This window comes from Tachypleus tridentatus, chromosome 10, assembly GCF_004210375.1.
Source record: "Tachypleus tridentatus isolate NWPU-2018 chromosome 10, ASM421037v1, whole genome shotgun sequence".
Classification (NCBI taxonomy): Eukaryota; Metazoa; Arthropoda; class Merostomata; order Xiphosura; family Limulidae; genus Tachypleus; species Tachypleus tridentatus.
The window spans coordinates 92,625,177-92,769,355 of record NC_134834.1 but is presented as its reverse complement, the minus strand read 5'-3'; the positions used below and the strand labels follow the sequence as shown (position 1 = coordinate 92,769,355).

At 34.2% G+C, this 144,179-nt stretch overlaps 3 protein-coding genes across 4 annotated transcripts; 2 read left to right on the top strand and 1 right to left on the bottom strand.

The window, feature by feature from the left end:
• The first annotated feature begins 28,494 nt into the window (after positions 1–28,494).
• On the top strand, positions 28,495–36,661 carry LOC143229872 (uncharacterized). Its single transcript, XM_076462730.1, has 2 exons — positions 28,495–28,653; positions 35,294–36,661. Exons 1-2 carry the CDS (start codon positions 28,627–28,629, stop codon positions 35,765–35,767), a joined length of 501 nt encoding a protein of 166 aa, XP_076318845.1. The 5' UTR covers positions 28,495–28,626; the 3' UTR covers positions 35,768–36,661.
• A 15,265-nt stretch (positions 36,662–51,926) lies between these two features.
• LOC143229870 (uncharacterized) lies at positions 51,927–53,104 on the top strand. Its single transcript, XM_076462729.1, has 2 exons — positions 51,927–52,073; positions 52,351–53,104. Exon 2 carries the CDS (start codon positions 52,365–52,367, stop codon positions 52,905–52,907), a length of 543 nt encoding a protein of 180 aa, XP_076318844.1. The 5' UTR covers positions 51,927–52,073; positions 52,351–52,364; the 3' UTR covers positions 52,908–53,104.
• Positions 53,105–66,937: 13,833 nt separating this feature from the next.
• Positions 66,938–141,857, bottom strand: LOC143229869 (uncharacterized). Of its 2 annotated transcripts, none has more exons than XM_076462727.1 (13): positions 141,140–141,857; positions 133,589–133,752; positions 132,654–132,770; positions 131,644–131,805; positions 113,236–113,453; positions 93,538–93,619; positions 92,768–92,872; positions 82,162–82,217; positions 81,510–81,615; positions 79,558–79,709; positions 76,709–79,087; positions 70,304–70,452; positions 66,938–68,832 (listed from the first exon to the last, which is right to left on the bottom strand). In XM_076462727.1, exons 2-11 carry the CDS (start codon positions 133,668–133,670, stop codon positions 78,959–78,961), a joined length of 1,209 nt encoding a protein of 402 aa, XP_076318842.1. In that variant the 5' UTR covers positions 133,671–133,752; positions 141,140–141,857; the 3' UTR covers positions 66,938–68,832; positions 70,304–70,452; positions 76,709–78,958. The 2 variants fall into 2 exon arrangements, with proteins under 2 accessions (XP_076318842.1, XP_076318843.1); XM_076462728.1 differs by lacking the exon at positions 141,140–141,857 and adding an exon at positions 139,918–140,050.
• Positions 141,858–144,179: the final 2,322 nt, after the last annotated feature.

Here is a 144,179-nt window from a genome sequence, read left to right as displayed (position 1 = left end):
TAAAATAAATAAATAATATTGTGTTATTAACTCTTACCCTATAAATCTGATTAGTAAATGCCTTAAATGAACTTTATAATAAATACAGTTCACTTTGTTAATCTGGTTCCCACCATAACAGTAGTTATACATTAAAACTGTTTATATAAGTACTACCAAAACCATTCCTACGTCTGTTGTATCTCAGGCAGCTTGGGAATTCATGGAATGGTGCTAAAGGCCTCTTTGGTACAAAATAAAGTAGATGTAGTGTGGTGAACATATTATATCATATTCTTCTTTGTTTTCAACCATAAGGTTATACGTTAATTTCAGTGGGAACAAGTATTTTATTTATTTTAGCGTATGAGGGTGCGTGTTTTCTTATAAAAAAAAACACATGGGGGCTATCTGCTAAGTCACCAAGGGGAATCGAATTCCTGATTTTAGTCCGTAACTCCGTAGACTTACCGCTGTACCAACAAGGGACAATATGTACTTAAAGTAAGACTATGACATCGGATGCCTACACAATCACTTAAGTCTAAATATAAATTAATCATTTCTTAATACTTTTGTAACCCATTTTCAGTGACAGCCATCTTCCGTCTCCAGAAAAGTTCTGAAAAGGACTAATCCTGTGTTAATAATAGCTGGGACTTGATTCTGGGGCTTCCTGATGTAAGTCTGGTGTGTTATCTTTTCGACAGGGTCTCTTACGTATTAGGCCTTGAATCACTTCACTATTTGAATGTTTGTATTTGTTGGCTTCTACTCTAGCTTTTACTCAGCTGTTTCCTCAGCAGAAACGTAATCTAAAGATATTTTAATACTGCACTATTAGATGAAAATTATCTCTGAAAATAACATTTATTATTTCGAAATATAAGAATGTATAGCTAATGATTTAAAAATAATATATACATTTATATAAAAAATTGTTAAAACAAATTATTTTCACTTCCACAAAGAAAAAAAAAGCGATACCTTAAAATATTATAATTAAATCTTTAATAAAATTCACAGGAAGCATGAATTTTAGTGTTTTACTTTTGTTTTAATTTACATTTTACGCCTTCTACTTGGTATGAATATAATTATTTTAAAAATGTGTTTGATGAAGTGAGGATATTAATTACAAAGGTTTCATCTCTTATAATACATTTTTTAAACGAAAATTACGTTTGGGGAAGTTCAGGTTCCAGCTACAACGTGGTTTGTTTTGAATTTCTGGCAAAGTTACACGAGGGCTATCTACGCTAGCCAGCCGTCCCTACTTTAGCAGTATAAGACTAGATGGAAGGCGGCTAGTCATCACCACCCATCGCCATCTCTTGGGCTACTCTTTTACCAACAAATATTGGGATTTGAACGTCACCTTATAACGACCCCACGGCTAACAGGGCGAGTCTGTTTGGTGCGATGGAGAGTCAAGCCCGCGACTCTCGTATTACGAGTCGAGTGCCTTAACCGCCTAGTCATGCCGGGCTAGCTTCAGCGTTTTATTTCTTATAAATCATTTGTTTATAATAAAATAAAGTTACATGTTTGGAGAGATTTAGGTGCTAGTTACAGCGTTGTTTTTTTTTAAATAAAATGGTAAAAACGAATCAGATATGGAAACTTTGCATTAAATTAATATATATGTGTATAATTGAAAAAATACTTCTTTAAATTTCATATATTTTGTAACACTTAAACGCATTTCAAAATTATGTAGATTTTTAAAAATTAATAAGTTGGTAATTTCAAATTATTGAATAATCTTATAAAATTAACATTGAAGATTTTATTATAGCTGTACAAGTAAATATTATAGCATGCTAACTATGGAAATAAGAATATAGTGCTTAAACTTTCTGACACGAGAAATGATTGTGTAAGGAAAATGAAATTTATCAGAAGTCAATGAAAAGAGTATTAGCGTAATACTGTGCCTTTTAAATACACAGTATGTTTGTTTATTTGTTTTTGAATTTTGCGCAAAGGTACTCGAGGACTATCTGCGCTAGCCGTTCCAAATTTAGCAGTGTAAGACTAGAGGGAAGGCAGCTAGTCATCACGTCAACTCTTGGGCTACTCGCTACTCTTTTGCCAACGAATAGTGGGATTGATCGTAACATTATAACGCCCCCACGTCTGAAAAGGCGAGCATGTTTGGTGTAACGGGGATGCAAACCCGCGACCCGCAGATTACGAGTCGTACGCCTTAATCCACCTGGCCATCTCGTGCCAAATACACTGTAAGAAAATATTAAAACATTTTAATTTTTTTAGCAGAATTGTTTATTTCTGAAAGTTACATTTTACTTTTCCAGGTTTACCCCACGTTGTGACCCTGCAAAAAAGTTAGTTACATAGGGTTTTTTGTCACATGTTTCAATGTATTAATATGAAGCGAAAACGCCCATGAAATTGTTGTTTTTAGTTTTTTATTTTACCCAGGTGAAAGACCGTTCCACTTACTTCAACTGTACCACGCCCTCTAAAGACAGTTACAAAACTTACAACATCTAAAGCTCTCCCGTTGGAAATGCCAGTATTTACTTATATAATAAACTACGTCTACACATTATTTAAATATCACAGAAGACATTCGTCTGTTGTTTGCTTACCAACATATCTTAATTATGGTGTTTGCTCTTATGGAAAACAATAAAAAATATTAAATAAATAAACAAGCCATTACTATGATATTATTTGCTATATTGATATAAATATCATTACCAGTCCTACAGAGTGTGTTTGTGTCCATTGAGGCACAACAAATTATTCTCAAGTTTAAGCATTTATTTGAAAATTATGAAAAAATGTTATTCAGCTTGTTTGTTTGTAATTAAGCACAAAACTACACCATGGACTATCTTTGATCTTCCCACCACGTCATAAGTCCTCAGACATTCTGCTGTGCCACTAGGGGGTGGTAGCTATTTAGTAATATTAATTTTTGTTTAAAGCCCTTTTTTAACCATATGTTTTGTTGACTTTTACATGCTTTAAAACCTTACTCATAGCATATTTTTTTTCTTCAACACCATGTTATTTTGTATTTAATAATCTTTTTTACTTAATATCCTTGTTCATGGCAAGTTTTTTATCGAACACCTTTTTTTTCGCATGTTTTTTCATCTAACACCTGTTTTCTTCGCATGTGTTTTTTTCTCGTTTAGCACTCTTGTTCTTTGCCTTAATTCTTGCTGTAGGTACTAAGTATCATAATATAACCCCAAAATAAAAAAAAATTAACTGGTGAAATACTGTTAACTGTATATTTCGTAAATATGGTGTGAAAACTGTATAGGCTATAATCGCTGCTGAAGAAATGTTTTGATGAAACTTTTATGAGTTGTCGTAGTTTCTGTTAGTATTTAAAATTAACAAGAAATGCCTTGAGTGTAAAACATAGGTAGCATCTATCTGAAATATTTTATTATTACTGTCTAACAAGGTTAATGTGTATTTACTACAACTGTTTGACCTCTTTTCATGTATAAACCTTTACGTATCTTATATATGTGTGTATGTGTGTGTGTGTGTGTATATATATCCCAATCCATATCTTATTTATATTTATCACGGGCCTTGTCCTTTTACATTTTTGACCCGACATGGTCACGTGGTTAAGGCACTCGAATCGTAATCCAAGGGTCGCGGGTTCGAATCCCCTTCACACAAAACATGCCCGTCCTTTCAGCCGTGGAGACGTTGGTAAAAGAGTAGCCCAAGAGTTAGCAGTGGGTGGTGATGACTAGCTGCCTTCCCTCTAGTCTTACAATCCTAAATTAAGGACGACTAGAGCAGATAGGCCTAGTGTAGCTTTGCGCGAAATTCAAAACAAACCAAACCTTCTATAGTTATTACCAGTGGCGGCGCCAAGGGGGCTTCGGGGGGCTTGAGCCCCCTCCTCCCAAAATGAGCCAAGTCCCCCTCAGTCCCCCAATATTGTTACCTACATATATTCATAAAATATGGAAAACACAATCGTCGTTCTTGCTTAACAATTAACATCAAAGAGACATAGATCTGTATAACTCAACGTCTTCATTAAGACAGAAGTATGTGTCATGCATCCCATAGCAACGTACTGAATGCACTGAAACTCATGCGTTGTATTGCCGCTCCCTGTGTACTGCTATTCTATCTTGAGCTTCGACGAAGATTAGACAACCACGTTGATTTCAAGTTACAAAAGATCATCAGGGATTTTACTTGATAAACCAAAGGTTTCACAGGTAGTGAAACAGCAGTGGTAACAACCGCACGAGCAACCTTGCTGTCATATCAGTAAACTCCAGGAGGGCAAAACAACTCGATATTAATACTGTTATAGACACATTTGCTGCCAATCACCAGAACAGGCGCATTGTTTTGAAGTAATATTAACTATAAACACAACATGATGAAAGATAGTTAGCCTGATAGTGACCTTACTTTTCCTCAGAGTGTATTAACTTCACATGGGATAATTCGTTTCTGCTATGTAAACTATGTCTTTATGTTATATTTCTTTTGATTTGTAGCTTTACTCTTAATGGTATATTAAATGTTCAATCTAAGCTAATCTTGATTTTCTTTATTGTTATGTATTACCTTGGGTGGAATTTAGGTGAGCTTCCTCTTTTACATATACGCATATTTTCATAAACAGATTATTTCTAATTTGTAATAATGAATTATTAATCAGAGTATGAGTTTCCAATGAAAACTGCATTTAAAACGCAGTTCAAAATAGCACACTTTTCTGAAATGTACCTTGGTGTTCACATTATTATAATTTACCATCTATACTTCATATTGATGACATTTTGGGAAGCCCCTCCACAGTTTACCTCAGCCCCCCCCCCCCATCGAAAATATCCTGGCGCTGCCACTGGTTATTACAGTTACATCTTACGCATATTCATCATGGTCCGTATCGTCTTCTTAATTATCATGGCCTCTGTCTTTTCTTCCTTTTTAACACAGAATACATGATATTTTGCGTGGTCTGTTTCCACTTTTCTTTTGTGATATCTAAATCCTCAACGTTTTGGTAAGGTAATTACAACGCTCTGTGTTCTAGTGTGTTTTGATAAGGTAATTATAACGCACTGTGTTCTAGTGTTAAAAAAAAATTTGTTTGGAGAAAAGTCGTTTGCTTGTCTCCGGAAGCTTTCTTTATTTCATTTAGAGCAAAGCCACAATTGATTATCTGCTACGTTCCCAGAATCAAGTCAAAATAAGTCGTAACCTAGCAGTAAAGAAAAAAACAACACATTAATAACATCATGATATGAATACAACCCACTGCTTCATTAACAACGCTTTGGCCTAGTTCAGATCAACTGAGAATATTTAAGCCTAGAACAGTAGGTCGAACTCACAAATCTTTAAATCGTTCTTTCCCATCCTTAAAGTTGTGCAAAATATAATTCTATTCATTATGTTTTACATCGGTTTATAACATTTTTTTGTTTTATTTAGTACAATTTTTATAACTCTTATTAAAATATGATATGCACCAAAGTTTTAACTATGATGTTTGACAAGGTTTTATTTATTTGTTTCATCCATCACAACTTTGTCTTATATAACTAATGTTTATTGACTTATTTAGTAAGTCCTAAGGTGGATCAGCTGCAGTTTATGGACTTACAAGGCAAAATTCGAGTCTCGAACCTTCACTAAATAGAATCCAAATAGCACTAAGTAAACAATAGTTATTTTGTAAATATATTTCACCTGTCTTAGTTACTAGAGTTTTACCTGTTTTACCTCAACAATGTTTATTCATGTATTTATTATATTTTTTGTCTCTCTTAACGTCAGAACTGCATTACTTAACAATATTTTATCATCAGTTTCACCTATCTTACATAACAAGGTTCTTATGCACATTTATAACAGAGTTATTAATCATTCTATTCATCACACATTTTAACTATCTTGTTAACCATACTGTTACTTTTTGTAATAACATTTTATTCACAACTCTTATACGTATGTATTTACTTCATGTGTCTTACTTAGCATATTTAACAAAGTTTTTAACTGTATTATTAATTATTTTTATACGTGAAATTTATCACAGGTTTATTTACCACTGTTTTATATGTATTATAGTTACCAGCTATATTTGACTATAGTTTTAATATGTCTTATCTACATGTTTGCCCATTAGGGATACAGCGGTATTTCTGTGGACTTACAACCCTGGAATCCGCGTTTCGATACCGTGATGGGCAGAGCACATACAGCCCATTGTGTATCTTTGCGCTTAATTATAAACAAACAAAAGTTACATTTTTTTGCGTTTTTACTTTAGGTTTTGTTTACTTGCCTCAAGTTTATAGTGATGAGCGTTCGCAATGGGGGACACTTTGGATTAAAAATTCTGACTTTCGCTAGTTTTAGCTTTGATGTAGCTTGTCATTCTGCCTCCGAATATGTTTTCCACCTTTTTATCTATTTTTTTGTTCAGTAGTATTTCTCTCTTCGCCTCACTTAACACAATTCATATATACCTCGTTCTTCAAAAATGTAATTCTCTTTTACTTACTTTTTCATGTATGCGTTTCATGTTTCTCTTATTTAACGCAACGCATTTTATGTTAGTTTTACTACCCGATCTCTTTTATGTAAAGTACCTACTAAATGTTCTTTTGTCTTACGCACCACAGTTTTGGTCTTTGTTATATCCACACGTGTTATCTGATTCAAATTGTACATCTCGTAAATGTTTTAATTGTGCTATTTTAGTTATCATGAAAAACTACTTAATCAAGCTACTCCCACCTAGCGTTAAAACATAGTTACTTCATAAAGGAATTTTTATAATAGTTTATTCTGTTAATCAGGAAGGTTGTTTTTATATAAAACTTTATTAATGCTAACACTTATGAATTTTACTATAGTTCTGCTTATTTACAGATGCCGTAGGTGTTCTACACATTACAAAATTTTTAAAAATCAGAAAACGGCCAAATGATTGTAATAAATCTCAACTGACACGTCGTTTCGCGCGTGATGACGTCACGTTTTATATATGGTGTTTTCCCTACAACTTCAACTCTTTTTCTGAATTTTGAAAATTGTTACTTATTTACCAAACTCACTTCAGTCATATTTACACCTGTTCGTTTCAGTGTCTGAAATTCAGGCAGATTGTAATATTATTTTTTTGTTTGTTTAACCGGCTCTGATTTGCTAATTAATAATTTTAGAAAACATTTATATTCTGAAGCGAATGTTTGTTTTTGCAGATTGTGCTTTTTAATAAACAAGAATTATTGAACCACCATAAGAACATATTGAAGCAAAAATCTACTACAATCTATGTTGAATTAAATTTTCTATGTGATTTAAATACAGTATTATTTCAACTCCTTCGTGCTATTAATGATTCAAAATATATCGAACAATAAATGAGTTAATAAGATACAACTTTTAACAAATAATAATTAATATTTTCGTGCTAGTATTGATGTTTTGCTCTTATATTAAGTTGTACTAGTTTTTATAAACGCGAAATTTAAGTTTATTTTAATGACACGTTTGCCTATCTTGAAGCTGCGCTAAACCGTTGCACGTGAATTTTTTTTATTTTATGCGTGAAAATGAACTAGTGGTCCGATAAGAAGCACGTGCAGTCCGCGCTTATAACCATCCTTGATTTTAAACTACTGACCAGAGGAAAAACATACAGCTATCAACATCCTCTGCCACAGTAACTTTAACCACAATAATAGGATTCACTGACTCTTTTATGACGTAAAACAAACATGGAATGGTTATAAAATTGTTTGTTTGTTTTTGGAATTTCGCACAAAGTTACTCGAGGGCTGCCTGTGCTAACCGTCCATAATTTAGGAGTATAAGACAGCTAGTCATCACCATCTACCGCAAACTCTTAGGCTACTTTTTTACCAACGCATAGTGGGATTGACCGTCACATTATAACACACTCACGGCTGAAAAGGCGAGTCTGTTTGGTGCGACGGGGATGCGAACGCGCGAACCTCAGATTACGAGTCGCAGGTCTTAACACGCTTGGCCATGCCGGGCCTGGTTGTAAAATAAATAACAACTTTTTTATAAAATGTTAAAAGGTAGAAAATACAAAATCATATTTAAAGTAGCAGAAGCAATTTTTTGGTTTATTTAATATTATAATATTTAACATTTGTTAGTTTATTTAATTTAAGAGAGGAATTAAAAGAAAGAAATTACCATAAGTAAAACCAATAATATATGATACTTTTCATAAGATATTGTGTTAGGCCTATTGTATATAATTGTTTTTAAAACTAAATTATTAATGTTCTTTCTTTGAATATCTTTGCTATCCATCTCTAATTTAGCAGTAATTACCTAGAAGGAAGGCAGATAGTCAACAAACCTTACTATCAACTCCTGGGCCACTCTTCTACCAACGAATAGCGGAATTGGTCTTAACATAATAGTGCCTCCGCAGCTAAAAGGGCGAGCATATTCGGAATCGAACCCGTGACTCTGTTATTGCGAGTCGAGTGCCCTAACCTCCAGGCCATGCCAGATCTTAATTTCTTAACGTATTTAATTAGTGGTTTTAAGAATTATAGTCGTGTATAATAATAGTATTTCAACCGAACTGTGTTTGTGATATCCATTGTCGAAATGATTATTCCCTTCCCTCGCTAGCCTGTGATTTCACGCTTCAAATATTTTTCTTATATCAAACGGCCGATGTGAATGGTGTTCCGACCACAACTGTGTTAATTGTGTCTCATCCGTTTTGAAGAGCTCTGAATTGAGCGAAACGCGTCGTCGGCAATGAATATAACAAATATCGTGTTATTTAACTACTATTATTATGCATTTTTTCTAATTCTAAAAAATCCCTGAAAGCTATGAATGTGGTATTAAAAATATAATAGGTCTAACATAATATCTTACAAGTGCAATTGATTATAATTATATATCGTTAGCTTATTGACAGTATTCATACAGTAACAAGATGTTACCATGGTTAAATCATGTTTCTCTTATTTAACGCAACGCATTTTCTGTTAGTTTTACTTCCCGATTTCTTTTATGTAAAGTACCTACTAAATGCTCATTTGTCTTACGTACCACAGTTTTGGTCTTTGTTATATCCACGCGTGTTATCTGATTCAAATTGTACATCTCGTAAATGTTTTAATTGCGCTATTTTAGTTACCTCTTTCTTTTTTTACGAACCTGACGATGACCGAAGAAGGTCGAAACGTTGTTCGCTCTTCTATGTAAAATATTTTCTCAACCCAAACGAGCCGTTTTTGCATATAAATTTCTCTACAAGTGGGTTTTCTCGACATCACTGACTATCTTCCTCCAGTCTTCCACCAAATTTGTAGGGAGAGTAATTAAACTTCGTCTTATTAACCCTGATAGTCTTAACCACAAAAATAGTTTATATTATTAACGGCTGCTTTATTGTTAAGTCCAGGAAATATTAAGTATGTATACTGCCGCACTGTAACAAAGTTCACTAGAATATATCACTATAATTTTACAATATATATATATAAACACACGCATATATAAGATTTCTATTAAAAACGTCTGCAGTAAAAGTATTCATAATTATTCACAATGATTTTAATATTTGTCATGATACATCCTTTTCTATGATTTGTGTGTTGTCTTATATGGGTTGCTCTTAAAGAGACAGTGTTATTCCTTTCAAATATATTAAGATTGAATGTGCCTATTTTTCTGCATTACCTACTTTATGGTAAAATTTTACTGGCCTTGCTCTTTTAAACGTTGCAAAACACACATCTTTCGTTATCTTGAACCTGTAAACAAAACACGTTGTCGAAATTAACCTTCGTATGTACTCTCGACCAACAGTGATCCTCGCCAAGGTAAAAACGGCAGTAGATTATCAAAGTAAACATATTTAAATTATCTTCCCTTCCCAGTCTGCGGGTTTAAAAAGGTATAGGCCGGCTTTCGATACCCCTGGTTAATAGAGTACAAAGTAACAACTGTTTGTTTGCTTTTTGAATTTCGAGCAAAGCTACACGAGGGATATCTGCGCTAGCCGTTCCTAATTTAGCAGTTTAAGACATGAGGGAAGGCAGTTAGTCATCACCACCCGTCGCCAACTCTTGAGCTACTCTCTTACCAACGAATAGGGGGATGAACCGTTACATTATAACACCCCATTACAGAAGGGGCGAGCATGTTTGGTGCGACGGGAATTCGAAACCGCGACTCTCTGATTACTGGTCGAATGCCTTAACCCACCTGGCGATGCCGGGCCCAGTAACAACTGTATAGCTTTGTACTTAACGTCGAAATGTAGTAAAAAAATATTCAAACTCACCATCAGAGCGACAGGCGTAAATTTCTATAATAATGTTTTAAATTTGTTTTGTTTTTAGTGCTACTGTTCAGTTTCATCAAATAATACATAGATTGGGTACCATTTATAGTTAAATATTGTCTTTAATTTTGATGTCGAGATTAATTAATTTATAGTGCACATCTGTATTGTTATATTACAATTATTTTTTGTGTATTGCAAAGAATAAAGCCACAGAATAGACTATTTGTGATTTGCCCACTGCGGGTATCGAAATCCGATTTTTAGTGTAATTAGTCCATTTACCGCTGAGTCTGCGAGGGGGAAAAGGAAAAAGAACTTGATTTTGATTATTTTTAAAACAGTGCACTTGAAAAAGACATTTTATATTTTCATATCCTCGTCTTTCACATGATTGCACATTTTGATAGGTTAAAAGAAACTGAACACTATAGTATTGACATTATACACGAGAAACTTTTGTGTTATACCTTGTTAAAACTATTCATAATCTGTATTTCGAATATCTAGATTAATGTATTGAAGTTTAACACAGTATTTACTTAAGGTAACATAACAAAAACTGTACAGAATTTTAGAGGGTATTAATACCGTATATATACCGAATGTGATAGAAATCATCTTACACTTTACGTTACTTACAAAAGAAAAAATACACAAATTTTAGTTCACTTCGCAATATTTTTAACTGACTCCAACTATCGAGCCTCCCAGTAGCGCAACAGGGTTTCGATACTGTTGTTGGGCAGAACACAGATGGTCCTTTATGTAGCTATGTGCTTAACTACAAACAAACTACAGTGTCGAATTTAGAACAGAAACTTTCTATCGTATTCGCTACAACATATTATAGAACTTCCTACATGACCTCAGTCTTAATGTAGTAACCAGAAGGCTAATTCTCTTTTTAAAATCGGCTACAATCCAGTTAAGAAAGCCAAATGAATACGTCAGTCCACAATAGTTGTAATTTGTTATAATTCCAAACTGACAAAAACTACCAAACGTTACTGGCCCTTAGTTTAAATCTGCTCTTACTATACCTAACGAGTCCATGTTATTCGAAACCTACATTTGAAGTTTGTGGAAAATCAGAATAGCCATTATTAAATGCCTCACGTAGATTAATGAAGTAAAAAAACACATCAACTCCCTTAATTGTATAAACAATAATCTTACTTATGTTTGCCACTAATGACCTGAAATTATACAAAGTATTGTTACGAAAGGTAAAAATTATCGAAAGTTTAAAAAAAGCGTAGCGTTCATAAACCTCACGTGTTCTTATTCACAATTTTAAATACAAATAGTAATACAATAAACTCAGTAGCGGTAATAAAGACAATAGTAAAAAAGAGAACGGAAGAAAGACAAAGAAAAAAGTAATCGAAAAAGAAATGACAAAGGTGAGAAAGAAAAAAATCACACAAACAAGAGTAAAGAAAAGAACATTATATTTTAGATTTGATTTGAATTTCGCGCAAAGTTACACGAGGACTATCTGCGCAAGCCGTCCCTAATTTAGCAGTGTAAGACTAGCGAGAAGGCAGCTAATCATCACCACCCACCACCAACTCTTGGGCCACTCTTTTACCAACGAATAGTCGAATTGACCGTCACATTATAATGCTCCCTCGGCTGAAAAGCGTGTTTGGGGTGACAGGGATTCGAACCCACGACCCTCAGATTTCGAGTCGAGTGCCTTAATCACCTGGCCATGCGGGGCCTATATTTTATGAATGGTATAAGATAACAATCTCCAAAATAAAACTTCTACTGTTTTTTTATTATGCACGTAAACTTTATAAGACAAACAGTTAAGAAAATAAACAAACAGATAAGTTATATTTTAGAGACGGTACTTCCTACCCAATGAAATTTTGTAAGTCTGCATAAAGGTACTTAATAAACTTCGAAACAGGATATATTAATGTTCATAATATTTAGGTTAAATAATAAACCTTTATGGAATTTACATGACAAATCTTTCCTTTCTTCCAAGAATAACACTTTAATTTGTTTTTATGTATATTACGTGCTGATAATGTGCAAGGAATTCTTTGAATTATATTGTAATATTTTATTAACTATTTCTTCTTAGAGTTAATTACGTAATACAGCTGATATTTCTAGGTTAAGAAACATTTTCATTTTAAATTTGGGAGCGTTATTATGTGCGGGTAATTCCAACATTCGTTGTTAAAAGCGTAGCTCAAGGCCCAAAAGTTGTCGGTGGGTGGTGATGACTAGTTGTCTTCCTTTTAGTCTTACGCTGCTAAATAACAGATAGCCCACGTGTAGCTTTGCGTGAAATGAAAAACAAACAAACATTTTAAATTTATTTACGCCAATATTGTTGTTCTTGTTGTTCTGAATTAACCACAAAGCTACACAATGGACTATCTGTGCTCTGCCCAACACGGGTATCGAAACTCGTTTCTTAGCGTTGTAAGTCCACAGACATACCGCTGAGCCACTGGGGGGGGCAACAATATTATATTACTAACTGGTTTCGCATAATATTGTAGTAGTGAAATGTGTAGTTCTAACGGAGGTTTCTATACTAACAAACTGTTTGCCTAGAGATATCGGTCATAGCCTATGAAAGTGGTGTTAGGAAACCAAGATGAAAAACACATAAACTAATGTGTAGTAAACACGTGGGAATCCGCCCCGCCCGCTATTTCATCATTAAAACGCTAATAAATGAACTGAATAACTAGTACCTTCAGAATGTCTTACAAAACAAAAGTTAATAAACCTTTACCTCTAACATATTAAACTATTTCACTTGTATCATTTTTAGAATACATACTAACACACATTTTCGAATACCTCGTTTCCTTTATTTAAATTTTATGTTACTTCTACAGATACTGACTGGTTGAGGATCGCTGAAGGCTCCCTTTCTGAACTCACTAGAGGAACGTTTTAATGATTTATGATCAAGATTATTTCATGAAATATTTTTCACGTCGCTTAAACTTTCATCCTCTTCCACTCAGGTATAGTTTCACACTATCCGTCTATGTCACCAAAATAACGAAAATCATAGAAGAACGTCAACCAAACCAAATAGGTATAAATAGAGCTTGGATGTGTGAAACAGAGCTGATATATGTATAAATAGAGCTTGGATGTGTGAAACAGAGCTGACATAGGTATAACTTGAACTTGAATGTGTGAAACAGAGCTGGCATAGGTATAAATAGAACTTAATGTGTGAAACAGAGCTGACATAGGTATAACTTGAACTTGAATGTGTGAAACAGAGCTGACATAGGTATAAATAGAGCTTGGATGTGTGAAACAGAGCTGACATAGGTATAACTTGAACATGAATGTGTGAAACAGAGCTGGCATAGGTATAAATAAAACTTAATGTGTGAACAGAGCTGACATAGGTATAAATAGAGCTGGGATGTGTGAAACAGAGCTGATATATGTATAAATAGAGTTTGGATGTGTGAAACAGAGCTGACATTGGTACAAATAGAGCTTGGATGCGTCTTTGGGAAACGAAGCCAGCTTTATTTTCTTGTGTGTTTATTTATGTGTTAAATAGATATAAATTCTCATATTAGGGTTGCAAGAGAAAGAATAAACATTATTTTTGTATTTAGAATCTGAATGGTTATGTCTAGAAAATTTTTAAAATTGTCATACATTCTTTCTTGTTACGGTTTTAGCACTGAGCTACAGAATGGGCTATTTGCGTTGTGTCCACTGACGGGATTGAACGTCAAATATCAGGGTTAACATTTTGAATTTATTTTAAAGCGACCAGTAGATATAATGAAATATTTCCGAATGTGGTGTTAGGAAACCAAGATGAAAAACACATAAACTAATGTGTAGTAAACACGTGGGAATCCGCCCCGCCCGCTATTTCATCATTAAAACGCTAATAAATGAACTGAATAACTAGTACCTTCAGAATGTCTTACAAAACAAAAGTTAATAAACCTTTACCTCTAACATATTAAACTATTTCACTTGTATCATTTTTAGAATACATACTAACACACATTTTCGAATACCTCGTTTCCTTTATTTAAATTTTATGTTACTTCTACAGATACTGACTGGTTGAGGATCGCTAAAGGCTCCCTTTCTGAACTCACTAGAGGAACGTTTTAATGATTTATGATCAAGATTATTTCATGAAATATTTTTCACGTCGCTTAAACTTTCATCCTCTTCCACTCAGGTATAGTTTCACACTATCCGTCTATGTCACCAAAATAACGAAAATCATAGAAGAACGTCAACCAAACCAAATAGGTATAAATAGAGCTTGGATGTGTGAAACAGAGCTGATATATGTATAAATAGAGCTTGGATGTGTGAAACAGAGCTGACATAGGTATAACTTGAACTTGAATGTGTGAAACAGAGCTGGCATAGGTATAAATAGAACTTAATGTGTGAAACAGAGCTGACATAGGTATAACTTGAACTTGAATGTGTGAAACAGAGCTGATATATGTATAAATAGAGTTTGGATGTGTGAAACAGAGCTGACATTGGTACAAATAGAGCTTGGATGCGTCTTTGGGAAACGAAGCCAGCTTTATTTTCTTGTGTGTTTATTTATGTGTTAAATAGATATAAATTCTCGTATTAGGGTTGCAAGAAAAAGAATAAACATTATTTTTGTATTTAGAATCTGAATGGTTATGTCTAGAAAATTTTTAAAATTGTCATACATTCTTTCTTGTTACGGTTTTAGCACTGAGCTACAGAATGGGCTATTTGCGTTGTGTCCACTGACGGGATTGAACGTCAAATATCAGTGTTAACATTTTGAATTTATTTTAAAGCGACCAGTAGATATAATGAAATATTTCCGAATGTTAAGTCACAAGTAAGCCATGAACAAATCAGTACAAAACAACAACCACTTATACCGAGTCAGTGTTCATACGTATCGATTACTTCTTTCTACGTAAAATTGACTGCGTTAATTACGTGGAACTTTGTAAAATATTCGAATTTAATTGTAACCTAACAGTGGAAATGTCTTTTAAAGAAGCTGAACATTTTCATTGTAAAGTAGATCACGATATTAGATATATTTATATTAAACTTAAAATCATTGTCTGAATATCAACTTCCCGCCCACCCAGTGGCAAAGCGGTATGTTTACAGAGTCGTACCACTAACACCCGGGCTTCGATACCGGTGGTGGACAGAGCACAGAGTGTGTAACTTTGTACTTAAATACAAATAAAACAGACGAACTTTTGGGCTTAACAGTAGGGATGGAATGAGCCACTGAACAATTATATATTATTTGTAATAATCTAATATGTGTTAGTACCTTCAGGTTGTCCAACATCTTACCCTTCGATGGTGAACATTCAAATGAGGAATTGAAAATATTTTTCGTTACATTTAAAACAGTAAACGTTGAATAAATACATATATAGTTATATTTTAGTTTTCAATGTTTTATGTTAAAGTAACTCATTGTTTAAAATTCACAGAACCACCGAATTTACTTCATCAGTAGTAATCGTTCCAAGAGTTCATAAGTTTGTTAAATATTATACAACACGTGACAAGTAGACAGCTAGTGATCTCAATTTGAGTAACATAATCTAGATCAACACATAATATCTGGTCAACGAAAGGTACCCAACGTCCGCTGTATTGCTGAGGGCAGTTTATAAATTATTGGTGTTCTGGATTGAAACTGTTATCGCATCTTATAACTTGCCCAAGGACTTTGTTCTTCTTTCATTTCTTACAGAGATACACGTTGTAGAAATACTTCTCTGTGTATAAAGGAAAACACACATGGGATTCCTCCTTTTTTCTGCTTGTTTGTATGGTTTCTTTGGGTTCGAATTACTGTAAATATGGAAAGAATGTTTTTGCACAAAGTTAGTAAAAACCTGGAAGCACCTATAAAATAAATAAAACTATTACCTTTATTGATTTACGTATCGAGAAGATCCTACACGATTGAATGACCTAGGAATGTTCCCTGATGGCACTGATCTAAGTCTACGGACTTACGACGCTAAAATACGGTGTTCCATTTCCCGCGGTGGACACAACAGATAGCCCAGTGTGGCTTTGCTCTAAAACAAACAAACAAAAGGCTACCGCGTGTACCCCTCCCCAAGATTTTTGTAAAGTGTATGATATAAATTAGTTAGTATTTCGAAATAGAAAAGAGGGAATAAACAATAATTAAACTTACGTGGTAGTATATGATTCTATTAACCGTGGTGGTGTTACACACTTAGATAATTAATTAATTAAAAACGTTCATGTGTCCTTTACTACTACAAAATTCGTACTACAAAATGTTTCACGTTTAATAAATTCTGAATAATGTCATCTGCAGCATAACGACTTTAACCGCAACTAGACTGGAGGAGGCCGGTCATTTTGGAAATTAAGAATATTTTATATCCAGCTTAAGTGGGATGATAACCATCATCAAAGATTGGGATTCGAACTAGTGACTTCCAGACTGGGGGTTCGAACGCCCTAATCACTAGACCATGGCAGGCCTAAATATTTGAATGATATAACCTACATAACTAAATTTTAGAAATTGCCAATAAATTCACCAATAGCGAAATACACTCGAACTCGGCGATTAAACCACCGTGGAGGTTTTATTGAGAACGCAAACTCAAGTCACCCCTTCACTTTCATATCAGTAATTTCAAGTACGAGACCTATCTTATGGTAGGCAAGTGCCTCTATCATCTGAGCTAGAGGGGCAACCCACTATCTCTTTTTAATAACGGCCCGGCATGGCTAAACGTGTTAAGGTGTGCGACTTGTAATCTGAGGGTCGCGGGTTCGCATCCCTGTCGCGCCAAACATGCTCGCCCTTTCAGTTGTGGGGACGTTATAATGTGACGGTCAATCCAACTATTCGTTGGTAAAAGAGTAGCCCAAGAGTTGGCGGTGGGTGGTGATGACTAACTGCCTTCCCTCTAGTCTTACACTGCAAAATTAGGGACGGCTAGCACAGATGGCCCTCGAGTAGCTTTGTGCGAAATTCAAAAACAAACAAAAAAATTCTTAATAACACTTTTCAACAACTTACGCAACCATAACAAAATGCACCCTAAGAATGAAAATCGACTACTCATTATTAATGACTTTAATACGACTTTCTAGTTAATATTAGTTTTGGTGTTTCAAACCATGCGTTAAAAATTAACGTAATAAGACGAAATATTAAATACCTAATATTTTTGTAACATTTAGTATTCTCAATCAGTGATCATCACATAGGACACATAAGCTAAGCGGTCAAGGCCTCTAAGGAGTAGGTATGTCCATTCTTAATTTTGAATTCTTAAAAAGAGAGAGAGGACAACAAGTAATAAGCACCCGCCGCCCATAAAACTACTTTTAACCGAATAACGGAGTTGACTGTTATAAAAGATCCACAGTTGAAATAGTGGAGAATGATTAGCCTGATATAACGTTTCGTGCATTTGACCTTTACGAAACGCAGCCTGACACACTGACAGCTAGCTCACGCCCAGTCCTCTTGTAATTTAAGTTCAAAAACGTAAAATGCAGAAAAATATTACTTTTAGGTAACTTTAATAATCCATTTCTTTCTCACTCACACACTAATAATGAGATTTACCCACGTTCAGCCTCTTGGTTAACCAGTAACGTATTTAGGTAGGATATAGAGAGGGCTCAACTCTGGAGTCCATGATATTAATGGGGGTCCATTGATAATTTTATTCTATTCAAAATTATATGGGATGTATGGCCCACAAAAAGTATTAACCCCTGGGTCCACACGACGTTAAATCCACCATTGTGGTTGACAGTAAATTAGGCACTGTTTTTGTAATTCGTGATAAATCACCCAAAAAAGTCTGTACTCCACGAAGTTTAAGGCAGTATTAAGCTATTGGCTATATGGTACATGTGTTAAAGATAAAGTATTAATCAAAATATTAATTCTGAAGAAATTAAACCTATTCTAACAAAAATATCTATGTAGCGATTGGTTTGGTTTGTTTTGAATTTCGCGCAAAGCTACACGAGGGCTATCTGCGCTAGCCGTCCCTAATTTAGCAGTGTAAGACTACAGGGAAGGCAGCTAGTCATCACCACCCACCGCCAACTCTTGGGCTATTCTTATACCAACGAATAGGGGGATTGAACGCACATTATAACGCCCCTACGGCTGAAAAAGCGAGCCTGTTTGGTGCGACGGGTATTCGAACCCACGATCCTCGGCGAAACGAGTGGCTTAACCACTTAGCCATGCCGGGCCCATGTGTAGTGAAACTGGGCAATATTTTCACTTTGGATGCCCAATAACTACGTATCAAAGATTATTCAGCTTTAATTCTGAGTCGACGTATTATGTCAGTAAACATGGGATCTACATCTTTAATTTTGTGTGCTTTGTTAGAGTATATATATTCACTTGAATTTGGTTGTACAACCAAGAACGTTACGTAATTATACATTAAAAACTCTTTTGGATATCAGTCCATAATTTTGTATATTATTGTGTAATCTTGCTTGTTAAGTGATACGAATTATAAACATGGTTTTCTCCTGTTTACAGTGTTGTTATTCAACCCGCTCCGAGAACAATAAGACTACTTCGCTAGTAGGCCAGCCCTGAGTGATAGTAAACTTAATACAGGTTAAAATAACTACTAGAGTTAGAAATAAAATTAACATATAAACCATTGTTATCCATCTTGTTGTAATTATGATCTGAAACTTGCTTATATAAAAATGATAATAATTACTATTATGTATCTCGTATTTTGGGCATCTTAATGAACATAGATTTTGGGTGAAAGGTGTTTCGGATGTGAGAGGTGTAATGTCATTGACAAAGTATTATACGTGTAGCTGGAGGACCTGTCCACTGGACGGAACTTATGTAAAGTATTATACGTGTAGCTGGAGGACCTGTGTACTGGACGGAACTTATGTAAAGTATTATACGTGTAGCTGGAGGACCTGTCCACTGGACGGAACTTATGTAAAGTATTATACGTGTAGCTGGAGGACCTGTCCACTGGACGGAACTTATGTAAATTCATGATTAAGGATCCATGAAAGGTTATTGCAACCCTTAAATATAATTATAAAAAACGCAAAAATACCAATAAAACTGCCAAATACAAAATGTGAAACCCCAGTTTTTTATGTATCTCCGTAAGGATCCACCAGATCTTCATACCAAAGTTGGTGAAGATTCATCAATGGCGGGCGATGTAGTAGTAAAAAAAAGATAAAAACGTCTATAAAAGTCCGGAAAATAGAAAACCTAAGATGTATATGTATTCTCGTATGGAGCTAATGGATTTCCATATCAATTTTTGTGAGGATCCATTCACACCCTGAGAAGTAGTTACACGGACATAAAAATAAACAGTACCGTATATTTATGTATATATTAAGTTATTAGTTCCACTTTGTGTGTATTAAACTGATTACCATCCTATATCATTGTGTTATGTTATTAAAAAATAGTTGTTTTATGTTTAATGGGTTACAGTATACAGATCCGTTTGGTGGGTTACACTATACAGATCCCAATTCGTTGTGTTGCACAAATTTCCCAGTTAGTGTACTAAAAAAGGTCTACAGAACATAAATCCTTCATTCAATATGGTCATGTTAACTTATTAATAAAAGGCTAAGTTTTAACTAAATACGGCACAGTACCCTCTCAACTGACAGAAAGTAGTTTGTCAACAGTATCCACTTTTCATTTCTTGTATCTCTTTCCGAGCGAAACGGCAGAAAATAATCGTCACTTGTACAACGTACTCAAAGTGTACAGATTTCTTGGATAACAGAACCGAACCATGAATCCTCGGATTCACAGTTCTGGCACGCTAACGACGTGGACATACCCGGCCCCACTTCCCTGTTCATAAAAGAAAAACTGTAGTAGAAATTAATTTTGATTATTTTTTTCAACAGCTTCAGTATATTGTACTTTCTTCTAAGAAAGTGTAGAAATTTTTACATAGAAATAATAAACTGTTAGTGTACAATAGGCACTCAAGCAAGATTTACTTAAGAGTGACTGGGCGACTCCCCATTCTGACTCAGAAACGTGGTCCGAACTTGCAAGTGTTTGGTCGAATTTCGTTAACACACGCGTCAAACATTTCTTCTAACTGGCTTAGATAATGTAACACAATTTCAATGTATTTGTTATCATTCGTGCAACGAGAGCTGAGTTGGTCAATTGTTACTGACCGTGTAAGGAGAATAGTTTCTATAACCTCGTTTCTTTGTTTTCTTAGCTGGCCCTATCACCCTCGTTCTTCTTATCAGTATTAATTTGGCCTAATTCTCTGTGCCACACAGTCCCTGAAACCTCAGCCTATAAACTCGAGTATAACCGAAGTATTTGTTTCAAAAATTTACAAATCTATTTGGTAAGCTGGAAAAAAATTGACAATGCTAAAAGTGTGTGGAGTCCGAACTACTTTCTTATGTCCTTTGTGTCAAATACTTAATTTATTCCATACATATAAGTTTATGTTTTTCTTAATCAAGAAAAATAAATAAATATCATGTGTTCTTTCGAGCATTTTTTAAAATTAACACCTGAAAGCGCAACTCAGCAAAGAAAAACATATTTGTACAGGATAATCATAAATTAAACCTTATATTCAAACCAATTGTACTTTAGACAATTATTTTCTTAGGAAAACAGAAACTCGCGAGAGGCATGTTTAGAATCGTAAATTGCATTCAGAAATAGTAGTTCTTAAGAAATACTAATTTTAAATGCGGGTGTTTTTTTTCTTTATGATTATCTTCTATCTACCTTTGTATGTTAATTATAACGCCGAAGTAAACTATAATTTTTAACATAAAGTTTAATATTACTTCAACTAAGGCTCATATGATCAGATTATGATAAGTTTATTTATTTGTTTGTTTTGAATTTCGCGCAAAACTACTCGAGAGTTATCTGCGCTAGCCATTCCTAATTTAGCAGTGTAAGACTAGGTAAGACTAGAGGGAAAGAAGCTAGTCATCACCACCCACCGCCAACTCTTGGGCTACTCTTTTATCAACGAATAGTGGGATTGACCGTCACATTATAACGACCCCAAGACTGAAAGGGCGAACATGTTTGGTGTGACGAGGAATCAAACCCGCGACCTTCAGATTATAATTCGAGCGCCTTAACCACGTGGCCATGATAGGAAACAAAAAAGAAATAAATTTTAGAATAATTTCGTTGATATGAATAAATATATTATACTTGTAGTAATATTCAATTACCATCAATTTGCTTTATCAATAATTAATAATAAGCTAATGCAATGAAGTAGGTAGTTTGTTTGTTTCATTTTTGAATTTCCCGCGAAGCTACACGAGGGCTATCTGCGATAGCCGTTCCTAATTTAGTAGCGTAAGACTAGAGGGAAGGCAGCCAGTCATTACCACTCACCGCCAACTCTTGGGACACTCTTTTACCAACGAATAGTGGGATTGACAGTCACATTATAACGCCCCCACGGCTGAAAGGGCGATCATGTTTGGTGCGACGAGGATTCGAACACGCGATCCTCAAGTTACGAGTCGAACGCCTTAACCCCCCCTTGGTCATGCCGGGCCATACTATTTGTTTAAATCAGCGATCTTGCTGTGGCCAGTACAGGGATCTAAATCAAACTTTTAGTATTATAAGCCACCAGATTTACCTCATAGGTTAATAGATTCGTAAGTTCTTTTTCCTTGTTACTAAATTTCTTCTTCATATCCGAAACTTAAGCCAACAATCTCTCGAAAATGGTCTGAAGCTGGTCTAAGTGAAACATTATAATGATTCCATTAAGCATGATTTTGTCAAAGTAATTTCCACTCGAACAATTACTTAACACAGTATAATTTCAAATATTTCAGTAAATCAAAGTTAACCATTATAAATTAACGACACACTATTAATATATGTATGTTCATATATTTATACTTATATATATCTCCGAAAATAACATAATTCAAGTTGTAAATATTTATTCGCTTGCAATATAAACGATGATCGTAAAAATTCTAAATCATTAGAAAACAAGACAGAGAAAAAAAATGCGTAATCCTGACAATAAAAATGTTTAACAATGTGGGATGGGTCAAAGGGAAGTTTATGGACTTACAAGTCTAAAAAGACGGGAGTTTATTTCCCCTGGTGAATACCGTAGATAGCCCAACGTGGCTTTGTTCTACAACACTAACCAACAATGTTCATCAATAATTAATTTATTCACGTCATTACGTAAACTAACAGCTTCACAAGACAGATATTTAATTAAACCTTTTCACTGGTCTAATAACCATTCAGTGAAATCCTAATAAAACCAAGTATCACGTATTTCTTAACCTTAGTAACACAAAACGTTACAAAAGTTGTCATTGTATTGTTTAGTTTTCACATCATTAACCCATTTAAGCTCAAAATATGAAACGTTCGTTTTTGATTCTATGTTTTTTTAGTTTTGTTTCGTTTAGAGAGTATTTCTGTAATAATCAGCTACTTAAACAAGAAAGCAAAAAACTTTCCATAAAACTATGTGAGTGTTTAGTTATAACCGACGAACTGCTGAACCAATTCTCATTCGAAAAGTATGTCACTGAAGTTCGCACAAAAGATTGAATAGAATTAGGGAAATTGAAGAGTAGAGATTTGTATGTTTGTTTGTGAATTTTGCGCAAAGCTACTTAAGGGTTATCTGCGCTAGCCGTCCCTAATCTAGCAGTGTAAGACTAGAGGGAATGCAGCTATTCATTACCATCCACCGCTAACTCTTGAGCTACTCTTTTTACCAACGAATAGTGGGATTGACCGTCACATTATAACGCCCTCACGGCTGAAAGGGTAAGCATGTTTGGTGAGACGGGTATTCGAACCCGCGACCCTCAGATCACGAGTCGAACGCCTTAACCCACCTGGCCATACCGGGCCCAAGAGTAGAGATGGTCGTGAGCTAAGTATTGCATATTTAGTGCAATTTGAAATGCTAAAATGTATTATTAGGATACAGATAATGTAGGAGATAAAAAATATAATTGTGTTTTAAGTCTGTCACACCACTGACAGTCTAGAATACAGCCGATTAAATTAAATTTAATGGATCTACTTTAATAGGCATAACTAATGTGTGTCTTTTATATCGTTCAGTTCACAATGGTTTGGTTTGGCTTGTTTTATTTTTTTTAATTTCGTGCAAAGCTACACCAGAGCTATCTGTGCTAACCATTCCTAATTTAGCAGTGTAAGACTACAGGAAAGCAATTAATCATCACCACCCACCACCAACTCTTGGACTGCTCTTTTACCAACGAATAGTGGGATTCACAGTTACATTATAATGTTCTAATGGCTGAAAGGGCGAGCATGTTTGGCGCAACAGGGATGCGAACCCGCGACCCTCAGATTACAAGTCGCACGCCTTAACACGCTTAGCCATGCCGGGCCGTTATTAAGAAGAGATAGTGGGTTGCCCCTCTAGCTCAGATGATAGAGGCACTTGCCTACCATAAGATAGGTCTCGTACTTGAAATTACTGATATGAAAGTGAAGGGGTGACTTGAGTTTGTGTTCTCAATAAAACCTCCACGGTGGTTTAATCGCCGAGTTCGAGTGTATTTCGCTATTGGTGAATTTATTGGCAATTTCTAAAATTTAGTTATGTAGGTTACATCATTCAAATATTTAGGCCTGCCATGGTCTAGTGATTAGGGTGTTCGAACCCCCAGTCTGGAAGTCACTAGTTCGAATCCCAATCTTTGATGATGGTTATCATCCCACTTAAGCTGGATATAAAATATTCTTAATTTCCAAAATGACCGGCCTCCTCCAGTCTAGTTGCGGTTAAAGTCGTTATGCTGCAGATGACATTATTCAGAATTTATTAAACGTGAAACATTTTGTAGTACGAATTTTGTAGTGATAAAGGACACATGAACGTTTTTAATTAATTAATTATCTAAGTGTGTAACACCACCACGGTTAATAGAATCATATGGGATTCGAACCCATGACCTTCAATTTCGAGTCGAGTGCCCTAACAACAAGGCCATGTCAGGCCCAGTTCACATTGTTCCGTCGAAGATTCAGCTCCAAGTTTATGGATTTAGAAAGCTAAAATCTGCGGTTTGATTCACACGGTGAAGAGAAGAAAACTCATTCTGTTGCTTTGTCTGAAATAATAATAATAAAAAACCGTGGTTTGCACGAAAGATTGTATTTCTATGTTTTCCCAGAATTCGTTACTACATTCATCATTTTTTCCCGATATGCAAACGAACGTAAAATCTCGACACTCCACGTGTTACTTCGTAATAAATATCATTCAGAAATCCAAACTTTGCTATCTACTGTTTTTAATAAAGAACTAAATTATCATATATTATTTATTAAAAAGTGTAGTTCTTTGTTCATTTAGTTTTCTACTTGTATTTCCGTCGCACCAAACATGCTCGCTCTTTCAGCCGTGGGGACGTTATAAAGTGACTAACAATCTCACTATTCTGGGAATAGTGGGAAAAGCACTGGGAAAATGTCTTATATTCAAGATTTTGTCACTAACGTGTTTAAAACATCTTTCCGAATATGGTTGCAATCTTAAATAACTTGGACTATAATTAATCGTGGGGGCGTTATAATGTGACGGTCAATCCCACTATTCGTTGGTAAAAGAGTAGCCCAAGAGTTGGCGGTGGGTGGTGATGACTAGCTGCCTTCCCACTAGTCTTACACTGCTAAATTAGGGACGGCTAGCGCAGATAGTCCTTGAGTAGCTTTGCGCGAAGTTTAAATCAAACAAACAAAATATTTACATTTATTAAAATTAAGTGCGCGCGCATACGCAATTAGACATTAAGGTGCTCTCACGTTTTCAAAACAGTCACAAATTGAGAATTCTTATTATAATAGATTACTTCTCTGTACGAGATTCTTGCCCTAAGGGTTTTTTTAAACAATTGTGAATACAGTGCAAGTGCATTGGGTTAACACCATAATGACGTTAAATCCATCAACAAAGAATAAAAAGAGAAAATTCTGCTTTAACTTGAACAGTAGGTTGTATCTCATAAACACAGTGAAACGAAGTAACTTGTCATTATTCAAATTGCATTATCTTGTTCATGTGTTTGAAACTGAAATTAAATTACTGAATACACTTTATATTTTCTAACACGGTTGTTAAGTGATAAGACTTTTGTTTTGTGAATGTTTTCTGATTATAAACTTCGAAACCTCGCTGAATCTAATGAAAAGCTGTGAAAGGGGATATATTAAAATAAATAAATATATAAATGAATGTTTTATACTCATGTTAAAAATATAGATTCATGTATTAGGAGTAGCGGAAAGTGATGTGTGTTTCTTTTTTTTCCCCTTATGCAGTAAAATATATTTTTAAATGTAAGTGTTTATTTTTCAATCAGTTACATGATCCCTATTATTATTAATGCAATGTGCCATCTTTTACTTCCTCCCAGATAGAAGGAAGCTTCTTTGGCACAAAGAAGTCTGCGAGAGCTCTTTTGATGCCATCTATATTTCTGGAGGTTTGTTACCTGAGAAAGAACTACATGGATCTGAAAGGGAAGTGTAAGAATGGTGAGATTGGACTTATCACTCTAAAGCTCTGGTCTTGTTCGAGTGACTCTTATAGAATGGTCCCTTCTGTGTCGATCAGTACTACACGTTTTTCAATGTGAACCTGACGCAAACGATCCAATTGTTGATAATAAATGTCTGCAGTTATAGACAGGTTTGATTTCAATATACCGACTCTGTCCCACCCAACAAACGACAAGATTTGCTGCGAGTGTACACCTGATTTGGCTATCCAAACGTGGTTTAGGCCTGGGCTAAGCCATTGATTATTGCGCTTGATGTTGACGTGAAAGACCCAATTCTCATCTCTTGAAATAATCCGATGAAGAAGTGGTTCTTTCTCTGGTTATCAATGAACTACAAGTTGCTATGATCTGGGCTTTGTTGTTATCTAACAGCTTTTGTGGACCAGCTTTTATGTTCTTGAACGCTAGATCAAGTATAATTAGGTTTTTCTGACAAGTGTTGAATGGTTTGACGGGACTATGACTCAATCTCTGACCTCAAAGGCTAATTGTCCATCTATATTGGTCTACCTTAACGATAGAAACCTGTCAGATTAAAATCATCCGATCTAATTTTTCTAAACCACCGCTGACATTTATGGAAAACCACACAAATGTTTTTGGTTGCTTCCTTTGCCTTGTTTATTTTATTAAATCCTTGCAACATACAAGGTCGAATGTGAATCTCGCTAGGAATGTGATTAGCCATTGCTTTCGATTAGAGATAAACTATTTTTGTTAACAGCAAATAATAACAGATGAATAAGAATGGTTCTTTTGCTATATCAAATTTACTTGAAGAGAAAAGAAAACACATACTTAGAAATGTTCGAATTTAAAGCAACAAATTGGGTTAGCCGTGGTGGGCAGAGAACAGATAGTACATTCTGTGGCTTTCTGCTTTGTTATATTCCCAATTAAAAGTGTTAATGTTTCTTTTACCGTAATGCTTTGACACAGTTTTATTATTTACTGACTGACCCCTTTTTGCCACTTTATATCCGATGTAATGAATTCATTTCTTCTTTTAAATATTGTAAACCTTCGTAGTGAGTCATCTCTTAAATTGGAAAATACTTTTTTAAGATAACTAAATAAACAGCTTCCATTTTTCACGTTTCTCAGAACCAAAACACAGTTACGTCAAAAAGCGAAATTCCTTTTAATTATTATAATTTTTAAGTTATTACGCTGATTAAAACTTTTTTAAATTTATTCTTTTAAATATATCCACGAGCTACCCAATGATCGACACTTATTAGCATTTTAGTGACTAAAGTTTGGTAGCTTAAAGATTGCGCAGGAAAAAAACCCTTAAAACTTTAAAAACCATACAGAAAATACATGTTTTTCAGATATTATCATATTTACATTAAAGTTGCTACTATTGAATTTAAATCATTTTCGTTAAATTTGATATCTATATATGTTCACAGTCAAATAAATAGTGGGTAGGTTGGTCCTGTTATAGATCTCTGAATTTTGAAGGTGGTAATTTGATCTTGAATTCGTGAAAGGCCACACTATAATCCCTATACTTTAAGTCAATCACAGCATAAGTTGCCTTCCCTCTGGTTGATAGTTCAAAGCTAGTGTCTTTGCCATAAATAGAACAATACGAAAACAAGTAAAGACTCGTGTTCTTTTTAAACGTATTGAGTATTTTGTCAGACCAGCCTAGTCTTTGAACTGTTTTATATACTTATTGCAATATGCTAATAATTAAATCCGATCTTTTTATGTTATCAACCTCTACAGTTTCAAAAATATGAAAGAATGCAACGACCAATCATTCCAAATTTTTAAAATTACGACAACTATACTTCTTGTAAAATACCAAATTAAAAATTCTAAGCTCTTCCTTTTTAACAATAGAATAAATCACCAGTTACTAGTACAAGGAACAGCCTTCTATTGCTCATTGTCTAATATGGCTACTCATCCGGACTGTCACAGAACAATTAAAGTTCGTTAAATTGTCTCGTTCCAGATTTTAATTTTGCTATAGAATTTTATCACAACAAAAAGATATAAAAATTACAATTCACTTTACTTATCAACATGCATTTTGGTTTTTCTTCTTTTGTTAATCAATCTTTCATTAAATTTCGACAATTTAATGTAGGTTTGGTTAACACAATATTTCAGACTGTAGCTCTCGTTACCACAGTGTATAGTATATTTGCAAAGCACAGTTAGCCCATTGTGTGGCTTTGTGCTTGACAACAAACAAACCAGATAGCAAGATAAACTTTTTCGGACCTTCATTATTACTGTGAAATTTAGTAAGTGCAAAATTTTTAAAACAGACTAAAAAATCTGTCCATACATATAAGATGTTTTTTTTGACAAAGACTGTGGTAAGCTGTCTAAATGACACCGCAGGGAAGGGTGGTGTTTGTTTTTTATTTTCACACTTTCACACTGCCCTATTATAGGAACTATTGGTCCCTAGAACCACTTTCTCCACCAAAATGGGGTTCCTAGGTCAGCTAACTTGAAGCTATAGACCTACCCCCTGGCGACTGGGGTGGCCATTTTAATTAAAAGTGATCCAGAATAGCCAAACGAGGCACGGTTTACGTAACAAGGAGTGTGGTGGACTGAAACGATCAGAGTGGCCTGATTTAAAGAGTACTTCTCCAACTCTCATTAGAAGTTATTCATTGAAAGAGGCAAGCACTCACTCTGGTATGATGATCCCAGCTCGAGTTATTTTGGTAAGCCTACTTTTGTTACTTTTATGTCCCTACAACAGACCAGCTTTGTAAACCAAACCGTTTATCTCGTCCAGTGTGATTAAATCCATATATTTAGGCAGATCGATTAAATAAATGCTTAACAACATAGATTAAATCACTATTGTTCATAAAATTGATTAAATTCTTATGCTTAGAAACATTAGTTTCATCCACACAGTTAATACGACTGACCACATACATACGTTTAGGATAACAGATTACTTCTATATTCTTAGTACGAATGATCATGTCATTATTCTATGTAAGATTCTTAGTTTATACTTACCAAGACTTATTAAGTTCATAAAGTTGATTAAATCTGTAAGGTTCATCAGTTCTTTATGTTCATCAGAACTGGTAAACTACGCATGATTAGTAGAACTAATGAGTTCCTTATGTTCAGTAAAACCGACGAATTTCACATGATTAGTAGAACTAATTAGTTCCTTATGTTCAGTAAAACCGATGAATTTTACATGGCTGATAAAACTAATTAGTTTCTCATGTTCAGTAAATCTGACGAATTTTACATGTAATTAGAAGTATTTACTTCCTTCTGCTCAGTAAAACTGACGAATTACGCATTCTAGAACAACAATTTTGTTCCTCTGTTCAGTAAAACTGATGAATTTCACATGATTAGTAGAACTAATTAGCTCCTTATGTTCAGCAGAAATGTTTAATTTCACAGGTTAGTACAAACTATTTAATTCCTTATATTCAGTAAAACTGATGAATTTCACTTGTTAGTAAATTACTGAGTCCCTTCTAGTCAGTGAAACTAACAAATTTCGCATGGTTACTAGAACTAGTTAGTTCCTTATGTTCAGTATAAATGACGAACTTTACATGTTAATATAGCTAGTTAATTTTTTATGTTCAGCAAAACTGACGACTTTCGTATGTTAGTAGAACTAATTCGTTCCTTGTGTTCAGTAACAATGACGAATTTCACATGTTAGTAGAAATAATTAGTTTATTCTGTTCAGTAAAACTGATGACTTCCACATGTTAGTAGAACTGAGTAGTTCCTTATGTTTAATAAAACTTGCGAATTTTACGTATCAGAAGAACATTATATCCTTATGTTAAGCTTAATCAGTTCTTTATATTCAGCAGAACTGGCGAATTTCACACGAATAGTAGAACTATTTAGTTCCTTTTATTCAGTAAAACTGGTGAATTTCACACGATTAGTAGAACTATTTAATTCCTTTTATTCAGTAAAACTGTTGAATTTCACATGTTAGTAGAAATATTTAATTCCTTGCACTCAATAGAACTGTTGAATTTCACATATTAGTAGAAATATTTAATTCCTTGTACTCAATAGAAATGTTGAATTTTACATGATTAGTAGAACTAATTAGTTCCTTATGTTCAGTAAAACTGATGGATTTCACATGATTAGTAGAACTAATTAGTTCCTTATGTTCAGTAGAACTGTTGGATTTTACATGATTAGTGGAACTAATTAGTTTCTCATGTTCAGTAAAACTGTTGGATTTTACGTGATTAGTAGAACTAATTAGTTCCTTATGTTAAGTAAAACTGATGGATTTCACATGATTAGTAGAACTAATTAGTTCCTTATGTTCAGTAAAACTGATGGATTTCACATGATTAGTAGAACTAACTAGTTCCTTATGTTCAGTAGAACTGTTGGATTTTACATGATTAGTAGAACTAATTAGTTTCTTATGTTCAGTAGAACTGTTGGATTTTACGTGATTAGTAGAACTAATTAGTTTCTTATGTTCAGTAGAACTGTTGGATTTTACGTGATTAGTAGAACTAATTAGTTTCTTATGTTCAGTAGAACTGTGGATTTTACGTGATTAGTAAAAATAATTAGTTTCTTATGTTCAGTGGAACTGTTGGATTTTACATGATTAGTAGAACTAATTAGTTTCTTATGTTCAGTAGAACTGTTGGATTTTACATGATTAGTAGAAATAATTAGTTCCTTATGTTCAGTAAAACTGATGAATTTCACATGATTAGTAGAACTAATTAGTTGCTTATGTTCTGTAAAACTGATGGATTTCACATTCACATAATTAGTAGAACTAATTTGTTCCTTATGTTCAGTAAAACTGATGGATTTCACATGATTAGTAGAACTAATTAGTTCCTTATGTTCAGTAGAATGGTTGGGTTTTATGGGATTAGTAGAACTAATTAGTTTCTTATGTTCAGTAAAACTGATGGATTTCACATGATTAGTAGAACTAATTAGTTTCTTATGTTCAGTAGAACTGTTGGATTTTACGTGATTAGTAGAACTAATTGGTTTCTTATGTTCAGTAGAACTGTTGGATTTTACATAATTAGTAGAACTAATTAGTTTCTTATGTTCAGTAGAACTGTTGGATTTTACGTGATTAGTAGAACTAATTAGTTCCTTATGTTAAGTAAAACTGATGAATTTCACATATTAGTAGAAATATTTAATTCCTTGCACTCAATAGAAATGTTGAATTTCACATGATTAGTGGAACTAATTAGTTCCTTATGTTCAGTAGAACTGTTGCATTTTACATGATTAGTAGAAATAATTAGTTCCTTATGTTCAGTAAAACTGATGAATTTCACATGATTAGTAGAACTAATAAGTTGCTTATGTTCTGTAAAACTGATGGATTTCACATTCACATAATTAGTAGAACTAATTTGTTCCTTATGTTCAGTAAAACTGATGGATTTCACATGATTAGTAGAACTAATTAGTTCCTTATGTTCAGTAGAATGGTTGGGTTTTATGGGATTAGTAGAACTAATTAGTTTCTTATGTTCAGTAAAACTGATGGATTTCACATGATTAGTAGAACTAAGTTGTTCCTTATGTTCAGTAAAACTGATGGATTTCACATGATTAGTAGAACTAATTAGTTTCTTATGTTGAGTAGAACTGTTGGATTTTACGTGATTAGTAGAACTAATTAGTTCCTTATGTTAAGTAAAACTGATGGATTTCACATGTTAGTAGAAATATTTAATTCCTTGCACTCAATAGAAATGTTGAATTTCACATGATTAGTGGAACTAATTAGTTCCTTATGTTCAGTAGAACTGTTGGATTTTACGTGATTAGTAGAACTAATTAGTTTTTTATGTTCAGTAGAACTGTTGGATTTTACGTGATTAGTAGAACTAATTAGTTTCTTATGTTCAGTAGAACTGTTGGATTTTACGTGATTAGTAGAACTAATTAGTTTCTTATGTTGAGTAGAACTGTTGGATTGTACGTGATTAGTAGAACTAATTAGTTTCTTATGTTCAGTAGAACTGTTGGATTTTACGTGATTAGTAGAACTAATTAGTTTCTTATGTTCAGTAGAACTGTTGGATTTTACGTGATTAGTAGAACTAATTAGTTTCTTATGTTCAGTGGAACTGTTGGATTTTACATGATTAGTAGAACTAATTAGTTTCTTATGTTCAGTAGAACTGTTGGATTTTACGTGATTAGTAGAACTAATTAGTTTCTTATGTTCAGTAGAACTGTTGGATTTCACATGATTAATAGAACTAATTAGTTCCTTATGTTCAGTAAAACTGATGAATTTCACATGATTAGTAGAACTAATTAGTTGCTTATGTTCTGTAAAACTGATGGATTTCACATTCACATAATTAGTGGAACTAATTTGTTCCTTATGTTCAGTAAAACTGATGGATTTCACATGATTAGTAGAACTAATTAGTTTCTCATGTTCAGTAAAACTGTTGGATTTTACGTGATTAGTAGAACGAATTAGTTCCTTATGTTAAGTAAAACTGATGGATTTCACATGATTAGTAGAACTAATTAGTTCCTTATGTTCAGTATAACTGATGGATTTCACATGATTAGTAGAACTAATTAGTTCCTTATGTTCAGTAGAATGGTTGGGTTTTACGGGATTAGTAGAACTAATTAGTTTCTTATGTTCAGTAAAACTGATGGATTTCACATTCACATAATTAGTAGAACTAATTTGTTCCTTATGTTCAGTAAAACTGATGGATTTCACATTCACATAATTAGTAGAACTAATTTGTTCCTTATGTTCAGTAAAACTGATGGATTTCACATGATTAGTAGAACTAATTGGTTCCTTATGTTCAGTAGAACTGTTGGATTTTACATGATTAGTAGAACTAATTAGTTCCTTATGTTCAGTAAAACTGTTGGATTTTACATGATTAGTAGAACTAATTAGTTTCTTATGTTCAATGAAATTGTTGGATTTTACATGATTAGTATAACTAATTAGTTTCTTATGTTCAGTGGAACTGTTGGATTTTACATGATTAGTAGAACTAATTAGTTTCTTATGTTCAGTAGAACTGATGGATTTTACATGATTAGTAGAACTAATTAATTCCTTACGTTCAGTAAAACTGATGAATTTCACCTAAGTAGAACTGATTAGTTCCTTATGTTCAGTGATGTTTAAATTCGTATACTCGGTAAGATCGATTACATTCATTTGCCTATTAGAAGACGTCAATGTAAGGTTTATCATATGTATAATTGTAATACGAATTATCAAAGTAATAGAGATAGTAGGGCTAATATTATGAATATCCTTAATAAAATTGATTATTCTCATTTGGTAAAACTTAATATCAACGTGTTTAGTAATATTATCCATCTGTATGTTTAGTGAGATCCATGTAACTCCGTATGCTTAGTAAGAATGACTAAATTTATGTGATTAATAGAAGTGATTACTGGTTACTCTCGCACAATATGGGTTGTGGGAAGGTCTCAATATGGCATTAACAGTGTGTTAGGTATTTTTTCTTGAAACAAGCTGGTTTACTATAACGCAGAGACTGCGCAGTGACGGAATCTGTTTTATTCTACATTATAGTATGAAACTAAGGCTAAACGTTAAAGTGTAAGTAGCTAGGATTTCCTATCTTAGTTTATTAATTAATTATTAATTAACACAATGAAGTAAGTATACTTAAGCTTCTCAGGTTGTCATAATTTTTGGCTTACGATGGCTCAGCGGTAAATGTGAAGGCTTATTTATAAGACTAAAATTAAATTTTCAAACCCGTGGTATGCACAGTGTAGGTAGGTCATTGGGTTATTTTGCGCTTAAGAACAAATAGGATAAAAACATACGTTACTTTGCTGTGTATGGTTTGTTCCGTTTCGTATTTGTTATGCATGTTACGCCAGAGTATTAAAGTATCGGCTTAAAGTCTTAGCTTGTTATCTCAATTCTTATCCCATATGACATAACTTCAAATACCATGTATGGTTACGAGTTCACATTTTCCCAGACTCTTAAGTTACGTCACAAGTTCAAGGTGTTTTGTAGAAAATTAACAAAATAACATGAAGTGTTTGCACTTGAACGTAATTAACCTGAAGTTTAACAAGCTGTCTGATATTTCTCAGAATACGGCCCGGCATGGCCAGGCGATTAGAGCCCTCGCCTCGTAATCTGAGGGTTGCGAGTTTGAAGCTCCGTCACACCAAACATGCTCGACCTCTCAGCCGTAGGGGCGTTATAACGTGAAAATTAATCTCACTGTTCGTTTGTAGAAGAGTAGTCCAAGAGTTTGCGGCTGGTGGTGATGACTAACTGCCTTCCTTCTAATCTTACATTGCTAAATTAGGGACGATTAGCGCGGATAGCCCTCGTGTAGCTTTGTTCAAAATTCCAAAACCAACCAAACAAAATTTCTTACAATACTTAAGAAACTGCTATATTAAAAATTTCTACATTTATGTTTTAGTGAGACAATGCTTTAAGCATTATTTAGTCTTGTCTCTTAACCATTAATAATTAAAGTAGATTAAAATACAAATATAATTAATTCCTCTGCAAATACGTCATCGGTGTTTATATTCTTAACGTTGACAGAGATACCTGGAAAGTTTCGAAGATAAGGTCAGCGCTACATTTGTCTCTCAGCTTTAGCAAGTGAAATATTTAATAAACCTGAGAATGAAATTACATGTAATCATTTATTTATAGAAAGAATTTGTTTGTTTGTTTGTTTTTGAATTTCGCACAAAGCTACTCGAGGGCTATCTGTGCTAGCCGTCCCTAATTTAGCAGTGTAAGATTAGAGGGATTTGGTTTGGTTTGTTTTGAATTTCGCGCAAAGTTATTCAAGGACTATCTGCGCTAGCCTTCCCTAATTTAGCAGTGTAAGACAAGAGGGAAGGCAGCTAGTCATCACCATCCACCACCAACTCTTGGTCTACTCTTTTACCAACGAATAGTGGGACTGACCGTCACATTATAACGTCCCCACCGCTGAAAGGGCGAGCATGTTTGGCGCGACGGGGATTATAGAAAGAAACAGCTCTGCTTTGAACCAATCGCTAAAAATACATATTTGTTTGCAACTTGCTATTTATTTATATCTTCTTATAATACTAATCAATATTTATACTAATTTTGCTTTCTGCAGAGAGGATTAAAAATCATAATTTGTGGGTTTTCCGAGGACCCGGATGAATAAATTATCTCTGATTATACTATTTCTGTCCCGCAAATCTTTTCGTGTGTTTTCAAACATTCTCATTCTTAACTTCTTCTTGAAGTCAAGTTTTTGTGTGTTTTATTAAAAGCTCTGTTTTACACCCAAGATACTTTTCTTTTAGACTCTCCTGCTGTTGCAAGCCCCACTGTGGACGTACGCTACCCAACCAGAAGAGGATGAGCCCTCAGTAAAACTCCCCGATTACGAGAAGAACCAGCAGTCTTCAGGTGATGATCTGACAAAATATGTTGTAATGTATGAAAAGAGGGCTCAATTTGACTCTCCAGAAAGTTACGGAAAGGGCCCTTGGGAGCTGTTTACTTACGGCTTCGGAGTCAAGTACGGCCATAACCCTACGAAACGGATCGAAAAAGGCTACGGTTACGTCAAAGCCTTGGGTCGTGATTTCTGTAAGGAGAACCCAGAACACTGCGCAAGCTTCTTTGATCCCAACGCATTCCTTTACAGAGGTATTAAAGAACCATACTGGGGATACCAGGCCAGAGGCTCCTCCCTTCACGCTCTGACCCACGGGTTACACCTTAAACAAGCTACTCCAATTGATTCAATCGGTCGTCATCATAAACGGTTCTAATTCGAAATATCTGTGAAACGGCGCATTTTCGTAGGTGTGCTAGGAAATGAAACTATACAGTCGTAACAAACAGATAGTATTATGATTTCAACACCCACAAAACTGAACAGTTATCAGACTTACATGAAAATGCTTTTGTTACAGATATGTTAGGTGATGTTTAAGTTTACTTGTTTTGTTTTACTGCTCCAAATGTGTTACAATATGAATTACCTTTGTACTGTGTTGTAATGAAACCATACACTAATTATATGTAAATATACTACAAATATTGAGGTATAAATTTTCCCACTTGTTGCTCAAAACCGATGGATTTTACTAGCGAATGCAAAGTTTAACTATCATGAACAATAGAAACATTTAACATGTTACCCAACACAACGAGATCTAATTCATCTTAGATATACTTTACTCTTGTTTACATCTTATTCGGTTTATCTAGGTCTCTACTACTAAATTGTTCATGTATTATTACACACATCTAGGTCTTTCATACTGAAGTAATTCCACAACAGAATACCGGAAAGTTAAAATAACAGATTTGTACCAATGTTTTGAATAATTAATTTGATTTGGTTGTTAACTTATAAGATTATGTCCTGATGACTTCTCGGCTTTAAGATTTAAGTTACGTGTTAATCATTCTATTTTGTGGTATATCTGTTTTTCTGTTGCCATTTTGCTGCAGTTCTGAACAACCACAAGAAATATAATTATGTTAGGCTAACATTTTGTATATGTATGGCAGCAGTAAGAAAGATCTGAGATTTATACCAGACTGTATTTGTCTAGTAAGTTCGAGTGATTATGAGAAACCCATTAAGGTTACACAAATGAACATGACTTTACTCCTTTTCTATGACAAATTATAAATTAAATAATTTAAATGTAAGTGAATAAATAAAAACAACCACAATACAATACGAGTGATTATGAGAAACCCATTAAGGTTACACAAATAAGCATGGCTTCACTCCTTTTCTACGACAAATTATAAATTAAATAATTTAAATGTAAGTGAATAAATAAAAGACAACTACAATACAATAATTTCCCATTCAATGTTTGTGTTACAGTTAAAACTTAGTTAAACTACCGTTTAACTTTGTTTCACAAGGGGGAAGATTCCCTTTTTACGAAGCTTTACAGTTTGTTCTATTAGTTTTTTTATATAAAGTTTATGTGCAAGTACAACATGATAAACTTGTATTTTAATTTAAAACTATATAACTGACGTTTGTTGTTTTACGTCAATTTATAAAAGTAAAAACTATCATTAAAATAACAGTCCGCGTAAGATCGAAGAATAGTTACAAAATATACACACCTGTAAAGTGTCAGATCTTACAGGTTGATATTAAATATTCGTTTTGTTATATTTAACACTAGATGGAGCGCCCGTCTATTGGACAGGTTAAATAAAAACTTTTTGATAACAAAGGATAGAAAATTGTGCTTCCATTTTTTTTCTTAATATAATAAACATCAAAAGTGAAACAGAAATACACATACAGGTAGAAATTTTAAGGTACCTATTTGCAAGAATTCTAACAACATGTGAGGGTCCAACCTCCATGAATTTCCTCGTGTCATACTGTATCACTGTGTTAAATTGAGTGCAAGTTGATCAAGAAATGCTGTAACATGTAAAGAACAGATACACACAAGTATTAACGTGTATTTGTAATTGTATATTGGGGGATCTAACCCTTACCCTCTTCATGTCATCCTATATCACTGTGTCAAGTTTGGTGCTGACTCACCAAGAAGTATGGATACAATCATAAAATGTTGTGCCAACAGTTTTCAATACAAAACTAATATTATTAAATGCAATGATTTTAGTAACATATTTTAACAAGATGGAATGTATAGAATGATAGTTAAATGTGGTAAAATACATTTGAATGTCAAATAGGTGTTTGGAGGTTGTAGGTGAATGATAGTGTGTTTTTAATTGTCCACACAGTGCACTCAGGCTGATTGAATTACTTTAGAATCCATCTGACAAGACGAATTATTTTTATCTGCTCTTATCACAACAGTATCAGTAAATAATACTCCGTCAGTTACCACAGCTGTATCCTGAACTTTAAATAATTGTCTCCTTTTAATCAAAGTCCACACAGATGGGTTCAATTACTTTAGAATATCCTTTAATAAGACAAATTATTCCTCTTTTCTCTGTTAAATAGTTTAACTTATTTTAAAATATCACCCATTAAGGCTAATTACTCGCACGTCAGCTGACTTCATGTCTTCTAACTTTTTACTGACCGAACTTCACTTGACTTGCGCTCGCTTGGTCACCTATATATATATATACTTTGATTTTTAAAAACTAAAACACGCTATAGTGTAACAATACTGACATAGCAAGAAAAACTTAGAGGTTTCGAGAAAGACGATATCAACAGCACTGGAACAATTGAACTATACACACAACTCTTACTGTTTTAAGTAACAAAATTTGTCATAATTATTGCTTTAAAATAATTACTTTTAACACTCTTTTAACGAAAACTAAATAATCTTTAGATATTAAATCATATTATAAACTAAATAATAACTCTTACACTAAACATTCTTGTATATTTGACATCACCCAACCACCACACTGAGCTTATTCAAAATAAATAACAAATGTAAACAAAAAATAAACACTGCACAGTTTTGCAACTACACCAAACTAAATATAAACTTGTTTTTAAAGGACCATCTTGAAGGCAAAGATTGACCCATCACAACTTGAATGACCAGATTCCATCAATATAACAGTGTAATGTAACAAAAGACGAGCAGCAACAAAGCAGTCTGATGAGACTGGAGTAATTTTACTTCAAAAATAATACAATACAGATTAACACAATGTCAACACACTCCGTAGTATTGTTACCTTGTTAGGTGCACATGACATATATATGTTCTTCAACAATCTGCTGTTGCACAAGCATTTGTTACAATATAAGACATAAATAATGCTTACAAAATAGACAACAGAAACACGCTTAGAACAAGTCACAAATTATCGGCAGCATTTACAACTATTTGAAAATAACTGTATAAGAATTAGCATCATGTAATAGCATTATATCCAATGGTAACAAATGCTGAATATGTAGTCCCTCTTTCAGCTAAATTTAAGAAACAGTAGTTAGAATCATCAACGCTGTCTGACTAAGAAAATCTTTTATGGTAATCGTCAAGTGTTAAAATAAAAAAGATAACCGGGCATGGCCAGGTGATTAGGGCGCTCGACTCGTGATCTAAAGGTCGTGGGTTTGAATACCCGTCGCATCAAACATGCCCACCCTGTCAGCATTATAACCTGACGGTCAACCCCACTAATCATTGGTAGAAGAGTAGCCCTAGAGTTGGCACTGGGTGGTGATGACTAGCTGCCTTCCCTCTAGTCTTACAGTGCTAAATTAAGAATAGCTAGCGCAGATAGACTTCGTGTAGCTTTGCGTGAAATTCAAAAACAAACAAAATGATTAAATACAGTCGCGGAAATCCAACTAGAGAGAGCAAATTCGAGTAACGATATACAACAGCAAAATCAGGAACCTTTCACGTGGCGCCCCTCCGCTGGTACAGCGGTATGTCTTCGGATTTACAACACTAAAATTAGGGGTTCGATCCTCCTCGGTGGGCTCAGCAGATACCCCAATGTGGTTTTGCTATAAGAAAAATACACATTCATATGGCACTTATCAGTTAATATGCACAAGTTGTAGTTTTCAAGTAACGTTCGCCATTTTTTATGGCAGAAAGTGAAAGATTTAGAAAAATTCCTCATACGATAAAATTAAGAACATCAAATCAAGTTTATAAAGTACTTTGAATTATGTGATCCAACACTACAGTAGATATAATAATAATCTTATAGACGGGTCATAAAGGAGATTTGTAATTTAAGCAAACAATTAGCATTAAATTTCCAGTGCTGCTTGCTTGCGTTTTGTTTGGGATTCCGACTTGTAGATTTTAATTTCTCAATTTTGATTTACGTTATAAGTTGCGCAGCAATAAACAAATATATACCGAAAGTAAGACACAACCCCGACCTAAGCGCATATAAAATTTAACCAGTAGCAAAACAACTTTTTTTTCAAATAAAAGAAATACATTTTAAACATCGATTTAAATAGTTTCGTGTCTTTTAAAGTAAATTATTTACTTAGCCAGGTGGCGTTCTGCCTGGAGTTTCGTATAAACACGCATCGAGTACAAAGGCAGCCGCTCAGAAAAACATCGCCTATATTAAGTATTATAACCATGTCCACCAACTTTCAGTAAAAAATACTCAATTTTAAACAGGTTTCAGAAACTTGCATCGTTCCATACAAACTATCTTTCTAGGTTTTGATGCAAAATGTCCAGCTAGTTTTGATGTAGACTTTTGAAACCATAATATTAATAATAATATGATGGGCAAATTTTTTATTTTGTCTAACAATCGTGAAATGGCCCGGTATGGCCAAGCGTGTTAAGGCGTTCGACTCGTAACCCGAGGGCCGCCGGTTCGAATCTCGGTCGCACCAAACATGTTCGCCCTGTTAGCAGTGGGAGCGTTATAATTTGACGATCAATCCCATTATTCGTTGGTAAAACAGTAGCCCAACAGTTGGCGGTGGGTGGTGATGACTAGCTGTCTTTCCTCTAGTCTTACACTGCTAAATTAGGGACGGCTAGCGCAGATAGCCCTCGAGTAGCTTTGCGCGAAATTCAAAAAGAAAAAATCGTGAAATCACCTATTTTGCGAATTATCAATGTTTGATGGTTTTAACTGTTGAAAAGTGAAGGTTTGGGAGTATTGTTCTCTACGTATATCTTTTTTAAAACGGTTTACATACCGAATTTTTTATTACAGTTTTAAGCAAATTTCTGTACAATCCCTATTATGGATTTCGTGATTCATGATTCTCACTAATGTACCTTTGAGTTTGATGATAAACTCATTAAACTTAAGTACGTTGTATTTCGTCATATGACGTCATTGTTTTGTACTATTGAAAAACATTTTAACACATTTTTATGAACATCCTAATTAGCACGAAATATATAATTAATTTTTATTTACGCTTACGGCCCTGCAATAAGCAAGTGGTATAGGGCGCTCCATTCTTCATCCCATAGAACATGCTCGCCCTTCTATCCGTGAGGATATTATGTGACGGTCAATCCCACTATTCGTTGGTAAAAGAGTAACCAAAAGTTTGCGATAGGCGGTGATTACTAGCTGCCTTCCCTCTAGTATTATACTGCTAAATTAGGGACGGCTAGTGCAGGTAACCCACGCGTAGCTTTGCGCGAAATTTAAAACAACAATCCTTTGCGTCTTCCTAATATGCTTGATTAACTTGTATCACATGTTCTCTTACTGTACTTGAGTAAGACTGTACAGTTCAAACTTATCTGTAAATCAAGTATATATATATATACAGATTTATGTATCATATATATTTGTTTATGTTGTCTGGCTGTACTACAGTATTTTGTTTGTTGTAGAACGCTGTATAATGGGTTATCTGGGTTGTATCTACTATCCAAATTAATTCCCAAGTTTAACGACATAAGCGCACAAGCAACAGCCTTTAGTAAAATGCAAAGCGTGTTGTTAAGAAGCGTAAAAGCTGTTTACGAAGAAACTACTTGTCCCTAGTTTGTTTATTTGTTCTTTAGTTTAACGCATAGCTACTGGAGGGCTATCTGCACTAGCTGTCCCTAATTCAGCAGAGTAAGACTAGAGGGAAGGCATCTAGCTATCACCACCCGCCGACAATACTTTGGATACACTTTTACTAACGAATAGTGGAATTCACTGATAGTTTATAACGTCCCTACAGTTGAAAGGGCGAGCTCCGTAATTATTTTGGCTATGTTGGTACCGTTTGTGGCTAGATTTAACAAATTTCCACAACGTTAAAAATTAGATGTATGTTTATTTAAACTCGTAATATGCATTTCTATTATGTTAAGTAGCTACTTTTCATTTATTAGTAGGTTAAAAGTAAAAAAAACATATTTTTTTAAATAGGCAAAAACGGAATGTAGAAACACTGGGAAAATGTCTTATATTCAAGATTTTGTCACTAACGTGTTTAAAATATCTTTCCGAATATGGTTGCAATCTTAAATAACTTGGACTATAATTAATCGTGGGGGCGTTATAATGTGACGGTCAATCCCACTATTCGTTGGTAAAAGTAGCCCAAGAGTTGGCGGTGGGTGGTGATGACTAGCTGCCTTCCCTCTAGTCTTACACTGCTAAATTAGGGACGGCTAGCACAGATAGCCCTCGAGTAGCTTTGTGCGAAATTCCAAAACAAACAAACAAGCTATAATTAATATTTTTCAATCGTTTTTAAATTCTCAACTGAGAATTTTAGCGATCCATGTGAACACGTGAATTAAATCTCAACAATAATATACAATTAAAACATTGTTTGGATATATTACCTATATTTGTCAGTTTAATATCAAATGTACCTTATTAGTTGATAACGTTTTGTGTTTCCAAGTTTCACTGTGTCGGTATTTGGGTATTGATGTTGTTAAATACCCAGGGGGGTCAGGTACATTTAAAATAAAAATTTGTTTGAGCTACATTTTGTATCGGTAAACTTCATTTTGACAGTCATCACTTAACACAATGTTTTAGTAATTATTATTAAACAGAAACACGCACAATAAGCTGTCTATGCTAAGCCAACAGGGGAGTATCCAAATCCGGTTTTTAGCGATATAAACCTTTAGACCTTCTCACTTCGGAGGGGAAAGCAACAAATTAAACCAGTTCAATCACAAGAAACGACTGAAACTTTTTATGGAGTTTTTGCATGATTTTATGGGTTTTTTTTTTCATCTACTCGCAAGAGCAGCATTTAAAGTGTCAAGAAGAAAAATTTTATTAAGCATCAATATTTCTTTATGAACTGGTTTTACTAGTCATATGGGACAAGTTTTTAGCTTTCTGGGAAATTACTGTTATAAGGCTTCATCATGTTTTGTATTTTGTGCCAAATACCACAAACTTAAGTCCATATTTTTACCTAGGTAAACTGCTTTGTTTGTAAAATAAAAAAGTGTAATAATATATCATAATAAGGTTAGTAGTTTGGAATGTATAAGTAGGCTTAAATAGAAAAGAGTCGTAATCTTGGCAGTCATATGTTTATTGTTACTGACGTTGGAAAGCTCTTGATGTTCTGTTAGTATTGGAAGAGCTCAGCACTAAAGAAAGAAACGAACAGCCATTGGCCACATTTTCTACAAAAACTGTCTTCAGGCACATTACATTAAACAGATGGAAAGACAAACTATATTAAAACTAGAACTACAGTGAAATTGACAAACACCCAGCATCAAAACAGTAACAAGAAAAGTTTGTAAAATTATTACTAAAGCCGATGTGTAAATGTTATACAGGGTATGGAAAAAAAAAGTGCCCTTCTTGAAAACGTTGTTATATATTTTGTTAGCTAACAGAAAAGTGCGTAAAACATGTGTTTTCAGAACGCATTCGAGATATGTTCAAATGTGATTTTAAATCCTAATGTTAAGATTGGTTTTCGTAACCACCTGAAATGTTCATTATTTGAGTTATGTGTTATCCTCCCCTCGGTGAACTCAGCAAATAGCCCAATGTGGCTTTGTTATAAGAAAACACATACACACACACGCGCATATATATGTTAACATAAAATTGTTGTGTACCTGTTGTAGTTTCTTAGGCCTTTTATTCAATTAGCCGAAAAACTATCAAACAAATTTCTGTACAGTTGTGGAGTCGTTAAAAAATATCTTAGAAATAAGAGAATTGATGTTTGTATGCGTTTATGTTACAGCAAAACCACATCTGGCTATCTGCTGAGTCTACCGAGGGGAATCGAACCCCTGATTTTAGCGTTGTAAATCCGTAGACCTACCTCTGTATCAACTACGGATAGTATGTACTCAGAGTAAGACTGTGACATCGGATACCCACACAATCACTTGAGTCTAAATATAAACGAATGTTTTTTTTATTCGTTTTATAACTTGTTTTGAGTGATAGCCATCTGCCGTCTCCACAAAAGTTCTGAAAAGGACTAATCCTGTGTTATTAATAGCTGAGACTTGATTCTGGGCCTTCCTGATGTAAGTCTGGTGTGTTATCTTTTCGACAGGGTCTCTTACGTATTAGGCCTTGAATCACTTCACTATTTGAATGTTTGTATTTGTTGGCTTCTACTCTAGCTTTTACTCAGCTGTTTCTTCAGCAGAAACGTAATCTAAAGATATTTTAATACTGCGCTATTAGATGAAAATTATCTCTGAACATAAGATATCCCTGAACAGACTACACCCCATACTATCTACAGGAATCAATTCAAACATAACATCTTCCTTCACCTCACGAGTGTTGCTAACTCATTAGAATATTCGTGTGAATGAAATAAAAATATACTTTAAAATAAGTCGATTTAGACCAAAAATATGAAAACAAAAATATTTTAGGGGAGTTATATATCAAATCTAACAGATGTCTCTCTCAGAAGTGGTTTTAGGGGAGTTATATATCAAATCTAACAGATGTCTCTCTCAGAAGTGGTTTTAGGGGAGTTATATATCAAATCTAACAGATGTCTCTCTCAGAAGTGGTTTTAGGGGAGTTATATATCAAATCTAACAGATGTCTCTCTCAGAAGTGGATATTATATTTTTCTTAAAGCACACTCGATTGTAACGAGAACAAGTATACAAACACTTTGATAAGTAGCTTGTTCACAAGTACCTGCTTGTTAAGGTCCATAGAAAATAAACAATTATAATTCGTGTACTTCAGGAAGTTTTTTTTTATATATAATCCGGGCTAGTTTCAGTTTGTAGCAAATTAAAATAAATTATTATGAAACTACATTATTATCTACAAGTATGTTATTTATTTGTTGTTAAGCAAAAACCTGTACAATGGAGTATCTTTGCTATGATCATCGCAATTATCAAACCCCAATTTGTTATAAACCCTCAGACTTACCATTGAATCACTGTGAAAAAAAAAATCACATCTAACAAATCTAAATGCTATAAATGACTTAATATAGTTATTTCTTAGGTAACGGACTACAGTTCGATTTCGTTCACGTTATTCGTACATTAGTGTCAAATTAATTAATTGATCAAAGCAATTACTAAAAATTCTGAAGTGTTTGATAATCATGAAAATGTACCAAAAAAGGAAACATCGCGATATAAATAATGTGTTGATTGGTTTGGTTTTTAAATGTCACGCAAAGATATACGAGGGATATCTGCGCTAGCGTCCCTAATTTTGCAGTGTAAGGTTAGAGGAAAGGTAGATAGTCATCACCACCCACCGCCAACTCTTGGGCTACTCTTTTACCAGCGAATAGTGGGATTGACCGTCACATTATAACGCTCCCACGGCTTAAAGGGCGAGCACCTTCAGTGTGACGGGGATTCGAAACCGCGACCCTCAGATTACGAGTTAAGTGTCTTATCCACCTGGCCATGTCGGATCCTGACAAATCTAGGCATATAGATTATGTATTCTTTTTCAGCTTTCATTAAAGATGTCGACCAGATTCAACTTTTTAATTTATCGCTCCCTCTAAAATTTTCATTCATAAAACACTATGGCCTAGCGGGTAAGGCGTGCGACTCGTAATCCGAGGGTCGCGGGTTCGCGCCCGCGTCGCGCTAAACATGCTCGCCCTTTCAGCCGTGGGGGCGTTATAATGTGACGGTCAATCCCACTTTTCGTTGGTAAAAGAGTAGCCCAAGAGTTGGCGGTGGGTGGTGATGACTAGCTGCCTTCCCTCTAGTCTTACACTGCTAAATTAGGGACGGCTAGCACAGATAGCCCTTGAGTAGCTTTGTGCGAAATTCCAAAACAAACAAAAACATAAAACACTAATAAAATTTCGTTTTACGATTAATTGAAACGTAATTTTAATTTTCATGAAATATACAAAACAAACTATGATATTTTTATTTTGAGAGACCTTTTTATGTAGGGTGATAAAATTTCATACATAATCGATATTACTACACATTTTGTCGAATCAACACAGAAAGGACGTTATAGTGTCTCGTTCACCAAAACAATTTATTTTATTAGCCCTCTGGTGATCTATTTATACAAAAAAATGAAATAATTTTATTCTGTAGTTCATATTGATACTTAAAATTCTATATGGCCTGAGTTACACAATATAAAAATATAATTATACTTTTATTTATCCATAGGCTTGCGTCGCTGATTTGTTTCTCTTTGTTCTTTATATAATTACGTAAAATTAAAGAAAGTTTAATCTACTCAAAAAAACGGCACAATTTTATTATTATTTATAGATTTAATATTCATTTTCTTAATGATAGAAAACTCCATAATGTCAGCAGTAATATCGGGTCATTAAATTATTATCATAAATACTACATATATAAATCACACAGTTGTTCGTACCATGATTTTATTAGATATGAACATATAAATCGAAACGTTGGGACTTGATTTTAAGATCTCTCTAGCTGGTCGAGAGTTTGTAAATTTACAATGCTAAACTTTGGGCTCGATTTCCCGCTTTAGACTGAGCGTAAATAGACTATAGTTTTATGTTCAAAGGATAATGTTACATTGAGATTTAAAAATACAACAATAAGCATGATCACTTACATTTTAAAAAGGTTAAAGAAAAACGACCTTTAACCTTCAAATAATAAGAATAAAAGAATTTTTTTAGTATTTTAATTAATAATTCTCTGGAATGTAAAGGTCGATTTTCTCTGAGCTGTTTATCAAACTTAGTAAATTCCTCCAGGGTGCGCCACAAATTTTGAAAGATAATAAAAAGTGATTATTATCAAAGTTCAGAAGCGTATGTAGTTTTGAGTGTTTTTATGAATACCCAAAAGAAAACAAGCAGACTCTGTGAGTAACTTTATCGCCCATGGATTAATTTTTTAATACACACATTTATGTTTATTTCACAAATCAAACTGAATTCATACTACTGAGGTTAAATACAGAAGAATAAAAATAATATAATATGATTCGTTTGTTTGTTTTTTTGGAATTTCGCACAAAGCTACTCGAGGGCTATCTGTGCTAGCCGTCCCTAATTTAGTAGTGTAAGACTAGAGTGAAGGCAGCTAGTCATCGCCACCCACCGCCAACTCTTGGGCTACTCTTGTACCAACGAATAGGGGGATTGACCGTCACATTGTACCTTCCCACAGCTGGGAGGACGAGCATGTTTAGCGCGACTCGGGCGCAAACCCGCGACCCTCGGATTACGAATCGCACGCCTTACGCACTTGGCCATGCAATATGATTCGTAACAGTTATTTATTATACGCCTAATTTTGTAATATGAGTGTCGAGGGTTCGAATCCCAGTCGCACCAAAGTATGCTCCCCTTTCAGCCGTCTGGGGCGTTATAAGTAACGGTCAATTCCACTGTTTTTGTTAAAAGAGTACCCCAAGAGTTGGCGGTGGGTAGTGATGACTAGCTGCCTTCCCTCTCGTCTTACACTGCTAAATTAGGGACGGCTAGCGCAGATAACCCTGATGTAGCTTTGCGCAAAATTCAAACAAACAAACGTTTTACCACATGACTAATAAGAATAGAAGTTGTCATCAGGAAGGAGATAATATGAAAACCCAGCAGGTTTGGGAGCTTAAATTCTGTAAAAACTCGAAATAATAATAAAGAATGCAATGCTAACTTGAATCAATTTCACTGTTGGCAGATTTTTTTCTGGTCCCTTACACTTCTGCATTAGTATCAAAACCTTTGGTTAAACGTAAGTGAACCAAAGTAGTTATTAAAGCAAAGCACATTCGCGTCATAAACGTAAAACACTCTTTATCGACAATAGTGTTTTACGTACGTTCTTAAAAACACTGATACGGATAATTGTTCTGCCCTCCTCCTGTAAGTAAGGGGTCATTGTTCCAGTTATTTTATTAGCACGAAGTATTACAAATTCAAATAGTTTAGTGAAATCTGTCAAAACGCTTCTGAGATACGCGAATAGATAAAAAAAAAATATTGTGCAGTGTTTTGTTACAATTGCATTGTTTTAATAAATATATGTTTCAACTTACGCTTCAATCATTCACATATTTTCAGTTATATTTTGTCAGGCATTCTTTTTAACTGAGCCTTTCAGGCTTGCTTTAAACCAGAACAAAGTTTAAGCCCCACCCTTGTAATTACTTCAAATAATTTCAACCACAACATTATACAAGGCCTGCGTTGTTCTAAACACTTTAAATATTGCACTGGCTGGTAATAGACCTCTAATACACTTTACTAGTATTTATACTTTATTTACAAGTTAGAGCACTGTCCTAAAAAATATAAGAACGTTTTTTGGCACTGAACAATTACACAGTAAATATAAATTTAAAAAACAGACAGAAATAAATAGATATTACACACTTAAGTAATAACTTATCGAAACAATAAACACAGAAGTAATATAAAGTTAAATTTTGATTTATTCTCTCAGATCTAGCAAAGTTGTTTGTATGGATGAAACATAGAAGACAAGTTCATTATAATAATATCAAACAGCTGTAGGGTGCAGAAAACAGTTTATTGAGTAAATTGGAACAATTCGTCAGTTGAATACTCGTATTCTTAATGCTTTTTAACCACCTTGTAGGTGTTTTCTTATAATAAAGCCACATCGGGTTATCTGTTAACCGAGGGAAATCGAACCCCTGATTTTAGCGTTTGAAATTCGTAGACTTACCGCTGTACCAGAAGGGGATTCCTACGTTATACACTCAAAGAGGTTTGTTTGTTTTTTGAATTTTGCGCAAAGCTACTCGAGGGCTATCTGCGCCAATCGTCCCTAATTTAGCAGTGTAAGACTAGAGGGAAGACAGCTAGTTATCACCACCAACCGCCGACTCTTGGGCTACTCTTTTACCAGCGAATAGTGGGATTGACCGTCACGTTATAATGCCCCCACAGCTGAAAAAGCGAGCATGTTTTGGTGCGACTAGGATTCGAACTCTTGACCCTCATATTACGAGTCGAGCGCCCTAACCACCTAGCCATGCCGGACCTCTCGAAAGATGTTTCTGTAGTAATCGCAAATCTATACAATGAGCTCTACGTGCTTTCTCATTATGGGTATCTAAATCCGAATTTTAGCGTTAAAAGCTCTCTGACTTACTGCTGGGCCAAAAGAGGACTTTGAAAAAAGGGGTAGTTTGTATTTTGTTTGCTAATTAATAATAAGAAAAAAATATTACTGAAATGTAGACACAAATAGTTCTTTGTTAGTTCTTTGTAGCATTTTTTTCACTTTTTATTACTCAAGTTTCCCTAATCCGGGTACTTTACTTCTTTATTACAACTATTAAGACTAAAGAGACTAAATTTTTACGAAAATTTTTATTTTATGAAATGAATTGGATGAAAAAAAAGCCAAACTTCAGTTTAAAGTTAATGAAATAATATGGTTTATGATATCATAGTTCCCTGGTGGTTTAGAAGGAAGTTCGTGGCAGACCGAGCACAGCCAGCCAACCCACTATATTTTTATTAGATTTTTTTAAACTTGATAGTGAAACGATAGCCGTCACCAGTTCACATATATATAGGTAATAAAGATCTGAGGGTAAATCACGAGTTAATATTTTATACGCGTTGAAAGGTAAAGTATAATTTAAAACACTGAAGATACTGTGGGTACTTAGTAATGTTGTAGTTTATATAAGTTAGTTCTTGAAAACATTATTACTTTACTGTGGAGTTAAGCACTTAACTTTACCATTATAAGAGAATAACAGTCGGTTTAAGAAAATAATGTTCAAATATACAATTTATGTAATGGTGAAAAGTTTTTATTCGTTCCACAAAAATATATATTTTATAACTTAAAGGATAGCTAAAACCAATAAAGAAATTAACTGAATACAAACACATCAATTTTTACATGTTACCATAACAACCTAAAGCTGAGAGGTTTAAAAACAATTGAGTAAGCTTCCCAGTTCCAGTCATAAAACCAGGAATTGTTAGTTTACCGTAACAAAAGAGCGAATCAAACTCTGGTATACCAGAGTTATTAAATATGTTGCATGACTTTTTATATAACATACTGTTATATTTACGTTACTTTGATGTTAATAGCAAAACTGCACAATTGACTATCTGCGCTAAACTCTCCACTGGTATCGGAACCGGACTTTTAGCATCATAAGCCCTCAGACTTTCCAGGGAAGGGGAGTTGCTCTAGGATACTAGACGTGAAACCATCTAGAATTCTATAAGTGAATTAAATTATTTAAATAATTTCTTATTACTTCAAAAGCAATTTTCATATTATTATACACAAAGAACCGCACAATGTTTAGAAAGTCAAACTTTATATTTATCACAAAATTAGAAGAAAAAAAAAAGAATACACTGTCCTAAAACAAACAACATAGCGTTACACATTTTTTAACTTGGAGCAGAATAATTAATGAAAGTAAAAAAGTGTAACACTCCATCCAAGATTTCAATTTCGAAATTAGTTTCACTAAGCCTCGTTTAATCTTCCATTACCGAATTGCTCTCGGAGAAAGCAAAGAAGTTTACGAAAATAACTGGTCAGTATATTTAATAGCAATATTATATGAGCTGTGAACACATGTAAGAAAACTGTCACATAACAATATATTTATAAATATTACACCTTTTTAAATAGCTTATTTTTCAATTTGTTTTATAAGAATTAGTAAGCAGTTTATGGATTGTTTTGTTTTTTTTGAAGTTCGCACAAAGCTACTCGAGGGCTATCTGTGCTAGCCGTCCCTAATTTAGCAGTGTAAGACTAGAGGGAAGTCAGCTAGTCATCACCACCCACCGCTAACTCTTGGGCTACTCTTTTACCAACGAATAGTGGGATTGACCGTAACATTATAACGCACCCACGGCTGGGAGAGCGAGCATGTTTGGCGCGACCCTCAGATTACGAAGCGCACGCCTTAACGCGCTAGGTCATGCCAGGCCCTTATGGATTGTAACTGTGATCTGACGAATCCATTTTTACTACTATATGTAAATAAAACACGTAATTATTGGCGTAAAGAATTATAAAACGTAAAACAACCAACATTTAGCATTTATGAAAACGACGTATAATTCAGATATGAAATGGAAAGTGGACATTAACGTATAATCTAAATGTACACAAACTTATGTTGTATTTTCAGCTCTTCTTTGTACATTCTCAACTGTTTTAAATCTCATCTGGGGAGGTCTTACAAGAGACTCTAATGTATGCAATGGGACTTAAGTCCCTAGGGTAGCGAGTATGAACTGTATCCCCAGGGTGTGCAGCAGGATTTATATACTGGTTTGTAAAAAAAAAAGAAAAAAAGAAGCAAAATGCATTTATCGAATCATCCTGATTGGTTATGTTTTCATTTTACAAATTATATTTCCATGGGGATGTCTTTAGAACGTAATGTTAATTTAAATAAACTACTTATTTGTAATGCTGTATGATTCTTTTGATATGTATATATTTTTCATTTGGATAGATATTAATAACCCAGATACGAGGCATTCTTGTTTGTAGAATTACCACTTTAGGGCAAATAGCACCATCCCGGAAATGCCATAAGTTTTTTTTTTAAATCTTAACTGTAAATAGGCGAACATTCTCGATTTAATAACATTGCTAACACGAGGTTTAGAACGCCTAGCCTAAAGCATTTAATGTTATAAACACATTTCCTACAGACAACTTGGGTAAAAGTGAGAGTTGGCCTAGAAGTTTCTAGTACTTTCATAATACCTTGGTTAAGTCGGGATAAGTCAAAGTGGGTCGAATATCAATACGCCCTAAGACAACGAGAAATCAGGGGCCCGTGACAAGCCATTTAACCAATCAGAAAACGATTTGAATTTAAATGAACAAATCAGATAAAAGAATTGATCATTTCCCAACACCCATTTAGGAAATACCGGAAGCTCATTAAACACTCTACTTTTGCAGTGTATTAGGGTTTCCACCACAGAGAAGCATCATGGTCTGTCTAGAGGTACCTCCTACAATGAAACACAAACATTCTGGTCTTCTTGTGCAACCTTTCCTTGAACTAGTTATTAAGGTTGAAAATTTCCTTACCGAGTAGCTCTACATGGGCTTTCCTTTGTCCTGGGAGACCTATATATATAGATGGCAACACAGTCGAGAACAACAACCTGTTTCGAGATTAGAGAACTTATAACGAGATTGTTGCTCGTTCTTTTCCATTTAAAAAGATAGAGAAAAGAAGATGAAAACGGTAGGTGGAGTGCCTTTCTACTATGGTAGAATAGTTTCATAGATAACTTGTTTATTCTTAAAAACTCAAAGTTTATATAGATTAATTTCAGCTCTTAGATAGATATAAATATTTCCCACTGTGTAACATGTTAAAATTGAAGTTCCAATAATTGTTGTTTGTTTATTAAAGACATCACCTATGACTCAAAAGTCACATTCACAAGTCTGTGGTGGTGGTGGTGGTGGAAAGTGTATTATTTCGTGCTTAATCTTTATTTATTTATTTCTCCTTACAGACTGTTATTGCTGTATGTGTACTCGTGGTAGGTATAGTCTACGCTATACCCCACACGCATTCTACGGACGTTATGCTCCCCAGACTCAACAGCTTTACGGAGCCTATGCTACCCACAGGGCTTACGGTCAACCTGCTTCCAGAGCGTACTCCCATTACGGAGTCTATAGTCAACCCGCTTCTGGAGCTTATGCCGGACATGGAGCCTATGGTCAGCCTGTTTCTGGAGCTTATGCTGGGTATGGAGCCTATGGTCAACCTGCTTCTGGAGCTTATGCCGGACATGGAGCCTATGGTCAACCTGCTTCTGGAGCTTATGCCGGACATGGAGCCTATGGTCAACCTGCTTCTGGAGCTTATGCCGGACATGGAGCCTATGGTCAATCCGCTTCTGGAGCTTATGCTGGACACAGAGCTGTTACGTATGGTCAACCTAAGGTCACATTTATGGCCAGAAAACTCCAGTCTACGGACAGAGTAATGGTAAGGCTCAGTCCTATGGTCACGAAACGGTTTACACTGTCCGCGATCCTCACAGTAGTGGCCATATGCAAGTGAAGGAGATGCACGTGAAGATGGACCGTAAAATGAATGCTGACGAAGCAGAAGCTGCGCTCCACGACATCATGGGATCCATGCACGGTGGTAAAGACACCTTTAAAGACATTCTCTCACAGATCGGATTTTAATTCAATATTATTTTAATACACTTAGCCATTTAGTTTTTAAGCACAAATAGCGGATGGTGAACTTGTTGTAAAAAACAGTTTATGTCTTATCAGCGCTAAAAAATCACGTTTTTATTTGTTGATTTTTTGTGTTAATCTTTTCTAATTTATTAGAAAAATATATTGATTATGTAAATTAAAATGGGTATAATCCTGCGTGAGAGGAATAAGGGATGTGTAAAATTTATAGACTGAGGGTTTTAATTCAAACTTTCTGTATATAGTATTATTATTATACATGATTTATTGATTGTGTTTCAAAATAAAAAAAAAATAAATTCTACGAAAATGTTTAAGCGTCTGGCCTTTTCTTTCATTTTATCCTCATGCATCAGTAAATAATTACTTAATCAATAAATATTTAACTCTAATCGGAAGGGTCTTTGTTTAAAATAATTCATGCTAATCGTGAGAATTATGGTTCGGAAGATCAAAGTAAAGACATGCTGGGAAATCAGAAAAACAAACAACATCCTGTTGTAATTACTGCATTTCACAGAGTAAAACAACATTAATTCTTTTAGTATTTACACCCTGGTCGACTGAAAACTAAAATTTCGACACTTAAAAATATGATCAGTATAGCTAAGACTAATGAAAGAAAGAAAACTAATGCAGTAGGATGAAGAATAACTTATTTGTGATGTGTTAATAAAGTAGCCTAAAGGCTGAACGATTCACCATAAATGTTTTTTGTTTGTTTTTTGGAATTTCGCGCAAATCTACACGAGGGCTATCTGCGCTAGCCGTCCTTAATTTAGCAGTGTAAGACTAGAGGGAAGGCAGCTAGTCATCACCACCCACCGCCAACTCCTGGGCTACTCTTTTACCAACGAATAGTGGGATTGACTGTCACATTATAACGTCCCCACGGCTGAAAGTGCGAGCATGTTTGGTGCGACGGGGATTAGAACCCGCGACTATCAGATTACGAGGCTTAACCCACCTGGCCATGCCTGACCATGATAAATGTCACTGGTAAACCAGTTTAGGCTCTACTAATTATATATTAACCAAACTAGATAAAATAAACCAAGGAAATCTAATTATCTACAAGACATTTATCTCCTAATGAAAGCGAGGTATTTATTATTCTAAAATTAAGGCTATTGAAAATTAAACCAGTTTACAATGTCCCTGTAAATTCTTCTTTGTCACATTACTTAAGTTATGTGCAGTAGATATTATTTCTTTCTTTGAAGTTTTCTTCTCAAAATTGATATTAATTATTATTAATTATTATTCCATATAGTGATAATTGTCATTATAGATTTTGAATATGCGGTGCAAATTAATTCATCATTTTACACAAATAGCAAAACTTTGCTCTGATTTTGGTCTATTTAAGACAAATCTAGTCTCTCGCTAGTACAGCGGATTTACAACCCTAAAATTAGGAGTTCGATTCCCCTCGGTGGATTCAGCAGATAGCCCGATGTGGCTTTGTTATAAGAAAACACACAAACCTGTTTCATTATGTAAAATGTATGTCACAACATCAACAAAAATTAAGTAAAATGTGTTCATCTTCAGAGCGTCCACGCGCTACAAACCACATTTTTCGACAGTTATTGTAATAAAGACGTCGGTACACTATTAGATAAATCGGTTCTCATCGGCAATCCATTAATCACGTGTGATTTTGACATCTGTTATTACAAAAATATTATGTTATATTTTTAAGCTAAGATATTCAAATATGAGAGAGAGAACTTCTTTTTTTAAAAGAGTGCAATTTTTTTGTTCTTGCTAAAGTAAATGAAAACTTAACTTTTTCACTGTGTAAAATACTTTCTATATCGCAGTGATTTTATTAACATGGTAATTAGCAAATATTGTTAAACATTTACTATCATTACTAATCTTTCCTTCTCTCTATATATAAATGTGTGTGTGTGTGTGTATAATAGAAATAACGTATGTTATTTCACTTTCACACTCATAGTTTAACCCATCTCAACCAAAGTTTACACAAGTGCTTAGCCTCTTGGGAGGGGGGTTAGCGTTCGGATCTGAACCTCCATGTTACCCCTCATGGGTCCTATTTTATTCTTATCATATTCTATCTATTTCTATCAGGGTTCAGAGACACTCTTATGATATTCTGGGGATTGAAATGAGGTTTAGCAAGCGGATGAGACCCCCTCATGTCGCTCTCGAGGGAGGGAAAGCTTTGACTGTTTGCCACTATGTCGCCCAGGGAGCACTTACGTGTTTCACAAACTGTTATGTTGGTCTCTCGGAAACGTCAAGAAGGGATTGCATTTGGATCTGTTGTCCCTGTGTAATTTCAGAGAAGCTCTATACCTTTACCGTGCGCTGAACTAATACGCTGGCTTGCAGTATATAAACTTGTGTTCTTCTTACAACTATGTATCTCATGTTTTGAACACAATATGGTGTTGATTTTCTTTGATAAACTTGTAACAAATACTACTTATTGATAATCTGAAATAATCTATTGTTATATTGTTGCAGGACTCGATATAGTTCTATTGGTAAATGGTTAGTTTAGAACTGACATATATTTACTGGTAAATGGTTAGTTCAGAATTTTCATTACTCTGTAATTTATAAACTAGCTTAACGTTTCAGCAGTTGTGCAACTAAGACTATTAACACAATGTGACAATAAAAAAGTGTTTGTTAAAGTTCGATAAAATTATAATCAGACTTGTCGATTTAATCATAAATTATTTTAATATTCAGACTTATTTATAGTTATGGATTTAATCATAAATTATTTTACTATTGTGTAAGTTTTTGAAATATCTGCTATGTTCACCGAAGGAAATCAAATTCCTTATTTCAAAGGTAGTTTTTTTTCCAATATCCCAATGGGGGACTGTTAATATGGTCTGTAATTGACTTCAGTTCGGTGTAATGTGTTATACGTCTAAATAGCGCCATCTATTTGCTTATTTACAAACTATAATTTGGTTCTTTCTTTAAGGACAAAAGAACAACGAGCTGTATAAAAAAGAAACAGATATGTACATATATAAATCAAAATAGATATGACTAGTATAAAATTCTGTACTAAAGCCATTTACTCATAATAAATATAACTATATAACCCTTTCAAAATTTCATAACTAATTAACTACATATGTAAACGTATAAAAAATAAAGATGTAGAAATTTCCCTTCCTTCCATCTGTACAAAGTCCGAGGTCATACAATATATTAATGATTCAGACCTTACCTTTCTAGTCGCACTCGTGTAGCTTTGCGCGAATTTCAAAACAAACCAAACTAAATGTTTAATGTTATGCGCATGTGTTAATATTATATGAATATCATACCAGGCGTCATTTGTTAACACTCCTCCTCTTGGCCGAGTCTCCCGCTAGTACAGTGGTAAGTCCACGGATTTACAACCCTAAAATCAGGGGTTCGATTCCCCTCGGTGGATTCAGCAGATAGCCCGCTGTGGCTTTGCTATAAGAAAAAACACACAAAACACACACTCCTCTTGGCCACCTATCTGTGAGTATGGGTTTTGAACGTTTGCTTGTTATTCCAGTTAAAGATGAATCAGATACTGTCAGTGTTTAGTCAGTGTTTTACAGCACTATTTGCAAAGATGAGGAATTCGTCATCGCGGTTCACGATAATGAAAAATATCCTTGTTCGACTATTTGCATTTGCACGTATGGGTCAAAGACCCCAGATTCAGTAGATGCCATTTGTAAATATGGTAATCACCCTTAAAAGTTTTTCTTAGCATGTTTTACATTTTTGCCCTACTTAGACGCCCGATTTCCACTTTTTAACAAATTGTTACCAAGAAACAAGAGCTTCAAACCACTGTCTAAATATTTCAATAGCAACTGAGTATTAAAATGTATCAAGCTTTTAATTCAACAGCATGTTCAGCTGAAAGAGAAATCCAGGAAAAAACCTATCAAATGAATTAGAATTCTAGTTTTTGGTTTTGAATTGCTTAAATAAAATTAAAATTAATCTGCTCTTATTAAGCTAAGTAGAACGTGAAGTAGAGCCCTTCACAATGACATGTACTTACCCGTCTAGTCAAAAGTGTAAGGAAAGCAAAAGGCCAAAGACACCCACTGAAGGAAGTGAATGTACCACGAAGGTTCAACGGTAACTGAGAGTTTATAACGCTGAAAACTGTGTTTCGATACCCGCGATGAAACGAACACAAATTGTCCATTGTGTGGCTTTGAGCTTAAGAACAAAGAATCCATTGAATGCAACTGTTCCAATGCTGTAATTAGTTTATGAAAAATGCACTAAGCAAATATATAAAATAAATATTTAGAAGGAACCGCCTTGATACATCAAGTGATCTTAATTCACGTGATAAGCTAACACAGTCGATACAACTTTCAATCTACCAATTAAAGTAAAGTAAATAAAGATTCGTTTGGGCATTCATTCAAAGTAAAGTTTCAATGATGGTATAAAATGTTGGCAAATAAAGTTAAATTGAAAATTTGTACTACTTTTTCAAGTCAGAGAAAAAAATAGCGTGGAACAATCAGAATAAACACTTAAGTTCATTTCAAACTTAAGACTATTAGAACGTAATTTTTATTCAATTTTCGAAATAGATGATCTTTGCCTTACTGAAGAGAGCATAATGCTTCCATAATTTGAAAAAAAAACAACACAATTAGGACGAGATTTTAATATCATTTCACAAATTACACAATGTAACACAAATTTTGTTCCTGGATAGTATGTGTTATTTCTTAATTGCTTATGTTGTAAAAGTACAAAAACTGGACATTATTCCCTTCAAACTTTGCTTTTGTGACCTGGACATAGAAATTTAGAAATTAACTTATTTTCTACGTAAAAACAGATAAATTTTCACATTTTCATATACATAAGGTCTGAATAAGCCAACATATGAATCACGATTTACATGTATTTATACTAAAGTTATACAAAAATGTTTAGAAGTGAGTAGTCCTTCGAGATTTGCGACTGTAATGTAAATCACTTTTACGTATGAGCCCCCAAATATAGTCTCCCATCATGTTTTCGTTATACGCTCCCAGGTCACAAGAGCAAAGTTTGAGGAGAAAAATAGGTCTTTTCCATTTACTTTAGGCCTAAACAATTGGGAAATAACACTTTCTGTTCAGGAACAAGAAAAAGTAAAAATTTTGTTACATTGTGTTATTCTCCGTTAGGGTGCTTAAAAATGATCCATTAAGCTTACACAAGAAAGTGTGAGGACTCACTTAGCACACTAACTTACTTATATTAACAAATTATCATTTCCTTCTGAGTGACGCTAGGAGTGGTAAACAAGACTAGTCCCAATATTTTAATAAAAGGCAGCAAACTTATCAAACTTACCAAAACAAATGAGCTGGTCGTGGCTTAGTGGTCAGGGTGTCGGGCTGATGAGCTGTTAGTTAAAGGATCTGTGGTTTGAGACAAGATGTCGCTGAAGATACAACATATTTTCTCTGTCGGCACGTTGTAACAACACGAGACAAATCTCTGTAACATCAATCGCTGCTGGTTGCCTTTCTTCTGGTCAGTATTTCAAAACTGGAGGAATTTTAGTGCATTTCAACTTGCAAATTCGAATACCAATAAGCTACGATATCCTGATGCACGCGCCAATATGATTAAACATATGAATTCAGGTGTTTCACAATATTTTGACGAATTCTACTGGTGTTACTGATAATGCGAATAAATTTAAATCATGAAAAATTGGTGAATTCTTATGGTATTACTAATCTTGTCATAATACTTTCCGATACAGGTAGATTGCGAACTTTCAAGTTTACACAAAGAGTACTTTTAAAATTTAAATTTACATGGCCTAGTGATTACAGCACTCAACTCCCAATATTAGAGCCAGGGGTTCGAATCCCCGCCACTGAACATGCTCGCTCTTTCAGTCGTGGAGGCGTTATAATGTGACGATTAATCCTATTCTTTGTTGGTAAAAGAGTATCCCAAGAAATGGCGGTGGATTGTTTTGACTAGCTGCCTTCTTCCTGGTCTATCACTACTAAATTAGGAACAGCTAGTGCAAATAACCCACGTGCAGTTTTGCGTGAAATACAAAATAAACAAAGTTTAAAAGACATCAAAATGTTTTAATGAATGTTAATAATATTACTAATTTACCAACACAAGTAAGATATAGTCTCAAGAGAAACAGCGGTAATGTTTGTAATCCTACCAAGTAGATTGGATACACTAGTAACACACAACCTTAATGAATGCTACTAGACCTGCTAAATTTAATAGTACAACTACACGTCTTAGAATCTTTATAAACAGTCGTATTATTATTAACATTTTTGCGAAAAAGAAAAGTTGTAGCTGAAACCTATAGTATTAGTAAGTTCAAAATTGCAAATAGATTATGTATCTTGAGGTAAGCAATCAACTCTAAAAAGAGTGTCTGTAGCAATGGTGCAATTACTAGAGGAAGTATATTATGAACTTTGAAAGTAAACCATCAGTTCTGAAAGTGTCCTGGAAATCATGGTTGGGTTTCAAATGTAATTTGATTTTGGAGATAATTTGGAAGAACAATAGAAAAACAACTAGTGACGAACGATGGTACAGGGTGCGAACATCTTCCACAAATGTCAAACAGTAGTGGTTTTTACACTTGCTGCTCATTATCCTGGCTCAACATGGCCAGGTGGTTAGGAAGTTCGACTCGTAATCTGAGGGTCGTGGATTCGAATTCCCCTCAAACCAAACATGCTTGTCATTTCAACCGTATGGGGCGTTATTAATATGTGGTTGTAAATCCCACTATTCGTTGGTAAAAGAGTAGCCCAAGAGTTGACTTCCTTCTAGTCTTACACTGCTAAATTAGGGATGGATAGCACAGATAGCCTTTGAGTAGCTTTACCCGAAATTCAAAAACAAACAAACAAACTAACCAAAAAGCTTATTAGTCGTTGAAATGAGGTTTAATCGATACGGTTCTTAGCTCCAGGACGTTTGTTCAGCTTCTTATCGTAACACTGTATTAGTTGTTTGAGATTAGTCGTTCTTACTGGTTGCTCAAATGACTTCAGTTCTGGTTACTGAAAAAAAAAGTCACAATTTCAGTACAGAAATATAAATTATAGCCAGGACAGAGTAGTGTGTAATTAACCTGGATGTTTCACTTAAAACAAAGCTATGAGATCAAAGACTGAAGTATTTATGGCACAAGAAAGAATGTTTTGGGATCAGGTGCATACTTGTGAAAGGTGGTTCCAACAGCAAATGCCCTCTTCTAGGAACCGGTTAAAGAGTGTGGTATCCAAACCTCATATGAAAGTGACAAGTTAAAATACACCAAAATAAAGAAATGAACCAAAAGAAGAAAAGAAGTGTAACCAGTTTGAAAATAACAGCTGTATGGGCGGGAAATGAAACCGAAGACTATGAGACACAACACAATTATATTTATCTGCCCACGACAGATATCAAAATCCGGTTTTTAGTGTTATAAACCTGCACCATTGCCGTTGTGCAAATGGAAGGGGAGGCATGGCCACGTGGTTAGGGCACACGACTGGTAATATGATGGTCGCGGGTTCGAATAACCGTCGCACCAAACGTACTAGACCTGTCAGTCGTAGGGGCGTTATAATGTAACGGTCATTCCCACTATTTGTTAGTAAAATATTAGTCAAAGAGTGGGCGGTGGGTGGTGATGACTAACTGCTTTCCCTCTAGTCTTCCACTGTTAAATTAGGAACGGCTAGCGCAGATAGCCCTCGTGTAGTTTTGCGCAAAATTCAAAAACAAAAAGTAAACGTCATTTGTTAACACTCCTCCTCTTGGCCACCTATCTGTGAGTATGGGTTTTGAACGTTTGCTTGTTATTCTAGTTAAAGATGAGTCAGATATTGTCAGTGTTAATTAGGTACGGCTAGCGCAGATAGCCTCTGTGTAGCTTTGCGCGAAATAAAAGTTATGTGTCTCCTGTGAGTAATCTTGTGTAAACACAGAATGAACAGTATTTATATTTCGTTATTTATTGTGACACGTCTCATCTGAAAGCGGGTGATTCCACTTTGATAATAAATCCCAGTTTATGTGTTGTTTAATCACAGTCAGCCACTTCACATAACACTGAAGTTAAAAGTCAGTTAACCTAACTTTCTGGTTCTTTCACTTTACATACCGATAAAAAACATTAAAAGTGTATTCACAATATCCTATTTCTCAATAGTTGACAGGACAAGTACATTTCACCTAGTTTACAATTCTTGTATACATAATAATTTATTATGATAATAGTTCATATTTTAACTGGAGCTTTCGTTTGTCATCAAATTTAAAAATCTGCAAACGCGGTTTTTCACTTTACAAGATGATACAAAACACTAAATATATGTTTATAATATATAAATATTGTATGGGTAAGTTCAGTCAGCCTACGATTCTTGCCTAATTTCTGTTGAATTAGACTCTATGAATTAATTATTTATGTTTCTGACAAATGTGTTTAATCCTCTCTGTACAGATGTACTATCATCGAGTATATAAGTAAAATCATAAAATCACAAACTCTAACTAAATAAGGCTAATGTTACACACACTGAAGAGTGTATTAACAAAACGTTCAGATGTACTACTGTAGTTACGTCAATATCTTATTTTAAAAACTACTGGATTTGCTTTCATAAATATTTTGTATATAATGTCCTTATTACCACTTGTTCATTTCGGTTTAGTATTAATATTTTGTATAATTTATAAACGAAAATGTTAGTGGACAGTTCTTGTATTCCAATTATAATTCACAAGAAAAACATGTTACCAGAATACTTTTATTTAAATCTCTAAATATTATGCAATAATTTAACATACAAATCTATAGTTTAACTTTTTTGTTTTTATTACTCTACCTGTATCCCTGTGACTTTTTTTTAGCGTTCTTAACAAAACGTTTCGTTTTACAAGTTACTTTATAAATGTCGTTTACGTTATTTTTACAAGGGCCGACAGTGCTTTTATAGACTGACGACGTTGTTATTAGGTCTTACTCAGAACAGTACAACTTTAGACACACGATCCGATCAAAAGTAGTTCTTCTACAGTTCCATAAAATTTTAACACGTTTGTCAGAAGTAAAACACTTATTTCAACGAGACAATTTTTATAACATTGTTATATATGTTAGGTTTTATCACATATATTTATTACCCATTATTTTAAAAATAAACAAATATTACAGCCAATAATTTACCTCACGAACTTTTACAACTTTTGTACTGAAAAGAACAATTATTTAAAACTCACGTGTAGTTTTATATGTTAATAAATGCAAAGAGCAGGATAGGACATAACGTTGTTGATGTATCTCCCACAACTAATGGCAAATTTTGAAAGCTTGACTCTTGTGTTCATCTAAGGCTAAAACAAGTAATGTTTCTGTTTATATAAAACTGACAGGCAAACCAGAAATTATATTTTTCTGTATATTTCAATACTTCTCTTTATGAACAACTATATCATTTAAACTTATTAGTTTTCGAAAGCACTGATTACAATTTTCACAAATGAGCATAGTTTATAACCGAAACAAAGTCATAATCGCAAAAGCATCTTTAGTTATAAATCAAGCGATTATTCGAAACAGTTATTTCCTCGCGTAGATTTTGAAACTGTTATTGTAGCTGGAATCGATGACTTATTGTTCCCCATGTGCATAAGCACTGCTTTCAGATTAACTTTCGATGAGTCTTTACTTTTGAGAATGATGTTCGATTTGTTCCATTAGTAGATCAGCACCTGTATAGTAACGTAAATATCTTGTATGCTGTAGCGAGAAGCAGGACTCTGATGGCAACTTTAATAAACGGAAACTCATTTTCCTGAAACTAATAAGTTTCATTGTGTAAGTTGAAGCCAAAAATTCCCATGTTGCTTTGAAAGAGCGAAGTCACGAATCAGATCATTTAATTTTTTTGAAACCAAATGAAGCAGTTTATTTTGAGGTTCCATAGAAATAGAAATGAAGAGGATTCATTGTCTTCTTTGCAGGATATGGGATGGAAGAATTATCCTCATGAGGTACTGGTTTCATTACAGATGCAATATCTGGATATATAATGTTTCTTTTTTTACTTTTGCCTGCATATCCAGAAATATTAGTCAAGTAGAAACATTACCCAGTTAAATTATCTTTGGCTTCATATTATATTATGGAAATTGCAAATGGCATACTTGCCATCTTTCTTTTCAGTCAATACCTTTACTGTTTGTGGGATGTTTTCTTTTCAAGAATTGTAACATTTTCCATACAAATGTAGCAGAAACTGTTTTAAGTGATTTTTGCAAGTTCGGACTTCACTTGAACTGGAGACAACCAGCATTTCAAACCATTTTCTAAAAGATATAAAATAATTTATGTTTACAGGACTATATATTTAAAAAGTTTTGGATTATTTGATTATATTCCAGATATAATGCAAGGAAAAAGATTGGACTTTATTTTGACTTGGTGTGAAGAAAGCCGAAGTGACCAACTGAGTGTGTAATAGGCAACTGAGAGAGAGGCATCTGGCTCCCCCTCTCTTATGCTCAGTCGAGGTTGTTCTCAAATGTTCTGTCAAAGTGAGCAGTAAAATAAGTCAATGTTTCAAGTTATTATAAACGTATACATTTTAACCACTAAATTGTTCAAGTAAACTTAATTTCACAGCATAAATTTATTGTACTGGGTTTTTTGCATGACACTTCACATAAAGTTAACAAAATATTGAAACGCGATGAACGAATTATGACCACATTTATGAAATTACTATTAACAAATTACCTCTAATGTCTCGAGTTTTCTCCAGTAACAAATTTTTTTAATGCGTGCATTTTCCTACAGGAAAGGAACCTCAGCTAACTGCTATGTCCACTGAGAGAATTTGAATTTCTGGTTATAAAAGTGTAAATCAAAAGACTTACCGTTGTCTCACTAGAGTTTTTTTCTTGCCCAGTGACATTTAAGAAATTTATTTAGATGCATTAGAAAGTTAATTTACATCAACAGTATAAACAAAGTTGGTCTCGCTAAGGAAGACAATAAATTAATGCTAATATTTATTGTAAATATAAGAATAAGAAACCTTTCTTCAGTACAGATGATATATTTTTCAGTTTTTAAACGAAATAATTTTCTCTAGAAGAAGAAATACCCAGTGGCACAGCATTATATCTGTGGATTTACGTGGGCAGAGCCCAGATAGCCCATTGTGCTTTGCGTTTAACTACAGACAAATTCCAGAAGAAGAATACCCTTTGTATTCAGTGTCTTCAGCAGGAATCATCGTTTGTACTACATTATGTTTATTGGGTATAACTTCAAGGCCAAGCGTAATGATGTTTGGGATGAAAAGTAAAACTAAGAGACCCTTGTTTAACGACTACCTAAAGTTCTCATGCCGAGGCTCTCAATGTATGTAACCAAGGGTATACAAGCACTCCATCAGTATGTGACTTAGTTTCCCTTGTGATTTATTATAGCAAAGTCAGGTTGGGTTATCTGCTGTGTCCACCAAATGGGATAAAATCCCTGCTTTTAGCGTTTTAAATCTAAAGACTTACCGCTGTCCTACAGGGGAACAGGTTATATTGTAGAGTATACATACACACAAAATTTGTTATTGTGCAGTTTTTCATTTTATATTCCAAATGTTTTTATTACTAATATGTCCACGTACAATCTACTCGCAAGTTGATACAACATGAATGTAACGACATAATAATTGTTAACTTTTCTTATTATCTGAATATTTTTGTAAAACAGAACAATAATTACATAGTGGTTATTTGTTTATAGACTAATATTTTACACAACTGTTCAATTTTAGTTATGAAATACGAGATCGTGTACAAAAATTTTCACGTAAGGTGGTGCCAGTATCGATGCAGTGAAAGCGCTGGCTTTGGAATTCAGCACTTAATTAGTCATTAAGCCTATTTGAGCAGTATTTAAATTTCACTTCTTTTCTTGATGTTATTTCACCAATTCCACTAAAATTAGTGAGAAATTTAAGAATCAGGGGTTCGATTTCCCTCGGTGGACTCAGGAGATAGCCCATTATGGTTCTGCTATAAGAAAACAAACACAAACAAACTATAGACAAGGATCGCATTGCTACTGGCGTCCTCTACTGTTATAATTAGCAAGGTCTCTGAATAGTTCATAACCTATCGATACTTAAGAATGCCAAAAACACCGACAGAAATATAATAGTTTCATATTACCATGAAGCAACCTAAACAGATTAACACTACTGGGTATATTTATTTAACGATTGGTTCTAAACCAGATAAAATAACCTAAACAGATCGTCAGGGGCAGTAAGACAACGATTATTTCCAACTCGATGCGAAACAGCTTAATTCTAAGGAGTATTAATATAATGATTGCATCGAATCCAGTATGAAGTAGACTAACCAGATATATTGCCAAAGACAATAATAAGACGCTACTTCCAACATAGGAAATTCATGCAAGAGCCTGAAGTGGCCATCTCCAACATGCACTGATTTATTATGTTACCAGACATTGTTGATAAAAAGAGCAATTGATACAAGATCTTTCATACGTTTCTCTACACATTTTAGAAAGATATTCATAAGTATTTCTTTGCAAGAAATTTAGACAGACAGACATACCACTTATTAAAAAAAAAAAAAAAAAAAATGTTTCCCAAACAATATTTTCCTATAAAATGAGAACATCAAGTTATATTACTTTTTTTTACTGTGCCAAAACTTTAAACAGATCAATAAAATGTAGGTGAAATTGTCCAGTTAAATGAAATTCGTATTCCCCAGTTCTTTTTTTAATAATAGGACACCAAACACTGTTGTATCATGCTACAACATCATGTTCCGTCTATAATAGTTGGCCAGGTGGTTAGGACGGTTCGAGTCGTAATCTGAGGGTCCCAGGTTCGAATCCCCGTCGCACCAGACATGCTCGCCCTTTCAGCCATGGCGGTGTTTTTATGTGACGGTCAATACTACTATTCGTTGATAAAAGAGTAGCCCAAGAGTTGACGGTGAGTGGTGATGACCAGCTGCCTTCCCTTTGCTAAATTAGGGACAGCTAGCGCAAATTGCCTTCGTGTAGCTTTGCACAAAATTCCAAAAACATACGAACAAAATCTGTTCATAGCTATGGTTGGTTGATTTAATACATGTACAACAACTCCCAAAAGGTTGTCCGAGACAGAAATCCCTAATTTGAACTGATAGACTACGCTAAAAAAAGTGGTCAAAAACACTCCCCGTCAACTCCTGAATTACTCCAATTCAATAGCTGCACTTCATTATCACGTGTCATGCATCAATAGCCCCAAAATACGACATGGCAGAAAGTGAAACATGAACCTAACAGATCCACAGTATCATAGTAACTACAAAATCACACCCTGTTCCATTTTGTTTCAGCTCTTAAAAATAAGCAAAATATGCCTCTAAATGGTTAATTACTCAGGATTACATTTGATATACCTTACTTTACAAAACTGATAAAAGCATGTCACTACAGCAGTTATTTGTTGATTTATCTAGTAGAAATAAGAAATTTTAACAAGCAGTAGTATTCTTATGTTAGATGGTAATTTATCTGCAATCTGCATTTTTTAAACCACATGATGTTTACTCCTTATAATGCAAGTACGTGTACTTTCAAAGCAAATTTCTAAATGATTAAATTTTTATTCTCTAATTCACTATTGTACTTTACATTTAAATACACAATACAGCCTACAGTTTGAAATAGATTAATACAAATCCATATGGACTTATTCACATGGAATGAAAATACTGTACCATTTAAAATTAAAGCAGATATTAACAGAAAGTAGGGAAAAAGTGCTGCCAGACTAAAGCTATTTCAAAAGAATTTTTTTTATTCAAGTTGGAAATTAATAATGTATTCTAATCCTTTGTGAATTTTTAACTTCCATTTTTGAGTTGTCAAGATGAAAAGACATACCAAATATACACAATTGTCAAGTACCACATATAAAATGTGCCCATTACTCAAAATAAACTAATTGATGCATTAAGACATCTTTATCACAACAACCAGAATAAAGCAGCAGAGATGAACACCTAACATATATCACCTTGCTTTACAAACATATAATTGTATATAAATTGATCAAATTTCAAGTGTAAAACTACCAAAAACAGTTATTCTTTACCACAACTTAGAAAGGGGTAATTATCGGTAAGAAATATTACAACATGCACTTTCAAACAATTAGAGTGCTTCCAACAACAGAATTTGTTTTGTACGTACAAACACACACGTTTATTTACTTTTTAATTATTTTATAAAACTGTTCACGTGTATTAAACTTTTACATATTTCACATCTCCATGTAATCTTGATGGGTTATTATTTCTGTTAACACTGGCAAAAATATTCCAGTTAAATTGTTATCCTTTATAATGGTGGAAACAGAAGGTACTTACTTTCAGTTATCTTGTGAAAAGGATAGCAATCTGGTGTACTGAACTTAATTAAATATTTTATACAAAATAGAAACTGCACACAAGTTGAAGTTTGGCTAAAATGTAACTAGATAAGATCTCCAAGTGGAATACTGATTAACTGGTAGTTGTTTTAACACATTTCTTAGACTGCTAACAATGGTCCCATGCTATCCAGGTATAATGAATGACAAACTATTTTCAAAACACAACTTTAAATCCAAGAACCACCCCATAAATTAATATTTGGAAACTAAAGGAATCACATGGTGACTGACCAGAACATTAGGGTATGATAAATAGTTTCTCACTTTACTTTTTCTACATTTTACAAACTTTATTTTTACTGGATTATTAATATTACCAAGAATGTAATCATAAAGTGCAACAAAATGAAGATTAAGTGCTTTTCTTATTGGCCATCCTCAAGGGAAAATATTACCCAGTGAGGTTGCTATTAAAAATTATAGCCTAAACACAGATGGAAGTTTAAGAAATTACCAAATAATATACTGATTTACTTTTATATATAGTTAATAAAAGGACTCAAAAAGTAAATCATTATTTCAAAAGTTAAACCCACATCCTTTTTTCTTTATGACTCCCAATTTCTATTAACAACAAACTTTCCTCACAAAGTTTTGTGTTGTCAGTGACAAATAGACAGCTAGTACTAACAAAATTTCACATTATTTAAAATTTACCAAAAGAATTAACTAAGCATGTTAAAAGCCTGTTAGTCACATGAAATTTGCTATTGGTAGCTCTCTCAACATTCAGATGCAAGATTTTATTCTATCAACTTTTTCTCTTTACGTTCACTTTCCAAACATCAATTCTTTTTGTAAAACACCATTACTCTGAGCACTTGACACTAGATTCCTTTTTCTAAATAGCTTGTGATCCTTGCAATATCGAATTCTGTCTCATTCAGGTATGAGCTTGATCACCATTAGACAATGTTTTTCCACTGCTGACATGAGCACAATTAAAAGACTTCTTTTCATAGGTCCTCATGGAAGATCTGTCAAACGTATCACTATCCACAGATCTGTCATTATTCTTCTTTTTTGGAATGAAAGTAGAAGAATTAAAAGCCTGTTTGTTTCCCAGATATCCCCTGGTGGTAGAATGTGCAGATAAAGGTCGACTAGCTCTTGGACTAGGGCTGGATGATCTCTGTTGGTTAGGATTTCCATCTGCACTATCAAAAAATACTGACATTCTAATTGGTGACTTCCTTATGCAGCAGTTTTTGGAGAGGTGATCTAACCTATCAATTTCAGGTGTTTCTGAAAGATACTTTAGAATTGTATTAAAAGAAGCAGAAAAAAAACCCTTAAAAATACAGTACTATATAAACACATTCCTAGCTCTAGAGAGAAAAAAAAACCTTACTTCAAATTAAGATATTTCATTCAAATAATATCATTAATTTTTACACACTTTAATAAATAGTCTTGGTTTTAGTTTGAAGTGTTTGATTCACACATAATGCATTAACAAATAAAACTGATAATTAGTCTAGTCTCTACTACTGCTTGGCTTAACTCTAAGTTCAAATCATTTTTAACCAAAATATATTGATAACAGCACATGAGAATAGTGTATGCATTTGTTTTTATTTATGTACTGCATCAGGTATGTGTTTAATTATTTTAAGCATTTATAACTGATGTAAGAATAATATTAGAAAGTGCATTTTATAACCCTATCATATTAATATGAAAATAAATAATTCTGAACAGAAAGGCACATGCACACTAATATATAAATTAATAACACAAACGTTGTACCTGCTGGATCCAATGAATAGAACAAACTGTAAAGGTAAATTCTAAACACTCAAAACATCTGTACTTAAATGAATAATAGAAATAATATGGAACTTGTTTTTGTGTTGTTCAAACTCCAAACCAGAGAAAAGTTTAATATAAAGTAATGCAAGTTTGAAATATATATAATCTTTCTTCTAATAAAATTAATGTTTAACACAATAGCTTCAAAAATTGAGGATTTTGGTTCGTGTTTTTTAAATATTTTCATGAGAATATATGAAAGTATACATCAAATTAATAAGAGTAAAGAGCTACTAATTTAAATTGGAAATCATGTCTTAAGTCTCTGGTGACTTATAAGCTCATTTTATGACTTTCACTTTCCCAATTCTACAGTGTTTTGGTTTCTACACTGAGGACTTTTCCTATTTAAAGTGAAAATTGCAAACTAATCTGTTTTTTTATTAGCTAGCATGGTCCTGCAATATTAGTCAGAGTTTAAAAAAGTAAATACAACAACTTTGAGTTGGAGTTCAGAAGTCAAAATGACATTATAAAAATAAGCAAGAACAATCCATTTAAGCCACAAAATTTACTACGTCTACACTGCCTAAAATACACTTGTAACAAAACTGTATGGTGAAGATTGTTTCATCTTCTATATCCATGTCTTAATATTATTGGACAATCAAGTTTCAAACATTTTGCAATTTAGTCCAGAATGATGGAGGATTCTTTCATTTGTACACTTTAGGTGTTAAAAGAACATCCAAATTTTGAAATATAAAATAAATCTACATGTTATATAAAATACATAAACTCATATAATGAATAATTGAAAAGTGCAGTAATAAGCAGTGTCAGCCTTTATCAGCTCAACTAAATTAATAGACTCATCTATCTTTCTCTCTTAAAAACATTTCTAAATCCAAGAAGACTAACACAAATTAAACAAACTTTAGATTGTGGTCACTTAGTTACATACCATCTATTGAATTGTTAAGTAAGATACTGGTTTCCATGCTTTGCTTTAATTTCCATTGGAGCTCTTCGTTCTCCATAGACAACCTCTTACTGACCTTGGATTCTTTCTCAAAGCTTTCCTTCAGTTTTTGTTGTTCACATGATAAGTGGCTGCAACGTGATATATAATAAAATATTGAAAATTTCACAAATATAAACGACATAACCAGGTGTTATACTCTTACAACACTGTATTTACTCTCTGAAAGAGAAATGAGGCACATGAACAGTGCTGTATACATTAAACAATAGTGTTTAGTATACACAAATGATGTGTTTATTATGTTATATATTAACTGATCTATTGAATAGTTTGTTAGAACTTGTATTTCAATGTCGCAAAAAATGTTCTAACTTTCCACTTCAGCAGAAATGGTTGTTTTGAAATATGTATCCTAGAACCTAGTCAGAGAAGCTGAAAATAAATTTTAAGTTCAAATATTTAATTCCTAATGGTAAGAACATCTGGATTAATTATAAACACTTCTTTTAGTTCATGTTATAGACCAGATTCCTTCTCTTTGATATTCACAATTTTTGCATTAGTGTCATTAAAATATTAAAAGATTTTCTATACTTTACAAATTCAAATGTCTTCACAAAAGTCATTTCTTTAGATATTGCATACATGCACTCACACACACACACACGAGTCAAGTTTTCATTCTACGTACAAACAATTATACAGAAATCTATATTTAATCTAAGTTTAGAATGTATGTTACAGTTACTTTAATATAATCTAAAGATTTTTTTATTATACAAACATTGCACTAACTGATTCTCTGAAAATTAACACTTTAATTAATTAAAAATGTATTTCCAATAATACTTACTTCCTTTCACACTACAGCTTTTACTTAACTGCCAGATTTCTTCCTGTCCCCATGTGAACATTGGTCTGATCTTTTTTCTCACTTGCTCCAGTCTTTTTCAACCTACTCAACTGCCCTTGGTGTTATTTGTGTCGTGAAACTCTCCACTTATGTCACTGCTATATCCCACATTGATGACTAGAGCAATTGGACTACAATATTGCGAGTGGATTCCAACTTTTAATCATAAAATAATGCATTCCAAGCCACTAGAATTACAATGAGAAGGTAAGCAACACTGAAGTGAACAAACCTTCTTCTCAATTTGAAAAAGACTGAAACACAACCCCCAGCTCCAAATATGGGATCCTGTATGCCATACTCAACCTCAGAAAACAGAACTTATCCAGTTTGAAATTATAAACACTGTCTTCACTCACTAGTTGAAGTGTACAAAGTAGATTCCTCATGTCTCTAGAATTAAGGAGAGGATGTGGAATAAATTGTTCTCAACCAAGAACCCAGGATGGGACCACTCTGCATTTAGAATTATGAGTAGAAAGTGGAACCTCTTTCATGAAACATCTACTGAGCCAATATTGATCAAATGGAAGGGCCACACTCAATCCAAACAAATAATTTAGCATCAAATATGAACCAGTATTACAAGCAGGCTTCCATATAGATTAGTGTCTCTCCTACGAACATCTGCAAATAAAATATTCAATGATCCAAGTAGGAGAGCCCCACAACTTAGCTTTCTTCTCCAAGAGAGGAGGAAAAGCCTCTATTCATAATTCCAGTAACTGGAAACCGAGTGTAGCAAGAACTCCCTTGTTCCAACAGTAGAATCTAGAGAATGCGCCTTGGGAAGTCCTAAAGGATATTACAATAGGTAAATCAAGAATCTGAAACTTTTAAAATCAAACTAACCCAAATTTATTCAATCCAACGATTGGAAGAATTGGCAGAATAGAGATATTGCCAGATTGTGCAAATAATATGGTATAAAAGTATTGGAGAAGGTCCACATACCAGCCTGCAAATGTCCTCCCCTGTGGGCAATTCAACTGGGCCATTAAAGACAAAAATGTGATGAAACTGATTAGACACGACTTGCAGAAGTCTCATCACCTTCAAAGTTGACCCAGAATAAACAGTATGGGTCAATTTTGTATTCGCTTTGTCTATGTAACTATGAATAAATCCTGGGAAATTGAATGATTCCAGCGAATAAAAAGCCTCAGTATCAAACATCTCTTAAAAGCATTAAGGTGGGCAGCAAAACCTTCAAGGCCCTCACTGGACATAAAGATTAATATCTGATTGGCCATAGAAGTGAAAATAATGATCAAATGATTTGGAGAAAAAAAGAAGTATCCCTTCTCTGGCTACCAGCGTCTTAGAGACGAAGAACTAGTCTGAAGACGTACCCAGAATGATAAGGTCCTGTGTACACTCAGCACAAACCTAGGGTAACATGTGAATTGTATAAAAAGCCTGCTGTTATAATCCTATCCTATTTTGCTGGAATGCATCTATCATCAAAGTCTGATTTCCAGTACTTAGGTGTTCCAGTGAGTGGCCAAACCAAGTTATCAATATTTTAAAATAAAAGCAAGTCAAAGAGGAAAACCTTGTTATTCAACATATATTCTGTTGAGAAAATCTGTTTAGTTCGAGACACTTGATCTGCCACCGAAAACGTCACCATGGCAAGCCAGTTTGGTAATATAATAGGAATGGTTCGAAAATAGTCCTGAACCAAGTACTCCCTTAACGAAAAATGCCGTACACTACCATTAAATTATCGAAGTGAATCCTCAGAATTTTCCTCTTAATAAGCATAGGTCAAGAGACATCACCTTTTGAAGAGCAAGGAGGTCTAAAACCTCAAATTTTCAAAAGCAGACGTGTTCTTTGGGAGTTGGAATATGCTCCCATTGTAGGTTCAACAAACATGGCAGACAAGGCATGTAATCGGACAGAAAACATTCCATCATAAACCACAACGTGAGTGGATGGAGGAAAACTGAGTATTCACTTCCAAACTTTTCAGTCAAGTAAGGTGCAGGCTCAAAAACAACTGGCAAAAGACAAAACATCACAAAGCCAATGGACCAACTGAAGAAAAGGAGCCCGGTGCAGCTTATCCCAAAGTGACCTGATGAGAAGCCATCATAATAAAGGAGGGCGCAAGGAAAATCTAATCTCACTTCTCTCTAAAGGTGTGCAAGATCACCCTCAATTGCAGTCTCAGAGTCCCTCGAGAGAAGCAAACACTAAGCTAAATATATGTCTCATTGTCCTCATGAAAATCATCGACAGTTTCAACTGAGAATAAGTCCCCCGCCAATTATCAACACTAGCTAACACTAAGAATTCTCAAAGTATCTCCAAAAATTGTAGTATGGAGAATCCTATTATTGAATGCTTTGTCAAGAAAAGGTGGTAACATCATCTGAATGAGGTGCTTACATAAAGTACCAGAAGACATTGACAGAGATGAAGAGTATCACGAGACAAATAACGCTAAAGATAATTAAGTGGAGTACAAGACTGGAGAAAGCGAGAACAAAAAAAAAATCAATGCTTAGGTAGGTAGAGGAAGAAACCGTAGAATTCGAGTAATAGCTTTAGTGTGAGAAGAGAAGTGTGTTTTGGAAATCAAATTGTAATAGATATACAACTAGATAATAAAAATTTTCATTGAAGGACAAATATAAATACTCATAATACATGCAAACTGTTGAAAACTGTAACAAAAATTATTACTGCAGAAGATTTAATTTATTTAAATCATTCAAAAAAACAGTAGCGATAGGAATAAAAATACTAAATGAAATACAGTCCTTAAAGCAACTGTACTTAATTAAATCACATAAGATTATACAAGAAAAGCTTGATCCCAACAGTTAAACTGATTCATCAGAAATGCAAAAGGCGTCACAATTTTTACAATGCTCAACAAAAAGCAGCAAGTTGTGATTTTTCTCTGACCTAATATACCTACTTACTATTTAGAAATCATATACAAGATTTTGTTTAAATACGTACATTTCTTGCTTTAATCAATCCAAAGTAAAATTTTAAATATTAAAACCACTTTCATACTTACTCATCCATACACACACATTATAATACTAAAAACATGCAAAATGCCCATTTCAGTACCAGTTACGAGATGTACTTATGCCATCCTCATCAAATCTGTTATACCTCATTAGATCGTGAAACGTCACAGATCACCAAAACATACTTAGAAACAAAATCATCGAGCCTCTGCTCTTTTGAACTGGAAAACTCCAGTTCCAAATACCTTGTAGACACTAATAAATTAAGAAAGTTGCTCAAAAGGTGCCTTAAGAGACAATCATGGATGGACAGGTGCTATACAACCACCACAGAGATAATTTGTCACCACCCGATATTGATAAGTGGAATAAATATCTGGCACCACAGATATCTGTGAAAATCAGACTAAACAAAAAATGTAGAGATTGGATTGAGGGTGAAACAGAAAAGATTGTCATCATGGTGGGTAGTTGGTTGTTTTCACAGACATAGGTGGTTCTACATAAAGACAGCAAGTGAACTATTTGGACATTCATCTTGTGGAACAACATCCTGTTGTATATGACCGATAGAGCAAGTTCTCACAAGCTCTGTGGAATGGAGTTACAAGACAAAAAAGCAAGCTTTTCTAAAAACAGTGAGCCAAATACAAACAATAGTACCTTTGTTTTTTTTTGGTTTTTTTTTGGAATTTCGCATAAAGCTACTCGAGGGCTATCTGTGCTAGCCGTCCCTAATTTAGCAGTGTAAGACTAGAGGGAAGGCAGCTAGTCATCACCACCCACCGCCAACTCTTGGGCTACTCTTTTACCAACGAAAATTGGGATTGATCACAACATTATAACGCCCCCATGGCTGGGAGGGCGAGCATGTTTGGCGCGACTCGGGGGCGAACCCGCGACCGTCAGATTACGAAGCGCACGCCTTAACACACTTGGCCATGCCGGGCCATAACAATAGTACCAACATGATATTCCCAATGAACTCCGAGGTTGTGCTGCATGACACTCAAAAGTGGTCGGTTCCCAAATTGATGGTACAAATGGAAGTGACTGAAAGGTAAGACCATCATCTGGACGTATGGCAAGACAGTGCAGAAGTTAAGATAAATGAAGAAGGTGAAAATTTTACAGGAGAAGCACCTTCATCAAATTCAGCCCAACTATACTATTAAAACATAGAACTCTTCTACACTAGGACGGTAAAACAGCAACCATGGGAGGTTTTCACCAGCATTCAGATGGAGTGCCACATGGGAAGACTATCTACTAGTACTCGCCTACATTCAAGTAAAATATCTCCTGAAACTTATTGAATTTTTTGTTTATTACAAATGCTGAAATTGTTTTTATATCATTAAAAGACACAAACGTACTTGTTTCTCATGCTTCAAAAAAGTGAGATACATTTTACAACTTTAGAAAATTCGCTAAAAAGCTGGGAAAAACAAAATTATCTAATCAATATATTATTGTTGGCTCACATGCACTACTCTTCCCAAGTGAGTAATTTTTAATCGATATAAACTTCTACTTTTACTTGAATTGTTTAACCAGAAATATATGCTAAAATAAAATATATTACCGACACAAACTCTAATGACATTCGAACTGAAACTTAATCTACAGTTCGCTTTGGCAGCAAAATATAACAAACAACGAAACTGACTAATTCTAAAGTTAACATTCTTTCATTTTATGATCAAATATTTTTAAGTAACATCAGCGTGTTCCAAACATTGGGGCATGTTGATTTTGCTGTTAAACCTCGTGAAAGTTGTTTTAATGTGGAACAGGGGAGCGCAATAGAAACTTTGCTGAGTATGTTTGTTTTAGATTTTCGAGCAAAGCTACACAAGGATTATCTGCGCTAGCCGTCCCTAATTTAGCAGTATAAGACGATAGGGAAGGCAGCTAGTCATTACCACCCACTCCCAACTCTTGTACTACTCTTTCACCAACGAATAGTGAAATTGACCATCACATTATAACGCCCCTACGTTTGGTGTGATAGGGATTCGGGCCCGCGACCCTCAGATTACGAGTCAAGTGCCTTAACCACCTGGCCATGCCGGGCCCCAACCTGCTTGAAGATCAATAACACTTCACATAAAACATCTGCAAAAGAAAGTCACACCAATATCACACCGAATCTCATGTCACCTACTATCACACCAATATTACACCGAATCTCATGTCACCTACTACTGAGATTTATTACACATTTTACATAGAAAAAAAATAACGATTTTGCATATTTGTTTGGTTGGTTATTTACATCGAGTCTTAAAACAGGCAAAATCAAAAATACTTAATATGATGTTATAAGGACCCCATTGGTAATGAATGGTTGAAAACAGTTTGATCCTTGAAGGTTCAAGTAAAACAGCTGAGTGTTAATTATAATTCTTAATGTGTACTTCATTGAACATCTCAGAAATGGTTTTTGTAGGGTTAATAAACCGTTTTGGTACTTACCGTTCAACTTCCACTTTTTGGTTTACCCTTGCTTGCAAGTCTTCATTTCTCGCTCTTAATTTCTGAACTTGCTCTTTAGCCAAGGTTAGCTCTTCTAACTGTACATCAAACCAATATCAGACAGTGATTAAACACAATCTAACATGTAATATCAGTACGTATTAAATCACAATTGTTTGTTGTTTTTACAGCAAAATCTTAAACTTCTAAAGCAACTCATGAATGCAAAAGTACAGCTGAAATGTAACGAGTTGCATATAATTAGTTGTATGGGTTGTTGTAATTTGTACAGGTACATATGCAGGTATAACACACAGTGCACTTTCATATACGTGTACACTTGCGTGGCACATGCCTGCGTAACACACGAGTGTGCATAATGTAGATGCAACATAAATGTTTTGTTTGTTTGTTTTGGAATTTCGCACAAAGCTACTCGAGGGCTATCTGTGCTAGCCGTCCCTAATTTAGCAGTGTAAGACTAGAGGGAAGGCAGCTAGTCATCACCACCCACCGCCAACTCTTGGGCTACTCTTTTACCAACAAATAGTGGTATTGACCGTCACATTATAACGCTCCCACGGCTGGGAGGGCGAGCATGTTTGGCGCGACCCTCAAATTACGAAGTGCACGCCTTAACGCGCTAGGCCATACAACATAAATGAGACAACAAGTGCAATATAGTTTCCGATTATTATTTAGTTTTGTCATTCATAGCAAACAAATAGTAACAAAAGTTATCTATTTTCGTTTCTGCACTTTTTTCAGCTTTTTAAACATTATAAAATATTTAACTTGATAGGCACTCACAATCTTAAGTTTGTAAAAACAAAAGAAACTATGTTTTAGAGCTGTACATTATTTTCTGGTTTCAATTATATCAGGTCATCCCATAAGTAACGTCCAAAAATTTGATACAGAAAGTGCATCATCATTTCTGTCTTTGTAGAAGCCTTTAATGACTAAAATATGTAGTAGGATGTGTATAAAAATGTTCAGACAAATAAAAACAACAACTAACCCAACTCCACTTTTTCCAGATCGTTAATCAAATAAGCCCTTATGAACATGGATGTGTCCGAGGAGCACATCAGGCATATAATGCGTTACAAGTTTAAAAAGGGCAATAGTGCAGCAGAAACTATAATAAACATTCAAGGTGTTTATGGTGCGGAGTTTTTCAATGAAAGAAAACTGTTTAAAGTGGTTTCAGAAGTTCAGATGAGGTGGCTACAGCTTAAATAATGCGCCACGTTCAGGTCGTACTGTTGAGTTTAACAATGACTCGCTGTTGGCTTCACTTGATGAGGACTGTGCTGTAACAGTTGAAGAACTGGCACAAAATCTTAATTCAACTCATTCAACAGTTCACAATCATTTGCAACAGCCTGAAAAGGTGTGAAAACTTGGAAAATGAGTCCTTCACGATTTGAGAAGCCAACCTCAGAGAGTAAGAGTGAACAGTTGAACTTCTCTGAACGTGACATTTTTTTTAACAAATTAGTGACTGGAGATGCAAAATGGATATTTTATAAAAATGTTAAGCACTGCAAACAACGGTTCAGTGCAGGTAAACTGGCTAAAGCACAGCCCAAAATGGATTTCCACCCTAGGAAAGTCTTGTTAAGGTTTGGTGGGATATTGTTGGTGTGATCCACTTTGAGTTGCTGCTACTCAATGTAACAATTACACAAACTTCTATTGTTAACAGAGCGCTCGAATGTTGCACTGAAATAAAAGAGGCTTGGTTTGATCAATCGTAAAGTTGTTGTGTTACACCAGGATAATGCACAGCCCCATACAGCAAGGATCACATCTACACAGATTGAAGAGCTAGACTGGGAAAAACATCCACATCCTCCTTATTCTCCAGACCTTGCCTCATCTGTTATCATCCGTTTCAAAGTTTGCAGAACTATCTTGATAGAAAAGAGCTTGGAACTCATGAAAATGTCAAAACTACCCTCTCTACATTCTTTTCCTCCAAACCCCAAGAATTTTACAGAAGTGGCATTCAGAATCTCGTGGATCGTTGGCAGGAAGTAATTATTAATAATAGAGCATATGCTATTTACTAAATAACATCAAAAGCGTTTGAAATCCTTTCTATTTTTCTGAACCTAAAATCGGACATTACTTAAGGGATGACCTGATACATAAAAGTTGATTCAGAAGAAAATTGAATATTTATACAATAAGGAACCATGTGTTAACTCAATCTTTGTGGTTTATCCAAAACACTACAGAATTTTAACTTGCATCTTTCTTCATCGTTAGATTTTCTTTCCGTAGATCCTGAATTTCGGTCTTCCTCATTTCAAGAACAAGCTTCAAACTGTCTACTTCCTTTTTCAAATCAGCTTTTTGATTTATAATCCACTACATAACCACAACAAGAACAAATCAAGATCCAGATCATTATTCATCATGTACGAGCACAACTAGCAAAATAATAAATACCAAAAATGTTATTTATTAAAAACATGAATAACAAAATAATAAGATGTTCACATGTAGTGATGTTTTAAATTTGTATATCAAAGAATGCAAGAAATGCAGACTACGTGTATTAGTAAGTATTAGTGTAAGACTACACAATTTTGCATCTTAGGGGTCACTGAAGTTTGGGTCTGTGGTCTAAGGCCTTCAAATAGTTCCTGTTGTAAACCTCAATACACAGATCGGTAAGCTGTCCATCACAAACTCTAGTGAGATACAGTTCAAAATTTATCAACAACAGTATGAGCAAAGTTCTGATTTAAAATGTTCCAAATAACCAAATGTAGTTGAACTTTGTTTTATTTTCATGAGTTTCTTCGACAATATTAAACCAGTATTATGGTGCAAACCTGTAACTTCGATTCTGAATCTTGGCTCAGTGCTTCTTCCATTGTTTCCTTCTCACGTTCTAAACTTTCAAGTTGCTGTTGAAGGTATGCCACTGTTTCTTCACGACTCTGTATGGTCGCTTTTAACTGGTCTGTAAATTTGTTTTCTAGCTCTGATAGAAAGAAAAAAAAAAAAAAACCTCGCAAATCTAAATTCTGTCAGTTTTACATTAATTAGTAATAAAACAAGCAAAGACTACAAAAACATCATTAGATTTTTCAAATTCCAGCATCCTTAACGTTCTAGCGCGAGATTATTTTTGCTTGATAATCACTATACCTATAACACTAAAATCGTAACGGAAAACTCTTAAGTAGAGGTTTTTAAAATGAAATCACTAGCTCAAAAGTTAACACACTATATGACATCTATTTATAAACTTAACACTTTAAGCATGTCTAGTACTTATCGTTTATTTTTGGTTACCTTGTAACAATCGAAGATGACATTTAGATACTTAGTTTAATAAAATCTTAGTGTTGTTTTTAAACGCATTTGGTAACACGCATTAAATTTTACCATGTGTAATGTCAGGATTTTATGTAATTAATGTTTTATTACACCCGTTATTACATCAGATGAGGCTGTCAAAGTAAGACAACTGATTTCATTATATAAAAAAGCAGGTGACGCCAGGATTCCAAATCCATAATTTACGAAGACAAGTTTCTTCAAATGGTAAACAGTTGAAATTTCATTTGAATACAGGGGAAAAAATGAAGTTATTTTGGTTTGGTTTTGAATTTCGTACAAAGCTACACGAGTGCCACCTGTGCTAAGCGTCCCTAATTTAGCAGTGTAAGACAAGAGGGATGGTAGATAGTCATCACCATTCACCGCCAACTCTTGAGCTACTCTTTTACCAACGAATAATGGGATTGACAGAATCAAGTTGTAATATGCTAAATGCAAGTAAAACACGTGTTAAAACGAATTTCTAAACATTGTAATAATCTTAAAGTCGCTGACTAGCGACAAATTCACTAATATTTATTTCGAAAAATGCTCTAAACCCACGAACTGTAATACTGTTACAGCCAGGGATATTTATTTTGTCGAGAAATCTCAAAACACCTGACTTGATAAGGTATTTTCTTAAGAGACTAAGGATTTATTTGAAATAACACTCATAGAAGTAATTTCTTGAAATACGTATTGTACCTTATAAAGGACACTCAACAGAAGAAGCAGAAATTGCTTATATTATCATCACATTTAATACATTAAACCAATGTAATATTACCTACAAAAATTGTGTGAGTATCTTAATTAAAATATAATTTTCTGAGGGCAGAAGGCTTACACCACCAGGTGAAAGATTATTTTTGGTACAATAATATTAAATGCAACGTAACAATATTACTTCTAAGTATACAAGTTAACGAACAAACATAACAGATTATTTTGACAACTGGTTAGATTTTTCAACCACGATAAAGGATTGATAATTTAGTTTATTACAAAACATCACACTGTACATATAACTAATAGTTTCAAAACAGAAATGCAATAGCTAAGCAGAGATTTCTGCACGTGACAAGGTGAAGAAGGTACCTTTCTTATAAATCAGGAATGTGGTAACTGGGAAACGCCTGGATCTAAACTGATTTTGATGAAACAGATGCAGTACAGTAATGAAAATTATGATGTTGAGAAAAACAGATGACTCAAAATTAAACTAGTAAAATGGTGAATATTACCAAATGTTTTGTTTTGCTGTGTCTATAAAGATTGTAAATTAAAATCAAACTGATGCATGGGACCTTTATCTGAAGGTTACATTTATCGAATTTTTTTAGCCTGATCTTATCTTGTTGTTTACTGATGACGAAGGAGCTTTGAAACATCACTTGAGACATCACAATGACAGCTTTGCCAGATTAAAGGAAAAAAATGCAGTTAATGCTCTCACCTTCTACAAACTGGTCGTGTTCTTTTTTTAATTTTAATAATTCACAGGAATGATTATCTTGGGTGTCTTTAGCAGCTTTTGCATGGTATTCAATTAGATTCACCATCTATAAATGAAGTAACAGAAAATCCCTTACGGTTTTTTTTTTTAATTATGACAAAATTTTTTTTTTTTATTTGAAACAATCGTACTAAAAATAAGTTTATATGTTAGTCTCACACTTCTGTAGTAACTAGAGTACAAGACAGTTTCTCAGTTTGTGTACGGAAGATTTTAGGAAAATATTTCACTAAAAGACTGAAATAGTATAATCAGTTTCCCATAAACCCAATAAATATGCAAATGAAATTATCAGTGTTTCTGGGCCTGTGCCGTATTAAGGAGATTGTAAACCAGAAACAAAAGTACTTCACAGAACTGTTGGAACACAGTATCTGATAGTTATGAGATTTTTGACAAAATAAACCATGAAGACTCTTTTTGAGGAACTTTTAAATATACTGTTTCTTTACTTACACAAACTGTACACAGCTAGTAACACTATTTATTAAATTACCTGCATTTCAATATTTTTTTTGTTTAAAATTAGTTCTCTTATATGCGAAATAATTAATATTTCAACTGATAGTTAGTAAGATATGTTTGTCTTTACCTTTGTCTCGTACTCCGTTTTCAATTCTTCCAATTCTTGTTCATTCCTCAGAACCACTAGTGTGAAACAATAGTATTAAAAACTTCGAAACAGATAAATGGAGTTTACATTAAGATCGCAATGTTCTTAATGTACTTTTATTATAAGGGAATAAACTTTATAGTAAGCACTGATAGATTACCAGCACATAAAGTTCCACAACTACTTACACATTTTATAAAACTATTTGCTCAGGTATTTCCAAAGAGTTATTCTCCATCTTTAAAAAAACTGGATGGAAGCTCGCACTGTTATAGGAAATAATGGGTTTAAAAACTTCTTGAACACACGTACTATTCCCGACACTCTAGTTCCTGTCCTTTGATTAAAATATCTGAATAAAACAAGTTCATAATAAAGTGAGAGAATAATATTTTAATAATAATAATAATAATATTTTCGCAGGAAATAAACTACCAGTTGTTAATCGTTAATATTTATGGTCAATACAAAGACAAGTCGCTGATAAATTTTTAAGAGAACAAAATTCAACCCAGTAGTCTTCACTCTATAACGATAATTGATATTACAACTAGCAACCTTCTTAGAGATAAAATGTCAACCACTATATTCTTCCAGGACTAATTGGTTGAATATTGTCACTGTTATCGAAATTTTCAGCTGTAAACCCAATGACATCTCATGATACTCTCCAACGTATGGGACTTAGGTTAGTTCTGAATCCAAAGACTGATCTAACAATGCAAAATATCTTATAATAAACGTTTTGAATTTGTCCGTGAAATTCTCTCTCTGCAAGTCCAAACTAAGTAGGTGCATTCGAGGTGGTCAGGGACGTATCTTTATTAATAATGACATAGCTCTTAGCAAGAGGGGAATATCAAAAGAGCTTAAAAGATGACAGAAGGTCATCCAAGCATATAGATGGTAGGTTTTCAAGATCACTAAACATTAATCTGGAATCAGGGATAATGGAGGAGTTTTATTGGTAGTTTGGGGTGTCCGTGAATTGTAAGAAGGTATCTAAACCCTCAGCGGAAAGCGGGTATTTTATTCTAGTTTCTGTGATAAAAGCATAGCAAGAAAACGTGGTAAAAACACTTTAAACACTCTAGCAAATACTATTAGTTACGAAACAATTTATACCCAATTTACCGAACACATAAAACAATAGTTTTCAAGTAATGTCGTAGATTTAGTGTTTGCAGAACAACTTAACACATATCTAGCAATGAACTATCAGCACAAAACAAGGATATTTGCCAACGAAAGTTCATTAAATTATTCCAACAGTGTAACTATGTTCTAGCGATTCTTCTTGAATGTTAGGACCCTCTAATGTTACTGTTTAGCTGTAGAGCGGAGTAGCAGAAAATTACCAAAGATAATGTTTGTAATGATACAAAATAATAAATGATGGCTCGTTAGATAAACAGCTGAATAATGTAAGAAATAGTTAGAATATTAGTAGTATAATTAAAATAACCATACAAGTTATTTCAGTTAAAAGAACAAAACACGTGAATTGGGTAAAGGTAAATATTCATCAACAGCTGAAAGATAAACACGGTTAAATTCGAGAAAGTTCAATAATAACAATAGGGCTTAAGAAACGCAAGTAACAATAGATATGACAATGAATTGTCATAGATTTCACTCTTCCCCCTATGTCTTAATAAGATTTTTAATAGGTGCTAGGAAATTTTGGCGAATAAGAAGGTATGCTATTCTAAGGTTATGTTTCTCAAAAACATAACATTTTATTCTTTAAAAGTAGTTCAAACCGAAAGTTTATACGTTTCTTGCTTTAGTAAAGCATACTGCATTATTTGTTTATTTTTACTTTCTTTAATATCAACGATTATACTATTTGATATATCGAACGTCATCACTTTTTTGATTTATTGTTTATTATAATATTATAATAAAATCGTTTCACATTGTTATGTGTTCAAGATTACCCTAAATTTCCTGCGCTGGCCTAACCTCGCGAGTTATATTAATTATTGTGATTACGGTCAAAAATATCGTTACTAGCGAAAGCACACGACTGGTGAAACGATGCGTTCTAGTCCTGTAAGTAGAAATGTAAAAAAAAAGTATATCTAATTAGCTAAATTGATTACCAGTCTGATATTAAGTTTCACTCTAAGTACGAGTCTTCCTCTAAAGTTAATATTAATTTGCAAAACTAATATACCTTAAACAATGAAGTAGTCTTACAATATAGATGGAACGGTTATAACTTGTGTTAATTACGAGTCTTAAAAGTTTAGCCTAACAGGAAGAAAACATATCGTGATCACAGTTGTGACCCTGTATTACCTTAAACAGTTTTTAAGAATTTAAAAAGAGTACATGTAAAAATGTTTTTAAAAAAGGTCGAAATATTCTCTAAAACCTTTAAGCTCATAACTGGTAGATAAAAGATTGTTCGTGTTTACACAAAAGTAAATGAATTTATCGTTCAAAAATCGATAGAAGCACACAGTTTGTGAAAAAAGAGTGAATTTACGAGTCGTATCTACAAAGTATTGTAATGTAGAACAAATTCTATGGCGTCTTCCAAAGTTTACAACATAACTTATTCGGAGTTATTTGAATTCAGCTTTGAAAAGTTTAGCTTTAAAATGAAAACCTATTTTATTAAAAACAATTCCAAGTAGTATACATGGTTCTCAGTTTAAAAACTTTTTCCAGGATGATTTCTGGTATCAAAATGCCATTATGTTTACAAGTTCGACTGACGAGCAAAGCTTTACTGTATTTTCAGTAAGATTTGCTATGTATGAAACTTCTAGTCCAAATAAACAAATCTTCAACTCGTGAGCTGAAGTTACTTCTTGTAGATATTCCCTGTACTTGGTCGATAACATTTTTACCAGAATACTCAAATATGTTGTCAAGTGATCGAATACGTGGCCTACTTGGTTTGTTTTGAATTTCGCGCAAAGTTACTCGAAGGCTATCTACGCTAACCGTCCATAATTTAGCAGTGTAAGACTAGAGAAGGCAGCTTACCACCCACCTACTCTTACCAACGAATAGTGGGATTGACGGTCACATTATAACGTCCCTACGGATGAAAAAGTGACCATATTTGTTGCGACAGGAATTCAAACCCACGACCCTCAGACAACGAGTAGAGTGACTTAACCACCTGACAACATCGGGCCACATGGCGTGCAAAAATTAATATGTATGTAAAATAATGTTTGTTTTTTAATAAGTCACCTGTTATACTAAACACGTTTATTCATGCAAAGTATTAATTTATTATAATTCGTAAAATATATTAATTCTTTATGAAAAACGTTTTATCAGCGGAAAGCTTACAATGTAAAAATCACTCATTTTAAAACGTTTATATATATTTTAACTCCAATATCTATAATTTTCTCTACATTCAATGGAATTACTGATGCTAACGAATGGATTAATAATGGTTCTCTTTTATAATATAATAGCAATTATTTAAGTATTCTTCAATGCATTTCAGACCACTACACAAGGATTGATAAATTCTTGGTTGTAGCTTTTTTAGTTCAGGTAAACAAACCTAAGTTTGTATAAGGTTTTACGTAGTTTGGGAAACCAAAATATATTTACGTTCATTAGGTGTTGTTTAAAGTGTAACTGGTAAAAACAAATAGTTAATAACCTTTTTAATTAAACGTAATGGTACCTCGATTCATGTTTTCGAATGAATAGAGGTAAGCTCATTAACCGAATACCCTTGCAGTTTGATAAAAGTCTAAAGTGTTATTTTAATAAACTCCTGTGATTTAACCCCGTTTGTTTTTAACGCCCATGTTAACAGGGCCGACGTGTAATCTTTCGAGCTTTCTCTGTGTTGGTATTTGGGTAATTATGTGGAATACTCAGAGGGTTACGTGTAATCTGATTTTAAAATACTGATTATTTAAAAATTGTCAGGCTTAAGAAAGTTAACGGTTTTAAACACCACCGATACTAACGCCACCACGTGGAAAAATACAATCTTTATTAGTTAGAAGGTACAAGGTCATACTTCTCAGATAAGTTTCCAAACCTTTCTTTACATGAAACAGATAACGTTAATTGAGCGAATCAGAATCAGGTATCAACTCAAAGTTTAAAGAATTTAATAAACCTTTAAAAAGGCATAAAACGTTAATTATTGAATAAACTTCTGTCAAACATAGTAGTTCCTACCTCCTATACAATGCTTAATATACTGCAATTTTATATCAGTAATCAAGTATACTTCATATAAAACATTCTTAAACGATCAAAACGGCATTGTCTTAGTTTCTTAGAAAGTAGTACTTACATACGGCATTGTCTTAGTTTCTTAGAAAGTAGTACTTACATACGGCATTGTTTTAGTTTCTTAGAAAGTAGTACTTACATACGGCATTGTCTTAGTTTCTTAGAAAGTAATACTTACATACGGCATTGTTTTAGTTTCTTAGAAAGTAATACTTACATACGGCATTGTCTTAGTTTCTTAGAAAGTAATACTTACATACGGCATTGTCTTAGTTTCTTAGAAAGTAATACTTACATACGGCATTGTCTTAGTTTCTTAGAAAGTAATACTTACATACGGCATTGTCTTAGTTTCTTAGAAAGTAATACTTACATACGGCATTGTCTTAGTTTCTTAGAAAGTACATACGGCATTGTCTTAGTTCTTAGAAAGTAATACTTACATACGGCATTGTCTTAGTTTCTTAGAAAGTAATACTTACATACGGCATTGTCTTAGTTTCTTAGAAAGTAATACTTACATACGGCATTGTCTTAGTTTCTTAGAAAGTAATACTTACATACGGCATTGTCTTAGTTTCTTAGAAAGTAATACTTACATACGGCATTGTCTTAGTTTCTTAGAAAGTAATACTTACATACGGCATTGTCTTAGTTTCTTAGAAAGTAATACTTACATACGGCATTGTCTTAGTTTCTTAGAAAGTAATACTTACATACGGCATTGTCTTAGTTTCTTAGAAAGTAATACTTACATACGGCATTGTCTTAGTTTCTTAGAAAGTAATACTTACATACGGCATTGTCTTAGTTTCTTAGAAAGTAATACTTACATACGGCATTGTCTTAGTTTCTTAGAAAGTAATACTTACATACGGCATTGTCTTAGTTTCTTAGAAAGTAATACTTACATACGGCATTGTCTTAGTTTCTTAGAAAGTAATACTTACATTACATGTCTTAGTTTCTTGTCTTAGCATTGTCTTAGTTTCTTAGAAAGTAATACTTACATACGGCATTGTCTTAGTTTCTTAGAAAGTAATACTTACATACGGCATTGTCTTAGTTTCTTAGAAAGTAATACTTACATACGGCATTGTCTTAGTTTCTTAGAAAGTAATACTTACATACGGCATTGTCTTAGTTTCTTAGAAAGTAATACTTACATACGGCATTGTCTTAGTTTCTTAGAAAGTAATACTTACATACGGCATTGTCTTAGTTTCTTAGAAAGTAATACTTACATACGGCATTGTCTTAGTTTCTTAGAAAGTAATACTTACATACGGCATTGTCTTAGTTTCTTAGAAAGTAATACTTACATACGGCATTGTCTTAGTTTCTTAGAAAGTACGGCATTGTCTTACTTAGAAAGTTACTTACATACGGCATTGTCTTAGTTTCTTAGAAAGTAATACTTACATACGGCATTGTCTTAGTTTCTTAGAAAGTAATACTTACATACGGCATTGTCTTAGTTTCTTAGAAAGTAATACTTACATACGGCATTGTCTTAGTTTCTTAGAAAGTAATACTTACATACGGCATTGTCTTAGTTTCTTAGAAAGTAATACTTACATACGGCATTGTCTTAGTTTCTTAGAAAGTAATACTTACATACGGCATTGTCTTAGTTTCTTAGAAAGTAATACTTACATACATTGGCATTGTCTTAGTTTCTTAGAAAGTAATTGGCATTGTCTTAGTTTCTTAGAAATAATACTTACATACGGCATTGTCTTAGTTTCTTAGAAAGTAATACTTACATACGGCATTGTCTTAGTTTCTTAGAAAGTAATACTTACATACGGCATTGTCTTAGTTTCTTAGAAAGTAATACTTACATACGGCATTGTCTTAGTTTCTTAGAAAGTAATACTTACATACGGCATTGTCTTAGTTTCTTAGAAAGTAATACTTACATACGGCATTGTCTTAGTTTCTTAGAAAGTAATACTTACATACGGCATTGTCTTAGTTTCTTAGAAAGTAACTTACTTACATTACGGCATTGTCTTAGTTTCTTAGAAAGTCTTAGTTTCTTACTTACATACATACGGCATTGTCTTAGTTTCTTAGAAAGTAATACTTACATACGGCATTGTCTTAGTTTCTTAGAATACTTACATACGGCATTGTCTTAGTTTCTTAAGGCATTGTCTTAGTTTCTTAGAAAGTAATACTTACATACGGCATTGTCTTAGTTTCTTAGAAAGTAATACTTACATACGGCATTGTCTTAGTTTCTTAGAAAGTAATACTTACATACGGCATTGTCTTAGTTTCTTAGAAAGTAACACTTACATACGGCATTGTCTTAGTTTCTTAGAAAGTAATACTTACATACGGCATTGTCTTAGTTTCTTAGAAAGTAACACTTACATACGGCATTGTCTTAGTTTCTTAGAAAGTAATACTTACATACGGCATTGTCTTAGTTTCTTAGAAAGTAATACTTACATACGGCATTGTCTTAGTTTCTTAGAAAGTAATACTTACATACGGCATTGTCTTAGTTTCTTAGAAAGTAATACTTACATACGGCATTGTCTTAGTTTCTTAGAAAGTAATACTTACATACGGCATTGTCTTAGTTTCTTAGAAAGTAATACTTACATACGGCATTGTCTTAGTTTCTTAGACATACGGCATTGTCTTAGTTTCTTAGAAAGTACTTACATACGGCATTGTCTTAGTTTCTTAGAAAGTAATACTTACATACGGCATTGTCTTAGTTTCTTAGAAAGTAATACTTACATACGGCATTGTCTTAGTTTCTTAGAAAGTACTTACATACTTACATACGGCATTGTCTTAGTTTCTTAGAAAGTAATACTTACATACGGCATTGTCTTAGTTTCTTAGAAAGTAATACTTACATACGGCATTGTCTTAGTTTCTTAGAAAGTAATACTTACATACGGCATTGTCTTAGTTTCTTAGAAAGTAATACTTACATACGGCATTGTCTTAGTTTCTTAGAAAGTACATACTTACATACGGCATTGTCTTAGTTTCTTAGAAAGTAATACTTACATACGGCATTGTCTTAGTTTCTTAGAAAGTAGTACTTACATACGGCATTGTCTTAGTTTCTTAGAAAGTAATACTTACATACGGCATTGTCTTAGTTTCTTAGAAAGTAATACTTACATACGGCATTGTCTTAGTTTCTTAGAAAGTAATACTTACATACGGCATTGTCTTAGTTTCTTAGAAAGTAATACTTACATACGGCATTGTCTTAGTTTCTTAGAAAGTTCTTACATACGGCATTGTCTTAGTTTCTTAGAAAGTAATACTTACATACGGCATTGTCTTAGTTTCTTAGAATACTTACTTACATACGGCATTGTCTTAGTTTCTTAGAAAGTAATACTTACTTACGGCATTGTCTTAGTTTCTTAGAAAGTTACTTACATACGGCATTGTCTTAGTTTCTTAGAAAGTAATACTTACATACGGCATTGTCTTAGTTTCTTAGAAAGTAATACTTACATACGGCATTGTCTTAGTTTCTTAGAAAGTAATACTTACATACGGCATTGTCTTAGTTTCTTAGAAAGTAGTACTTACATACGGCATTGTCTTAGTTTCTTAGAAAGTAATACTTACATACGGCATTGTCTTAGTTTCTTAGAAAGTAATACTTACATACGGCATTGTCTTAGTTTCTTAGAAAGTAATACTTACATACGGCATTGTCTTAGTTTCTTAGAAAGTAATACTTACATACGGCATTGTCTTAGTTTCTTAGAAAGTAATACTTACATACGGCATTGTCTTAGTTTCTTAGAAAGTAATACTTACATACGGCATTGTCTTAGTTTCTTAGAAAGTAATACTTACATACGGCATTGTCTTAGTTTCTTAGAAAGTAATACTTACATACGGCATTGTCTTAGTTTCTTAGAAAGTAATACTTACATACGGCATTGTCTTAGTTTCTTAGAAAGTAATACTTACATACGGCATTGTCTTAGTTTCTTAGAAAGTAATACTTACATACGGCATTGTCTTAGTTTCTTAGAAAGTAATACTTACATACGGCATTGTCTTAGTTTCTTAGAAAGTAATACTTACATACGGCATTGTCTTAGTTTCTTAGAAAGTAATACTTACATACGGCATTGTCTTAGTTTCTTAGAAAGTAATACTTACATACGGCATTGTCTTAGTTTCTTAGAAAGTAATACTTACATACGGCATTGTCTTAGTTTCTTAGAAAGTAATACTTACATACGGCATTGTCTTAGTTTCTTAGAAAGTAATACTTACACATACGGCATTGTCTTAGTTTCTTAGAAAGTAATACTTACATACGGCATTGTCTTAGTTTCTTAGAAAGTAATACTTACATACGGCATTGTCTTAGTTTCTTAGAAAGTAATACTTACATACGGCATTGTCTTAGTTTCTTAGAAAGTAATACTTACATACGGCATTGTCTTAGTTTCTTAGAAAGTAATACTTACATACGGCATTGTCTTAGTTTCTTAGAAAGTAATACTTACATACGGCATTGTCTTAGTTTCTTAGAAAGTATTGTACTTACATACGGCATTGTCTTAGTTTCTTAGAAAGTAATACTTACATACGGCATTGTCTTAGTTTCTTAGAAAGTAATACTTACATACGGCATTGTCTTAGTTTCTTAGAAAGTAGTATACTTACATACGGCATTGTCTTAGTTTCTTAGAAAGTAATACTTACATACGGCATTGTCTTAGTTTCTTAGAAAGTAATACTTACATACGGCATTGTCTTAGTTTCTTAGAAAGTAGTACTTACATACGGCATTGTCTTAGTTTCTTAGAAAGTAATACTTACATACGGCATTGTCTTAGTTTCTTAGAAAGTAGTACTTACATACGGCATTGTCTTAGTTTCTTAGAAAGTAGTACTTACATACGGCATTGTCTTAGTTTCTTAGAAAGTAATACTTACATACGGCATTGTCTTAGTTTCTTAGAAAGTAATACTTACATACGGCATTGTCTTAGTTTCTTAGAAAGTAATACTTACATACGGCATTGTCTTAGTTTCTTAGAAAGTACATACGGCATTGTCTTACTTACATACGGCATTGTCTTAGTTTCTTAGAAAGTAATACTTACATACGGCATTGTCTTAGTTTCTTAGAAAGTAATACTTACATACGGCATTGTCTTAGTTTCTTAGAAAGTAATACTTACATACGGCATTGTCTTAGTTTCTTAGAAAGTAATACTTACATACGGCATTGTCTTAGTTTCTTAGAAAGTAATACTTACATACGGCATTGTCTTAGTTTCTTAGAAAGTAATACTTACATACGGCATTGTCTTAGTTTCTTAGAAAGTAATACTTACATACGGCATTGTCTTAGTTTCTTAGAAAGTAATACTTACATACGGCATTGTCTTAGTTTCTTAGAAAGTAATACTTACATACGGCATTGTCTTAGTTTCTTAGAAAGTAATACTTACATACGGCATTGTCTTAGTTTCTTAGAAAGTAATACTTACATACGGCATTGTCTTAGTTTCTTAGAAAGTAATACTTACATACGGCATTGTCTTAGTTTCTTAGAAAGTAATACTTACATACGGCATTGTCTTAGTTTCTTAGAAAGTAATACTTACATACGGCATTGTCTTAGTTTCTTAGAAAGTAATACTTACATACGGCATTGTCTTAGTTTCTTAGAAAGTAATACTTACATACGGCATTGTCTTAGTTTCTTAGAAAGTAATACTTACATACGGCATTGTCTTAGTTTCTTAGAAAGTAATACTTACATACGGCATTGTCTTAGTTTCTTAGAAAGTAGTACTTACATACGGCATTGTCTTAGTTTTCTTAGAAAGTAATACTTACCTTACGGCATTGTCTTAGTTTCTTAGAAAGTAGTACTTACATACGGCATTGTCTTCTCTTAGAAAGTTACTCTTAGCATTGTAGTTTCTTAGAAAGTAATACTTACATACGGCATTGTCTTAGTTTCTTAGAAAGTAATACTTACATACGGCATTGTCTTAGTTTCTTAGAAAGTAGTACTTACATACGGCATTGTCTTAGTTTCTTAGAAAGTAGTACTTACATACGGCATTGTCTTAGTTTCTTAGAAAGTAATACTTACATACGGCATTGTCTTAGTTTCTTAGAAAGTAGTACTTACATACGGCATTGTCTTAGTTTCTTAGAAAGTAATACTTACATACGGCATTGTCTTAGTTTCTTAGAAAGTAGTACTTACATACGGCATTGTCTTAGTTTCTTAGAAAGTAATACTTACATACGGCATTGTCTTAGTTTCTTAGAAAGTAATACTTACATACGGCATTGTCTTAGTTTCTTAGAAAGTAATACTTACATCTCTTTATTTCTTTTTTGTGGACCTGAACCAACTTCTCTTTCAAAACTGTTATTTCTTCTCTATGGCATCTCTTTAAATCTTCAACTTCCCCCTGATATCGTTCTAGAAATGATTAGAACGTTGTTAGTCAAAACCAACAGTTTGTATCATAGTTTTCGAATAGTTACAAAATCACAATCAAAATCAATGATAGGAATCTTAAAAACACATTTTCAGTTTACTCAAAAAAACTGGTAATATTTTTTCTAATCACATTCACGAATACTGTTAATTTAAATTAAAGTTCTTCATTGCATAAGTGCAACATAAACTTCAGTAAATCTTGTAATCCAAAATAGTAGAGATTTCGGATTACGAACTTCAGAATTTTACTTATTTGTCAGTGAAGTAAACTAGTTAAAAATGTTAAATATCTTTTGACAAGTTATTTTTTCAAATGTTAAAAACTGGTTAAGAATAAGCTAAATCATTTTTACGAAATATTGGAGAAAAATGTTTTATTTTGTTTATTCAAAAATACAAAAACTTGAATTTACACTACAAGCTCCGAACCATTAAAATAATGATTAAGTATGGCCGTCAAGGATACCTTAAAAATCAATTCCAATCCACCATAACTGTAAATTTAAATTAACATCTTAAACTGAAAATATATAGAGAAACTAGACAGGTCTAAATAATTTCTATCTGACAAGTTAGAAGTGGAATAGTAGAGTATACATGTCTAAGATTGAGCATACAGTTTAATACTGTTAAAGAAAACTTACTGAGCTGAGACTTCGTATTGTCTAGATCCTTCCGCGTGGTGTGAAGTTCATTCACTAACCATGGATTTGAGAAAGCATCTAACTGCATAAAATTGTTTTAAAAAATTAGATTACATCCTATTTAAGATTCACGACAAAAAAGAATCTAGATAATTTAGTAATCCATTTTAACACTTTTTGTTAAAAAGGTTAACAAAAACTGCAAAACATTGGACATGTCTGTTATCCAAAAAGGAATAAAATATCCAATTCAAATGACCTCTCCACTATCCATGTAGTCACAATTGAGGGAGTTGAGTTTCGTAGGTAAAATTATCAGTTAATCAGTACATGAGACTATGCAAGATATTTTAACAAATAGCTACAGAAGTAAAAGGTGATTTAAACTCACAGCTAAATCCAGATGAAAACACAACAATAATCGGGTTATGAATAAATCTGCACCACAGTTAGAACTGATGATCGCAGTTCTTACATTGTTAAATTTACCTCTCAGTCAACAATATCATTCGTAGAAAAGCGCATAACTATTAAAATGTTTTAATTTAGTCTTCCTGGTTAAGTCAAAGAATATTTTATAATTGAAAACAAGTCATCATAACACGATTAAGTGTAATTTATTTGTCACAGTATCAAATAACGTTTGAACTAACCTTTAGTTAAAAAATGCTATTAATTATTGGTTTGATTTGGATTTCGAGCAAAGCAACACGAGGGCTATTTGCGCTAGCCGACCCTAATTTAGCAGTATAAGACTACAGGGAAGGCAGCTAGTCATCACCACCCACCGCCAACTCTTGAGCTACTCTTATCAACGAATAGTGGGAATGACCGTCACATTATAACAGCCCCACGGCTGAAAGGGCGAGCATGCTTGATGTGATAGGGAATCGAACCCTCGACCCTCAGAGATTAGAAGTGGAGTGTCTTAACCACCGGGCCATGCCAGACCTTTATAAATGACTATCAATAACAAAACTATTAATAACAGATAAGCAAATCGATTTATAAGCCTCACAGCTAGGTGTTAAAATAAATACTTAAACCAAATTACCGTTACATAGATTAATATTAAAGTATTTATTTATAATGTCAAAACGACTTTAAACGTTATTTGATGACAAATAACATTCATGATCGTTAGTATCGCTTTCTGCTACAACTGTTCACTATCTGATATTTACACTTCAAGAGCAACCTATATTAATATAATATGCATTTTGATAAATCTAGGAATCTCTTGCTTATGATATCATTTAGGCTAACGAACAGTATTTTGTCAATTTCACAGTAATTACCTCTAGTTAAACAACAGGCAGTCATTTAAGTCGTAACTACGTACATGAACTATTACACCAGACGAACCACTAATATACATGATGTATATTTTACATTGTAATTCACCTAAATACCTTGTCTGTAACAATAATTGCAGAATGATGTTTTAAGCTTAACATTCGATACTTTTAACACCGCTACCAATTACGGACAATCTCCACAAACACTATTATACCAGATACTTTTCTGTGATGGGTCCTAGTTAGGGTTATAGCCACTTACCAAGCAAACTATAAACTGCCTGATAATTCTATCCATCGTTTCCAGGACTAGAGACACTTTAGAAGCAACCCGTTTGTTTTGTTAGAATAAATGTTTATAAATACGAGTAGAAAAAGCAGAAACTTTAACCAGAACCAAACCAGACTTAAGAACTAACAAAGAATATAACTAATGTTATGGTCTTTGGTCGGTATCGTATAGAATTGTATATCCTTGTACAGCGTTGACGTCGTAATGACTACTACAGTTTTCGTTTCCAGTCTAGCAGTTCCAGTAAAATTCCAGCAGGTCAGGTTAGTTCAACAATGGTGTTATCGAACCAATTAATGAGTCGAACCATAATTCGAAAAAGGTTTATGAGAATAGAAGGCTGTTTACTGACCCATTTCGGGTTCCTTCTGGTTCAGTTTTGATGCTGTGCAGGTAGGTGGAATAATTAGACGAAACAATAATTTACGGTATAGTGATTTTATTACGACCTTTTAACACAACACCTATTGTGTTATAGTTTCTTCCCTAGAATACGTGTATTAATTATACAACTTCATCGTGGTTTTCCCATGTATGTAGAACATACTACTAATTTTAAATTACAATAGGCTAAGGTCAGTGATCACTTTGTTATAAACTAACACTGACAATAATATCACAGATTATACCTCTGACTTTTATCCATAAAAAGAGACTGCTGTAAAGGTCATTAACCTAATTAACGTCCAGTTGTCACCCGTTTTTAAACTTACTTCTAGAATTGTTTATTAGTCATTTAAATTGCATATTTTTTTTATTTGTTACTGCAATGTGTAAACACACTGACAAAACAAGACTCAACTGTTCTTTTAAAACAATTATTTTCCAGCACCTATAATTTCAATTAATAATTAGAATTGGCGTTAATAAACAAGGTAGTAATAATAATAATAATGATTATTATATAAAGTCTCGAAAAGGAGACTTAAAAAGCTAATCATCAATTCGCTTAGTCTCCGAGTAACTCAGCTGCAAGCTAGAACACCTTTAATAACAAAATGTTGAGTTCGATCCCTGCAGTCTGCCCATCACAGACAACTCACTGTACGGCTTTGTAGTTTAACAAGCAGCGACTGTACCTAAAAACAAGCGTCAGTGCAAGAATAGAAGGTTTTAATTTTTGTTATAAATATTAGATTTATCAAGAACGATCACGAAGATAATCATTAATGTATTTTTACTTGAAAAGAAAAAAAATAGATATTTGATTCCCCGCCTTTTATGTTGTTTACTCTCGTTCTCTTCGAATGTGCTAAAGGTGCGCGTGATTATGGTACAACAAATTTTGTTATTTCTCAATATAAGCATCGAATTATAAACATATCAAAAATAAATAAGACAGCTATAAACAACTTTATAATAAAAAATCAGATCGACGTGTACAAATCAAACATATAACCAAAAACTCTACATTTGATCATGACATTATCAGAGTTTTTTTAATGGGTCAATATCGAGGTTTACCAGAAACAGTAAAAATTAAACTGGCATTTAAAAAAGTCCCCCTCCTACGACAGCTTATCTGTAAGCTTGAGGGGTTTTGTTGTATTTTTTGTTAAAAATCGTATTTCGACATTCGTGGTTGCAAGAGCCCAGCCAATCCATTGTGTAGTTTTATGCTGAACGTCAAACAAAGAAATCTTTCAGACGAAATACAAGTTTCAAGTATAAAACCCTTTGAGATGTCCTTTCGCTTTTTAGAAATCGTTTCATGAAAAATATAGCCATATTAAACAAGGATAAGCTAAAACAAACAATCATAAAACTTTCATACAAGATACTTCAATTTTTACATGTTAACTACGAATGCATAACTACGAGTACATAGTCTTTTAATCAAAGTGGTTTAAATGAGTCGCCGAAATTTCATTCACGTCGATTGGATTTGAATCAAAATATCGTAATCTGATAACGTTACACAGCTATTAACAATCAAAAACTTTATATTAAACTTGATCGGTCCCTACCGATTTGATTACAGTGAAACAGTTTATGGTAAAAACGTTTGATGGCTTCTTTCGTCTATAATGGGTATTTTCTGAAATTACATCTTTTTGAGCTACATAATTTAGAACCAAATTTTGCGTTAATTTATATGATACACGCAAACACACAAGTAAAAGATTCCAGTTGTATTATTTATTATTTGTCTGTTATTGGCTGGTAATTCCTGTTTTACCCTGTACTTTAATTTTTTAAAGGGACAATAAATATATTGAAAACTATTTTCAAGAGGTAATGTTTACATCATTTACACTAGTAATTTAAAAAAATCACAATTATAACGTTTATTAAAAATACTTATAAAATCGGATATTCCGTTTGAAAGAAATGTCATCTCTGTGAAACTGGTTGAAATCATTGCTTTGGTTGAGAAATGTAATAATAATAAAAGGAATAACAAAAATTCAAACGTTTTACTATGATACAGATATTCCCAGAACTTGTGACTCAGTCATTACATAGATATATTTTCATAAAAGGAAACACTGCATAGTATTCTGTACAGTACAAGTCCCGATAACTTGTGGAGGAAGTATTTAAAATACCATTTTGATGAACAAACTGATCCACCCCTATGTAGACAGACAGGCGGTAACACTGATACATACACCTACGAGCACTTATCCAAGTATGCTACAGCTTTATGACGTAAAATATACATTCAATACGTATGTGCAAGTTGTCCTTTACTCACCCACAAGTAACCTGTATCGATCTATATCAGTGTTTGAAAAACAGAATGATATCAATGCTGTTTACTTAGATCCTTTATTATTAACACATTCTGAGAAACTAATGTTCATACTGAAGTCGGGTTCAAGTCTTACACAGTGAAATAAGTAACTGAAAGTTATACTATAATCAAAACATGTGGTAAAAAGCACAACGTTTTAAAGCAATGTTCCTAAACTTTGTCAGTGTTTATATTAATAAACGTAATCCCTACGATACTAATCAAACGATACAGTATGATTTCCACGTGATCTGACGCGTCGTGTTTACGAATATTTTTCAGTAGTACATCAAATACCCGATATTACCTGCTGACACTTTCCTAAACTGTGATAATTTGTTAGAAGTGCAAACAAGTTTTATGCAAATCTTACCTTTTTATTGAAGGAAATTTCGCAAATAACAAATTACAGCTACAAATAATTCTATCAAACATCCCACCAATTATACAGAGATTGTTAGTAATGAAGATTTTAATATTTAGATGTAACATTGTGTACAACTTTTGTTTGATTTGAATACAGCGCAAGGCTACACGATGGCTATCTGCGCTAGCCGTTCTTAATTTGGCAGTAATAAACTAGAGGGAAGGCAGTTAGTAATCAACACCCACGGTCAGTTCTTGGACCACCCATTTTACCAACGAATAATTAACCGTCCACAAGACTAAAAGGTGAAGCATGTTCGATGACGGATATTCCAATCCGCGATCCTCAACTCAGATTGCGAGTCGAGCGCCTGAACCACTAGGTCCAGCCAGACTCGTGTATAACAAAAGAATCGGATAAACAATAATTGATAAACTAAAGCTGTTGTATAGAACAGAAGTTCGTAAACGTTTCGGGCTTGAGCACCACTTTCTTTAATTTTTTTTATAACAAACCCAGGCCTAATTTAATAAAACAATAAATGAAAACTCAGTAACAAACAAAAATAAAAATTAACACTTACCCGTTAATGTGAATGATACGATTTTCTTTTCCAGCACGACTGAATAATATTTGGTACCATTTTTATCAGATTGAAAAGAAGAAAATATTGGCGAGTCCATGGACGTAGAGGGGTGTGTCTGCTGAGCCCACCGAGGGGAATCGAACTCCTGATTTTAGCGTTGTAAATCCGAGGACATACAGCTGTACTAGCGAGGGGCAGGACGTAGAGGGGAGGAGAACATTATGTATGTGTTGGGGGTGGTGGTGGAAAGCCCAAATAGTGATTATTAAATTTATTTTATTTTTTAAAATTGTGTCGTTTACCGTCGACATTAGCTCCACGTACCACGAATGGTACAAGTACCACAGTATGATAATCTAAATTTTAGAATGTTGTTGTTGAGGGATAGTTCTTAAAAGAAAAAAACTTTCTTTTAATTCAATTGGCCAAGTCTATTTCACTTTTGTACAGTGAAAACCACGTGAATCCTAATGGAAAACGTGCAAGACTGCGAATATGGCGATTCTCATTCATGTCCCGTTGCCGCAAGAAAACACTCCGCACTTTGGGATCATGGGTACGTTACAAAATTTATTATTATATCCCAATATCGATTAGTATATTACCAAGAGTTGGTGTTTGTAAATATACACATTTAACCAACAAAAAAGAACATTATAGAACGTAGATAACTTGCTAGTGCCCAAATTATTTACTGTCGGTTATTTTACTTCACTGAATTTTTGTCACTCAAGATATTTGTGTAGAGCTGCATAGCTTAATACTAAATTCTAAAGCCTATCAACTGTGTAGCAAGTTTGGCGATACCCAGATGATATACTTATGGAATAACTACAAATAGGAGTAACAATGAGTTCACGAAAAGATAACGCTATTATGTATAGTATATAGATTTTCAGTCTTATTCCAAATACATTCGGATTTTTACCAGATCTATTTACGATAGTGGAATTTCATTCCACTGGGAAAACAGTGCTTTTATTGGTCTGTGAACACTGGTTTCTGTAGCTTAAAGCAATTTCTTAGGACTATTTTTTTTATAGTATATGTAATTTGTCCCTTTTTTAGTTCAGTCAGAAGTCAAGTCCAACTCCGATACATACGTTCTCTCATTCTTTTCGATATCAGTCTAATGTTTATAAGGTAAACCAGTAACATAAAAATACAACACCCCCATCTAATTCTTTGAGAAGTCGTTTTTGAATTTCGCGCAAAGCTACATGAGGGCTATCTGTGCCAGCCGTCCCTAATTTAGCGATGTAAGACTAGAGGAAAGACAGCTAGTCATCACCACCCACCGCCAAATCTTGGGCTACTTTTTACCAACCAATAGTGGGATTGACCATAACATAACGCCCCCACGATTGAAAAGGCGAGCATGTTTGGTGAGAAGGGGATTCTAACTCACGACCCTCAGATTACGAGTCGCACGCCTTAACACGCTTGGCCATGTCGGGCCACCTTTAAGAACCACGAAAGTTTGTTACCTTTCACACGATGTTTATTTAATTTCACACAGGCCCGTGAGTAAGACCTACTCCTATTTCGAAAAAACAAAAGCTATAGTATACAATAATATCAAACTTCTTTAATTACTTAACATTTATCTGAGGTACGTTAACTTGAGCTGGGTATGAATCATGCACAAACCGCGTTTGTGTTAGGCAAATGAGAGTTAAGATCACATTGATAAAACATTTCGTGCTGTTTTAACGTCTTTGGTCCCGAATACTTAAAATATTTAAAATTCAAAAGGTAACTTTTTACACTGTCGTAATTTGACTAAAGAACAGCACTTGTAATTTCATGCTGGAAGTTCCACAGTTCATACCCGAAGAGTTTATACAACATTATATCAAATTATCTATCATACATTTTTGATTAAATTATCTTAGCGACCTCGTGATTTGTCGATGTTCAACTTTGTTATTTCACTTTATCTTCCGCTAAAAAGGTTTTCCTAAATAAGTTGCTAATCACACAATAAATAGTCATAAAGATGCTTTAGACTTGTTTGATTATAGTTAAGAGCAAAGTTGCTCAAAGGGATATCAGTGTTCAACTCACCACGGGTATCTAAAATCGGGTTTTAGCGTTGTAATGAAGATGCTTAAACAGGTTTGTGTACAATAAACAAGGATGGGACATACAAGTAAAATATTTAAATTTAGACAAGTTATATCCTTGGTTATTGATGAATTCTTGGCTTGTAATTAAAACGCAAGACTACACAACGGGTTATCTGTGCTTAGCTCAGCACATGTATCGAAACCTCGTTTCTAGGGTTGTAGGTCTGCAGATATGCTGCTGTGCCACTGGGAGACTTTACTGATGGAAGTGTGTTGGTTAAGCCTCTCGTGATCTTACCGTAACAAAGGTATATATATCTACCTATTTAATTATGCTTCTACCTATCTGAAATCACTTTAACGTAGGTACAACTTTAAAACAAATCTTCCTTCATGTGTGTCATTAAACGTCACAAATATTTTTGCCCATTTTGCGTACAGTATGCCAGTTATAAACTGGATTTATATTAGAACCAATACCATTCCGTTTATACATGCTTTTTGTAGAATAAATATAAATAGCTGATAGCACTATACCACCGCTATCTGTACACGAAAGTTCGTTGGTTGGTTGGCATTTTATGGCGCAAATCAACTAGGCTATCTGCGCCAAACAACCGGTGAAAAAAATAAAAATTATTAAAATTTCTAAAAAGAAATCATGTTAAAACAAAACAAAGTTTAATTTTTGAGTTAAATAAAGGCCAATGGTTCTTTAAAAAATTAAAAACATTTATAAAGTGAGCAGTATCGCTATTGCCCGTGACGTCAGGGGTCTGTACACTGAAGACCTGCTAATTTTTCTGCTTAGCTATTACAGTTATCACTTCTAATGACACGAATACATACACTCTGAAAAACACTTGACCAGAACTACATATCTCTAAAATAATAAAACAGTAGGATAAAAATCAAATTCTATTTCAGGACCACACTTAAAATATTACGTTCTTTTTCCTAAACTTCTCCGACAGAGTTAGGATGATTTCTCTTAAAACTGTTTAACTCGGCAGTCTTAGAATAACAAACTAGTGTGATAAGAACAAATTTCAAATAGAAGCATCGTTAAGAGTTCTGCTTAGTGTCAAACACGCTCCTCTAGGAGGAACATGCAGCGCGGAAGCCAAATTTAGTTTCCACTGTTTCAAGAGAGAAATTGATCATGTCATTGCACGCACCTGAGTCATTCTCTGTTGAGGCAGTTCTTTGTGATGATTTGACTGCGTGTTTGTGTGTGGGCCAAGAAAGAAACAGATTATAATGACTTATGCTAGATTTACATCTCACGTTTGAAGGAACTTCGGTAACAAATACGAAAGATTCGACACTGAAAAAAAAAAGAAGAGGGGTTGAATAGATGGTTCATCCGGGTTTATTACATATCGTAACTTATTTATAGATATTCCTTTTAAGCAGACCGTATTGTATTAATTTTTTCTTATAAGTTTAAATAATGCTTTTAGCTTCAACATGATCTCGCCATACTGCAAAGTTTCTGTGAAAATTAAAAATAAAACGTGAAAACATACCCACCCTCACAGCCACAAAGACTTGACTTCGAGTGATTTGCGACTGTCAGGGGCAAGTTTAGCTTGTTCCAGTTTATTTTGAGTTTTGCGCAAAATTACCCGAGGGCTATCTGCGCTAGCTATCCCTAACTTGGAGGTAATAGACTAAAGAGAAGACAACTAGTCAACGCCATCCACTGCAAGCTCTTGGGATACTCCTTACCAACGAATTCTGGGATTTACCGTCACAGTATACCACCTCCTCCCACGGCTAAAAACAGGGCGAGTCGACAGAGATTCGAATTCAAACTTGAATATTATGGGTCAGAGGTAGTTTACAGTCTTATACTAAAAATGAGATGCTTGATTCCTTATACTGGACAAATTGCCAATTTTTCGTATTCTATTGTTGCACTAAAACAACAAACCAGGGACAACTTGAGATTGTATACTGCTATACAAGCAATTAATATTTAGAGACACAAGGAAAAGAACTGTCAAACCTGACCTCACATCGACTAAGAAGGTCAGTTATACTTACTTTAAACGTTAAAACCTCGTTAGTAAACACATCTTTGATTTATCTAAACGTGGACAAAAGCATAACTTTCACAAATTAATGGCTTCCGAAGTATAGATAATACTAAAGCACAACATACTTAAAATTGCGTGCGTTTTTTTCGTCTCACGATGAAGAATTTTAACATGTAACACAGAATGCCACATTAATATTTCATAAAATAACGTGGCACTCCAAATTATTCGATACGTCGTCACCCTACAGGACGCGATAGAAACTCGCATGTCTTCACACGAGTATCAAATGTCTTTACCACTCAAAAGCTGAACGCATCTATTTAAAGCTTTAGCTGGTAAAAGTTTGTGTGTTTGATTATAATTGACGAACCGCTGAACCAATTGGCACGTACTCTCATATCTTACTCTTTAATGTCACCACTCCAGGAACCTCATTCATTCCTCCTGTGTTGTTCGCTTATAACTAGTGATCCGTTGTGCCAAATCCTAAGGTAGTCAGGAGAGTAACAGAGGGGTCGGTGTTCGGACTTGACAATCACACTACCTCCTAGTGCCCCTCTGTCCTCCCTGTGCGCTGAACAAGTCTTCAGCTAATTTTAACTGAATGAAAAAAATGTCGTATAGCTATGTTCTCGATCATTTAACTGATTGTTAAATAGTGTTAAGTACAATGTTGTTTTAAGTACCCGGATTATTCCTATTACAGATTCTACAATTAATACTAAGAACTGCAAGCTTTCAGACAGAGTCAAACAATCGGTCAGCGCTAAGTCGCCCACTTATAAAGTGAAAAATATTGGTTTGTTTTGAGTTTCGCGCAAAGCTACTCGAGGGCTATCTGCGCTAACCGTCCCTAATTTAGCAGTGTAAGACTAGAGGGAAGGCAACTACCCACCACCAACTCTTGGGCTACTCTTTTACCAACGAATAGTGGGATTGACCGTCACATTATAACATCCCCACGCCTGAAAGAGCAAGTTTGTTTGGTGTGACGGGGATTCGAACCCGAGACCCTCGGATTACGAGTCGAGTGCCTTAACCACCTGGCCATTCTGGGCCAGGTGAAAAAGAAACAAAAAAAACATTGTGTAACATTATGTTGAATACAAACAAACCGGTTTAGTGCGTTCTGTATTAATTTATCTTATGAGTTTTATGACTATCTCTTCAGTCGTACACAAAGACAAAAATAAAAGATGTTTGTTGTGCTACTCTTACCAACGAATAGTGGGATTCACATTATAACGCCCCCACGGCTGAAAGGGCGAACATGTTTGGCGCGACCGGGATGCGAACCCGCGACCCTCAGATTACGAGTCGCACGCCTTAACACGCTTGGCCATGCCGGGCCAAAAATAAAGGAGAAAAATGAAGAAAGAACAACTCAGTATAGTTTGATTAAAATTATTTATGACTATTTTAAAAACACATTACGCTGATGTAAAGAAATGTATCGCAAAGTACAATTGCGTCGCAGGCGTTTCCGATTTCTACACGAAAGCTTAATAACGTTTGTAACGGGAATATTTTAGAGAATTCTGTAACGGATTCAACAAGAACAAGTTTCTCACCATAATTTAATTTGAAATTACTAAATTCACATAGAGGTAGGAAACTCAAAATAAGTAAATGAAGTACTAAGACACTGGTATACACATCAACCACCGCGAGCCTGGTATCAAGACTGTTTCTTGACGTAAGATACACTCTTACGAACGTGGCAATACTCAATGTTGCTGCTTCTGAAACGAATATTTACTAAATAGTTTCTATGTCCACCACAATTATAATTTAATACTATTAATAATTATGCACGTTATTTTGATTATAATTATATTTTGTGCTATAAACCAACATGAATCATATCACCTTACAATAACGGTAGATAAGTATGGCGTAGAATAAAAACTATCATGTGACGTATTCCCTAATTAGCTGAGAATGGAAGTTTCGAACACTGGTTATTGAAACGCCTCGTTACAGCTTTTAGACACACATGTAAGTTTCTACTCTAATTCTAAATGATAATTTGGAATTATTTCAGGTTTTCTGATGAAAGTAGCTCTCGGGTTTATTCATTAAAAACACAAAAACGTCATTTCTGAAATGGTATGCTTTTGAAAAATTCCCTACCCAAGAGAAACTTGAAGACACCTTTGAATAAGAATTATTAAAAAAATGGATGAAACACGGAATTCTACCCTGATATAACATTCCATGTTCAGAGGCCATGAACTAGATTGGGACAATGAGACACATCGACTCAGATAAGTTCTACAAAATAAGAATAATCAAAGGATCTTTCTAATGAAAGCAGTTTGTGGCTGCTTTTTGTCAAATCACCTTTCGTTCCTAGAACCATAAGCCAATCAAAATAAGTAAAATATAAACAATGCAAGTCGATCTGAAGAGGGACGACATTAGAAACATCGTTCTTTCTACCTGAACCACATAGTAGATTAGGCCAACAACACTTTCTCTACAAGTGCTACTTGGAATCATTAGCTTGCTATAAATTTCATTTTTGTTTCATTACAAAGTATATTAACATAAAATAAATCGACAGAAAGAAATACCAAGAAGTAAAGGAAAACGGTTTTACAAAAAAATGTGAAATAAATAAAGTCCAATTTACATCAGGATAGATTTATCCTCTTAATATTTACTAAATACACTAAACAAATTCACAATCAAATTTGTCGTACAGATACGCACTTTCAACATAACCTACAGAGTGTTCGGAAAGTCACTGTGCACTTATATATTTATTAACAGACATGTTTCAATATAGAATACAGGAGGTAAATATGAATGACAATTACAAACAATATTGAAAGTGACCCTCGTTGGCATCAATACAGGCCTGAATCCTTCTTATTTTGTTTCTAAACACCGCTATCAGTTGCTGGCTTGAAATAAACTGAATAAAATATGATTAAAAACTGCACAGTGACTTTCCCAACATCCTGTATAAGTGTTCAGAAATAAATGTCGAAATTATCACGATAACATTTAGGAGCTGAATATTGAGTAACTTATCGTTGGTTGGTTGGTTTAATCCAACGTTTGTCGCTTACGAGGTGTCCTAACTGTCTATTGTTTCAATTCTACTCAGAATAAGTTTCGCAGCCCCTAAGACAGCACAGACAAGAACGACTTTCGTGTAATTTTCCTCTACGACTTCAAACTTGGACGAAAAGCTACAGAAAGTACATGGAACATCAACCAGACATTCGGCCGTGGATCTGTTACTGAACGTACAGTTCAGCATTAGTTCCAAAGGTTTCGACATGGAAATGAAAGTCTTGAAGACCACGAAGGTCGTGGAAGGAAAGTCGTCTTTAGATGAAAACACCTTAAGGGAAGCAGTTGAGAGACCTTCGCTCAACAGTACGCGCAGTCGCAGAAAAGCTAGGCACAAGCAAATCAAGCATTGCCAACCATCTGAGTGTGATTAGAAAGACGAAAATGTTGGATAAGTGGGTTACGCATGAGCTGACTGAAGATCAACAAAATCGGCATTATCAGACCTGTCAAGGATGACGCTCAAAAATTTGAACGAATCGAAAGTTGAGGTTGTACCTAATCCATCTTATTCCCCAGACCTTTTCCCATACATATTTCCATTTTTTCAAGCACTTTGATAACTCTTTGAAAACGTTTTGTTTAATCCTCCTACAGTCTTACACTTGAGAATAAAAGTGTTTATTATCGCACTTATTATTACAGGTGTCGCTAGGTGCTGGCATCAAAGACTTATTTGTTATTTTGAATTTCGCGCAAAGCTACTCGAGGGCTATCTGCGTTAGCCGACCCTAATTTAGCAGTCTAAGACTACAGGGAAGGCAGCTAGTCATCATCACCCACCACAAACTCTTGGGCTACTGTTACCAACGAATAGTGGGATTTACCATCACGTTATAACGCCCTCACGGCTGAAAGGGCGAGTATGTTTGTTGTGAGGGGAATTCGAACCCGCGACCCTTAGACCACGAGTCGAACGTCTTAACCCACCTGGCCACACCGGGCCAGGGTCAAAGTGCTGTAGAAATATCATTGACCACAGAAACTCTGATTTCTACAGCAGGAGCATAAACAGCATCGTTACACGTTGGCAAGTATGTCGAAGCAAATGGGACTTACTTTGATCAAAGCATGTTTTACAACACTGGTTTATACTTTTCTAAACTTCGTAGTTCAAAAAAAAGACATTTATTTCTGGACAACCTAATAACTTTCTCCCATACACCTATCTGACCCAACCAAGCGTCAAGTAGCTGAAGAAGTCACAAACAGACGAACCCAGGAATAATAAATGCTGTACCTCCCTGTGTGCAAGTCAGTTTTCAACCTCACAAGGTCACCTTGGAGATCGTATCAAAAGCCAAAACAGACCAATGAGAAGACAGAAAGCTATATTCGACACAAAAATAGGTTAGTCATAGATGCACATAAACGGATTCCTGACTCAAGCTAAAATCAGAGATATATTTTGTCGTTCAACTTCATTAAAATACCAGGTTTTGAATACACAAATTTTATAAGTGTGTCATACCAATAAAGGGCATTAATTAAAAATGTAATAAACCCAAAGTTTGTCTGCCTCAAATTCGCGGCTTTAATTCACTGTGCATCGCGGTTTGTAACGTGTCTATTTTGTTTGTAATACAAAACCAAGTATAACAAAGTGATTCACTGATCAAATGAAGAGGTTAAAAGTTATTAAACTAACAGTTCGAACTTATATTTTAATAAACATAACTTTCGAGTTAATAATAAATGTTATATTGGAAATTGACGATTCTATGTTTGTTTGAATTAATCACAGAGCAACACAATGGACTAGCTGCGCTCTGCCCACCACAGAAACCAAAACCCGAATTCTAGGGTCGTAAGTCCACACGGAGTTGGGTGAGCACATTAATGGTATTTGATAAGTAAATCGGAAAATCCCTATACAACATGGTTTAAGCACACGTCCGTCTGTACTATTGAAATTGTAACCACGAAAGGACAACTACGTCCACTGAACTTTCTGCCTACAAAACTATTTTTAATCAATGAAATAGTGGAATTCGCTAAGTTTAATAACAAGCTCGCAGACAAAAGTGTTGAGTGTGTTGAACAGCAAATCGTAAGCTTGATTTTTGGACTTCCGATACGCAGCCCGATAAGCTCGCCTCTAGACCAAGGTTGGTCACAATTATTAATGGTTTATTCATCTTACACCTTTCGCAAAATGCTAAATAACATGCTCTCTGCATATAGATGTCCCCAGTCATAAGGTCATGTAAGGAAAGAAAATGTAGCTAATCAACACTACCATCTGTTGACTGGTCTTGTCTGACCGAATACTGCGAGTCCATCCGCAGTTCAAAGGTTCATGGCGAGTTTTTTTTCTGGCAAAGGGACACAAACAATTAAACCTCAGATTCTCATTTCGGTATACTCATCGCTGGAACACACCGAACACCGATAATTACGATGCAAAGTTTGAAAGGAAAATAAACCATTCGTTACTTTAAAACAGAGTTTAAGGTCGACACAAGGCAACATTTATTCTTCCATGACTTGGTTTCGATCGCACATGAAGTGAAATGGTTTAGTATCAACAGCATTTTCGTTGAAATTTAACCCGTTTGATTCTGTCTGTGTTTGTACAAAATTATTCGTCATACTGCACGTTTATTTCCTTGTCAAACAGGAAAATTTTTTCTCATTTATGTTTCACAACTTATTGTTGTTGTTTTGAATTAAGCACAAAGCTACACGAGGGGCTATCTGTGCTCTGCCCACCACGGGTATCGAAACCAGTTTTTAGCGTTGTAAGTCCACAGACGTACCGCTGAGCCACACCCTATTGTATTTTAAATAAATTTATTAGCAAATTATATTGCAAACCTTAGTTTATATAAAAACGTCTCTGTTTACACGTATATATATCTGCATATTTATTATAAACATTAGTCAGATTTGGATGTACTGTTTTTTAACACAGTTCTTCCATTTGATTTTTTTCTAACTTAAGTGTTCAGTATTAATATTTCATATATATTATATGGACAGAAACACCACGAGAAAAGCTAGAGTTTAACATCTGGATGTTTGGAAAAATGTCATCTCCATCATCAGCGAACTGTAAACAAGAAAATATAAAACTTATATTTACAGGTTATACGGAAATGCACCAGCTATTCACATTAAACCATAGTTTCTCACAAATGAGCTCATGGTATGTAGGCTAAGATTTTTTCCATGGTTTAGTGAACTTGTTTATTTATAGGTAATGTAAAGTCGGAAGTGCTCGAAATTTCGATCTGAAGTTTTGCACTGAAAATAGTACAGCTGCAGTTTACACTGAGAGCGGTAAATCAAATTGTTTGTTTTTCACCGATGTGGTTTGAAAATCATATGTTTGAACAAGCATTTTCCATTCTTATTTTTTTTTCCTGCAAGCTTTCCAAGATGGAAGACATTACGTTTATCGCACGTTAGCCTTCAAAGTTGTAGGAACTTAGCCAGTTCCAATGAATAGGATGTTGCTATTACCGTTCGTTAACCTAGGAGTTGAAAAGAATTAGCCGGAGATGTACGATTTGAATCATAGTAAGAATTCATAAGGTTCATTTCAATATCAAACGAAATGTTATTTGATATGAAAGTTCTTTAAAACATTTCTGAAACTAGGCTTTGAAAAAGGAACAACTGCCGTTGACGGAGATTTTAGAATAGTTTAATGTTTGTAGTTTGAGAGAACTTTAGTAGTTATTGCTCGAAAACGTATTTCGAAGGAAAACATATTTTCTTCCGAAACTGGTTTTTAAGGCTGATTGGAAAGAAAACTAAAGATTGATGCCGAAGCTCCTATTGGGTTGCAGTTTCAGCAATCAGGTGCCAAACTGTGAAAGAGTTTAGGATTCCAGTTTCAGTCACCAGGTGTAAAACCGTGAAAATAAAGAGTACACTCATAAACAGTTTTAGCAATATTACTACCCAGAGAGGTACTTATGTATACATTCACAAACTGGTTTGGTTTGTTTGGTTTTTGAATTTCGAGAAAAGCTACACGAAGGCTATCTGCGCTAGCCGTCCATAATTTAGCAGTTTAAGACTAGAGGGAAGGCAACTACCCACCACCAACTCTTGGGCTACTCTTTTACCAACGAATAGTGGGATTGACCATCGCATCATAACGCCCTACGGCTGAAAGGGCGAGTATGTTTGGTTTGAAGAGGATTCAAATACGCAACCCTCAGATTCCAAGTCAAGCGCCTTAACCTCCTGGCCATGCCAGGTTGTCATACACAAACCAAGAAATTAAAACTTCAGTCTGGCATTTTATTCAGAGTAAAGTTATTAGTGTAAAAGGAAGAAACAAGTCCAAATCTAGTGTTTTGATCACATTTTCGGATACTTGTTACTGTGGTGACCTCTTAATATTGACCAGTTTCTGTGTATTCTTACTGCCTAGCTAACTTTAAAATTTTATAAAATTATTTATCTGTAACCGATATACACGCGTATTTCCCCTTTTTATGCACTACTAACCATTACAAAAAAAAAAGTTTCTAAAAGCTGTAAATAGATGTTATTTTACGTTCAATACCAGAAAGTAGAGAAGTTGTTTTGAGAAAAACAAACTATAAAACAGTAAATACAATATGCTAATAAGCTTTATGAATCCATTATGGCGGATGACAGTTGAACAAAATTGAAAGACGACGAATAAATCGACGAATTAAGTTATAGCATACAATATACGGTGTACACAGAATGCGCGTGCTATTGAAGGTGTTTTATTATAGCAAAACACCAGTCAGTTTATCTGCAGAGTCCACCGAAAGGAATCGAACCCCTGATTTTAGCGTTGTAAATCCGTACACTTACCGCTGTACCAGCGGTTGACGCGCGAGCTAGCCGTTCCTAATTTTGGTCCGATACACTAGAGGCAAGGCTGCTGGGATCGAATAGTTAGATTTGGCCGTCACTCTTATAACGCACATATGGCCCCAAAGTGCGACATGCAAGTATATACCAACGGGTCTCGAATCTTGAACCCTGGAGCATACAGCTCAACACACTAAATCACTAAGCACACAACCCAACAGAAAATATATAGAATTTGAAAAAAAGAATTATCACTTATTGTTGTCAAAGTATTCATATTACTTCTTTATATGTGATGATAGAAAACCTGACATACATTACAATTGCTAATCGTTTATTTGTAGCCATGAAGTTATCGATATAAACAATTATATATTTGTTTATGCTTCATAGTATGTATCTGAAATGCAATAAATCAGTCAATATTAGTTATCATACAACTGTAAAAACACCACATTAGACTTACAGTAGATAATTATTTGAACACCGACTTATTTACGCTTCTAATTTAAAAAATCATTAGAGTGTTCTGATAAAGATAACAATCCCTAATTATAAAAGGCTTATTCTCTTTGTTACTGTTTAGAACGCTTCCACTCTCCATTTTTAGCAACGGTCAACAATATACTTAGTCGCTTGGCAACAAAACTTACCTGGTTGTTTTTAAACCAATTAGTGTTTGATGCTTAACTTTCGTAGTTATTTGTTGTAAAAGTTGTGTTTTTATTCTTTACTAGTTTAAAAATCTGTCAAAAATAATAGGAAACCAATTAACAAAAATTATAGAATTTTACTGAAACGAATTTCTTTGTACTTCCAAATTGCACCCATTATTTATTCACATTACATTTAGTAAAAACCACGAAGTAAAATGAAAGTGTGCAAGATTCAACACAAGTAATTATATTTACGCTACTATAAAATCCCGACAAATATGACGGGAAACCATTGTTGAAAGATTAACGATAGTTAATGAATTTGTCTGTACTTCAAAAGTGCATCTGTTTACTTATTTTAAATCAGTCTGGAATCAGTTCTTTAATTACCATATTTTTGTTAAAAACTACGCAGAAAAATTAAATGTTATGTAAAGCTTAGTTAAAATCCTACATGGTAAATTTTCGGTTTTTTCTCTTCACTACCATTTAATTTCACAAAACTTCCGATATAAAAACTATTTTGCTGTTGCATCAACAAAGTTATCAGAATAGCACTAGATCTAAAAGGCTGATAAAACCAATTACCATAAAAGGAGCGTGAAAGCTTTCTCGACGTCTTGATAAAAGGAAAAAGCTTTTTATCATTAGTGATATTATCAATATAAGTGTGGGGAGGGCGGCTCTGGTATTTATGTAGAATGCTCAATATTCATGTTGATTTGTTAGGAAAGTTTGTTTTATTCTTTAATATTTGATAATATAGATCTTATAATAAACAAACTGTTTTATTCAGAAGTTTTATAATATTGAGTTGCAGCCAAAAGCAAAATAAAATTTCAGATAAACCATATAGTGTGTGTGTGTGTGTGTGTGTGTGTGTGTGTGTGTGTGTGTGTGCGCATGCTAAACCTAATGCTTAAATTAGACTACAAATAAAGCTACTATTACTAAATATTATACAGACAATGTTTAAAAAGTTTTAAACTAGTAAATAGATTTAAAATATTAAAATACTTAATTAACAACATATATTAACCCTTATAGATAAAAATAAACGTTTATTACTACCCAATATCTTATCCTTCGTACAGTCGAAAAAGCTGAAAATTTGTGTTAGAATGTTGGACTGTTTTCTACATTCTGACCCAGAATATGGTGAGAAAATCTCAGATGTTATTTAAAGTCTTTCACAGTGCACACGTATCTTTGTTCACGATAACATTTCATTTCTCTGCGTTGTTTTTAACAAAAATATGATGACTAAAGAACTAATTCCAGACTGATGAAATAAGTAAAACAGATGAATTTTTGAAGTAAAGACAAATTCATTATAGTTAAATTCAATAACTTTTGTTAATTATTCAACAACGATTTTCCGTCACTTTTGTTGGGCTTTTATACTGGTGTGAATATAATTGTATTTGTTGCATTGCAACCTAAATGGTCGAAAAAACATTTGTGCCCCCTAGTGGCTAAGCAGTAACTCTTTAGGATCACACCGCTAAAATCCTTTCTATCCTCTTGGTGGGCACAGACAGATAGCCTATTGTACATCTTTTGGGTTTAACAGCAAACACAAGGAAACTCGTAAGAAAAACAAACAATCAAATGATAATAAAAAGGCAGCAAACACAAAATAATAAGAAGTAATTCCAAGAAATTAAAATAATTGGATGAAAAATTGTCAAGAAAAATTTATTACATTAGTAACTCGAAATATATATTTTTGGAATTGCATACAAAATTTTATCAACTTACCTCGTTCGTCAGGTATTTTATCAAGACACTGAAAGAGTCGAATCCGAGAGTTACACGCTTCAGTTGAAGCTTCAACCAACCGAGTTCCTTCGTTCGGGCTTCACAGAGGGTAGCCAGCCGTTGAATCTCTTGTTGATATCCGTCCTGGGTTATTCTCTTCGCTGTAGGTACTGGCAGCACCAGAATCGATTTTCCCTTGGATTGACTGTGGCCAAAGTCTGTAGAACGAAAACGTACACGAAAAAAGTTATGAAAAACGACAGAACACACCAGTATAACAACAATTGTTATAACAGTAAGAACCAAGTCGTTGTTGAGGGGTACTGTCCAGGTTAACGTGTTCAAAGGGATCATTATCTTTGAAGCCTGTTCTAGAGCAGTGTACAACGGTTTTATGCCATGTCACTAAGCATCCTGTATATACATCAGGCGTTTCGGCATAACGTATAACATGGGACGAATATAAAAACTTAGTGCACTTCCATTAGTTAATTTTAGTAGCTTTATAAAGATTTCGGAGGGGTTGAAACAAGCTCACCCAGTTTCAAGTATCGTTACGTCACGATTACAATGTTAGGCTTTGTAGAGATCAGCTGTGGACGGGAATAGGGGAAGGTAGGGAAGTAGGAAAATGACATATGAAGGGATGAGTACCAGTCAACGCTCTTACAACTGTTGGAGCCTTGCCACACAGACGCTGTGGAAAGGAAATATCTTTTGATAAGTGAAACATTTGGTAACATTAATTAGCACGAGATATAGCATCACTCTTTAAACACTTCTGGTTCTGATGTGTCTATCACAATAACATTTAACTATAAAAGACCAGCAAGTCCTGATACTACCAAGCTAGTAATTCAGTACAATTTTGCTATTGTTATCGACTAACTATCGATAATAACAAAACGAGTTAAAGTTAAAACAAACATTTCAAAAGTATAGAAGTTGTATTTTTAGCAAACCTAAGACACGTCACGTTTTAACAGAACTTATAGTAATCTTTTAGTATGCAACACAATAAGATATATATTTAACAAGGCAAGTGGTACGAACAAGCCCACAAAATAAACCAACATCTGTATGTAACCGAAGGCATTTTGTAAATAACAAGGACTAATTCACGAAAGATACACACTTATCTTTATCTAGAAGTTTTAGCTGTTAAAGTTGCAAGGCACAATTGGAAACTTTCGGTGTTGTTTCAAGAGTAGATGTCGTTCGAAAACTAAATCACAGATTACTTAAAGCATGTGTAAAATTCACAATTGAAATTAGTTATGTACTTTGCTTGAACGGCTCACAAATATAAAATCACGTTGTCTGGTCTTCAACACTGTTTTGACCCAACACACTTGATTTCAAAGAGATACGAAGATTTGGTTACTTCCCTTAACTTTCCAAAGTGCACGTTTTTATTTTTGGGTCTAATAGCAAAATTGCATAATTACTGCGCATCTGTTTCAAAATATCGTACGTTTATAATCAATATATGTTTAAAAGGTAGAATAATAACAGCCTTAAAACAAATATTGAATACGGTTTGGAATTAAACAGTCGTTTTTATATTCTATAAAGTACACGTGTAAATAACAGTACTCACATTAGTTGCACAAAAAGAAAAAAACTTGTTTGTTTTTTAATTTCGCACAAAGCTACTCGAGGGCTATCTGTGCTAGCCGTCCCTAATTTAGCAGTATAAGACTAGAGGGAAGGCAGCTAGTCATCACCACCCACCGCCAACTCTTGGGCTACTCTTTTACCAACGAATAGTGGGATTGACCGTCACATTATAACGCCCCCACGACTGAAAGGGCGAGCATGTTTGGTGCGACTGGTATTCAAACCCGCGACCCTCAGATTACGAGTCGAACACCTTAACCCACCTGACTTAACCGGACTTTAAAATGAAAAGTTGTGTGTAACGATGCTTAATGTGTATAAAACATGAAAAGTATGCTATTTAAACTTTTGTATCTTTATTCTTTGAGGATTTAGATAAGACCTAATATGGGGCGAGTACATTAATTTAATAATATTATCCTACGAGAAAATGATTCTATGAAATGTAGCAAATCCTTACCTTCCTAGAAAGTTAATTATAAGATGTAGAAATATTTATTGGTTTTATCATTTACATTTTTTGCGAAGTGTTGACCACGTGAATAACACTACGCTACTAAACATAGTTCGGTTTATGTAACTTATACGATAAGTAGATAAACTACTATAAAAAATCTCGTGTATCGAGAGTATTCAATGTTTTTAATGTGTCAAGTTTTAGCTGCGACAGAACGGCTGTTTGTTGTTGAGTTTGGAATCAAATTGCAGATAATAAAACTTTGCTATTATATACGAGTTAATTTCTTAATTTAAAAGTAACTATTAAAAGAACAAATTTAAATATAGATTTTAGTGAGTCAGGTGGTATGTTGAATGTAGCACTTTTCAAAATTAGATGTTTGTGATGTGAAAGTACTAAGTCTATAATTTCATATAAAGTAGAAATCAAATTGCTAATATTAACAAGTTAAAATATAAAATAAGACCTTGTATATATAATATTGCTCACTAACCGAGTCAAATATTGTGACTCCGTTCAACTATGCATTTTTTGAAACGGTCCCTTATATTCTTACCACACTATATGACACGTGAATAATCATTCAACAGCATTGGATGACCCCAGACTGGTTCTTCTCTCAGGTCATTTTAATTTTTGAAAAAGGCTCGAAGGTTTCTCGATCCACGATTTCAATGAGGTAGGAGTGTCTAGTCTGCTCGAGTTTTCGTATTTTTAAAATTTAAATACATCTTCAGGGGCGTAGATCCTGGGGGATGGGGGATATATCCCCCTTCATTTTAGGTGGGGGTATGGTGCATACAATCATCCCCCCTACAGTGTGGTCTGTTGAATTGTTTTATTGCATCACAGGTCTACAAATTGTGTGTTTGTTCTTGTGATTCTCATGTTCTTACCAATCGAATTACATAATTAGGCCTAGATGGAGGCTTTTTCAGTAGCCGAAATGTACATCTTTAATATAGGCGATACTTCGTAGTATCAGTCAGTAGGCCTAAGTATACACGCAAGGCTTGCAAGTACTATCACTGAATCTTGAACTAGTCTTGTACGTAGTGTAAGATTAAGTAAAATTTCCATCACAACAGATTGTACAGAGCATGAAATTCGAAAATATTACTCCCAAGCGTAAACTCCTGTGATCTAGATCTGGCAGGCCATTTGTAGCTTGGAGCTGCATCAATCTTGTGTATATTGTGCGGTTTTCCTACGTTATTTGTTCTTATGCATGTCCAGTCGGTTTTATTGTCGAACGCCTTACTCTCCTTAGCTGCCGACCATAGTGTGCGTTCGGTCGCTCGGATCCCGACGCGCCTACATCACCCCCCCCCCCCGTCCGCTCCCTTTAGCGTGAGCCTCGATTTTACAACAGGGCTCATTAGACCTGTGTTTGTGGCCCTCATTAATCCATGAAATTTCAGATTATCACCGCCCTCTAATAAAGTGCTGGTGCTTTATGGTAAAAGAACAATATATTCTCTTATCATAGATAGTAAAAATATTGTATTTTCTTGTATAATTAGAACACAAAAGGAGCGATTTCAACGGTCTGAAGCCTCTACTTGAATTGTATTGCTAGTTTTTGTTTAGGTGTTTTTATTTAATAGACGTGCTTATAGACATTATATCACAATGTGTTTGCCTTTTGATGAGCTTTATCAGGTATATTAGATATTTGGGATTGTTTAAGTATTTTTTGAGAAACTTGCAATTACTTGTGCTGTAACTAGCACACATTATTGTACCAGCGATGCCCAGGCGGTCAGTCGGCTCGGTAGTCACAGTGAGATTCGTGCGTTCGATTTAAATACATTGTACAGTTAAGTCCTACTTCCATTCAGTTCCATCTTCGTTCGTTGTACATTAGGAGTTTTTCAATGGAGATTGTATTTTAGCCTGTTGAGTCATCTGAGAAACAGATTCCAATTATGACAAGCAAGCGTCTGAAACTTTCCGATATTAGACAGTTCTGCAAGCCAGTTACTAGTACTACAAGTGACAATGTAGATAATCCAACAACCTCAAGCAAAGGAATAGAAACTTGCCATACAGAGGAAATACCACGTTCATCAGAGGACGAGTCTGAAAATGCTTGTGTAACTATTGCACATCATGAACCACCAGATAGTTGTGAAACAAGTTTGTGCAGCAATGAAAAATGTGACACTTCACAGATGCAGTGTGGAAAGCCATATCATCCAGACGCACAACTAATACCACTCAAAAAGTTACATGCTCTCATTGTGCCAAGGCGGAAAATAGAGGCCTTTTTACAGGGAAATTGGAGAGGCCAGTGGAGTATACCTTCATATCCACCGGTGTCTGCAACTGGAAAAAGGCAAAACAGAAATTCAACGAACACCAATCCTCCTCTCAGCACAGATTAGCTATATCTCCAGAAGGTTCACTTGATGTAACTCCAGTGACTGTCCAGCTACATGATGGAAAAAAGAAGCAGCAGGAAGAATACAAAAGAAGTCTAGCCAAAATATTCAGAAGTTTACGTTTCTTACTGCGTCAAGGTTTAGCATTACGTGGAGATACTGATACGGAGAGGAACTTCCTGCAGTTAATGAAGCTCCTGGAAGAGGAAGATCCTGAGTTGACGGCCTACTTGTCAAAGAAAACCACATTCAAATCATCCCAGGATCAGAATGAAATAATGGAGATGTTCAGCCATCAAATACTGAGGAACATAGCACACGAAGTGCAGCAAAGTAAAATCTTTGCATTAATGGTTGATGGCACTCAAGATGTTACAGGTGCCGAACAGGAAGCAATATGTGTACGATACGTAGATGAGAACCTTGACGTCCACGAGACATTTTTTGGTTTGTACAGTGTTTCCAATACAATTGGTGAAACAATATCCTCGACTATACTTGATGTACTGACTAGACTCAATTTACCACTGTCAGGATTAAGGGCACAAACTTATGATGGAGCCGCTAACATGAGTGGTGCGTACAGTGGATGCCAGGCAGAAATAAAAGAGAAGCAACCGTCAGCTTTGTTTTTTCACTGCAGAGCACACAAGGCTAATTTAATAATGCAACATGCAGTTGAAGCTTATGAATGTGTTCGAGATTATACCCAATGGGTACATGAACTTGGTGTCTTGCTTCAGAGGTCAGGCAACTACAAGGCAATCTTTGAAATATTGTATTGTTGGACAGCCACAATGGTCCAGTTAAATACATCCGTCCACTGTGTCCAACACGCTGGTTGTGCCGCCTGTCTGCAATTACATGTGCTAATGATCACTACAGTGACATTGTTGATTCTTTGTCTGAATTAGCAAATAAAAAATCAGATGTAGCAGTGAAAGCACGAGGTCTACTGGACAGATTTGACAAAGGAAAGACAGTTGTAGGATTGTTGATGGCTCAGCATCCATTAGCTGCATTAAAAGGAACTAAACCGTGCATTCCAAGCAAAATCAGCGACAGTATCTGGCATGATTGAAGCATCTACAATGACAGTTGAGCAATTGCGGGTATTGCGAACAGAGGAAAATTACAACAAGATATTTGATGAAGCTGATAAAAAGGTAAATTCACTAGATCTGGCGTCTATTGAACTACCACGCATTCGCAGACCTCCCAGAAGGATCACAGGTGATGGCTCAGGACACCATTCTGCAACAGCTAGAGATTACTACAGAAGCCAATATTTTGAATTTGTAGATACATTCATGAAACATCTGACCACTAGATTCAATGCAGACAACAATGACTTCAGGCAATATCTGGCACTCGAGAACATGATCACATCTAGCAAGATTGACAACTCGGTTATAAACTTCTATCAAGAACTTTCTGCACAACGGCTCGAGTTTCAGTTGCCCATGTTCAAAGGAACAACAAAAGCAGTATCTCTGAAAGGTGCGAAGGATGCTTACTATAAAATGTATGAAACAAGCCAGCAGATGTTTAGTGAAGTGTTTCTTCTCATAAAAATTTTGCTTGTATGTCCAGTATCCAACTGCGAATGTGAACGCAGCTTTTCTGCATTAAGATGGTTGAAGACGTAGGTGAGGTCAACTATGTCTCAGTGCAGCCTCAACCATGTGGCAGTTTGTCATACTCACAAAGATGAGGTCAAGATAAATATAGAAGAGCTTACGAGAGAATTCATAAACAGATCATCACAAAGGAGGTCTACGTTTGGGAACATGTAGACTAGAGGACTAAATGAATCTTACTTCAATGAAAAGTATGAATAATTATGTGCTACATTGTATTGATGTGTAATTTTCAAGAGTTCGGAAAGACATTTTAATTATTTTCATCAAACAACATGAACAGTTTTTCAGTAGATATAAATTTATCAAGGGTAATTATTAATTTTATTAATATTTGAAAACGTAATTCATGCAATGAAAGTTATTAGTAACCTTGTCAAGTATAATGGCCATCTTTTATACTGAGCAGGAATAAATTCATGTGGCAGTTAATTTGTGACATATTTGTCTTTATTCTATTAACATTTTGAAAACTGTTCACAACATTTCACTTATAAAAAACCTACATGGAAACCTTGAAGTATCGTTGTTGTTTTGAATTAAGCACAAAGCTACACAATGGGCTATCTGTGCTCTGCCCACCACGGGTATCGAAACCCGGATTTTAGCGTGTAAGTCCGCAGACATACCGCTGAGCCACTGGGGAGCTTTAAGCATCGTGGCAACAAGATTACTCTGACTGCATGCTTACAGCTTTCAGGTTCACGTAATCAGAGATTACCATTTTGCAAATTGAACAGTCCACATAAGTGGTTGCAAAGTCATCCCCCCCATGGGGTGCAAGAAATTTACGCCCCTGTACATCTTAGTTACTAAATTTAAATTACAGTAGAATTCTATGGTATCAGTATAAATATTTATGATTAAGTTATTCAACTGTGTGTATAAAACATAAAAAAGAAATAATTTGTTTCCTATCCTCCACGTGCGAAATTTTAAAAAGTTTAGCAACTTGTGTCCAACAGCAACCAAATACAAATGTCGTAGCCAGAAGTGATAATTGTTTGCTTTAATTCTTGATTTAAAAGTTCTATATTTTGAGAAAAGTTTAATAATTTGTATGTAAATAAAAATATTGTAGATTGTATAATAATTAAAATGTAGCTGTATATTAGAAAAAAAAGTCCACTAAAACACAGCCAAGATAGCGAAGACTACAGATCAGTTTCATGTCACCGATACGTAACATGACTGCACGTGCACCACGTCCATGACGTAATATTAGCTCTGGGTGTGGCTGGAAGGTCAAAATAATGAAATATATAAGACTAAAACGAACTGATTTGAAGACGGAAGATTTTCGAAACGATGTCTTCTTGCGTACTCGTAATGACGCTCGTTGTTTAAATAATAAAATACACATAACTAAACAATACAAATCTGTATATGACTTTTCCACTAATGATTCCAAAGTAACTAAAAAAATCCAAAGAAATAAAAAGATGAAATACACAAGATATAATCTCCCTGAAGAGATAAAAAAACTTCCTAAACTTTCAGCATGGATGAAAGCCCTGCTATATACAGGCTTTTCTTTCATTTGGGGCGCTCTCTTCCCAAAATATCTCTAGTTTTATAAAACAGGCAAGTAGATAAGTGTTCTTAAAGTGACACCATGTGGGGTCTTTTATGTCTTAAAGTGCATCTGCGCTACAAAGATACTTATCCATAAACATAAGAAACAAGACGGGATGACCTTAAATTGGTATCAAATTATAAATTGTCAGGGCATATTTAATCATATCGTAGAGATACTACCAGGAAGATGATTAATTTATATAACAATGATTATATAACAATGACATTTTAAGTCAGTTTACTGCCGATGTTGGTTTTTTAATATTGTTATTAGTATTCTTGATGAAAGGCTAATTATTGGGCATTCACCGCATCACGTCAAAACATATGATGGGCACTTTACAAAATACATTGAAATGTTTCATGTAATCAACCAGACGGACAAGTTTAGTTAATATTACAAGGAGCTATCTAGACCAATTTAACAAAAACGATCAGATGGATAGCCCGAACATTCGATTTATATGTATAAGGAATAAGGCAAAGACTTCGAGTTTGACAGCCGTTTTCATTTTACTACTTTAGTGCAGCGAATGAAGGCTTAACTGAACGAGACTTACAACAACCTGCACGATACTCAAATTATATGAAGTTTGTCTGTAGTTAAGCACAAAGCTACACAATGAGCTATCTGTGCTCTGCCCACCACAGGTATCGAAACTCGGTTTACAGTGTTTGAAGTCTGGAGAGGAGGTGAAGCTATATGAAAATGACGTTTACGTAGCACAAATACCTATACATCAGATGAACAGATAGTGTACTTCAGTTCAAATTCGTTGATGGTTGGCTCTCCTACTTTCCCCGTGTATGATATTGATTTTATTTAGAAGCGTCGCTAGGCAATTAAAAGACTAAGGGGGGTGGTGGGAGAAGTGAGGTTCATTGTAGCAAAAGTTTTCAACGTTTTATTATGACATCAACTATGGTTTTCTATTATAATTATATAACTTATCAACCATGGATTAGAGGCACAGGCTCAATGTGCTCGTGCCTAGCGGTGCTTCTGCTTTTATTCATATCACTGGGTACCTTTGACAACAGCTAAAAAAAAAATCGACTTTTAGTGACGCCTTCGTCTTTACAACAGTAATATATTTGGCCAAGTGAGACCTGTAACAATATTTGGTTGTTATGCTAACATACCGTAAAAAGTTATTTTCCAGCCCGGTCACTACAGATTGATAACGCTGCACTTGTCTCTGATAAGTGGCGACAAATGTTCAGAAATTCTTGGGGCAGAAAAACTGTCGTTAGAAATTATCTGACAAAGTGAAACTGAAATCGAACGGAATTCGAAATGAGGTCATTGCTTGCTGCACATATTCTGTCAATTATGACACTACGTCTCAATCGAAAAGTCTCATTTAACTAACTCATAAGGGAAAGTTTAGATTGGTTTGGTTTTGAATTTCACGCTAGCCGTACCTAATTTTGCAGCATAAGACTACAGGGAAGGCAGCTAGTTATCACCATCCACTGCCAACTCTTGGGCTACTCTTTTACCAACGAATAGGGGAATTGACCGTCACATAACGCCCCCACCGCTGAAAGGGTGAGCATGTTTGATGTGAAAAGGATTCGAACCCGCAACTCTCGGATTACGAGGCGAGTGCCTTAACCACCTGGCCTCCCTGCGAAAATACTAGACTGTGCAAATGGTACAAGTTATGTGGATACTAATATAATTTGTTCTTAAAAATAACAGCCTAATGATAAAGATTTAAAATATTTTTCTTTCTAAAGTTAGGCTAGCCTTCCTTTGTATCATGAAACCCCTAAGGTTGAAATGACTGCCAAAATCAAGCTGCTTATTAGATTGCTCGTTTATTCAAAGCTGATGTATGATAGATCTATACAAGTTTGTGCCAAGTTTGTATATCGTAGACATTAAGTTGTTCAAGCATTTATTGCACTTTAGCCAACTGTTCTTACGTGTATTCAAATGTCTACAATAAAAAGAAAATTATGTCAAACAGACATTTCACTTTCGCTGACAGAACAGCTTGTACTTAATTATTCCTTGAACAGATAATATTTGACCGTGCGCGCGTGTTTAAAAGTTGTTGTTTGGTTGTTTTGGAATTTCGCACAAAGCTACTCGAGGGCTATCTGTGCTAGCCGTCCCTAATTTTGCAGTGTAAGACTAGAGGGAAGGCAGCTAGTCATCACCACCCACCGCCAACTCTTGGGCTACTCTTTTACCAACGAATAGTGGGATTGACCGTCACATTATACACCCCCACGGCTGGGAGGGCGAGCATGTTTAGCGCGACGTGGGCGCAAACCCGCGACCCTCGGATTACGAGTCGCACGCTTTACGCGCTCGGCCATGCCAGGCCTTGTTTAAAAGTAGAATTATACTTAAAGTTCTGTCATATTAGATATATTTAATAGACTTATAATTGTCAATTAAAAATTTCAAACATGCTTATATTAAAAATGCACATATGAAGATATCTATCCTACATACGTACGTACTTTGAAATGTTCTGCATTAATTGCGTAACAGGTACTAACTACAAAAACTATATTTTGTTTATAACTCCAAAATGATCGAAACTTTGTAATAAAAAAAATGTTCGTATGTTTGAAGGTACAACGTTACGCAATAGACCATTTGTACTCTACCCACCACAGGTGTCGAAACCCGATTTCTAGCGCTGCAAGTCCGCATATACACAGTAGTGAAAAATATCTTTAACTAAAGTTTATTTTGTTTTGTTTTGAGTTTCGCGCAAAGCTACACGAGGGCTATCTGCGCTACTTATTTTGTTTGGTATTATGTTGAAAGAATTCATCATATCGTCATTTTGGGCTCTTATATAATTCTCAGTAAAATTCGAAAACTGAACTTTTCACAAACAATGATTAGCACCGTATTCCTCAATGAATATTCTGAGGGTTTAATAAATCCTTTACAAAGGTTATACTTCTCTTAAGGGTTAAACAGATTTTGGGAGACAAAACAAAATTATGACTAGTCAGTGTATAAACCCTTAATACATCTCAAACTACGTCCAATTTTCACTGTTATGTATCTGGGTCGAAAAACTGACATGTTAACTGTAACAAGAGACACTTGATACGGACAATACTAATTAGACAACTAACACCTATAACACATTTGGTATAGTCAAAAGCTAAAATAGATTTGATCTGAGCAAAACAGGAAACAAGTGAAATATGCGTGAACAGTCAAGTTATTTTTCACGCTTGTAGGTAACTTGTATCGAAGAATTGCAGGCCTATAACATTTAATTTTTATGTAAAACTCAGAATGTTTCGTTTATTTCGGAGAGAAATTGCACAATGGGATACACGCGATGCCTTTGTTTCGTGGTTTGAACCACGGACTCTAGCGTTATAAGCATTAAAGCTGACCGCTGGGGAACAGATGTTATATAGAACAAAATAATTTGCAATATATTATTCAACATATTTATTACTTTATTACATTACTAGTTATGTTAGTGGTCAATGAACTAATCCCGTAGTTAAGAGTTGTTTTGCACTTCAAAGACTGGCTGTGGTTCATTTGTTAAAACGGCAGTTTAGTCACAAATTAGTTTCATTAATATATGAACATTTATCATCTTTACGCGTAAAATATAAAAGAGAAAATTCTGAATATCAGTTAACCCACCACCACACTTGGCACTTAGATATTAAATCACATTACAGCCACGAGTTGAACTCACTTTTAGTTACACCACCTGTCGTGGCTGTCGACTGAGGTGGTGCAAGAATTTGCAATCTAATACTTCCCGCCTTGGTTAAAATTATTCCTTTGAGTTCACTGCTGGAAAATTTCCGGACACCAGGGTTATGGCTTATAGGAAGAATTATGATCAACAGAAATATTGCTATACGCGTCTGTTAAACAAAGCGCTCCCTTCGTCCCTCGACGTCTTCTGGTGCCCACGACATGAAAAGATGAGACTTTTGTAATCTTCCTGTGTGTTTAGTATTAGATTTTAACACACTACTGTTTATCAAGGTAGTTCAACTTCAACATGATGTCTGTTCATTGCTGGTTCACGAAGGGTTTTTTTTCCCCCGTTTTTAGAATCTTCTGTTGGAAGTTGAAGGTTGATAGTAAGCTTCTAATTATGGTGTCACAGGTTTTCGATCATAATTTTTTCACATTCGAATTTGCTCTTCAGAGTTATGACGCTTTACAGTACAAAACGTTTCGCAAATGTACAAACATCGCGTGCTCTCCCACTGACACAGTGACAATCATACGATATTCAAGAAGATATATTTTCCAGTAGCCAACACACCAGTACTACGTTTCTCGGTGTGTAAAAGTCTTCAGTAATCCTTACATAATCCTGTATTTTAAAATTTTCTTGGAAAATTGAAAAGCTTTCCGATACAATATACTCTGTTCTAATGAGTTTATAACCAGGACAAGGAGTGAACTTATAAAGAACACTTGACTGCTGCTTTCTAAGTGAGAAATTAAAAGAATTAGGTGTCGATAACAAATTATTAAAACGTTTGTCAAACTTCCTGCTTCGTGTAAATATACATGTTTTGGATGTATCAATTTATTTTCTTCTTGTACAAGTGAACATAAACAACATTGACCTATATAGGAGTTTTAAAACGTGCATTTCGAACGTCACTGAAAGACGGTTGAATAATAAATGTTGTTTCCAACTAGGGTCAGCATCCCTTTCCTAACCACCAAAGTAACGCAAGATGATTTGAAAACAGCACTGAACTTTCAATTTACTGTTTAAAGAAAGAGAGAAATCATGCCTAGACAACAGACTACTGTGGTACTGAAGTTTAAATTAATTAAAAGTATACGTAATCGTTGGAGCCCTCGACCTGAAACCAGATCTGAACAATATTCTCTGCACTTAAGATATTTGTTTTTACTACGACACGTCTGATTTTTCCGCGACTAATATTTGACGTACTATATTCACAGTCCTTTTTATCCACGGAACAAACATCCGAAACAAGAAAAACGTTTTTTGCGAAACGTGCTGAAACGAACACTTTAATCCCATGTTCCGAGAGAAAAATTTCAGTTCCAGTTGTAACCCTAACCGTCGATCTCTTCCACCAATCGGCTATTTTTTTACACCATCGAAAATAAACTATCTTTACCCGAAGTATGGTAAACCGATCGCGATGGCCATGGTAAATCCGTCGGACGTCGAAATCGTGACCAAACTCATCTACAACATTGATGCCTCAGGCCCACATGGTAATTAAATAAACACTGTTCAACTATCCCAATGAACCAAACAGGTATAGTCTTTGCGCGAACTTGTTGCTCTGCCCCCTCACGACTTTCTCCACCTCTGTATCCTAAACAGCTTAGTATATAAGAAGCAACATGCTTGGGACTGCATGTACCGATACAATATCCGCACGTAACATTCCTCTTAACTGGCTGAAAGTGGTGGTGGATATTTTGTGGTATTGCACACAAATGAAACCGTTTCCGACAGCTCACAAAATTCAGAGCACTGTCACAGAGCCAAACCGCGCCCCCTTAAGTAGTCAAACGTATTATTTATCTGTAAAGAAAATACAGCTATTCACACGTACCACGTCGTACGAATTTCCACGAATTACGTATAAATAGTAAATCTAACAATATCCTAAGAGCTCTGAAGAGAAAATCACATTATTCTAGTACGCTCGAGCATTTTTTGTGAAAAGAACATTTCGGAGATAAAAACAAAGTTGATACTACAGAACAAAGTTTCACTACAACTAAGATGTACTTACTATTGCGTATCTACGCCAAAAGTTTCATTGAAACATCGACCTGGCATGGCCAGGTAATTAAGACACTCGACTCATAATCCGAGAGTCGCAGGTTCGAATACTCGTCACAAACATGCTCGCCTTTTCAGCCGTTATAATGTGGCGATCATTCCTACTATTCGTTGGTAAAGAGTAGCCGAAGAGTTGGCAAAGAGTGGTGATGATTAGCTGCCTTTCCTCTAGTCTTACACTATTAAATTAGGGACGGCTAGCTTCGCGCGAAATTCAAACCAAATCAACCATTGAAACCTTCGAAATATACTTCAACATGTTATAAGCACAAAAGACAGTTTAAAATTATACTATGCGAAGACTGCTTCTTGCTCAACATGCATCTCGTAATAAAAGCCTTTTTTTTTTAACCAAGCAAGATCAATCAATATATTTCCTTTTTAACAAACATTTTTAAAAGTGTTATAAATTGTATTATACATGTATTTTGATTTACGAATCGTAGATGAAATTAGTGCCCCCCCCCCAATCACGTCTTTTCAACATGAATAAAAACAAAATAAACAAACAATAACACTTTCTTCTGGATGTTTGTTTCTTAGTTCCAACAACTGAATAACATGCGTTTGACCAATCATCTTGGAGGAGGTGTATCGAGGTCCAATGACAACATGTCCAGATACGTTATTTAGGTTCCCTTTCAGACATAAGAAAGAGCACAAACATCACTAAATGCACAATTTGCCTGCAATTCTCCGAACTTTCCATCAATTAAAATCAGACGTAGTACAGAAATAACCCTTCGACAACCCCAATTGATTAAAACATTCGGATTCTTGTCTTTATTTGATGTCGAAATATTTTGGCTTTCCCTTTCTCTATACTTAGACCAATCTAAATAACACCAGCATTGCAAGTCCACAAACTTACCGCTATGCCACTGGGTAAAAGAACAACCTAGAAAACCTTTAACAGGTTGTTCATTAAATATACGTCACTAAAACAGCGTGCATTTTATTTTTTGTAAATGAAGTGTGTATGAAACAGATATTTTGTCGTAGTTACGAGATTTACTATTCTTTTTAATTGATATTATATGATTATGTACGCTGTTATTATGGATCATATAGTTTTTTTTTTTAAATCATTTGTAGCGTTTTCAGTTTGTCAAATTTTCGCCCAAAGCAACTCGAGAGTTCTCTGGGCTGTAGTTTAACATGATGTATTAGAGAGAACCCTGCAATAATTACAGAGACAACACAAGAACAACTTAAAGTATTTTGTTTTCTAAATTTCAGTGAGCGGGTGGAGGATAAAGGTCAAAGTTTATTGATGGTTCAAGAGTTTTTTGGCCACACTTCGGTTTTTGAAGGTTAAAAATAACAGTTTGGAAGCATTTGCTCTGGTTAGTTTCTGTATTATTTAATAGCCACTGAAATGACGCAAGCTTCATGTTCCACTTACATTGTACCCAAAATTAACAAATTGTTCGAAACACAGGAGGTGAATGCCTCTTCCCTCTCTGACTGGCGCTCCTGTTTAGTCAATCCCGTTATGAAAAAGTATATTTGTTAGTCTTTTGTTCAGAGTAAAATCGATAGATATTTAACTTTGGATGTAACTTGAAACAAGTAACCGTATCGTTCACATGTAATATCAATGGACTTTTTCCAAATTTTAAAAGTCAGTGTTTTCAAAAAAAAAAAAAAAAAGAAGAGAAGATTATTGGGTTTATAAAACCCCAATATAACTATCAAAATCAAAAAATGATTGACAGGGGGGAACCATTCTCTCTTAGTCAACACTTCTACAACTTCGAATGGACAGAACTTAAAATAGTTCATGTAAGCTTGTGCGAGGTAACAAAGCACCACTTTAACTACCAACTAAGGTCTTTAAATATAGAATTACTGATGGGGTCACGACGTCATCGGCTTTTAGAAACACGTTTTTGAACTATTTATGGACATAACTTCTCGTAGATCTACAATTATCCTCCCCACCCCCGAATAACAAACGAGTCATACGAAAAATACCGCAAAAATTGCAGTCACCTCACTAATTGTTTATTCTTTTGTTGTTAAGTGCAAAATGGATTATTTGCACTTTACGTATCGCAGGAAATGAAAGAAACTAATTGCAGAAGGGGTCCTCTGTCTATTTTTACATGGAAAATTAGCGACCTAGTCCACAGTTGTGTGCGCGTATGGTCCTTGTTCTTTATATAAAGTATTGTAACAGGCAAGAACAATGTTACTCACAACAACACGTATACATTATCCGAAATGAACAGCGTAAAAACAGTTTGTTTACCGATCGGTTACTGGTTTAAACGGTAATATAAAATTTACATTTCTGTATTGTTTAATGACGACTGTTATTGAAAAGAAAAATATGTCGGTCAACTCTTACATAAAAATAAAAATTAGTGAAAATAAAAATTAATTTGAACATTTTTCGCTTACTTTGATGACACTATTTTCAGTTCTACAAAATACACAACTTGATTTTCATTTATTATTCAGAGAGTTCGTGACTATAAACGTTTGCTGTCAGATTATCCACGCGATTCTCTCTTCCAGTTTTAGAATAACGAATGAAAATACACAACGCAACGAAAATAACGGTTATTTGAACAATTTCGTTTGGATAGCAAAAAAAGTACAAATTTATGTAAAGGTAAGACCGATTCAAGAAAGGTCGTTAAAGAAAAATGCCACAAATTAATTAGCATTCATTCTTCAAGTGGAATGTTACTGTACAATAACTCCCCTATTACTTTAGCGGGAACAAATTATGTTGAGCCCATAAAATACCCAGGAGATATTTAAGTAAACAAATCAAAAACATTCATTACACATATTTCTTATAAACAGATATGCTTGGTGGTTACAAAGTGCTGTCAGATCCATTCTATAGACATATCAGGAATTTATAAGTGACGGTCAATCCCACTATTCGTTGGTAAAAGAGTAGCCCAAGACTTGGCGGTGGGTGGTGATGACTAGCTGCCTTCCCTCTAGTCTTACACTGCTAAATTAGGGATGGCTAGCACAGATAGCCCTCGAGTAGCTTTGTGCGAAATTAAAAAACAAACAATTAAAGGTTTTTTTTTTTTCTCCCAATTCGAGTCAAAATCCTAGAACAAAGTAACCCATGTTCACGACAGATTGTGTGTGTTAACCGAAAACTTACACAACGGTGGTCAAACAAGACGATTCTGGAGATAAACAAAAATGAGCCAATAATACAAATTTCTTCCATTTCGGAGTCTTATCTTACCCCCCCTCTTTTTGGGGAAATAATCTTAAAACAATAGAGCACGTGCATACAGTGAGAGTTCCTGGTTACCATACTGCCATTTTTACGGAACTCAAACCAGGATAATGGAAGCTAACACACATAGCAAGTCAACAAAAATATTACCTTGAAATCCTTACAAAAATACTGACGTCATTGTACGTTTATTGCAATAGAGATAACATACAGACTTGACAATAGCGAGAGGGGTTTTTTGGTAAAGTTACAGAACCGGAAGATTTTGTTTTTACTATTATTATTTAATCCGTGACACCCAAAGGAATTTTCTGCTCAGAGAAAAGTTCCCTCCATCCTCCAGTAGAGTTAGCCAAGTTTCCCCCTCGGGGATGGGGAAGAAAATTTTAAAAGGGGGAACCAATAAATTAAAACAATAAATTTATCTAAATTTTAATAAATTGGTCTTTAAAACGAAAACAAAATCAAATTTAGTACTGTTTATAGACGTACTATAATAATAATAATAATAATTATTATCATTATTATTAAATGGGTTTATTATATATAGAAGCTGCAAAACAATGGGATTAGTATGCCAAAATATTTTCATGGGAACGAGCCCCTTTGGCTCCACCTCTGTTCCCCTCACAGAAATTTCAAATGCAAATCATACTCTCTTCTTCCGATTAATCCACGCTACAAGTTTCATTTAATTAATATCATAGTTAAGTTTGTATCTCAAAGACACTCACTTTGTCTGTAAAAATAAGGAGTTAAAAAAATCAAATTTCAAGAAAACAACGACTCCATATTCTCCTACTAGTGATATACATTTCTTATGTATGTACGTTGTAAACATACTGCACAACATCAGTACGTTATGACATATAGAGAAAATTAATACTAATAAAAGTTAAGCAAACAAAATAAAAATTATATACATAACACGTGTGTGTGTGCGTCAACATGATTTACATTATGGCTATCATAATAAAGTGAAACAGTTTGTATAACTTAGATGTTGACATGATTTCGCACTGCAAGACAACAAAGATCTTACACATATCGTAAAATAGCTTTATTAAACTGGTGAACAGTTTCTGTATGTCATCCATGTTATCACATACTTGAAATGAATACAGTGTGATAATCTTAGAATTTCATAGTTCAATATTTGCTATATATCAGAATATTATCTCTTAGTATTATCTGTGTATTTGTTAAGTTATATAGAACGTGAACAGTTTACAAGATCGATAATTAACTTTTGACACTATTTTTCATATAGTATACTTTTAAAGAACGACTAAGCTCTTTCTTAACCTGAAGATGACCTAGGAAAGTCGAAACGTTGTTCTCTACTTATCAATGAAAGTGTTGATACCCATACCAGCCGTTTTGAGATACATACTCATTCCATCTGGTTGGTAATTTTCAAAGATTTCAGACTGTTTAATTAAACATAACTACTTTATTGGTGGGCAAGTATCAACTAATTAACTAATGAGACGCGAGGAGTTATTTGTTCTATGGAGATAAAATATCAAGTTTATGAAATATAATTACCAACCACGAAAAGTACAACAGGCTTGTTGTTCTAACACTGTCAAACAATTAACTCTGTTGTGTTAATACTCCAAGTGAATAAAGAACAGTTTTAAAACCTCAAAAATTGTGTAAAATTAAGTAATGAAAAAATAAACTAAGAGAAGATAAAACTAACCTCTCTTCTGTGTCCGAAACTGTTGTGAGAAAGAACTGCTTCTGCTAGAAGAACTTTGTATAGGTTGTTGAGATTTAGTTGTTACTGAGGAAACGACAGGTCTTGAGAGATTAGAAGACAACGAGGAGTGACTGGCAGGAGTAACTGCCTTGCTCACAAGCACTATCAAAATATTAAGTAAATTCTTTCAAAATTCTCCAATTGATCCCAGAATGATTAGAAGTAGACGTCTTAAATATTATCGGTTTTGTACTCGTGCACATAGGCCTGGATAGTTTTATTCTAAAAAAGGTTAATTTATCATTAAACTAGCAAACAAAGATTGTAAAAAAAAGTTTTTATAATTACCAATAATGATCAATGAAGTAAAAAAAAAAAATCACTTTGAAAATACAAGAAATATTAATAAAAGTTTATACAATTATCACAGCAACCACTGTAAATCCTCACAAAGAATCGTGCTGAAAATTATCAGAAAATGGCGAGCTTAGAATTTATTTCCTTTCTGTAAGCCAATCAAAAAAACTGCTCAAAAGCAAAATACGATATTGTGAAATATATGTTTACTTAAAATAAATGAAATATTCGTATACAGAGAAGAAGCTTATTAAATTAATTATTAAAGAGTTAGAAATTGTTCTATGAACTACAAGAATAAAGAGTTTCAAAAGGCTTGGTTTTCCCTAATTTGAATTACAAAAGTTATAAATTAATACTTTCGTAATTTAAATAATTAAGTTTAAAATTTGTAAAACTTTCTTGAATTAGTACTACAAGCATCAGGGTATTTAAATTGATTGGTAAAAGGTCATAAAATTGTTGTTTTATTTTCTCAGATTACAATAAAAGTTTGTATCTCTCTAATTTCAATTGACTTAAGCATAATTTTTGTTTTAATAACAAGTTTTGGAGTAGGAAATAATACACTGAACATTGTTTCTTTACAGACTGAATTTAATTAATTACAAAATATTACTATTTTTTTAAAATACCGAGATGTCTGTGTTTACCTTTATTACTAGATGGCTGTTTGAGAGAAGAGTTCCGAACTGTTTTTGTCACCAAAGGCTTGTAATTAGATGATACTGAACTTGTAAAAGAAGTTTTGGTCGATTTTGGTTCACTTTCTGAGTAACAGTAAATCATAAATACAAAAACAAATAATGTTTAGAAAACGTAACAGTTGTAACTTGAATATATTACTTAAAACACAATAACAGCAAATCTTAATAACTCAAAGAGAGTATACTGCAGTTATTCTACAGTTAAGACAGGAAATATTGGTTGACAAATGGGAACTTGTATTTAAACATTTTATATAAAGAAGTGAGGGCAAAAAAGCTGTTTATTTGTTACCTACTTTTCATATTTTATCTACATTTATGGCAATTTACTTATAATCAGATATTGTTATATAGAAAATATTCACTTTGTATCTTTAATTAAATATATATGTTATTATCTACCATGTAGCAGTATTTGATTACAAGTACTAAATCATGATTATACGATAAATGTGATCAAAACATAAGTGTTCAAAAATGCTTTAATCGTTAGGTTTATTCATAAACAATCTTCCGGTACCAATTAAATCAGAAAAAAAGTTACTGAAATTTAAATTAACATGTTAATAAAGTTAGCTGCAAACACAAACAAAATCCTGTTGCATCACATTCCTGCATATTTGAAATAAAACTTGACCAATGAATTAAATAATAATAAAAACCTAAAATATTTATTAAAACATTTCCTATGGTTCTAAAAGTTTTTCATCTTCCTCATTTAATCCAAAATATATTTTGTAAAAAACACATTACAGCGAGATTGATGTTTTTTTCTGCATGTATGTAAAACATGTTTTTGAAATTTTTCTGTTAGCTCAAGAAAAAGTATATTCAAAAATATAAATTGTACATTAAGAAATAGAAAATTATGTATCCTTCACCTTGCTTAGATATAATATTTTGTTTCGGTACTGCTATTCTTGAGAGATGGGACCTCTGAGATGCCTTTATTGTAGTAGACATTTCACTGATTGGCCTTGGAGAAATAGACAGAATTGGATACAGGAGCGATTTTGATGGATGTGACCAATTTGTTTACTTTTCACTGTAATAAAGAATAAGATATTTGTTATAAAAATAAATAAAGGTGTATATTAAAAATAATAAATCATATGCTAATTAACCCACTATTACTTTGTGTATTTGCTTTAAGAAATATGTTTAATATTAACTTTATTATATACAAATTGGTGCAACTTATGAGTAGATCTCAGTTCTCGATTAAGCTATGTTTATTATTTAAGTACAGCTTTAACTTTCAAGAATATAAAGCAACTACAAGTGTGTATATATCTTATTTTATACTGCTGATTTTGAAAAGCTATCTTTAAATATTCTTCAATAAAGTTATTGCATACAATTCTGTAATAAAGTTATGGGAGAAATAAAAGTTAAAATTACCTAAGTTGTGTATATTTAAAAAGGTACATTATTCAAACTAAAACGTATAATGTGTAATTCAGAGGTCTTGTTGGGCATCAAAAACAGTCTTAGGTTTACTTTTATTCTCCAGTTCAAAATTCCAGTTACCAGAAAAAGATCTAATGTGCTGATCTATCAGACACCTTCCAATGTGTCCAGATATTTATTTGTAGGTGGTAACTAAAAAGGCATCAATATGAAGTTTTACATTCATCCATTTCAAGTCCACATAGAACTTCATCACAACTTCCTCCTTTTGACAGTCTTTACGAGAGTTCATCAAGCATTATCTGAAGGATGTACTATCCTGTCTTACAACATTTTCTTAGTAATATCCTTGGTGCTTCAAGCTAGCCTACACCATGTATCCAGGTAAGGACTGGATTGTTGTTTGACCCATCAGCGATTGATCCTTATAATGAACCAAACTTTCAAAATAAAGTTGCCAAACTTTCTCTTTACATTCAATTTAAATTGTTAGTAAAATCCTCAAAATCCTTCACATTAACTACGGCTTTCTTCTCTCTACCCTTTGTTGATGTGGTCCCAGGAAATGTTTTTACATACAGTACCAGTAACATAAAGGTTAAATATATAACAAGCATGTCCAAAAGCTTTTGAATAAACAAGTCCTTTGGTCACTGCTCCAAAATTTAAGTTTTGTAATATTCTTGGACACCAATATACAAATTTACTTATAAATACTCACAAAATGAAAGCTTAAAAAATATTAGGCAGCCTATTAATATAAATATAGGTAGTAAAAGAAAACAAGAATATATAAATAAAGTAACACTGATAGTTCTTCAGAATAGTATAAATGTATGTATTTTACCAACTGTTTGGGTTCTTGTCGTTTAAACTGAAACAAGCTGCTGGAGCCTAAATAGGTTTACAAAAATGTCCAAACATGATTGGGATAGAACAAACAAATTGCGTGAGAAAAATGCAAGAACAAAAGAAAAATTATCACATCCACATAATCCAAACACAATGTTATACTACTCTTTCAAGGCAAACAAAAGTGTCTTATTGCAGTATCGCATAATCTTTAGATTACCTATATACATTAATGTCTAGTTCAAATAACATACAAGAAGGAGAACCACTACCTTATGCAAGTAGTGACCAATATTTATATTGGTCATGGTTTATATAATTGAATATCTTCGTTTCCTAAATAGTAGAAAAGTGGAATATATATATATATATATATTCCATATAAATGTATATGGAGGATACAGAGGTAAGTTTTGTAACTGTTGTCGCCAGTAAAATAGCAAGAAAACTTGCCTGAATAATACATATTAATACATACATACATAATACATATTCTGAGCATGTCCTGTAGCCATTTATTTAAAACAAATTCTATTAAGTTATTCAGAAATAAAATGTCAGAAATCTCACAATGACATTTAGAAGCTAAATATTGAGTATCTTTATCGTTGGTTGGTTGGTTTAATCCAACGTTTGTCGCTTGCAAGGTGTCTTAACTGTCTACTGTTTCAATTCTACTCAGAGTAGGTTTCGCAACCACAAAGGCACCATGGACAAGAACGACTTTCGTGTGATTTTCCTCTACGACTTCACACTTAAAAGAAAAGCTACCAAAACTACACGGAACATCAACCACGCAATCGACCATGGATCAGTCACTGAACGTACACATCACCATTGGCTCCAAAGGTCTTAACATGTTGATGAAAGTCGTGGGAGTAAGCCATTGTTAGATGAAAACACAATAAGGGAACCAGCTGAGACAGACCTTCGCACATTACGCGAGCTTGCAGAGAAGCTAGGCACAAGCAAATCAAGTATTGCCAACCACCCGAGTGCGATTGGAAAGACAAAAAAGTTAGATAAGTGGGTTCTGCATCAGCTGACTATAGATCAACAAAATCGGCGTTATGAGACCTGTCATGGATGACACTTCAAAAATTGAACGAATTGGGAATCGAGGTTCTGCCACGTCCACTTTATTCCCCAGATCTTTCCCTTAGAGATTTCCATTTTTTAAAACACATTGACCACTTTATGAACAATAAACGCTTTGAAAACCAGGCACTAGCCATCACTAATTTAGCAGTACAAGACTAGATGGAAGACAGCTAGTCATCCACCATTCACCGTCAACTCTTGGGCTACTCTTTTCCCCAACGAATAGTGAGACTGACTAACATTATAACACCCCCACGGTTGAAAGGCCGAGTATATTTGGTGTGACGAGGAATCAAACCTGCGATTCTCGGATTACGGGTCAACCACCTGGCCATGCCAGGCCATAATCCTCTAAGCTTTGTCCATGTGTACAGAAAAATGTTCTTCTGTTGCAGACCGATTATTCTCGAGTTACTGGAATAAACACTTTACCGTTGCCCATTTCACTTTGACTGATATTTTCAGATTATTATTAGTCACTGTCTATGGTACCATTGAAAGAATTATTTTCCTACTGTTTAGTTTATTCAGAATGAAAGTTTCGAGAAGACTATAGCCATTATTTTACTAGATACTCGAGACAGATTTGGTTATCAGTTTCTAAATTTTAACTGGTATTGTCGAACTTTCCATTATCAACTTTCCTTTAGTACATAATTTCCTTGGATTTAACTAATACTATATTCCCTTTTATCTTCGACTTTGTGTAGATCTAGTTCTTTTAAAGAACTTTCGACTATAACAAGTTCGTGGGTGTTCTTACTATTTACGACACTTTCCCTAAATTATTTGCTTGAGGAGTTGAAATGTAATCATCTTTAGTGTCCTCAAAATTTTGAGTAAAGATATTTTCCGAAACCTGCAACACTTATGCAAAAGGTTTTATGGTACCTCAGTCTTTCGTTCATGCTTGCAAAAATCTGACGTTGTATACGTCTGGATGACGAGACCACCGACGTTTCCAATCTAAGTCAGCTTATTGTATTCGTGCGCTATGTGAAGAACGACGAGATAAGTTGTTTTTTTTGTAAGCCTTTTACAACAACAACAACTAAGGCAGCCAACGTGAAGAAACTGTGGATGACTTCTTCAGAGACAACGATCTTTCATGGGATATGGTTTCTGCAGTTTGATCGGATGGAGCACTAGTCATGCTGGGACGAAGCTCTAGTTTTGGTGCGCTGGTGAAAGCCGTTGCACCACACATCATTGTAATGCATTGTGTTCTGCACTGGCATGCGTTGGCAACAAAATATTTGCCTTCAAAACTGGCAGAAATATTAAAATTTGTAGCGGAATGTGTGAACTTTGTGCGAAATAGTGCCCTAAAGCACCGCATCTCCAAAGAGCTGTGTAATGAAATGGTCTCTGAATTCGAGGTACTTTACCATTCTAACGTTCGGTGGTTATCCTGGGGAAAGGTGCTGAATCGTGTTTTTGCCATGCGTGTGGAATTAGCCCTGTTTTTGCGAGAGCACCAACGTTGTCATGCAGATTGTTTCGAAAAATCAGAGTTCATTCTCATTTTGGCGTACATGGCCGTATCTTCAATGCTCTCAATCAACAGATGCAGGGCAGTGGAGTCAACATAATCGAAGCGGAAGAATTGTTTGTTTATTTTGAATTTCGGGCAAAAGCTGCTCGAGAGCTATCTGCGCCAGCCGTTCCTAATTTAGCAGTATAAGACTAGAGGGATATTCAACTAGTCATGCCTATCACCACCCACTGCCAAACTCTTGGGCTACTCTTTTTACCAACGAATAGTGGGATTGACCGTCACATTATAACGCCCTCACGGCTGGGAGGGCGAGCATGTTTTGTGCGACCGGGATTCGAACCCGCGACCTTCGGATTACGAGTCAAACGCCTTAACACGCTTGGCCATGCTGGGTCCCGAAGCGGAAGAAAATCTGAAGGCTTTTCAAAAAAAAAAAGCTACCGTTATGGAAACGACGAACAGAGAATGATCACTTCGCAAACTTTCTTCTGCTGGGCGACTGTGTAAGTAAGATCGAAGATGTGTCTGAAATCGGAGACACTTCTGTACACGGGGAACTGAAACTTAGATGAGCTCGCAAAGTCTCTCGACGGATACTTCCCCACCAGAGAGTCATATCCAGCATGGGTGAGACAGCCGTTCACTTTTAGTGTTTCTGCAGCAGATGTCAATGATGAATACCTCGACGAAATCATTGAACTTCAGCAGAGCCAGGTTCAACAGCAACTTTTCAGAACAACAACGCTCTCAACGTTATGGTGTCACCAAATCGTAGCGTACCCTCTTGTTGCTAAGAAAGCCCTTGAGATACTCATTCCGTTTGTTACAACGTATCTTTACGAGCAATCCTTTTCGAGGATGGTAGACATAAAAACGAAGAAAAGGAACAAACTTTGTTGCGAAAATGATATGAGAGTGGCGCTTGCCAAGGTGAAGCCGCGCATTTCTGAACTTGTCTCTGAAAGGCAACAGCAAAAGTCACATTGATTTGCAGTAAATATTCATTGAGTTATGTTGGTGTTTTTGTGTGAAATTCATGTTTTGTTCTTTGAACACAGTGATATTGTGTGCAACTGATGCATGGTTCATTTTGTGCACTAATAAAATATCTACTTATGTTTTGAATTCGAAAAAATCATTTTATTTTTCCAATTACGAAGGATTCAGTGAATGCAAGTACGAAAGTTCAGGGGTTCAGTACCTCCAACAAGGTTAAGAACCAGTGGTTTAAAATAATGCCATGGGTGAAGGAATGGTCTATCAGTTATTTAAATTTGCTAATGATATAAGGTCTAGGGTGTTGTTAAGTTATGAAGATGATACTGCTGCTTTACAAAATGATTTGGATAATTTATTGAGTAAATAAATGAGAGATGGATTTTAAATTATAATAAGTGTAAAATAATAATGTTGGTTATTATACTTTGAATTATAAATATCATGAAAAGAATCTTGGTGTAATGGTTGATCATTCTCTTTAGCAATCTAAGCAGTGTGTTGATAACAGTGGTATAATGAAAGCCTAAAGACATAACTTTATTATATAGGTCACTAATTAGGTCATATTTGGAGTATTGTGTTCAGTCTTAGGCTCCTTATCTAACTGAATTTTTGGAAATGGTTCAGAGAAGAGTTACTAGAATGGTGCCTCGGGTGGAAGGATTGTAATACGAGGAAATGTTACGGTCTCTGGAATTAGTTTTCTCTTGATAAAAGTTAAACAGGCCTTGACTGGGCGTTTAAGATTTCAAAACTAGTTGATAGTACTGATGAATTATTTTTTCATACTTGATGAAGAGAACAGCTGTACTAACGGACAGAGATATAAATTTTGGTAAGGTAGAACTCATCTTCAGCCGAGACGATTATTTTTCTAACAGGGTGGTTGGCCTTTGGAATGGGTTTTCTTCGGATATTATCGACACAGTAAATTTAAGTGAGCTTAAAAAGAAAGTTTGATAACTATATAAATAATAAGAGCTGGTTTAGATATTTTTAATTCATATATTTAATAGCTTTAGTTTAGAGGAGAGAGAGATCGACCAATACGTCCCTTGTTGCCTATAACATTATATTTCTAAATTACATTTAAGGAGTTTAACATGTGAGCGGTATCGAGAGTATTACAGAGTCTGCGCTGACGCATTGCTTTCATTAAAAAAAGCGTACTTATAATAAGTTTCTTTTCTAATATTCGTGTAATGAGCTTCCTCTATATAGACTTTTATAATTAATAACTACCAAAAAAAAAATCAGCCTGAAATTTGAAGATATTGTTTCTACAAGTAGTTTTATTGTCCCGTTTGGAATATTAACACTGGTCATAAAATGCACAACTACTGTACTTACCAAAACGTCCCACAACATTCTGTTGGCCATGCTATCCTCACACTGAAATCGATTATAATAACAAACGAGTCGTTTATTTTAACTGCATCAAAAAAAAGTAAAACGTCTCGGAAAGGGCTTTTATTGACCCATCAGTTTCTCGTGCAACTATCTCCCTTCAGTGAGTGAATCTTCCCACTTGGTTACAGGGCCTTTTAATTGTGAAAATTTTCCTTAACTATGAATCCTTTATAGAATCACATCACTTACACAGGTATAAAGGACAATACGCACGTCAACTAAAACCCCACAATAAGATATCCTTCGGTCAAACCAAACTTTTCATTATTATCCATTCAGCGGCATATTCAAATAAAACAATTAACATTAAAAGCTATGGGAAAAGACCAAAGAACAATTAGAGATTCGATAAAATATTTATTTGACCAAGTCTGAGAATATAAAACACAGTAAAGATAATTTATTTATACTAAAAAAAATTAAAATAATGTGTATAAGACGGAGAACAATGCCTTCAGCCGCTTTATTATACAGTTAATTTTATACTCTGCTAACATCTTCTAAAATACGTTTAATAAACGTTATTTAATTTAACACTTGCAAATAACTAGGAAAATATTACTAGTTATGAAAAAGTACTTAAACTTCACTGGCAAACAATGCTTGATCTTGAGCGAGAGCTAACAAAGAGTATAGTGTTTTCTTCCAAATAACCCTAAATTCTCGAGACGTGTGCGCCATCTACGTTATTATTGATCAATCCCGTTAAAACTAAAGAAACGTAACCTCGAAATATTCATCCTACACAATCTGCAGGACACCTAAAAATCTTTCATTGTTAAATTTAAAAATCAACACGCATATCCAAGATATTACACAAACAGAAAATAAACTAAAATCAGCTACCCAAACTTAAGAGATTTGTTATACGCCTCACTATTTACTATCAGTGTTATAACGAGAATGAACAAATTCTCTCTAAACCTAATGTACTTGGTGGCAATATAAATTTACAGGCGCGAAAATACCATATAATAGACAAAAAGTATTTGAGTAACATATCTCTATAGCAAAATGATATATATACACTATGTTTAACTTTTGTATGTTTTAAATAGAAAGAAGATACTATTAGTTATGCGTTAACTTACAAATAGCTTTACGACAAATTTTATAGTCATGAATAATAAAACTTCCAACATAATTTTAGAAATTTGCTCACCAATAGTGAAAAAGGCTACTTTCACAGATAATGTCACATCGTATTCTTGTTTTCCTATAATCAAACTGTAACTTGAAGTTCAGTGTAGCACAAAACAGAAACTCCTCTCTTCTTTTACAATATTTTTCCAACTATCGCTTCACCTATATTTGTTTTTAAACCGATAACGTATATTATTTATTAACTTTCAAATCACATTTTCTTTCATAAAGGAACTATGCTCAATACAGCTGCAATCGTCACATTAATAAATAGTAGCAGAAACTAAGCCTAGCACAAATATTCACAAAACGTTAGTCAAATATATCAATTGCACTTAAGGTATTTGCAGCTTTCATAACAAACTAATAGTGGCGAGAATAGAAGAGACTATTTTTCAACGAGCGAATTCACTGAATCAAGAATATTCAAACTATGTAATTAATGTGTACTGTTGGCAAGAGTTAACTAGAAACCGGGAGCTGAGTGTGAGGGGGCCCCAGTAGTTAATTAACCCGTTGGTTAATTCGTTTTAGAAAACTTCAAAATCTAACTATCTAGTACAAACTTTTATTAAGCTTTTATTAAAACAGAAAAAACAAACATTTTCAGCTTTGATGATCAGAATCGTGAAATTTGGACAATTATAAAAAGTTTGCAATACGCATCACCCCTAGCTACACCTAATCTTTAATAGTTAAGCGCAATTTTAATTTTGCCCGGTGAAACAATATTATCGGCTAGTTGAAAGTTGTTTTTAATGGGGGGAGACTACAGTTAAAAGCATAGGATTAAATACGACAACTTCTTATAGCTAGGAGGGCTTCTCTTAATAATCTTCTTATCAAGAGGGGGGGGGGTTGGAATAGTTGGTCGGGCCCACTTTAGCCTCATCAGACAATATCCTATACCTCCATGATCACTGACTCTCGTTTTAAGAGAAACTAACTTTTGATGTTCCATTCTTATTCATAAATACAGTTTTGGAAACATTTGGTGTTACTTTGATAAAGCATAAGATGCATACGTTAAGAAAAATTATAATCTTGAATGCGGTTATCAAGTGAAGTCGACCATCAAAATTTCCCTAATTTTTTATAAATATTCGAGAAGTTTTGTGAACGATGTTTCATTCGTGGTCAATTGCTGAATCGTCATATTGTTTTGTATTCAGACAAAATGTTTAGTCGTATAAGCATGTTTTTTTGCATTTTCCAATCATTTTGTGAAAATTTTTTAGCCTCTTATATTTGACTGAAAATGTGTTTGACAATAGTTTTATTGAAATAGAATCATTTCTTTCCTAATGAGACGCCAGTTTTATTCAACAAAGTACCGAATTTTTTCCAACATATTTTCCAACAATTTTCTCATCTTGAAAAGTACAAGATATAATTACCTACCTAATTAAATTCTCCCTTGTAAGAAAATACTCTTTCGAAGTAATTTTCTTTCCTTAATTAAGTTCTAACTTTGAAACAAACAAACCTAAAATTTCAAACAAATAAACTTTCAATATTGATTTCAAAATTCAATTGAAAATAAATAAAAAGGTAGGCTATATAAAAATTATTTAGATGAGACATTGTCCTTGATAACGATAAATCAGTGGATAAATATCCTTGTGTCATTTAATAGACAGATAATAGAGGTAGAGTTTTCTTTGACTTAAGTCTAGAACCGTTTTTGTATTTTATTGAACAAAATAACTAGAATATCACTAAAAAATGTAAATTAACTTTGTTTTCAGTCAATAGCTGGAGATGTCCCAGTTCTTGTTATCTATTTGTTTAAAAAATATTCGCCTAAATAATCTCCTCTAGCCTCGGCATTAGGAATGATATTACATAATAACCATAGTTATCCTATAAGTAACCTTATTTTTATACAAAAGTAGAATTTTTGCTAAGATGATCAGATCGAAAATATGTTACAAATGACATATTGTAATTCATAGTGCATACCAATAAAGAAGACTAAAATATTGGTTATGGCGTTTTCAGGTGGGACAGCTGCAAGTCTATGGACTTACATCGCTATAAGCAGGGTTTGATTCCTTTCGGTAGGCACACAAAAAAAAAGCCTTATGCGGCTTATCTACAAAAACACATAGGTTAAAGATGTTTATGGAAATTATTAAATGAACTGTTGATTTTAAACAGTGTTATTTGTCTCTCATAAAATGTCTTTTTTATGTTTTCATTACAATTGTTTTATTTACGTTATTCCAATGCAAAATGAGGAAGGTAGGTTATAATAAAACAATTATCTATTATAATGGTAAAGAAGAGACGCATGCACCACGTTTCAACGGATGTAAACAAAATACGGTTGGAACTATATTTTAGTAGACATTTTGTACAACAATATATTAAGAGCTTATCAAAAGTTTTAGAAAGGGCTAACATTAGGTCGTAGAATAACGTTTTAAGTTTATTTATCGATAGTACTAAGTACAGTAAAATTTAGACTTAACTAAGTTACTGTGTTTATTTCTTTATCGAATATAGGCTGTACTTTAATAAAGGCTTAACTAGTGTTAGGCCTAAGACAAGTGGACTTGCAAATTCCGGTTTCTGCGATTAAAATTCCTTTCTATTATTCTAGTTGGTGTTGTTTTGAATTAAGCACAAAGCTACACAATGGGTTATCTGTGCTCTCCCCATCACGGGTATCGAAACCCTGTTTTTAGCGTTGTAAGTCCGCAGACATACCGCTGAGCCACTGGGGGGCTTATTATTCTAGAAATCCTATATTTGAAGACGTATTGTTGTAATAAAGATATTAATATTTTGCAAATATTTTGCGGTTCTCTGATGAGTTTGTAAGTAAACGGAATTTAAAAAAGAAAACATACTCTCTTAAACAAAGCTTAATTAGCTTAACTTTATGTGAAGCAGTTACAGAATATGTTAACTTTCTATGTTAATCTTAATGTATTTCTAATGCGAATAATTTTTATGTTTGTAAGATTTTGTTGCTCCAAATGAGTGTGAATTTATTTAAATATTTTGAAATACATTTATTATCTTATGTGTAATAAAAACTCCAAGGATGCAAA

Excerpts from the sequence above, each read along its gene's own strand:
- LOC143229872 (XM_076462730.1), top strand. The coding sequence starts at position 28,627 with ATGATGATCCCAGCTCGAGTTATTTTG. Across the intron at positions 28,654-35,293 it reads TCCCAGCTCGAGTTATTTTG|ACTCTCCTGCTGTTGCAAGC; the intron begins GTAAGCCTACTT and ends CTTTTCTTTTAG.
- LOC143229870 (XM_076462729.1), top strand. The coding sequence starts at position 52,365 with ATGTGTACTCGTGGTAGGTATAGTCTACGCTATACCCCACACGCATTC.
- LOC143229869 (XM_076462727.1), bottom strand. The coding sequence starts at position 133,670 with ATGTCTACTACAATAAAGGCATCTCAGAGGTCCCATCTCTCAAGAATA. Across the intron at positions 131,806-132,653 it reads ACAGCCATCTAGTAATAAAG|TGCTTGTGAGCAAGGCAGTT; the intron begins GTAAACACAGAC and ends ATATTTTGATAG. Across the intron at positions 93,620-113,235 it reads TAAAATACCTGACGAACGAG|TTAGATGCTTTCTCAAATCC; the intron begins GTAAGTTGATAA and ends AATTTTATGCAG.